This window comes from Euprymna scolopes, chromosome 13 (assembly GCF_053919585.1).
Source record: "Euprymna scolopes isolate OS-2025 chromosome 13, ASM5391958v1, whole genome shotgun sequence".
Taxonomy (NCBI): Eukaryota; Metazoa; Mollusca; class Cephalopoda; order Sepiida; family Sepiolidae; genus Euprymna; species Euprymna scolopes.
The window spans coordinates 51,982,293-52,126,471 of record NC_136494.1 but is presented as its reverse complement, the minus strand read 5'-3'; the positions used below and the strand labels follow the sequence as shown (position 1 = coordinate 52,126,471).

The 144,179-nt window shown below is 33.8% G+C and overlaps 1 protein-coding gene across 2 annotated transcripts; it reads right to left on the bottom strand.

Moving 5' to 3' along the window:
• Positions 1 to 49,485: 49,485 nt before the first annotated feature.
• LOC145292021 (E3 ubiquitin-protein ligase RNF115-like) lies at positions 49,486 to 115,213 on the bottom strand. Of its 2 annotated transcripts, none has more exons than XM_080138027.1 (9): positions 115,061 to 115,213; positions 82,950 to 82,999; positions 77,587 to 77,653; positions 71,331 to 71,467; positions 70,725 to 70,778; positions 66,968 to 67,043; positions 60,721 to 60,814; positions 53,452 to 53,567; positions 49,486 to 51,344 (listed from the first exon to the last, which is right to left on the bottom strand). In XM_080138027.1, exons 1-9 carry the CDS (start codon positions 115,145 to 115,147, stop codon positions 51,258 to 51,260), a joined length of 768 nt encoding a protein of 255 aa, XP_079994153.1. In that variant the 5' UTR covers positions 115,148 to 115,213; the 3' UTR covers positions 49,486 to 51,257. The 2 variants fall into 2 exon arrangements, with proteins under 2 accessions (XP_079994153.1, XP_079994151.1); XM_080138025.1 differs by having other exon boundaries at positions 50,609 to 51,344; positions 70,725 to 70,788; positions 71,332 to 71,467.
• Positions 115,214 to 144,179: the final 28,966 nt, after the last annotated feature.

Genomic DNA, 144,179 nt, shown 5'->3' with positions numbered 1-144,179 from the left:
GGGAGTGAAAAAAAGGAGGCGGGAAACAATTGTCAGATACTGGGTGCTAGGCTTCGCATGCGAGAGAGGTTAGTCAACCGTTTATAGCATTAGAGAGAAATTTGTAATCAGGGAGGCAGGCAGGGTTATGTCAGAGTGTTGATCTCACTCACTTACTCAACACCCCTACTTGATGTATACCCTTTTTGAATAAATGAAGAAATCTATATATATATTAGTATATAGTTCTTATATCTTCATTTTTACCCCCTTTATTGATATATATATATATATATATATATATATATATATATATATATATATATATATATATATATAACGCCTCTGACAAGGTCTGGCATGAAGAGTTTCTACACGAAAATGAAATCCTCAAATTTTTCTGAACGAATATTCAACATAGTCAGATCCATCCTAGACGAAAGAAAACTACATAATATTGATGTAAGTATATCTCCAAGGAAACAAAATAAAAAATAAACAACTCTGTCTTATGAATATGGTGTTTTGTGTTTATGATGAAGGAAAATGTTGATAAAGGAAATGGAAATCTTTTAAAGTTTGCAAAATCAAAAGAACAAAAAAACTTTTACTTATTATAGAGTATATAGACATCCTTCCAAAATAATCTCATTGGATTCACCACTGATGATGAGATATTATTTTATAGCGACATATTTGATTCATCAGAACTCAGTCATACTTCTGCAGGTTTCATACTTAGGTTCAAAATTAAAAGTAAGAAGTTATTCACAAACTCTAGGAGATGCTACTCATAAAATGTTAATAATAAAAACCACCTTAGATTCAATCAGATTAAAAATTTCTTAACTGAATTTACAAAACTAGGAACTGGAATATACATTAAAAAAACTCAACTTTAATCAATGCATATTTCTCTCATAAATAACTTAATTTTAAAATGTTTAAATTGAAGTAGTCCTACAAATTTTTATCTTGATGATATTAGATTATTTATTATTTAATTAACTAGCTCTAAAGAAAACCATTATTAATTTACTATTCATGATTTACCTATGGTAAACTAATTTTTCATTAAAACAACAAAACAATATTGGCTTTTATTTTTGGAGTTATAGCATTTGAGATTCAAATCCGTAATTCTTATATAATATTTATTGTTAACTAAACAGTTTCAAATTTAAATTATTTTCAACATTTTGTTTATCCATATCCTTTCATGTAATGTAAAACTAACTAATTCAATAGAAATAACTAACATTCAAAACAAGTTAATGGATAATTAATACAGCTTGAAATTTCATCACATTAATCCCAATTCAAAAACATTGTATTTTCATACAAATTGTTATATAAACATAATTATTCACTTATTTTAATTATTATTTATTGGTCCCCTGACAAAACGAGGGTGGACCTGTAAATTCATCCTTGTTTGCTCGTCTGTCCGCACTTTTCTTAATAACTATGCCTTGAAATATTTTGAAATTTTGCACAAACATTAAACATGATATGAGTAAAATAGTAACAGAATGGATTTTCTGGGAAAACTCTGGTTGCCCTTTTAGGGGTGCCTTTCAGGTTAAAATCGTTAAAATTGACACTTTTGTGCTTATTAAAAAAATTTGATGCCTTAAATTTTTATAAAACGGAAAAGTTGTAACTAACTGATTTCTGTATAATTTTGTTTGTCTATACTTTGTGATAACTTTTGGGTGTGTTCCAGGTGCTCTTTTAAGGCTAATAAGAACACTTCATTTTTGGAACTATTTTATCATATTTGTCCAAAATTTTCTGTGAATGTTTATTTATCAATTTTGCATGGTGCTGAACTCAAATTTGAATATGTTATGGTTAGGTTTTTTTTTTGCTTTTTTTTTTGTAGAGGGGAAATTTGTACATTAGCTCCACCTCTAAAATTTTCTTTAGAATTACTACTTTTATAGTTTTCGACTATGCTGATTAAGAAAATCTCATTCAAATTTTGCAGAGACAAGTACTTATAGAGATACAAAGACCTGTATTATTCACTGTAATTCACTGGCTGCCAGGTTTGTATGCATACGCGACAAACAAATTTATTTCTCTCCTACCGACATTGCCAACCCACTTTTTTTTTTTGTTTTTTAGCAGTTGTGGGTAGGTATGCTGACAACGATTATCGCAATTAAATTTGGGGGATATATTGTTCTGCATCACCCCGCTCCACACATACACACACTCACCAATAAAAAGAGGGTTGTCTACTCCGAAAGCTGTCCTTTATATGAGGATGTTGGGGGTGTCTATTCCAAATGTTGTTCTTAAGATAGGGAGGTTAGTGGTGTCTATTCTGAAAGCCGTTCTTAACATGGGCAGTTTGGGATGTCTGTTCCAAACGCCGTTCTTAACATGACAATACTCAAAGAAGTGAAGTGAAAAAAGTCGTAATTATTTTGTTTTATACACGCGAGAAAAAGACGACATCAAACTGGAATTTAAAACTATTGGTGGAAGAGTTGAAAAGAAGAGGAAAACTTGAACAACAGAACTAGAACTGCTAACACTGATTTCTATCTAAACAATGAATCTAAAACTTCTGTTTTTACTTTTTATTACCATTTTTCGTAAGTTTATTAATTCATACTAATTTACACATTCCCTTAATTGCTTTTTTTTTAAAATTCAAACAATACTTGCATGTTATCGCCCCATACTTTTGTGCGAGGGCGGGGGCAGGCTTCCATCGGGCAATGTCAGTTAACATGGTGGGGTATGTGTTCAGTATATGTGTTCAGTATATGTATGCCTTTGTGCATTTATACTATTGCGGAAAATATAGAAGTGATTGAAGATTGCTTTTTAATCATATGGAGTTAGGTTTTTTTTTTTTTTGAATAGGGGAATTATGGTATCCATTATCAAGATTTTATGCATCGATATTAACGTAGCGCATAGTTCTTGGAGTTAAACAATAAAAAAATTTCCTTTGGTGTTTCTAACAGCATTTTATGTTGACGTTTGTATGGACACAATCTTTTTTTAATACGTTGATTTTAGTTTTGCACCATGCTGTATTTTCTCCAACACAAAACTTCCAGTTAATTATAGTTTGTATAGAGGTTAATGTCAGTGTGGTTAGTATGTCACCATTACCTCCCATTAGATAACTCTCCAGAGTTGGGGAACGCAAGATTAAAACAACAATAAAAAAAGAGAGGTCACGATTATGACTATTGTATCATGAGTTTTTTTTCTTCCTTCCTAAACAACAAAATAATATTTCATGGTGGCAATGGGATTAAAAAAGGATTAACAAAAGTCTACAAAAGATGACTCCCATATATTTTTTTATATGTATATAATACACAAGAAAAATAAATGAAAAATTGTGGGCTCGCTACATTGAATTAAAATAAAAATCACATACAGATGGTTATTTACATAAAAGAAATATACAAGTCTTTCTTTTGTGTTCCTTAAAAAAAACTATAAATTTGTTATCATTTCAATTATATATTTCAACAAACGAACTATGTGTTGGATATCGGCATATCTAACAGAAGCCTTCAGAATTTTTAAGCAGCAGTGTAACATTTATTTTTCAGTCAAAAATATCCCAGTAAACAGGTTGACCACATTCTATCACTGTCAAGAGAAAAAGGCTTAAAAGGTACAACAGGTTAGCATTCGAAAATGAACCTGACAGAAATAACCCAAAAGGTATTTGACAAAAATTTGAAAAAAAAGATTACAACCACAAACAAATTTCCTCATTGTTCGTTTTTATTCAAACAAAGGGAATCAGAGAATTTTGATGACTTTCTAGCCAGATGCAAATTACAGGCAATAAAATGCAAACTCTGAGACGCCCAGGAAATGGAGGAATGGACTTGTCGAGTAATGAAGCATCCAGAGCTTCAAAAACACTTCTAACAAAAGATTTGAAGATTTGACACTGCATGAAGCTATCAACTGTGGCATGAAGCTTCCATCGACCAAATGACACAACTACTTTGATGTAGGGGACAAATTATTGCAGGGATACTATGCAGGGAGTTGAGCAGCAAGATGTCTGTGTACATTACACATGACCTTTTGGATGTCAATACAGTCAGGAAATTTCAATATCAAGCATTCCAAGGGAAGAAACTATTAGAGTAGGCTTTCTGGCATCTAGGATTGGGTGGAATTTAGCTGCTTGTCAGGGGTATTTATGTCGAGGGAGTACAAGGGTTTGAATTAAGGGATATTTGAAAAGTTCAATCGGTCTATTAAGCTATCATCAAGCCCACAAAACAATTGCATGATCACTGTCATCTTCGCAAGAAATTGTTTTCTGGGTTCAAAGGAAGCTTGTTAGATCGATTTGAGCTCTGAAGCATTTCCCGCATGTTGGACACTTGTGGGATGATTCTGTATCAGAAATGTTGATTGTTCTGTCTTTTCTTATGCAACGTTTTCTTTTGCGTTTTTCAGCAACTATAGTCTTTTTGTGAGTTTTGGCATGCCAGGAACATCTGGCTTGGGTTAGTTTTCCTCATGAGTTAGGATACAAATCGAGCTGTTTGAGGGAGACTTTCAGATTGTTCTTGAACCATTTCTGCTATCCTTCTGTGGGGCTTTTTCCTTTGGACAGTTTACCGTAAGGGAGCTCTTTTGGGAGTCTTGAATCAGGCATGTGGCATACATGACCTGCCCAACAAACCTGGCATTGCTGTAACATAGTGTGTACTGATGGAAGGCTTGACCAGATTAAAGATTAAAAGAAATAAAAATACAAAACTCACCAAGATACTCCCGCCACCACCACCCAACATACCCTTTAAATATTGATAGCATAAAAAAAGCAGACTCCTTTTTATGCTATCAACTGTGGCATGAAGCTTCCATCTAAGCTAAGTCGAACTCCGGACTCCAAAGCTAAGTCGAACTTTTTTACTCGTAACTCTGAAATATGCTAATATTTTTTACTTTGTTTTTTTTTTTGTTTTTTTTTTTCCAGGTTTGACTTTAGTCCTGAATATTTGTCTTGTTTTCTTTTTATCCATCTTTTTCCTAAACGTAAGGAGGCTATCCTATCAGCAGGTGCAAAGCACCGGGGCTGCTGTATTGCCATTTGGTGAATGGATTCTGGACCATACAGTAGTTTCTGGTAGGGCCTCTCGATGCCACACTAGTGGGTAATTGTTGCGACTTTACCTTATCATGTGCTACAAAAAAAAAATTATTGTCTTTTTCTCTTTTACTTTCCCTCTCTGTCCTGCTCTAACCAAGTCTATCGACCTGCTCCACAAATCTCAAAACCTCAACATGACAAATCTCAAAAAAAAAAAACACGAATAAACCTAGAACCCCATCCTTCAACATAGACCCCTACTACCAGGTCTCCTTCTCCAACATCAGGGGTCTACATTCCAACCTCCCAGAAGTTGAAACAGAATTACAGGAGACGAAACCAGACATATTCTTTCTAAGTGAAACTGGCATAGGACCAACCACTTCCCTAGACGAATTCATAATTAAAGGATACTCTAACTTAACATCTAAATCTGACCCCCAAGATCGCCATGAGCATGGAATATGTGCCTACATCAAAGATGGCTTTCCATGTGGTAGGGATATCTCCAGAGAAGACCCTAATTTACCTTATATGTGCTTCCGGGTTGCTCTAGCTTACACCACTGCATTTATATTTGCCCTCTATCGTCCCCACAGCAGTGGGGTTACTATCTTTAAGAGCATATCTGAGAAAATTGACCACATCCTGTCTGCTCATCCTTCAGCTAACATTCACATTTGCGGTGACTTCAATGTCCATAATGTGGAATGGCTGATCCACTCAAATAAAACCGATGACGAGAGGAGGTTCTGTCACGATTTTGCCACTGCCTATAACCTCACTCAGATTGTTCATAAACCCACCCATGTGCCCGATACTACAGGTCAGTATGCAAGCCTTCTAGACCTTTTCCTCACAACTTCACCTGAGCTATGTTCATGTTCCGTTCTATCTCCTCTGGGATCCTCCGACCACTCTGTTGTAGCAGTTAAGATAAAAATGAAATGTAATAGGTCTTCAGACGTACCTCTCCACCACCGTACTGTATTTCGATACTCTATGGCTGACTGAGATAGCTTCCGTACATTCATATCTGATCTACCTCTGCATTCCATGTTTAAAAAGGACGTGTCCTCCATAGTATCAGACCTGACCGAATGGTTAATTGTAGGCATAGACAGATTCATACCATCCAAAAAATTCCAACAAAAACCTTACAGCCAGCCAATGTTCTCCCCAGAATGTGCTGCTGCCATTGCGCACAGAAATCGCTTTTTCCAGAGCTACCAACGTAATAGATGTACTGAGACTAAAGCTGCTTTCAGGAATGCAAGCAACCACTGTAAAAGAGTAATAAGAAATGTAAGAGAGCTATATGCTCAGTCTGTTAAATCTAAAGTAGCTGAGCAGCGGCTTGGCAAATAGCAAACAGGATCTTGAACAGAAGTGTGCGTTCTACCCCAACCATCATCAATGGACCTGAGGTCATCTCGTCAGCATCAGACAAGGCCAGACTATTTGCCAAGAACTTTGCAATTAATTCTACTCTATGCAACAAAGGCCATCAACTCCCCGTATTTCCCCCTATAACAGATAACATGCTATGCAACATACAAATATCTGTTCACGAGGTCGCCAAGCTAATCAAGAACCTTGATTCCAGTAAAGCAACTGGCCCTGACGGCATTCCAGTTATAGTGCTGAAAAAGCTCCAACCAGAACTTACCCCCATACTCTCGTCCCCACTCACCAATTTTTCACAAGAAACACCCGTCTGGCTGAAACTACTGTCAATAATTTTACCCACTCTTTATCTGTGCCTAAATCCAAATGTGGATTCCATGAGCAAAGTTTCTTTCTTAGAACTGCACGCCAGTGGAACTCTCTTCCGCTTGCCTGTTTCCCACCTAACTACAACTTGGATGTCTTCAAGTCCAACATAAACAAACTCCTGACAAACAACCCCCTTAAGTAAGACACTCTATCAAACCCCCCAATACTAATGATTACTACAATACTATCTCATTGTACAAACAATAACCCTTATCCTTGAGTGGCCTTCGGGCCTTGATAAGTGGTGACCCCCCCCAAGTAAAAAAAGCCTCTGTGTCTAGTATCTTGTTTTGCTCTTGATTTCTAACTATCTACAGAGGCATGTCATATGAAAATGGTTCAGTTTCTTGGTATGTCTGGCATTTACAGTCCAAGTTTCTCAAGCATACATGAGGATCGTATGAATCTCAGCTCAGTATAACTGAAATCCTCTTTGGTTCTGAAAAGTTTGCTCTGCAACTGAAATCCTCTTTGGTTCTGAAGAGTTTGGTTTGCAACTGAAATCCTCAGTGGTTCTGAAACGTCCAAAGACAGAACTAGCCTTGGCTATCCTACAATCAACTTCATTGTCTATGCATACTGCCATTGATAGAATACTGCCCAAGTAAGTGAACTTTGGTCTTCTTTAGATTAATAGTCAGACCGAAATTGCATGTTTGACTCTGTGTTGGCATTGAGGGCACAATCATCAGCAAACAAAAGGTCTGATGCTGGTCTTAATCCTGGAAACAGCACTATCCCATACTGAAATTGTTTGATGAGTGAAATGAATGTGTCAGAGCATCCAAATTTGACTATAATCTTCCATAAACCTGCCCAATTTACAGTGTCAAAGGCCTTAGTCAAATCGACAAATGTTGTGTAAAGGTCCTGGTATTGTTCTTGACATTTTTCTTGGAGTTGATGAGAAGCAAATACCATGTCAACTGAACCACGCCCCATACAAAAACCATTATTGATTCCGTTCAGTACAGAGTTGAAGTGTTCTGCCCACCTATCTAAAATATTGGCTCACTCTGTTATCAGTTTCGTCTCATTAGCATGTAGCAGAAGAAAGTGCTGTCGTCCATAAATTGTTTTGAAGGAGAATCACTTTGAGTCATGCATTTCTGTATTTCCAAAGATTTATTATTGAGCCATTTATCTTGTATTTTGCGCAGTTTTGTTTGAACAGTCTGCAGATTTTCGAAAATGCTTCCTTTTTTTAAGGTGGAGCTTGGATCCTGCTGAAATGTGTTGTGACACTTGTACATTTATGTGAGTAGTTCCTGTATTTCCTCATTATTTTCGTCAAAACAATCCTGATGTTTCTTCTGAGATGATGCAAGCACTTCCAGTGATGACATTTGTACAGCTTCCTTGAAGGCTGTCCAGTTGTCTTCAATACCAGAATGACCAAACTGTAGTTCAGTTGTGTACCTTCCAGAAGCTGTTCCAACACCTGATGAGTCCAGCAGGATGACCACTCCCCGGAACAACAAAGGATGAACTGTTTTAACGGCATATAATGATTCTAATATTATACAACATGGATGAATAAAAATGATTAAAAAGGATGTGTCCTCTATAGTATCAGATCTGACCGAATGGTTAATTGCAGGCATAGACCAATTCATACCATCTAAAAAATTCCAACAAAAACGTAACAGCCAGCCATGGTTCTCCCCAGAATGTGCTGCTGCTATCGCACGCAGAAATCACTTTTTCCATAGCTACCAACGTAATAGATGCACTGAAACTAAAGCTGCTTTTAGGTCTGCCAGCAACCACTGTAAAAGAGTAATAAAAAATGCAAGAGAGCTATATGCCCAGTCTGTTAAATCCAAGGTAGCTGATCAGCGGCTTGGATCCCACCAGTTTTGGCAAATAACAAATAGGATCCTGAACAGAAGTGTGCGTTCTATCCCAACCATTATCAATGGACCAGAGGTCATCTCGTCAGCGTCAGACAAGGCCAAACTATTTGCAAAGAACCTTGCAGCTAATTCTACCCTATGCGACGAAGGCCATCAACTCCCCATATTTCCTCCTATAACACAGAACAAGCTAGGTAACATACAAATATCCGTGCATGAGGTCGCCAAGCTAATAAAGAACCTAGATTCCAGTAAAGCAACTGGCCCTGATGGCATCCCAATTATAGTGTTAAAAAAGCTTCAACCAGAACTTGCTCCCATACTTACGAAACTATTTAAGCGCTGCCTTAAGGACTCCCTGGAAGACCTCATCAGTTTGCCCTGTATTTAAGAATTCAGGTGATAAGTCCTCTCCCTCTCAATACAGACCTATAAGTCTCCTGTGTGTTATGAGTAAGTTGCTGGAATCCATATTAAATAGAGAAATAGTCAACCACCTCAGCAGGAATAACCTTCTTAGTGACACACAATATGGTTTCCGCTCTGCAAGATCTACTGCAGATGTGCTGACGGTTATATCCCACAGGATTAGTGAATCTATTGACAAAGGCTTCCTTTCTAGGGCAATTGCTCTCGACATATCAAAGGCCTTCGACAAGGTATGGCATAAGGGTCTACTTCACAAGATTTCCAGTTACGGTATAACTGGAAATGTTTTCTCAATCATTAAATCATTTCTCTCCGATAGGCTCATAAGAGTAGTGGTAGATGGACAAAAATCGGAGGCCTGCAATATAAATGCTGGAGTCACTCAGGGGTCAATCCTGGGCCCAACTCTCTTCCTGATCTACATCAATGACTTCCCTAAACACATACTTAAATCATTCGTTGACATCTATGCTGATGACACGACCATCTACGGCAACACATCAAAGGCTGTAAATGACAAAGTTCTCTCTGATTCTCTCTCCTCTGATCTCAAGCGCGTGGTTCAGTGGGGGAAGATGTGGCTGGTTACCTTTAATGCATCCAAAACCAAACTCCTATCCTTACATCATCAACGCTCTGATCCCCATCTGGCATCAATTGTGATGGATGGCTCTCGTCTGGGTGAGGCCCCATGTTTTGACAAGCTTCTGGGTTTGACCTTTACTCCTGATCTGAAATGGCACACGTGCATCAAGTCTGTTGCCAAGGTCGCTGGAAAGATGGTGGGATCCTTCTACCGCTCCAGAAGATATCTCACTACGGATGCAATTCTCTATCTATATAAAAGCCAAGTACGTCCAAGGATGGAATACTGTTGCCATATCTGGGCAGGAGCTGCTAAAAACAGCCTATCCTGCCTTGACAGAGTACAAAATAGACTTTGTGGCTTAGTGGGGGATGCCCTTTTCTCTACCCTGCAACCTCTCTCCCACAGAAGAGACGTTGCGAGCCTGTCCTTGTTTTATCGTTATTTCCATGGCAGATGCTTGTCTGAACTCCAATCTCTGGTCCCCCCTCACCAATCTTTCACGAAAAACACCCGTCTAGCTGAATCCACTGTGAAAAATTTCCCCCACTCTATATCTGTGCCTAAATCAAAACGCAGATTCCATGAACAAAGCTTCTTTCTTAGAACTGCACGCCTGTGGAACTCTGTTCCGTCTGCCTGCTTCCCTCCGGACTACAACTTGGTTGTCTTCAAGTCCAATGTTAACAAATTCCTAATGAACCGCCCCCTTAAGTAAACATATCAGCAAATCTCCTCACTAACGTAATGTACTTGCAATAACCCTTATCCCTGAATGGCTTCCGGGCCTTGATAAGTGGTGATCACTGTGTAAAAAAAAAAAAAAAAAAAAAAAATACAGTGAGAAGGAGAATAGAAAACGCTTAAGTTCTTTGTTGTTACAACAGAAGGACCTACTACCATGGGACTACCTTCTATCAGAAACCTTAAACTGGTAAACCTAGATTGTGCAATCCAAGAAACTCTAGTTCCAATAAGATGAGCATAGAATCTGTTAAAGATAAAACCCCAGATCTTTTTGACAGTGTAGGGAATTTTGGGGGTGAATATCATATTGTCCTGAAACCAGAAAACCACCTGTTATACATACACCTAGAAAATGTCCCATACATATTAGGGATGAAATCCAGACTGAGGTGGAGAATATGATGAAACAAGGTGGCATACCAAGCCTACAGAATGGGCCAGCAGTGTGGTTTATGTGTGCAAAGGCAATGGAAAACTCCACCTTTGTTTAGATCCAAAAAGAGTTAAACATGACCATCATGAGATGCTATTAAAAACATACAATGGAAGAACTTGCAAATAAGCTCTCTGGTGCAAAATTTTTTCCAACTTGGATATCAAAAATAGTTACTGGTCCATCAAACTCAATGCAGACTCACAATTATTGACTCTGTTCAACTCTCCTTTTGGAAGATTTTGCTTCCAGCAGATGACTTTTGGTCTGCTGATGTCTCAGGATGTCCAGAAAATAGACATGATCCTAAAGAAGTGATCTGGCACTCTAGGGCTGATTGATAATGTCATTGTTTTTGGAAAAACTCGAAAATAGCATGACACTGGGTTTGTACAAACTTGAAAAGTCCTTGAATTTTGACTTTTGCTTTGAAAAGGCCTTATTTCTATTATCACCTTTAAAAATCTTTAAAACATATGGAAAATTTCTTGAAAAGCTTTGAAAATTGTCCAGTAAAAATTTGTATTGAAGTTTGAAAATAAATACTATGAAATCATTTTTTAGTCTTAATATTGAAAATAAATTTGAAAAAAATTGTTCTAAAATTGTAGATACAAGAGTTATGTTCCTTTATAAGTAGAGATATGTTCCTTCCCTAATATCTACTAAACTTATCCATCCTCCGGGATGTAATTAATCAGAAAGGCAAAGGGTGGAAATATAGTAAATAAACTTAAAAAAAAAAAAAAAAATCCCAAAAATGATGCAGAAAATTTATCTCCCATAGCAAAAAACATAAAAAATTGTTTCTTGCATTAAACTACCAGAGTGTCTTGGAAATTCTTTTGGGGTAGGATTTAAATCTCCCTCTATTTAATTTCGGGGGGGGGGGGGTAGAATAGTGGCAGTCGCCATAAATAAAAATGCCCCCCACTTTCTAAGAAAACTTTTCTTGTGCAGACAGGATTCTGCAATAGCGAGTTTCCCCACCTCTCCCCCCAAAAGTAAAAATTTTGATAGCTGAAAATGAGGCCAACCAAGCAAAAAAATAAAAATAAAAAAATGGACGGCAGCAATCTTGATTGTAAAAGGAGTTAATGAAATGAAATAAAAAGCATATAAAACTACTTAAAACACCAAAACATGATGCAGGTTGATTGCAAAGTAACTTTTATTGGCTATGGTAACATTTATTTGTTGAATATTTGATTTTTGATTACTTTTTCAGATCGTTGTAAAACAAATTGCAAATTTGTTTTGAAAACTTAAACTTTGTCTAGAGAAGGCCTTAAGAAACTTTGAAAAGCCTTGAAAAGTCCTTGAAAATAGACATTGAAACTCTATACGAACCCTGATGATAAGCACTTGCACAATTTAACACCGCCGACCTAAAAGGGTACTGGGGATCATCACATATATGGCACCCTTCGTCTCATGCCTGTCAGATCTTACAGTACCATTGAGAGAATTCTTAAAAAATGAGTGGACAAAAATTTTTAACAGAGAGTGAACAGTGTTATGACAGCATAGTGTAGAAGCTCCTTGCTGTTGTTTTTGCGTGTGAATGCTTCAGAACTTACATATATGGAAATGCATTCCAGGTGATGAGTAAGCACCTTGAAATGATCAACTCAAAAAATTTACTTGCAGCTTCGCCTCGGCTCTAACATATGTTGTTATGTTTGCAAAGATATGATATGAAGATTGCATATCGGCCTGGAAAAGATATGGCATTAGTGAATAGAGTCTTATTTCCATTGATCTGAGAGTGGATGTTGTTTATATTTCAACCGCAAAACTAGCTTAGTTATGCCAAGCAACAAATGAGGATCCTACACTATGCAAAGTGAGTGACATTATTTTAAGAAATTAGGCCAACACGTTTAAGCAGTTGAACAAAAATATGAGACCGTGTTGATATTATTGGGATGAACTTTCCATTGAAAATAGAATTTTATTGAAATCAAACCGCATAATAATGCCCAAATCAATGCAAACGAGTTATTACAAAAATTACGTTATGGACATCAAGGGAGGGAGAAATGTAAGTGCTGAGCAAAAAGTTGTGTCTTTTAACACAACATTAATAAAAGGTATAGATAACATAGTACAACAATATGCCCTATGTCAGAAGCATCAAAAAGCATGCAAAATTCATGATGCTGCATGAGATTCCAATGAGGCTATGGTAGATAATGGCCATTGATCTATTTCACATTAAAGGTCTCAACTTTGTGCCCTTTGTGGACTACTATTCCAAGTTCCCATTTGTGAAATTGTTAAAGGAGTTCTCCAGTCAGAAAATGATCAAAACTGACAAAGCAAATATTTGGAGAACAAGAATTCCAAAGAAAATGATAAGTGGCAATGGTCTACACTTCAGCTCAGTCCATTTCAAGCAATTTGTGAAAGAAATGGAGCTTCGAACATTGCACATCATCATCCAAGTTTCTGCCGTCGAATTGCTTAGTGAAATATTATGTCCAGGTAGTGAAATCGGCATTCAAGAAAGCTGTTTCAAGTAGTTGTGATATTGTCATGCCTGCAAACGACTCCTCCAGATCATACCATTCCATCACCAAGTGAACTTCTATACCAAAGAAAGCTAGCTGGAAGCATCCCATAATTTTATAAAATCGGCAGTAGGTTCTCTACAGTGCAATATAGACTACAATGTATTGTGAACTAAGTCACTGTTGGGAGGCACATGAAGCTTCCTTTCAGTGCACTGTAATGGGTCTCCAACTAGAGCAGGCTATCAATCCATTTGATTGAAAAATGGGTGATTTCACCGATTTCTGTGACAATAAAAAAAAGGGTGTATGAAACATTCATTCATCATCATTCAATCCCTGGTAACGTCGGATCACTATGCTAGCATATATATATATATATATATATATATATATATATATATATATATATATATATATAATACGGTTTGTTTCTTTTTATTTTCTATATATATATATATATATAAATGCTGAAATGCAAAAGGATTTTGATCATAAAGATGTAAAAGCTTTCTATAGCAAAATCGAATAAGTTTATAGACAAAAATCTTCATCTATATTTCCTTTAAAATTTAAAGATGTCTGCTTTGATCAAGAATATAGAACGTATTATGGTGCGATAGAAAGAGCAGTTTACATATCTGTAATGTTGTTTTGATAATTCGTCTGTTATAGATGAAGCAATGGTTTCAAGCTTGCCCCAACACAATATTATTGAGGAAATGATGATGGGCCCTATCCTTGATAAGATAAAATGAACCATCAAGGAAATTAATACTGAAAAAGCAGGTTTTGATGAGATACCTGCAGAGCTGTTGCTCTTTAGCTGTGAAAACATTTCTAGAGCAGTGCATAGTCTAATTCTTGCTATGTGGCACGGTAGTAATGCCACTCCAGATTAAGTAGATGCAATAATGCTACAACTTTACAAAGGAAAAGGACAGACGTATGAATGTAGTGGCTATAGTGGGATCATGCTACTTGAAGCTGTAGTTAAAATGCTGACTAAGGTTCTGATGAACCAACTGCTTATGTATATTTGCCCTTGCATCACTCCTGAAAGTCAGTTTGGATCTAAAAATGGCCGTGAGACAATTGACATGATTTTCTCTGCTTACCAATTAATGGAAAAATGCAAGAAGCAACAGGTATCATTGTGCTAAGTTTTTGTTGACCAAAGTTTTCAACACCATCAATTGTGATGCACTTTGGATTATTCTAGACAAACTTGGATGTCTATGTTGTGGAAATGTTGAAGAAGTCGGAGGGGAGAGGCTCATTTTTATTTCTCGCATTTTTAGAGGGTGGGGTTTCAAATCTCCCTTTTATTTGTTTAAAGTAAATTACCCCCCCTGTGCCCTCCTCCAAATTTACATTGTAATTGAGAGCAAAAAAAAGGGGGGGAGGAATTTGAATGCCCCCCCCCCCCCATCTTAAAACAAAAACCTTGGGACCCTGCAAAACAAACCAAAAAAACTTATGAAACTCATTCAGTTAAAAAATTTGTTGCTTTATTGTTCGATTTGTTTCTCATGGTATCGTTTACATGCGCATCAAATATGTGTGTTTGCGCATGCAAACATGGCCACCAGTAAAAACATAATAAATGTGTTAATATCCGGATAACTACTTGTCTGTACAAAATTTCAATGTGATATCGTTTTCAATAAGCTTGAAAACTTATAAAAGTCGCCATTTTAAAGGTGAGTGTTAAGGTGGAAAGAAAGTAAAAATTCACCTTTTATTTTTACCACTTTGTTTTTCAGGCCGTTTAAATGTAATCGCCTGAAAAATAAAGAATTACATTTTTTTTTTTTGTCTATTTGCATAGGTTGTATAATTCTGGTGTTATCCTTCACAAGAAAACGTTATAATTGCAAATTGGTGAAAAAAACAAAAACAAGCTGTGATAATTTGTTTACATTTTTCAACATAATCACCACAAAAGATTTTTCCCAATGTAATCACCTAAAAGAAACAAAATCTTTTTGTTTTATTTAGTGATGGGTGGGGGTAATCGTAGCTAAAGATCATAATCTACAAATTTGTCTTTATGATTATTAGTCATAGTACAATTATTTTTTGGATTATGTTTTTCTTTTTACAGTAATCTTCATTTTATTTATGGCATGGTTTCCCCGATAATTTTTCTAGTCCAAATTTTTTCTAGAAAACTTACGGGAGGCACCAAAAGAAGGTTGGCAACATCCTAAGTGAAAGTTATTTTTGTGAAACGAATTGGATTCGAACCCAGGTTGTCAACCTATGTCATCACCCACTAGGAGGAGGGGGAAGTGGCAGCGGTGGTGGTGGTGGTGGTGGTGGTGGTGGTGGTGGTGGTAGCAGTTGCAGTAGAGCTAGAGGTGGAGGTGGTTAATAAACATTTTCATTAATAAAACACAAAAAATTGGTATCGCTGGTTAGAAAAACTCTTTTTCAATTATTTATTTAATGCCCTGGAAAAGTAACTTCTGATTAATTACAATAATGCCCTGGAAAAATCATTTATAATTAATTACAAAAATGCCCTAGAAAGGCATTTCTAATTAATTATAAAAATGCCCTGGAAAAGTCACTTCTGATTAATTACAGAAATGCACAGGAAAAGTCACTTCTGATCAGAAATGACTCATGCAAGCATCCTAAGACGTCTAAATATTGAATTTAACCACATGTGGAATCCATTAATTACAAATTTATATGGTGAAAATAAAAGAAAGTAACAAATAATTAAAAAAAAATGCATTTAATCCAAGGGAAATAATACCCCCTAAACCCTTTTTTCTTAGAGTCGTTTCCCTTGCACTGTGTCTTTTAGAAAAAACGAAAACACACGTAAGTTGTCTACCCAGTTTCTTAAATATTTTTTACACTAAGATTGACAATTAGCATAAGGATTCAGTTAAAAATTGAATCATAAGTCCTAAGGGGTGTGGAGGACTAATGAACTGAATTGAGAAAGAGACGAAGTACGTGTTAAATTGAATTAAACGAACTAGGATTTATTTTGTGAAGAAACAAATGAAAGAAAATGGTACTACACGTGTTTAGTTTGGCATACGTCTCTCGCTGTTTACTGGTGAAGAGGAAAATCTGTTGTAGTATAGAGAGAGAGAGAGAGAGAGAGAGAGAGAGAGAGAGAGAAAATGAGAAAAAGTCAATCCAGTTTGGTGTGCGTCTCTCGCTGTTAGCTGGTGAGGAGGAAAGTGTATTGTACTATAGAGAGAGAATGAGAAAAAGTCAATCCAGGCCATGGAGAGAGAAAGCATATAAAGTGTACGTACTGTCTGTTGGCTTTTTGTCCCACATAGTAGCAAATGGCGTGCACCTGCCGAAACGGCGGTGGCTGGTGCGCCGACCACTCACCTCGGAAGGCGAGTTGGAAAAAGGAAGAAGCCGCTTATTGCTCTTTCTTTTATAGGTGTTTCCGGTGGTCTTTTGCGCATGTGTGGATTTCCTTTGAAAGGGGAAGTGACGTTGTCCTTGTGTGCGTACGTGTGTGCTTGTGTGAGTACATGTGTGTACGTTAGTGTGTGTGTATATACACGTGAATGTGAGTGTATGTACACGAACATGAATATATGTGCGTGTGTGGACGTGGGCGCATATGTTTGTCTGCGCGTATGTATATGACGAGTAATATAGCTTCAGATGTGAACGCATGTTTTTGTGTGAGACTAGAAAAAGCTCGCGCAATACTCCCCTTCCAAGGAAAAAAAAATATATGCAGTGTATATATATTTATATATATAAATTTTTTTTTGTAAGTAATGTTTCCGGCAGTTGACTTTTCGTCCTGCTTTTTGCTGTTTGTGTGGTTGTTTAAAACAAAACGTCAAAAACGGAATGTCAAAAACGGAGTGTGTTCATAAAAAAAAGTATTTACTTACGTGTGGAAAGGCGTTTACTCTTTTTTTTAGGGCGACATTTGTTTGTTTGGTTTTTGTTGTGTGCTGACATGTGCAACGAGTTGCTTGGATAGTGAAGTGAATTGTTCGTTTGGAAGGAAAATTTTTGTTTTGACGTGGTGTGTCCAGTTGACGGTATCTTTGCAAGTGAGTCTGTGATAGTGTGTGCATTGTTTGGACGGGCGCTAGTTGCACATTCGTTCTTGTTGAACGAGGTGTGGTTGCCAGGATCTTGAACAGAAGTGTGCGTTCTACCCCAACCATCATCAATGGACCTGAGGTCATCTCGTCAGCATCAGACAAGGCCAGACTATTTGCCAAGAACTTTGCAATTAATTCTACTCTATGCAACAAAGGCCAGCCCATTTCCCCCTATAACAGATAACATGCTATGCAACATACAAATATCTGTTCACGAGGTCGCCAAGCTAATCAAGAACCTTGATTCAGTAAAGCAACTGGCCCTGACGGCATTCCAGTTATAGTGCTGAAAAAGCTCCAACCAGAACTTACCCCCATACTCTCGTCCCCACTCACCAATTTTTCACAAGAAACACCCGTCTGGCTGAAACTACTGTCAATAATTTTACCCACTCTTTATCTGTGCCTAAATCCAAATGTGGATTCCATGAGCAAAGCTTCTTTCTTAGAACTGCACGCCAGTGGAACTCTCTGCCGCTTGCCTGTTTCCCACCTAACTACAACTTGGATGTCTTCAAGTCCAACATAAACAAACTCCTGACAAACAACCCCCTTAAGTAAGACACTCTATCAAACCCCCCAATACTAATGATTACTACAATACTATCTCATTGATTACTGTACAAACAATAACCCTTATCCTTGAGTGGCCTTCGGGCCTTGATAAGTGGTGACCCCCCAAGTAAAAAAAAAAAAGCCTCTGTGTCTAGTATCTTGTTTTGCTCTTGATTTCTAACTATCTACAGAGGCATGTCATATGAAAATGGTTCAGTTTCTTGGTATGTCTGACATTTACAGTCCAAGTTTCTCAGGCATTTGATAAATATGCTATAGGGGAAACGAATGAAACCTACGAGCGTTACGTATTTCATTCTAGAAATGTAGAAGAATCAGAGACTGTGAAATCTTTCATTACGGCACTTCGGACATTGATAAAAACGTTTAATTTTTGCGACAATTGCATTTCATCAGTACTCAGAGATCAGGTAGTACTGAGAATACACAACCCCCAGACACAAGCCGATTTATTGAAAATAAGACAGACTTACAAAAATGTATTGACATTTGTAAGCTGTCTGAAAATGCTACAGTCCAGTCCAGAATCCTAAGGCCTGAAGGAGTGAATAGGGTTGATTGTAAACCCAGGAGAAAGACATTGGCACAATCTGACAGAGAATGCTGGGCGTGTGCATTGCGGCATGGAGCAAGCAAAGAGTTATGTCCTGCATTTGGTAAAACCTGTTATAAATGTAAGGGAAAAAACACTTTGCCGTGAAATGCAAAGTATCAAGGAAAAAGAAGGTGCAAACGATGAAAACCCAACATTATGACCAGGAAAACGACAGTAATAGTTGTTCAGACTATGAACATGTAGACAGCGTAACAATAAAGGAAAAGGTGAATGCTGTCAGTCAAGAGGTGATAAAAGCGGAAATGATGGTGAAAGGAAAACCAATTGCCTTTCAGCTCGATAGTGGAGCGTCCGTGAACATATTGAATGAGAAGTGAAGCCATTGGGAGAGTGTCGAGTAAAAATGATAAACCCCAAAACTGGACAAAAATATGCATCAAATTTGTCATTGCGAAAGAGGATTTCCATCCCTTACAAATGCAATGCAGAAAATGGAACTCGTCACAATCAATAACAACAAATTCAAAATGGTCGCTAAAGTTTCCCAAATGAATGAATCCAGCAGCCAGTACTCAGACAGCATTATCAATGACTTCATAGATATTTTCAAGGAAGAATTAGGTCAATTACCAGGAGAGGTACATTTGCAGGTGGATCCAGGAGTAACAGCAAATGTTGCAGCAACATGGAGAATACCAGTGGCACTTAAGGACAAGCTAAAAGTCGAGTTAGAAAAACTGCTTAAGAAGAATGTTATTGAGCCAGTGAGTGAGCCAACACCATGGGTAAGTGCTTTAGCACTGGTAGTTAAGAAAAATGGAAGCCTACGGATATGCATAAACCCAAGACCACTGAATAAAGCTTTGAAGAGGGAACATTTTCAGTTACCTACACTGGACGATTTACTACCAGAACTGGCTGAGAGCAAAGTATTTTCTACCCTGGATCTACGAGATGGATTTTGGCATGTAAAATTAGATGAAGCCAGCAGTCGCTTAACAACATTTTCTACACCATATGGTAGGTTCCGATGGAAAGTTTTATCTTTTGGGATTGCTCCAGCATCGGAAATATTTCAAATTACCGTTTTTGACAATATGTCCAATTTAGAGGAGGTGGGTAAAGAAGCGGATGATCTTCGGGTAAATTGGGAATGGTAAAACAATGGAAGAAGCAACAATTGATCATAACCAAAAACTCAGGAAACTGTTGCAGAGATGTTGTGATCGTGGGATGCGATTGAATGCTGAAAAATTGAATCTATGACAAACGTCTATATCTTTTCTGGGGCACATGATTACCAGTGATGGTTTACGTCCTGATCCTGGGAAAGTAAGAGCCATAAAAGAGATGCTGTGTCCAACAGATGTGAAGGGAGTACAACGATTGGTCGGATTCGTAAATCATCTGGCAAAATTTCTCCCACACATATCTGACGTGATGGCCCCTATTAGAAATTTAGTGAAGGCAGATGTGCCATGGACATGGTCCCAAATTCATGAAGAGGCTTTTGGGAAAATTAAAGAGTTAGTGAATGAAGCACTAATATTAAGGTACTATGACCCCAACAAATCTTTGGTCATTCACTGCGATGCAAGTGAGAAGGGCATGGGGGCTGCACTACTGCAAGAGGGTCAACCCCTAGCCTATATCAGCCGTGCACTGACTAACAGAGAAACTCGGTATACACAGATTGAGAAGGAACTACTACGCATGTGAACAGTTTCACCAATATACGTTTGGTCGACAGATAACAGTACTAACTGATCATAAGCCACTGGAAGCGATCATGAAAAAAGAATTGGTGAAATGCCCAAAACGACTGAAAAACATGCTGATGCGACTACAGGCTTACGATGCTACAGTTCTGTACCATCCAGTTAAGAAAATGTTCCTTGTAGATACGCTATCAAGAGCATACATCTATGGATTGGGGGGTGGGTGAATATATGGACGATAAAGATGATGTCAAGGAAGCAGAATATATTCCTGTAACAGAGAGAAGGCTGCTTGAACTGCGCTCAGCCACGAAGGAAGACAGAAGCATGCAGCAGTTGCAGCAAGTAATTCTGGAAGGATGGCGAGAAGACAAAATACATCTTGACCCAGAGGTGAGACCATATTTTAATGTGCGGAGTGAAATGATGGTGCAAGATGGGTTAATTTTCAGAGGAAACCGGGTAGTAGTCCCACTGACACAGCGGAGAGTGTTGAAAGAAAAGCTGCATTCCACACACCTGGGAGTAGAGGGATGTTGCAGAAGAGCAAGAAAATGTTTGTATTGGCCAAATATGAACAGTGACATAAGGGACTACATTTCAAAATGCCTCACGTGTAGAAAATATGAAGTAGCCAATCCAGCAGAACCATTAAAGGTCCATGAAGTTCTTTACAAACCCTGGGCGAAACTGGGAATAGATCTCTTTAAGTTTGCAGATAGAGATTATCGCTGCACACTTGATTACATGAGCAACTTTTGGGAAATCGATCATCTTCTCAATACACAAGCAAAGACAGTGTTAACTAAACTGAAATACCATTTTGCACGACATGGAATACCAGATCAGGTGGTAACTGATAATGGGCCTCAGTTTAGTAGCCAGGAATTTTCTACCTTTGCAAAAAAGTGTTTTACACATACACCGGTCAGTCCATACAATAGCAAGGCAAATGGTAAGGTGGAATCTGCAGTAAAGATGGTAAAAAACCTTTCCCGGAAAGCGATGGAAGTTAAGGCTGACCCATACCTAGCAATGTTGGATCACAGGAATACGCCAGGCAGAGATCTTTTATCACCAGCTCAGAAGCTGATGTCAAGGAGAACAAAAATACTTCTCCCAACCAGAGAGGATTTATTCAAGCCAGAATTGCCCCAAAAATCTAAGAAAAATGGTGAAGCAAGACCGCAAGAGCCAAGAACATTCTTTCAACCACAAAGTAAAACCACTGAAACCATTGTATCCTGGAGATGTAGTACAGATGAAACCACACATAAATGGTCAAAAAGAGTGGTGGAAAGCAGTGGTAGGGTGGAGACTGGATGAGCAATCATACCATATAAAAGTGGATGGGGAATTATATCGACGGAATAGAGTAGATTTCAAGAAAACTGCAGACCCCCCCACCCCCACCCACACACACACATCAGTAATACACCAGCCATATGAAGTGCAGAGAGAGTTACCCAAGAATGCAGGGCAGGGTACAGAAAAAATATGCACCACAGAACCACCTCAATATGAAGGTGAAAGAAGAGAAAGCCCAATCTCGACCCCATCCCCAACAAAACGAAGCCCAGAAAGGTTGCGGATAACACGGTCGGGAAGAATAGTAAGAGATCCTGTGAGATTCAGGGATTTCACAACATAAGTGAAAGGGCAGAATAATTCCTGGTATGAGGGTAGTCAGCCCAATGAATGCCTAGATCACTATATTTTATAGACTGTTTTCATTCTTAGATTTTTGGTTTTGTTTTTTGTTCTGTTTTGTCATTGAGAAAAAGGAAGATGTTGCATGAGGGCAAACAAGGGTTTTCACCGTCTCGAGTTGCGTTCCTTACCGGTGTACGTTTTGCTTTGCTTACAATGATAATAAAGACGCCATTATTTAAAAGCCGATCGATCGTTCTGTCATTTCTAATCCATTCACATCCTCAATAAGATAATGACACAGGTACCAAACGATGAATTCCTCTTTTTCATGATAAATATTTTTAAATAAAAGAACAAAGAAAAAAAATTAAATATCTCGTTTTTTTTGGGAGGGGGTGTAAGGGAAATCTTGCATTCAGATAATTTTCAGATTTCAAATATTAGCATTAGCTGATGCAACGTTTTGTATAGTGATATGGAATCAGGAAGTTGTCAAATGGATGCATTCTTCAATTAACGGGAAAACTTGCCACAGATCATTCCACTTGAAAAAATGTTAATCTGCTGGGAATTTCACAATATTTTGCTCAACAGCTGAATACATGGAGAATCAAAGTTTAAAGATGGATTTAAAAAAGAGCAAAATTATAAAATTTGGCTAAAATTGAGGGACTAGAAAAGTAGGAATTCATTGTACCTTTCGAGAATAAAATATTTCAATTTTCACAACTTAAATAGATAATGTGTTGGAAGGAAGCAGTACAACAAATAGTGTAGTTGTTTGAGAGTTGAATATTAATACTTTGAACTCTTCAGGCAAAGAGTTTGAATCTATTATACTGTGACAAAGATGTCGCTGAAATCCAAGCATATGATACTGTTTCTAACAAAAAGGAAGCAAACCTACTTAATTATGATAGAAAGAAAAAAGAAAAAACAACTTAGGAAGTTTGAAATGGAAATTGGTACATAGGTTTATAGCATAAATATATCATTAAATTTTATTGAAATTGGTACATAGGTATATAGCATAAATGTATCATTAAATTTTATTGAAATTGGTACATAGGTATATAGCATAAATGTATCATTAAATTTTATTGAAATTGTTACATAGGTTTATAGCATAAATGTATCATCAAATTTTATTGAAATTGGTACGTAGGTTTATAGCATGAATATATCATTAAATTTTATTGAAATTGGTACATAAGTTTATAGCATGAATGTATCATTAAATTTTATTGAAATTGGTACATAGGTTTATAGCATAAATATATCATTAAATTTTATTGAAATTGGTATATAGGTACATGGCATAAACATATCATTAAATTTTATTGAAATTGGTACATAGGTTTATAGCGTAAATATATCATTAAATTTTATTGAAATTGGTACATAGGTTTATAGCATAAATATATCATTAAATTTTATTGAAATTCGTACATAGGTTTATAGCGTATATATAGCATTAAATTTTATTGAAATTGGTATATATGTTTATAGCATAAATATATCATTAAATTTTATTGAAATTGGTACATAGGTACATGGCATAAACATATCATTAAATTTTATTGAAATTGGTACATAGGTTTATAGCATGAATATATCATTAAATTTTATTGAAATTGGTACATAGGTACATGGCATAAACATATCAAAAAATTTTATTGAAATTGGTACGTAGGTTTATAGCGTAAATATATCATTAAATTTTAATGAAATTGGTACATAGGTTTATAGCGTAAATATATCATTAAATTTTATTGAAATTGGTACATAGGTTTATAGCATAAATATATCATTAAATTTGATTGAAATTGGTACGTAGGTTTATAGCATAAATATATCATCAAATTTTATTGAAATTGGTACATAGGTTTATAGCATAAAGATATCATTAAATTTTATTGAAATTGGTATATAGGTTTACAGCATAAATATATCATAAAATTTTATTGAAATTGGTACGTAGGTTTATAGCATAAATATATCATTAAATTTTATTGAAATTAGTACATAGGTTTATAGCATAAAGATATCATTAAATTTTATTGAAATTGGTACATAGGTTTATAGCATAAAGATATCATTAAATTTTATTGAAATTGGTATATAGGTTTACAGCATAAATATATCATAAAATTTTAATGAAATTGGTACATAGTAAAGACAAACTCGGTAAAAAAAGAAATTATGCTAATTTATTTAGAGGACATGAAAACTTTATTTAAGTACGATACTTAATATAATCAGCCATCGAAAGGAAATTTTTTTTTTTTTTTTTTAATAAAAATAAACAGTTAATAAACATCAGTGACCCCCCCCCTTCCTTGTACACTGCCATTTCCTTTCCGGATCCCTGCTCCGAACTTATGCTCGTGATCCATCATCTCATCTAAAGATGAGGGGCTCTTATGCCTTACACAACAATTTATCAGTCTGTACTATTGTCTATAAACTGATATCATCAACAATTAGATAAGCTGTTTTTAAATTTCCTCTCTTGACAAAATTGCAAACCGAAATGCAAACGGATTTTCCTTTGCGTTAGAGGATTGAACTGAAGCAGTATACTTAATATGTACAATACGTGCGTACTAAACTAAACCACCTTTGTTACCTATATACAATCGCCTATACTGAATCCTCATCAGCTCAAAACTCTCTGTATCCCCAGACTCTTAATTTCTCAAATCTTATATCACCAAGACATCCTTCTTAATTGATACAAGAATCCTCCTGAGCAGTTCAACATCCAGTGATCATATATCTAATCCTCATGAAATTGCTTATATCACCCTGAATATTACCTTAAATCTTTATTCTATCCCTAAGCTAAGTAGAACACCTAATAACACTCTAGTCAACTACTTTTAAAATTAGATAAACCCAGTTTCAATATTAGAAGTACATCGTCCCTCACCTTGACTACGGACTTGTGCAATAAGCCATGAAACTATTGTACCTAAAATTCCTCTCAAAACTACAAAATACCGCTGCTTGTATACTAAGTAAGTACCTCCTATAGATACTTTACCTCCAAGATGACTGCCTTGTCTGTTTTGCATGACAAACCTTATTATTTTTTACTTAAATTCTCTTTCTCCTGATCACTAACAAATCAAAACTGCTCTATTTCCTAAGTTGACACTAAACCTAATCCGTCTCACGTAACTTAGATGGGTCCTTGCTCTCCGCCCTTGACCCTAACAAACTCGTAAATCGATACCCATTAACACCTAAAATTTCCTAGGCATGCTCCTGATTATAACTCCCAACCCATAACCAAGCTTCTAAGTAAATACTTACTAGCCATAGTCCAATACATTGACTTAAAGTAATCTATAATGAACAGTAACCATTAATATCTCTTTATTAAGAGATAGTATTGCAATAATTATTACACAAACTAAACCGGTACTCATTGAAATAAAAACTTCCGGATATTAAGAGAAAGGTGAGTCATTCTCCTTCGTTGTAGTCTAAAGGCAACTTACACAAATTGTCTAAAATTCCATGCATTCGTATACAATACTACTTATCCATCCATCTATACTTTAACTATACTTACAGAATATGCAATAACCTATATCTATCAGGTATAACTGTACTCCATATCAAATGTTCTCTTGTCTCTATACTGAGCATATCTAATCTTTCAGTCTTACTAAATGTCCAGTTTGGGCACCAAATCAGAATTTCTAATAGAAAGTAGATCACACTCTAACACTTTATCCTAATCCTAAACCTACTAAACCATATCTAACCATACATTCCTAAACCTACTAAACCATATCTAACCATACATTGCTAAACTTACAAAACTATATCTAACCATACATTAACTCGACTCTCTCGATCCAATACTGTAGCAAATTTAGCTGCTTCCACTGCATGAATTTTTACGTATACCCTCTCTCAGTAAAAATGAAAATGGACAGCATAATAATGCCCTTTTTAAACCACACTTGAGGAGTGAAAATCTTCTGTAGAAGCTAACCTAAATGCCCGATTTTTCCAGGAGATATTAAGCTAAATAACCAATAAATATTAACTACCCATGCGGGGTCGCAGAAATACCTGGATTAGGACCCAGGCGCGGGGCGAACCCCCTCGGAGCTGATGGACCCGTAGGTCTTCCCAGGCCATCCGTCTAGGAGAAGGAAAACTCTGAAACTAAACCTAGGGGAGGGAGGTCTCTTCAGTCCTGGACGACAACCTTCCTAGAGCTGGTGACTCAAACAAATCACCGGTTGGCAAACCTAAACTGCTTAAGGAGGAGATAGACTCTGTCTATCGCCCGGCTTTCATACTCCTTCTTTGCCTATTGGCCAGGCGTAGAGGTACTATCACAGGGACTCGCCTGAATCACCCAGTGGTTGACCTTGTTTCCTGACTAGGGCAATGAACGCCGCTTTTTCCCACTCCCGCCACATCCCATCCCCCTAAACTGGACACAGTGGGGTGCTTCAGTGCCATATATGTCGGTGCAGTTGGACTGGGCTGGCTTTGCCTAATGGATTGAGGGTACCGGATTGACAGTTCCTGGCTGCTGTTTCCGACTGATAGTACAGGAGCCCTAACTCTTTGGTAGCGCTTAGAGCGGCTGCTCCATCAACAGTTGTAAAATATCGGGATGTTTGTAGTGCCATGTCGCGCATGGAAAGGGACCCTGCACTCATCCCCGGTGGGCTTTCCTGAGGCCACAATCCTGTGGGTGAGGACAGCTGATGGTCTACTTGTATTGCATGTCTGGTATTCTGCACAACTACTTGTCCAGCACTCCCTCACTCATCCACCCTAACTGAAACTTTTAAATAAAATAAAATGAAATGACAGCTCAAGCAAAAGTTACGTTTAAACCAGGACCAAACTCAAAGAAAACCAACCTGCCTCCTCCCTTGAGGCTTGCATTTACTAATATCCGCGGGCTTAGAACTAACTTAGATGATGTTGAGTCATTTCTCCTTGTAAACACCCCGGATATCTTAGCATTAAGTGAAACTAACCTTCACTCCTCCATTCCCTCTAACCACTTTAACATGCCTGGTTATCTCCCACTCTACCGTAAGGACTCGGACAGACATATGCATGGACTTGGAGTCTATATTCGAAACACCCTCCCCCTAACTAGAGAAATAAAACTAGAATCAGAGGGCCAGGCCTTTATGTGCTTCAGACTAAATATGCAACACAATATTAGCTACTTATATTTTCTCTACCGTTCTCCCTCAAACCAAGACTGTACCCTAATAAACAAAGTCTCAGACAGCATAGATATAGCACTCTCCCTCGATACTAGCGCACAAATACATGTATTTGGTGACTTCAATGTCCACCATAGTAACTGGCTAGGATTCTCAAATCACACAGACGTAGCTGGTAGCGCCACATATAGCTTCTCTATATCTCATTCCCTATCTCAGATGGTTACATTTCCGACACGTTTCCCAGACCAGCACGATCAACATGCCTCACTTCTAGATCTCTTTCTGGCAACGGTTCCCAATGACTGTACAACAAATGCCCATAGCCCACTCGGGAATGCTGATCACGCTGTGATAATGGTAGAAATCAGCCTAAATTCTCGCCCTAAAACTGAAGACCCACTACTCAAAACAACGAGGTATTACAAAAAGGCTGATTGGGAAGCCATCAGGGAGCTCATCAGAGATGCCCCATGGCAAAATATCTTTACTCTTCCAGCAGAACAGTGTGCAAATGAGACAACTGAATGGTTCAAAACTGCTATTGAAGCACATGTTCCCGCACGGAAATACTATAGCAAGCCCCACTCCCCCCAATGGTTTACTTTTGCTTGTGCAGCTGCCATTTGTCAAAGACAGCATGCGTTCCGACATAACCGACATAAGTCCAGCTCAAATAAACAGAAGTTTATAGAAGCTAGAAATAATTGTAAGAGAGTGATAGACACAGCTAAGTCAGATTACTCTGAAACCACCAGAAAGCGCATCGAAGCACAGAAATTAGGAACCCGGGATTTTTGGAAAATCTACAACAGCGTAGTTAATAATGGACAGTCAATTATTCCCCCACTAACAAACAATCATGAGGTTGCTTGCACGGCAACTGACAAGGCTAATCTGCTTGCCAGTCGGTTTGCCTCAAACTCCACACTGAACTCGGTACACCACTCACTCCCTGATTTTCCTCTGCGAACAGACGCCACACTTGACGATTTGAAAATCACCCCTTCTCAGGTACATGCTATTATAAAAAACCTAGACACCTCTAAAGCATGTGGACCAGATCTCATCCCGGCTGTGCTATTAAAAAAAATGCTCTGCCGAGGTTGCTCCAGTTCTCTCCAAACTTTACAATAAATGCCTTAACGAATCTTGCTTTCCCGACTGCTGGAAAACCGCCTCTGTGGTACCAGTCTTCAAGAATTCTGGTGAAAGAACTGACCCACTAAATTATCGCCCCATTAGCCTCCTCCCGCTTTTCGCCAAAATATTTGAGTCCTTAGTTAATCAAGTCCTAGTCCAGCACCTAACAGCTGCTAAACTCCTGACTGACAAACAATATGGATTCAGGCAAGCCCGTTCAACAGCAGATATCTTAACTGTAGTTTCTGAACGTATATACCGTTCACTGGATAAAACAGGGGAGGGTAGAGCGGTGGCCCTTGATATATCTAAGGCTTTTGACAGGGTATGGCACGATGGTCTTCTAAGGAAAATTAGATCATATGGAATCACTGGAAGAATTCATAGCGTAATTAAATCCTTCTTAAGTAATAGAAAAATCAAAGTTGTCCTCGATGGACGTACATCCAAACAATATGACATAAATGCGGGAGTGCCTCAGGGGTCTATCCTTGGACCTCTATTGTTCCTGATATTCATAAACGACCTCCCTGATAATATTGTTTCGGAGATGGGTATATTTGCCGATGACACCACTCTCTATAACAGATATGAGGGGAAAACAAATGAACACATATCCAAGAAAATGGCAGAAACACTAGAGGATGACCTCCAATCCGTAGTGGAATGGGGACAAAAATGGTTGGTCTCATTCAATGCTGCTAAGACTAAGCTTGTTTCCTTCAATAACTACAAGAAACCTTCTCTACCACCAATAGCAATGGCCAAGAACACATTGCCTGAGAGTACTTCTTTTAAACTCCTCGGCCTAACGTTTACAGGGAATATGAACTGGAATAGATACATTGAGAGCATTGCCAAGGCTGCGGCAAGGAAGGTTGGCTCCCTCTACCGTGCTAGAAAACTACTTACGCCTGCCAGTATCCTATACCTCTATAAGGCAACCATTCGCCCATGTATGGAGTACTGTTGTCACATCTGGGATGGTGCATCTGCTGCTTGTCTCTCGCTCCTGGACAGGGTTCAAAAAAGAGTCACCAACCTGATAGGTCCTGAACTGTCATCTAGGCTTCAACGTCTGTCCCATCGACGAGATGTTGCATCCCTCTGCCTGTTCTACAAATACTTTAATGGTGAATGCTCTGACGAACTGCAAACACTTGTACCTCCCCGACGTAACTACCCCCGACAAACCCGACAAGCTACTAAGTCTCATCCCTTTACAGTGGAGATCCCTAGGTGCAAGAAAGCCTTTTACTCCAATAGTTTCTTCCCCAGAACTGCGGGTCTTTGGAACTCCCTTCCGGGATTCTGCTTTCCCAACTGCAATGATATGCAGAAGTTCAAGTGTAATGTTAACAAACATCTTTCTACTCTTCTCCCTTCATAATGACCCCGCTAATTAATTCCCTAATAGTAGCCCCCTGCTTCAAAGTGGCACTGTGCCTTGTTTGGGGTGAAAATTGAATAAAAAAAAAAAAAAAAAAAAAAAAAAAATTAAACAATAAAACCTCTATGATTCCTACAAATCCCAGTACTTTTAGATTATGCTTGCAATAAACCTCTAAGGTGGATGATGATAATGGTTTACAGCTTATGGAGTGTTGACATGAAACAATTCAGAATACAGGAGGACATTGGAGTTTCATCACACATAATTGTCAACTGGATGATCTTCATCCGAGAGATTTGTAAGCAAAACCGGTTGAACAAGCCATTATGTCTTGGAGGGTTACATGAGGATGATACCACTAAGGTAGTGAAGATAAACAATTCTTTTTTCTTCAAGTGGAAATATAATCAAGGAAGAATTAGACAGTGTTTAGTTGTTTGGAGCAGTGGAGGGAGGAGGGAGCAACAGATGCAACATTACAGCAGTTGAAAGGAGGGACTGGGAAACATTCCCAATAATTCGTTCATGGATTTTACCAGGAACAAGAATAATTTTGGATGGCTGAGCAGCTTATGATGAATTGGAAACCTTTGAAAATGGTATTTATCAGCATGCCATAGTTGTCCAAGAGGAAAACTGTGTCAATCCTGATGATGACATGATTGATACTCAAACTATTGAAAGTTTATTTTGTTTTAAAATGTTTACAAATAATTAATAAAATTTATGTTTCATTATTAAAGATTCAAGTACGTTTAAAAGTAATTACAATTGATAGTTTGATGTAGGTTTGTGGTTGCAAAAAAACACGTGAGGAGATTGTTGGGTGCAACAAAAGAAACGTTCCATTTGCACCTAATGAAGTTCTTGTGGCAGAGAAAAGCAATAGGACAAATATTCCCAATAGTGAATTGTATCAGAGAACCATATAGTTTTATATAAAATAGAAAACGCTGTTACATTATCGTCACAGTTTACATTTTTTTTAATTACTGCTATAAAACTTTGTTACATTAAATAAAGCAGTTGGTTTTGTTTAATAAAAATGACTCTGCAATTAGTGTTGCATTGTCCTTTTTTGTTTTTTTGTGATGTTAAAACTTTGTTACAATAAATAACGTAGATGAAAAACCAATCATCTTTGCTGACAATCAGAAGTGACTTTTCAAACCCAAATATTTTGTCATTAATGTTTTTGTAATGTTGAATATTTTGCGTTTGTGTTAGCGTCTTAAATTCTCATATGAAAAAATAAACGGATCTTAGTAAATGGAGTTATCTTCCTCAGACCAATGACGAATTATCCAAAAGCATCGACTTTTGCTATGTAAGGTTGGATTGTCGGAGCACGACTGGTATGAAAATTATATATCATACAAAACAATGTGACTACGACTACAATGATACGGTGGAGACATTAAGACATATTTGGTGAGCAAATTTTGTTATTTGACATGCGTTTTAATTGCCATAACATAGCGAAATGTGAGTCAACTGATTTCCCAACTTATGCAGGCATTGTAAATAGAGAATGTGATTGGTTCAAAATAACTTTCATAACAGACACTCAATTCAAGTGTTTAATTTTTGTGTCGGGTCAGCAGATATTTATACACAGATTTTGTCTAAAATAGAGCAGAATCCAGACATAACTTGACAAGTTGCTGTAGAATCCCAGTGTCCTGTTAATCTAAAACAGGATTCAACTATGGTGTAAGAATCAACAGTTTCTGTGCTTTAATACTGTGCAAAAACATCATCCCATGCGATGGACACCAACACCTATGATCCTCTTGCTGTAATTGTGGCAGTTGTACATTCAAACCACACCGCTGTCGCAGGATTCTGCATCCAGCAAGGACAAAGCCCAACAGAGTTGACAAACCTCACATAATAGGCAAAAAATCATAAGAAAACAAATACAGTCTAGTGACAACCTTTCTCCATAATTTAGTAAGACTTGATTTTATTGAGCTGCTGGATCTTCTCAGCATTCCACTCAATCAGATATGTAAGGTAGTATCCAATTTATCACCTCATAGTAACATTATCAACCAAACCAGACATAAAACAATTTTCTCCAATTTTTAATATAATAACTTGGGATGTTTATCCCTAAAACCATCTGCTAAACCTGCGTTTCAACTCAAACACCCAGTGCGATATGCTGCATTGCCATTGATGAATCAGGAACTAAAATGACTTGAAGAAATGGAGGTTATCGTATTGGTAACATATTCAGTGGGCAGCACCTATTGTAGTAGTAAAGAATTCGGTTGTGTGCTGATTTTTCGACTGGTCTCAACGCGGCTCCAGAGAATCACCAATGCCCATTGCTAATCCCAGATGATCTTTACACCATACTTAATGATGGCACCTTCTTCGCAAAATTAGAATTCAGAGGTATATCTGCAAGTCAAAGTAACCTCCAGGGAACTTCTTACCATCAACATGAACCATATACTAATCCAATTCACTCATTTATCTTTTGGGGTGAAAACAGCCCCTGCATTTCAGCAGACCATGGACTTAGATGACATCATTATCCAGTTAATAGAGAGAATTGGCAGTGTCTTAACTTGTATCGAAGACTGGTTTTCAGCTCTGACCCAAAAAATGCCATTTTTATTTACCTTCCATAAAATACGTGGGATTTATCTTCAATCATCAAGATCATTGTCCAGATCCTGTGAATGTAGCAGCTATTCAACCTCCACCCCATTCAATCAGAAGTTAGCAGCTTGCATTCATTTTTAGGACAGGCTAGTTACTATGAAAGTTTTTTGCCATGAAACAAGGCCAAAAATAGCATAAAATATTCAAAATTCAAAATTTTCATGACATATTAAGGAAGTTGAAAAGCCAGATGGTGGACTGGGCAACATCGAGTGGCCTCACTTGCTAGGTTAGGAAGCAGTCAGCATCTGGGCGGTCCTTTTGACACAAGTTGAGGGGATTTCACATTGTTGATGTAACTAACAGTGATGATGCTAAAAAAAAAAAAAAGAAATCCGTTTTCTTAATAGATAGTTAAAATGATCCCCCTGCACAAGCTGGATAGCTGAAGGATCTAAGTTGGAATTATAAAATATTTTCAGGCTGTGAAAATTAGCGTTTAAGTTTTATTTGAGGGACCACCAGAAAATCAAGTTAAGTAGTCAAGTGGTCATTCAATTTGTAATTAGCTGTAAAGTCCCTTCGGAAAGCCGGTCATCTAGATAACCGGTTTCCTTATGATGCCTTATACAAGTGACCTTTGCAAAGACCATCCCACAAATGATGGAAAGATAAGGTAAAGACTTAACAGGAGTGGGGGTACAGGCATAGGCGCCCTTCCACTTTAATGATGAGTAAAGGCATATGGATTGAGAGAGAAGAAAGAGAAAAGCTTGAAAAGTACAATCCTTTTTGAGATTGGCTTATGGAAAATTGTGGAATAAAGTTCTGTTGATCGATGGGCGTAGTTCAGTCTACCTGGTTCTGACTATAATGAAAGGCAACAAGGGCCTCGAGGACACCTCTGTCCAACTGCCGGGAGACCAAAACTTTTGAGAGACAAAAGATTTGACTTGGGTCTCACTCTGCTCCAAACCACTGAGTCCACACTGTGAAGAGTCAGGCCTCTCAGACTTTGCATTGGTAGCCCCGACTTTACTAACAAAAGCCACCAGTCCCGAGTATTTGTATCTGAAGTCAGAAACGGTCAGAATTTGTAACTACAACTAAATAATTATCTTGTTTTTGTTATACAATAAGCAAAGTTGTCAAATTATCTTTCTTTTCTTTGTTTTGAAATGACCTCTATTTTCCAGTGATGCTGACTTTGGAGATCAGAGCTGAACGGATTGCACACGCTATCTAAAGCAATCCAAGGAGAGTGGAAACCTATTTGACTGCATCAACTAGGACCCATGCCAAAGAGACGGCATTGTTCTAGCATCCACCCGAGACCAGAGTGGACAAGCCAAGTAGCATCACTCGCTGGATCTCGTTTAGAAGTGGGGGTTACAAATATATTTCAGGGTGTTTTGTAGTACTGCTGTATATCACAGATGATCATGATTAATGCTATATTATTTTGTAGTACTGTTGAATATCACAGATGATCATGATTAATGCTATTATTTTGTAGTACTGATGAATATCACAGATGATCATGATTAATGCTATATTATTTTGTAGAACTGTTAAATATCACAGATGATCATGATTAATGCTATTATTTTGTAGTACTGATGAATATCACAGATGATCATGATTAATGCTATTATTTTGTAGTACTGATGAATATCACAGATGATCATGATTAATGCTATATTATTTTGTAGTACTGTTGAATATCACAGATGATCATGATTAATGCTATTATTTTGTAGTACTGATGAATATCACAGATGATCATGATTAATGCTATATTATTTTGTAGTACTGTTGAATATCACAGATGATCATGATTAATGCTATTATTTTGTAGTACTGATGAATATCACAGATGATCATGATTAATGCTATATTATTTTGTAGAACTGTTAAATATCACAGATGATCATGATTAATGCTATATTATTATGTAGTACTGATGAATATCACAGATAATCATGATTAATATATTATTTTGTAGTACTGCTTAATATCACAGATAATCATGATTAATGCTATATTATTATGTAGTACTGCTGAATATCACAGATGATAATGATTAATTCTATATTATTATGTAGTACTGCTGAATATCACAGATAATCATGATAAATGCTATATTATTATGTAGTACTGCTGAATATCACAGATGATCATGATTAATGCTATATTATTTTGTAGTACTGCTGAATATCACAGATGATCAAGATTAATGCTATATTATTTTGTAGTACTGCTGAATATTACAGATGATCATGATTAATGCTATATTATTTTGTAGTACTGCTGAATATTACAGATGATCATGATTAATGCTATATTATTATGTAGTACTGCTGAATATCACAGATGATCATGATTAATGCTATATTATTTTGTAGTACTGCTGAATATTACAGATGATCATGATTAATGCTATATTATTTTGTAGTACTGCTGAATATTACAGATGATCATGATTAATGCTATATTATTTTGTAGTACTGCTGAATATTACAGATGATCATGATTAATGCTATATTATTATGTAGTACTGCTGAATATCACAGATAATCATGATAAATGCTATATTATTTTGTAGTACTGCTGAATATCAAAGATGATCATGATTAATGCTATATTATTATGTAGTACTGCTGAATATCACAGATGATCATGATTAATGCTATATTATTATGTAGTACTGCTGAATATTACAGATGATCATGATTAATGCTATATTATTTTGTAGTACTGCTGAATATTACAGATGATCATGATTAATGCTATATTATTTTGTAGTACTGCTGAATATCAAAGATTATCATGATTAATGCTATATTATTATGTAGTACTGCTGAATATCACAGATGATCATGATTAATGCTATATTATTATGTAGTACTGCTGAATATCATAGATGATCATGATTAATGCTATATTATTATGTAGTACTGTTTAATATCACAGATGATCATGATTAATGCTATATTATTATGTAGTACTGTTGAATATCACAGATGATCATGATTAATGCTATATTATTTTGTAGTACTGCTGAATATAACAGATGATCATGATTAATGCTATATTATTTTGTAGTACTGCTGAATATCACAGATGATCATGCTAAATGCTATATTATTATGTAGTACTGCTGAATATCACAGATGATCATGATAAATGCTATATTATTTTGTAGTACTGCTAAATATCATAGATGATCATGATTAATGCTATATTATTATGTAGTACTGCTGAATATCACAGATGATCATGATAAATGCTATATTATTATGTAGTACTGCTGAATATCACAGATGATCATGCTAAATGCTATATTATTATGTAGTACTGCTGAATATCACAGATGATCATGATAAATGCTATATTATTATGTAGTACTGCTGAATATCACAGATGATCATGATTAATGCTATATTATTATGTAGTACTGTTTAATATCACAGATGATCATGATTAATGCTATATTATTTTGTAGTACTGCTGAATATCACAGATGATCATGATTAATGCTATATTATTTTGTAGTACTGCTGAATATTACAGATGATCATGATTAATGCTATATTATTTTGTAGTACTGCTGAATATCAAAGATGATCATGATTAATGCTATATTATTATGTAGTACTGCTGAATATCACAGATGATCATGATTAATGCTATATTATTATGTAGTACTGCTGAATATCATAGATGATCATGATTAATGCTATATTATTATGTAGTACTGTTTAATATCACAGATGATCATGATTAATGCTATATTATTATGTAGTACTGTTGAATATCACAGATGATCATGATTAATGCTATATTATTTTGTAGTACTGCTGAATATCACAGATGATCATGATTAATGCTATATTATTTTGTAGTACTGCTGAATATCACAGATGATCATGATTAATGCTATATTATTATGTAGTACTGTTGAATATCACAGATGATCATGCTAAATGCTATATTATTATGTAGTACTGCTGAATATCACAGATGATCATGATAAATGCTATATTATTTTGTAGTACTGCTGAATATCACAGATGATCATGATTAATGCTATATTATTATGTAGTACTGCTGAATATCACAGATGATCATGCTAAATGCTATATTATTATGTAGTACTGCTGAATATCACAGATGATCATGATAAATGCTATATTATTATGTAGTACTGCTGAATATCACAGATGATCATGATTAATGCTATATTATTATGTAATACTGCTTAATATCACAGATGATCATGATTAATGCTATATTATTATGTAGTACTGTTGAATATCACAGATGATCATGATTAATGCTATATTATTTTGTAGTACTGCTGAATATCACAGATGATCATGATTAATGCTATATTATTATGTAGTACTGTTGAATATCACAGATGATCATGATTAATGCTATATTATTATGTAGTACTGCTGAATATCACAGATGATCATGATTAATGCTATATTATTTTGTAGTACTGTTGAATATCACAGATGATCATGATTAATGCTATATTATTATGTAGTACTGCTGAATATCACAGATGATCATGATTAATGCTATATTATTTTGTAGTACTGCTGAATATCACAGATGATCATGATTAATACTATATTATTTTGTAGTACTGTTGAATATCACAGATGATCATGCTAAATGCTATATTATTTTGTAGTACTGCTGAATATCACAGATGATCATGATTAATGCTATATTATTATGTAGTACTGTTGAATATCACAGATGATCATGATTAATGCTATATTATTTTGTAGTACTGCTGAATATCACAGATGATCATGATTAATGCTATATTATTTTGTAGTACTGCTGAATATCACAGATGATCATGATTAATGCTATATTATTTTGTAGTACTGATGAATATCACAGATGATCATGATTAATGCTATATTATTTTGTAGTACTGTTGAATATCACAGATGATCATGATTAATGCTATATTTTTATGTAGTACTGTTGAATATCACAGATGATCATGATTAATGCTATATTATTTTGTAGTACTGATGAATATCACAGATGATCATGATTAATGCTATATTATTTTGTAGTACTGCTGAATATCACAGATGATCATGATTAATGCTATATTATTTTGTAGTACTGTTGAATATCACAGATGATCATGATTAATGCTATATTATTTTGTAGTACTGATGAATATCACAGATGATCATGATTAATGCTATATTATTTTGTAGTACTGTTGAATATCACAGATGATCATGATTAATGCTATATTTTTATGTAGTACTGTTGAATATCACAGATGATCATGATTAATGCTATATTATTTTGTAGTACTGCTGAATATCACAGATGATCATGATTAATGCTATATTATTTTGTAGTACTGTTGAATATCACAGATGATCATGATTAATGCTATATTATTTTGTAGTACTGCTGTATATCACAGATGATCATGATTAATGCTATATTATTTTGTAGTACTGCTGAATATCACAGATGATCATGATTAATGCTATATTATTTTGTAGTACTGATGAATATCACAGATGATCATGATTAATGCTATATTTTTATGTAGTACTGTTGAATATCACAGATGATCATGATTAATGCTATATTATTATGTAGTACTGTTGAATATCACAGATGATCATGATTAATGCTATATTTTTATGTAGTACTGTTGAATATCACAGATGATCATGATTAATGCTATATTATTTTGTAGTACTGTTGAATATCACAGATGATCATGATTAATGCTATATTATTTTGTAGTACTGTTGAATATCACAGATGATCATGATTAATGCTATATTATTTTGTAGTACTGTTGAATATCACAGATGATCATGATTAATGCTATATTATTTTGTAGTACTGCTGAATATCACAGATGATCATGATTAATGCTATATTATTTTGTAGTACTGCTGAATATCACAGATGATCATGATTAATGCTATATTATTTTGTAGTACTGCTGAATATCACAGATGATCATGATTAATGCTATATTATTTTGTAGTACTGTTGAATATCACAGATGATCATGATTAATACTATATTATTTTGTAGTACTGTTGAATATCACAGATGATCATGATTAATGCTATATTATTTTGTAGTACTGCTGAATATCACAGATGATCATGATTAATGCTATATTATTTTGTAGTACTGATGAATATCACAGATGATCATGATTAATGCTATATTTTTATGTAGTACTGTTGAATATCACAGATGATCATGATTAATGCTATATTATTATGTAGTACTATTGAATATCACAGATGATCATGATAAATGCTATATTTTTATGTAGTACTGTTGAATATCACAGATGATCATGATTAATGCTATATTATTATGTAGTACTGTTGAATATCACAGATGATCATGATAAATGCTATATTTTTATGTAGTACTGTTGAATATCACAGATGATCATGATTAATGCTATATTATTATGTAGTACTGTTGAATATCACAGATGATCATGATTAATGCTATATTATTATGTAGTACTGTTGAATATCACAGATGATCATGATTAATGCTATATTATTATGTAGTACTGTTGAATATCACAGATGATCATGATTAATGCTATATTATTTTGTAGTACTGTTGAATATCACAGATGATCATGATTAATGCTATATTATTATGTAGTACTGTTGAATATCACAGATGATCATGATTAATGCTATATTATTATGTAGTACTGTTGAATATCACAGATGATCATGATTAATGCTATATTATTATGTAGTACTGTTGAATATCACAGATGATCATGATTAATGCTATATTATTTTGTAGTACTGCTGTATATCACAGATGATCATGATTAATGCTATATTATTTTGTAGTACTGTTGAATATCACAGATGATCATGATTAATGCTATATTATTTTGTAGTACTGTTGAATATCACAGATGATCATGATAAATGCTATATTTTTATGTAGTACTGTTGAATATCACAGATGATCATGATTAATGCTATATTATTATGTAGTACTGTTGAATATCACAGATGATCATGATAAATGCTATATTTTTATGTAGTACTGTTGAATATCACAGATGATCATGATTAATGCTATATTATTATGTAGTACTGTTGAATATCACAGATGATCATGATAAATGCTATATTTTTATGTAGTACTGTTGAATATCACAGATGATCATGATTAATGCTATATTATTATGTAGTACTGTTGAATATCACAGATGATCATGATTAATGCTATATTATTTTGTAGTACTGCTGAATATCACAGATGATCATGATTAATGCTATATTATTTTGTAGTACTGCTGTATATCACAGATGATCATGATTAATGCTATATTATTTTGTAGTACTGCTGAATATCACAGATGATCATGATTAATGCTATATTATTTTGTAGTACTGTTGAATATCACAGATGATCATGATTAATGCTATATTATTTTGTAGTACTACTGTATATCACAGATGATCATGATTAATGCTATATTATTTTGTAGTACTGTTGAATATCACAGATGATCATGATTAATGCTATATTATTATGTAGTACTGTTGAATATCACAGATGATCATGATTAATGCTATATTATTTTGTAGTACTGCTGAATATCACAGATGATCATGATTAATGCTATATTATTTTGTAGTACTGCTGTATATCACAGATGATCATGATTAATGCTATATTATTATGTAGTACTGTTGAATATCACAGATGATCATGATTAATGCTATATTATTTTGTAGTACTGCTGAATATCACAGATGATCATGATTAATGCTATATTATTATGTAGTACTGTTGAATATCACAGATGATCATGATTAATGCTATATTATTATGTAGTACTGCTGAATATCATAGATGATCATGATTAATGCTATATTATTATGTAGTACTGTTGAATATCACAGATGATCATGATTAATGCTATATTATTATGTAGTACTGCTGAATATCATAGATGATCATGATTAATGCTATATTATTATGTAGTACTGCTGAATATCATAGATGATCATGATTAATGCTATATTATTATGTAGTACTGTTGAATATCACAGATGATCATGATTAATGCTATATTATTATGTAGTACTGTTGAATATCACAGATGATCATGATTAATGCTATATTATTTTGTAGTACTGATGAATATCACAGATGATCATGATTAATGCTATATGATTTTGTAGTACTGTTGAATATCACAGATGATCATGATTAATGCTATATTATTTTGTAGTACTGCTGTATATCACAGATGATCATGATTAATGCTATATTATTTTGTAGTACTGTTGAATATCACAGATGATCATGATTAATGCTATATTATTTTGTAGTACTGCTGTATATCACAGATGATCATGATTAATGCTATATTATTATGTAGTACTGTTGAATATCACAGATGATCATGATTAATGCTATATTATTTTGTAGTACTGCTGAATATCACAGATGATCATGATTAATGCTATATTATTATGTAGTACTGTTGAATATCACAGATGATCATGATTAATGCTATATTATTATGTAGTACTGCTGAATATCATAGATGATCATGATTAATGCTATATTATTATGTAGTACTGTTGAATATCACAGATGATCATGATTAATGCTATATTATTATGTAGTACTGTTGAATATCACAGATGATCATGATTAATGCTATATTATTTTGTAGTACTGATGAATATCACAGATGATCATGATTAATGCTATATGATTTTGTAGTACTGTTGAATATCACAGATGATCATGATTAATGCTATATTATTATGTAGTACTGTTGAATATCACAGATGATCATGATTAATGCTATATTATTTTGTAGTACTGTTGAATATCACAGATGATCATGATTAATGCTATATTATTTTGTAGTACTGTTGAATATCACAGATGATCATGATTAATGCTATATTATTTTGTAGTACTGTTGAATATCACAGATGATCATGATTAATGCTATATTATTATGTAGTACTGTTGAATATCACAGATGATCATGATTAATGCTATATTATTTTGTAGTACTGCTGTATATCACAGATGATCATGATTAATGCTATATTTTGTAGTACAGATGAATATAACAGATGATCATAATATATACTATATTATTTTGTAGTACTGTTAAATATCACAAATGATAATGATTAATGCTATATTATTTTGTTATACAGATGAATATCACAGATGATCATGATTAATGCTATATTATTTTTAGTACTGATGAATATCACAGATGATCATGATAAATGCTATATTATTTTGTTATACAAATGAATATCACAGATGATCATGATTAATGCTATATTATTTTGTTATACAGATGAATATCACAGATGATCATGATTAATGCTATATTATTTTGTTATACAAATGAATATCACAGATGATCATGATCAATGCTATATTATTTTGTTATACACATGAATATCACAGATGATCATGATCAATGCTGTATTATTTTTTAGTACAGATGAATATCAGAGATGATCATGATTAATGCTATATTATATTTTAGTACGGATGAATATCACAGATGATCATGATTAATGCTATATTATTTTGTTATACAGATGAATATCACAGATGATCATGATTAATGCTATATTATTTTTTAGTACTGATGAATATCACAGATGATCATGATTAATGCTATATTATTTTCTAGTACTGATGAATATCACAGGTTATCATGATTAATGCTATATTACTTTGTTATACAAATGAATATCACAGATGATCATGATAAATGCTGTATTATTTTTTAGTACTGATGAATATCAGAGATGATCATGATTAATGCTATATTATCTTTTAGTACAGATGAATATCAAAGATGATCATGATTAATGCTATATTATTTTGTCATACAGATGATCATGATTAATGCTATATTATTTTGTTATACAGATGAATATCACAGATGATCATGATTAATGCTATATTATTTTTTAGTACAGATGAATATCACAGATGATCATGATTAATGCTATATTATTTTGTTATACAGATGAATATCACAGATGATCATGATTAATGCTTTATTATTTTTTAGTACTGATGAATATCACAGATGATCATGATTCATGCTATATTATTTTCTAGTACTGATGAATATCACAGATTATCATGATTAATGCTATATTATTTTGTTATACAAATGAATATCACAGATGATCATGATAAATGCTGTATCATTTTTTAGTACTGATGAATATCACAGATGATCATGATTAATGCTATATTATTTTGTTATACAGATGAATATCACAGATGATCATGATTAATGCTATATTATTTTTTAGTACAGATGAATATCACAGATGATCATGATTAATGCTATATTATTTTAGTACAGATGAATATCACAGATGATCATGATTAATGCTATATTATTTTGTTATACAGATGAATATCACAGATGATCATGATTAATGCTATATTATTTTTTAGTACTGATGAATATCACAGATGATCATGATTAATGCTATATTATTTTCTAGTCATGATGAATATCACAGATTATCATGATTAATGCTATATTATTTTGTTATACAGATGAATATCACAGATGATCATGATTAATGCTATATTATTTTTTAGTACAGATGAATATCACAGATGATCATGATTAATGCTATATTATTTTTAGTACAGATGAATATCACAGATGATCATGATTAATGCTATATTATTTTGTTATACAGATGAATATCACAGATGATCATGATTAATGCTATATTATTTTTTAGTACAGATGAATATCACAGATGATCATGATTAATGCTATATTATTTTGTTATACAGATGAATATCACAGATGATCATGATTAATGCTATATTATTTTGTTATACAGATGAATATCACAGATGATCATGATTAATGCTATATTATTTTTTAGTACAGATGAATATCACAGATGATCATGATTAATGCTATATTATTTTGTTATACAGATGAATATCACAGATGATCATGATTAATGCTATATTATTTTTAGTACAGATGAATATCACAGATGATCATGATTAATGCTATATTATTTTGTTATACAGATGAATATCACAGATGATCATGATTAATGCTATATTATTTTTTAGTACAGATGAATATCACAGATGATCATGATTAATGCTATATTATTTTGTAGTACTGTTGAATATCACAGATGATCATGATTAATGCTATATTATTTTGTAGTACTGATGAATATCACAGATGATCATGATTAATGCTATATTATTTTGTAGTACTGTTGAATATCACAGATGATCATGGTTAATGCTATATTATTTCGTAGTACTGCTGAATATACCAGATGATCATTTTTAATGCTATATTATTTTGTAGTACTGTTGAATATCACCGATGATCATGATTAATGCTATATTTTTATGTAGTACTGTTGAATATCACAGATGATCATGATTAATGCTATATTATTTTGTAGTACTGCTGAATATCACAGATGATCATGATTAATGCTATATTATTATGTAGTACTGTTGAATATCACAGATGATCATGATTAATGCTATATTATTATGTAGTACTGCTGAATATCACAGATGATCATGATTAATGCTATATTATTATGTAGTACTGCTGAATATCACAGATGATCATGATTAATGCTATATTATTATGTAGTACTGCTGAATATCACAGATGATCATGATTAATGCTATATTATTATGTAGTACTGTTGAATATCACAGATGATCATGATTAATGCTATATTATTATGTAGTACTGCTGAATATCACAGATGATCATGATTAATGCTATATTATTATGTAGTACTGTTGAATATCACAGATGATCATGATTAATGCTATATTATTATGTAGTACTGCTGAATATCACAGATGATCATGATTAATGCTATATTATTATGTAGTACTGTTGAATATCACAGATGATCATGATTAATGCTATATTATTATGTAGTACTGTTGAATATCACAGATGATCATGATTAATGCTATATTATTTTGTTATACAGATGAATATCACAGATGATCATGATTAATGCTATATTATTTTGTAGTACTGCTGAATATCAAAGATGATCATGATTAATGCTATATTATTTTGTAGTACTGATGAATATCAAAGATGATCATGATTAATGCTATATTATTTTGTAGTACTGTTGAATATCACAGATGATCATGATTAATGCTATATTATTTTGTAGTACTGCTGAATATCACAGATGATCATGATTAATGCTATATTATTTTGTTATACAGATGAATATCACCGATGATCATGATTAATGCTATATTATTTTGTAGTACTGCTGAATATCAAAGATGATCATGATTAATGCTATATTATTTTGTAGTACTGCTGAATATCAAAGATGATCATGATTAATGCTATATTATTTTGTAGTACTGATGAATATCAAAGATGATCATGATTAATGCTATATTATTTTGTAGTACTGTTGAATATCACAGATGATCATGATTAATGCTATATTATTTTGTAGTACTGCTGAATATCAAAGATGATCATGATTAATGCTATATTATTTTGTAGTACTGATGAATATCAAAGATGATCATGATTAATGCTATATTATTTTGTAGTACTGTTGAATATCACAGATGATCATGATTAATGCTATATTATTTTGTAGTACTGATGAATATCAAAGATGATCATGATTAATGCTATATTATTTTGTAGTACTGTTGAATATCACAGATGATCATGATTAATGCTATATTATTTTGTAGTACTGATGAATATCAAAGATGATCATGATTAATGCTATATTATTTTGTAGTACTGTTGAATATCAAAGATGATCATGATTAATGCTATATTATTTTGTAGTACTGATGAATATCAAAGATGATCATGATTAATGCTATATTATTTTGTAGTACTGTTGAATATCACAGATGATCATGATTAATGCTATATTATTTTGTAGTACTGTTGAATATCACCGATGATCATGATTAATGCTATATTATTTTGTTATACAGATGAATATCACCGATGATCATGATTAATGCTATATTATTTTGTTATACAGATGAATATCACAGATGATCATGATTAATGCTATATTATTTTGTAGTACTGTTGAATATCACAGATAATCATGATTAATGCTATATTATTTTGTAGTACTGATGAATATCACAGATGATCATGATTAATGCTATATTATTTTGTTATACAGATGAATATCACAGATGATCATGATTAATGCTATATTTTTATGTAGTACTGATGAATATCAAAGATGATCATGATTAATGCTATATTATTATGTAGTACTGTTGAATATCACCGATGATCATGATTAATGCTATATTATTTTGTTATACAGATGAATATCACCGATGATCATGATTAATGCTATATTATTTTGTTATACAGATGAATATCACAGATGATCATGATTAATGCTATATTATTATGTAGTACTGTTGAATATCACCGATGATCATGATTAATGCTATATTATTTTGTTATACAGATGAATATCACAGATGATCATGATTAATGCTATATTATTATGTAGTACTGTTGAATATCACCGATGATCATGATTAATGCTATATTATTTTGTTATACAGATGAATATCACAGATGATCATGATTAATGCTATATTATTTTGTAGTACTGTTGAATATCACAGATGATCATGATTAATGCTATATTATTATGTAGTACTGTTGAATATCACAGATGATCATGATTAATGCTATATTATTTTGTAGTACTGATGAATATCACAGATGATCATGATTAATGCTATATTATTTTGTAGTACTGATGAATATCACAGATGATCATGATTAATGCTATATTATTTTGTAGTACTGTTGAACATCACAGATGATCATGATTAATGCTATATTATTTTGTAGTACTGTTGAATATCACAGATGATCATGATTAATGCTATATTATTATGTAGTACTGTTGAATATCACAGATGATCATGATTAATGCTATATTATTTTGTAGTACTGTTGAATATCACAGATGATCATGATTAATGCTATATTATTTTGTTATACAGATGAATATCACAGATGATCATGATTAATGCTATATTATTATGTAGTACTGATGAATATCAAAGATGATCATGATTAATGCTATATTATTATGTAGTACTGATGAATATCAAAGATGATCATGATTAATGCTATATTATTTTTTAGTACTGATGAATATCAAAGATGATCATGATTAATGCTATATTATTATGTAGTACTGTTGAATATCACAGATGATCATGATTAATGCTATATTATTTTGTAGTACTGTTGAATATCACAGATGATCATGATTAATGCTATATTATTATGTAGTACTGTTGAATATCACAGATGATCATGATTAATGCTATATTATTTTGTAGTACTGTTGAATATCACAGATGATCATGATTAATGCTATATTATTATGTAGTACTGTTGAATATCACAGATGATCATGATTAATGCTATATTATTTTGTAGTACTGTTGAATATCACAGATGATCATGATTAATGCTATATTATTTTGTAGTACTGTTGAATATCACAGATGATCATGATTAATGCTATATTATTTTGTAGTACTGTTGAATATCACAGATGATCATGATTAATGCTATATTATTTTGTAGTACTGTTGAATATCACAGATGATCATGATTAATGCTATATTATTATGTAGTACTGTTGAATATCACAGATGATCATGATTAATGCTATATTATTTTGTAGTACTGTTGAATATCACAGATGATCATGATTAATGCTATATTATTTTGTAGTACTGTTGAATATCACAGATGATCATGATTAATGCTATATTATTTTGTAGTACTGTTGAATATCACAGATGATCATGATTAATGCTATATTATTTTGTAGTACTGTTGAATATCACAGATGATCATGATTAATGCTATATTATTATGTAGTACTGTTGAATATCACAGATGATCATGATTAATGCTATATTATTTTGTAGTACTGTTGAATATCACAGATGATCATGATTAATGCTATATTATTTTGTAGTACTGTTGAATATCACAGATGATCATGATTAATGCTATATTATTTTGTAGTACTGTTGAATATCACAGATGATCATGATTAATGCTATATTATTTTGTAGTACTGTTGAATATCACAGATGATCATGATTAATGCTATATTATTTTGTAGTACTGTTGAATATCACAGATGATCATGATTAATGCTATATTATTATGTAGTACTGTTGAATATCACAGATGATCATGATTAATGCTATATTATTTTGTAGTACTGTTGAATATCACAGATGATCATGATTAATGCTATATTATTATGTAGTACTGTTGAATATCACAGATGATCATGATTAATGCTATATTATTTTGTAGTACTGTTGAATATCACAGATGATCATGATTAATGCTATATTATTTTGTAGTACTGTTGAATATCACAGATGATCATGATTAATGCTATATTATTTTGTAGTACTGATGAATATCACAGATGATCATGATTAATGCTATATTATTTTGTAGTACTGTTGAATATCACAGATGATCATGATTAATGCTATATTATTATGTAGTACTGATGAATATCAAAGATGATCATGATTAATGCTATATTATTATGTAGTACTGTTGAATATCACAGATGATCATGATTAATGCTATATTATTTTTTAGTACTGATGAATATCAAAGATGATCATGATTAATGCTATATTATTATGTAGTACTGATGAATATCACAGATGATCATGATTAATGCTATATTATTATGTAGTACTGTTGAATATCACAGATGATCATGATTAATGCTTTATTATTTTGTAGTACTGATGAATATCACAGATGATCATGATTAATGCTATATTATTTTGTAGTACTGATGAATATCACAGATGATCATGATTAATGCTATATTATTTTGTTATACAGATGAATATCACAGATGATCATGATTAATGCTATATTATTATGTAGTACTGATGAATATCAAAGATGATCATGATTAATGCTATATTATTATGTAGTACTGTTGAATATCACAGATGATCATGATTAATGCTATATTATTTTTTAGTACTGATGAATATCAAAGATGATCATGATTAATGCTATATTATTATGTAGTACTGATGAATATCACAGATGATCATGATTAATGCTATATTATTATGTAGTACTGTTGAATATCACAGATGATCATGATTAATGCTATATTATTTTTTAGTACTGATGAATATCAAAGATGATCATGATTAATGCTATATTATTTTGTAGTACTGATGAATATCACAGATGATCATGATTAATGCTATATTATTTTGTTATACAGATGAATATCACAGATGATCATGATTAATGCTATATTATTATGTAGTACTGATGAATATCAAAGATGATCATGATTAATGCTATATTATTTTGTAGTACTGATGAATATCACAGATGATCATGATTAATGCTATATTATTTTGTAGTACTGTTGAATATCACAGATGATCATGATTAATGCTATATTATTTTGTTATACAGATGAATATCACAGATGATCATGATTAATGCTATATTTTTATGTAGTACTGTTGAATATCACAGATGATCATGATTAATGCTATATTATTTTGTTATACAGATGAATATCACAGATGATCATGATTAATGCTATATTTTTATGTAGTACTGTTGAATATCACAGATGATCATGATTAATGCTATATTTTTATGTAGTACTGTTGAATATCACAGATGATCATGATTAATGCTATATTATTTTGTTATACAGATGAATATCACAGATGATCATGATTAATGCTATATTTTTATGTAGTACTGCTGAATATCAGATGATCATGATTAATGCTATATTATTAATACTAAGATTTATGTTAAGTGAAAAAATGTAAAACACAAAATTGACAAGATGAAACCGAGAATATTTATGGCATTTATCTGTTTGTACAATAAAACACAGCAACATGTAATAGAGTAAAAAAGCAAATATTTTATTAAAAGTATTAAGCAAAACCTTTTATTCAAACTGTAAACAGGTTTTATATTTTCTCTCTTACAAATTATAAAGACTGTCTCTAGATTTCCACACCTTCCTTAATATGTATATGTAAAAAAATAAAAAAAGACAAATTCGCAATATTTTTCAAAAATAACAAACTATTGTTTTCATTAAATGTTACTTTTTAATATCCGAATTACTACAGTTACTCTTATGTATTTAATCGAATTATTATCAAGTGATGTCATTTTTGTATCTCATTTTGAAAACCAAAATATTGTCATAAAATAAAAAAAAATTCTCATGAGACAGAAAAGATTCTGTTATAACTTTTTTGGTGTAAGAGTTGAGAAAAGTTGACTGGTAGACTCAGAGAAAGATCTTTCACAGTCCATTTTAGTTTATAAAACAAAATCAAAAATGTACAATTGTAAATACAAGATTCTGTAAATATAAAATATATTAAAATTACCAGCAAAAAATATTCTTTGAAAAAGATAACTCTTACATTTCACTGTTTCAGGTAATTTTATGGAAGGTTTGTTGAGAGCACAAAACTCTTAACAAATCAATACAAAATCTTATTAAAATGATTGTTACACACAAATAAAACATTTACAAAATTGATTTCCTGAGATATCCTAATCAAATTAATATTGAATTAATATAATTCACTAAAATACGCAAGCCCCCACCAGTAACTGAAATGGAAGTGAAGAACTAATGGAGACAATTTGTAGAGAGTAGAAAATAGAAGGAAAATAGTGAAAATAAATAAACTGGCACATATTTATAGATCTTATGACAAAAAAAAAAAAAAAAAAAAAAAAAAAAATTTTTTAAAAAGAAAACAAATTTATCTCTCTTATCTCCCTTGATTGTAGAATGTGTTTTTATCTTTACAAGTTTTAAAGATGAATCATTTAGAAACTATAAACTGATAATGTTTGGTACAATTATATACAGAGATGATTATATTACTTCAGTAACGACAATTTTATGGTTTACATGTTGTACAGCCAAACTTGTCACACACACAAAATAAATACGAACGAGAGAAATAGCACAAAAAAAAAAAAAAAGAAAGAAAGAAGTTCTTTAAAGAAATGATTTAATTTTTTTTTGTTCGCTTCAACATCTAATTTTTATACAAGAACTTGAATACATTTCTCTCAAGCTGTCACTGTTTTATGTTTTCTGTTGAATAAAAAAAAAAGAAAGAAAAAGATAATGTGTGGGAAAATAAGTACAAAAGAAATGCATTTTTTTTTCTTTTTTGTTTTCTTTTTAATATTCCTTGAATTGTCTTACAATAACCATTGTGACATATCTTCTATCATTTGAAATATTTTTGTCATGAAGTATCATGTGTGCAAAGACAGGATTTTCTTGTGGTTTAATTGAAAGATTTCACATCAGTTTGCCTTTATTACAAACTGAACTTCTTTTATTGTCTAAATAAAAACTTTTTTGTTATGAATGGTTTGTTGCAGAAAGAGATTAATGTATATCATGCTGGTATTACAGGTGTGGGTGTGTGTAATTTGTGCATTCGTACACAAAATATCTTTAGAATATTCTTGAGTACATGCACATATTTAAAGAATAAAAATAATATTCATAAAAAAAAAAACAAAGAGGATTGAAGAGAAGAGTTGGTGTTGGGTAAAAAAAAATGAAAAGGTTAATTAAAAAGAAAAATGTTGGGAAAAAGGAAAATTGAAGACAGAATATATATTTTTTTCAGCTTAAATCCAGAGGGTTCGAATAATCTTTTGCAGTTGTTTCACGTCCATTTAAGTCCTTTCTGCATACAGGACAATTCCCATGCTGAAAGTAAATAAAATTGCTGATTAGAAAGGGGGAAAAATAATGTATTTATTTTTTATTAAAATAAGAACATTTTTTTTTATATATATATACACACATACAAATGAAATGTGAAGTTTTTCCATATGGAGTTATAAAAAGTCAGATTGAAAAATAAATGCAAATAATATACCAGGTTTTGAAACCCAAGAAGAATCAGGTCTTTCAATATCAGAGAAAAAACAGGGCTGATCAGATCCTAATTGCTCTTGCTCAGTCCTTCATATTGATAGCAGTTAAGTTTTGTTATTAATGATTAAAGGATTTGTATGGCATTTCCATCACAACTGATTCATATAGTCTAGCCTCATTCGTGGAATGTTATGAATACAGGAGTTTATGTTGTGATATGGTGAGCAAAATATCATGCGCGTAAATGTCAACAAAAATATTAAGTGAATAGAATGATTGGGATTGAAACAGTAAGGAAAGAAAAACAAAAGGAACTGTGAATATAACAAAGATGCACGTGCATGTAGTACTAGTCTCAGGAGAGGGGGGAGGATGTCATAGTGTCTGCTTCTTTTCAACTTTTCTGATGACACCAGGCAGACCAGCCAAAGAAAGAAGGGTAGGAAAATGGAGGCCATTTTTCTTTATAATTTGTTGAACAGCAGTAATAGAAAAATAGTAGGAGGGGGGGAAAAAAAACAAAAGTATGGTGCGAAAAAGAAAAAAAAAACTGGAAAAAGCAGATAATAATTGAAGGGGGAAAAACACAAAAAACAAATAGAAAAGCTTTTTTGAAGTGAGAAATTTTTATACAGTTGATTTTGAGTGCAATCTTGAGGAAAAATTGGAGAAAAACATGATTGAATTAGAAGCAAGAAAAAGTTTTTGAAGTGTAATTTTGTGGAAAAAAAAATTATTATTTAGTAAAATAACCTTTTAATTTTCATTGCATTTTATTCCTGTTGTGTTTAAGCATTAAACTGCTTATTATAAACATACTGAGGTGTTCATGTCTCATCAATTACATGATCCAGTTACATCACTATAGACATCATTATAAAATTCATGAAAAATATGCAGAGCCAAAACGAATTCAGGTAAAAATATGTTGATTTGTGTCCAACTGTCATAACGTTTTAAGCTTCTATTTTGTGTGGACATCCTCATTTGAATATTTAACTGAAACTATATAAATCAAAAATACAAGGTGTAGTCTTTATTTATACAAAGAAATCTATATATATATAAAAGCGAAAATGTATGTTTGTATGTGTGTTCACTTTTTCTGTATGTCTACAAAAGGCTTTTTTCAGAGAAGCAGCCGGTCGGTTCACAACTTTAAAACTTTTTATATCACATATAAATCGTAATATCTCACAGTTAACAACGAAGCTCGCCTGTCTATTTAATTTGCTCAATTTCGGGAAGATAAATATTCAACATTTGTCGCTCGACGCATGTGGGTTAGTCTTTTTCCTATAACATCTTGGGGAAAAAAAAGCGTTCCGCAGTAAATGAAATAATATCCTGCAGTCAAACTTGACCTCATTAACTCATTAAAACGGGCACCTGCCAAATCCAAGTAATTAAATAAATTCAAAGGTGTTTCCGTTAGCATCTCGCGGTGGGGCAATGGTTAACGTCGCACGTTTTTTTTTTCACACTTTAATTTATAACTTTGCCTCAACGGTTCGGGTTCGATCCTCATACTGACTTTTTTTACCCCCCCCCCCCCGCCACACCCCGGAGTTTCCAAACACACCTCCAAACACCCGGGGCAACGCCGGGTACCCCTCGCTAGTAACTAAGAAATCCATATTAGCTTTTTATTTATCAATGGTAAATTACCCACATAATATTAAGTTATCCATATGGAAGAACAGATGGAAATAATCTATTTTTCAGATTGTATGTGACATAGTTTATGCGTTTTGAGATAACAATAAGTAACACCAATTGTAATAACGAATTGTATTTTACGAATTTTGTTTTGGATTTTCCGTTTTAAGTGAATCTGCATCGTTTTCTAATCAACAAATATGAAATGTTTGATAAGCAAAATTATAGATACAATAGAGCAGAATTAAAGTTAATAGAAACATTAGGTGACACTTACTGCTATGAGCCATGTATCTATACATTTTATATGATACTTGTGTTGGCATCCAAGCTGTTTCACTTGCTCATTTAACTGGAATTCACACAAGCAGATCACACATTGCTGTTTTTTATCTTAAAATAAAAAAGAAATACAATAAAAATGTTTTTCCTCAACAAATACATATCCACAAATACGGATCAACAAATACATTCCAACATTAAATTTTAAACAATTTTTTATTGACTAGAATTCCCCTATATTAAAAAAAAGATAAATCTGCATATTTATATATATATACTTGTGATGAAACAAAAATATATCCCAAAATTCATGTAAATTGATTAAGTAGTTTAATTTTTATAAAAAAAATTTTTTAGTGATGAACAGGAATTTGTGAAAATTACAAAAATCTTGCAAGCTTAAATTATTGTTGAGTTATTTTATTTCTTGAGATTATTTTGAAGACAGTTGCTCCTCTCTTACACATAAAATTTAATTTTCTTAATTAAAATTCTTTATTTTTGGAATATATTTCCTTTCCATCACTAATCTGCACATCATACAGAATTGTTTTTTAATATAAGGAGATTCTGACAAGACAATTTTCGATCAGGTGCTATTAAACAAAAATACATTTTCTGTCTTAGAAAAAGTTGATTAAAAGATTTCCAGGCAACTGAGTAATTAAAATATCTAAACAGAATGCGTTACATTTGATGCATCTAAAATTTATAAGATTTAGGTACTTGTGCAGAATTTGAACACGACGTAACTAACCCTAACAGCTTTGCTCAGAACATGACGTCATGCGCTCAGGTTTGACTAATCAGATGTAAGACGCCAATTAGCCAATCAATGCACAACAAAGGAACAGACAATCTTTGGGGAAAATATTGAGAAAAAAAAATATTGATTAGATTAAGTAAACAACACACTCTCAAACGGCCATTCCTAACAACTTTATACAAGATATCACCACCTTGGATCAACAGTTATACGTTTTCATATTGCCAAACAAAACGATTAATCGCTGTCAAGAAAAATTGTGTGTCTTATGGCGAGAGGTGTATCATCATCAAAAGATTTGCTAAGAATGGAGGTGTACCAGAATGAAATGCCAGCAATAGACGTAATGCGGGATCAGCCTGGAGCTCCTTTACAGTTGTCTTTTCGAGTTTATGTGAAGACAGAAATTTGGTAATGATACTTTTGTCTCCATCTTAAACCATATTTCGGAAAGTTACCTGGTCACCAAAGTTTCTTCCACATCCGTCGTCTCTTCTCACCTGACTTTGACTGTCTAATGCGACTGTAGAAAAGTCTATCTAATCGTAAGGTAATATCTGCTGTCTCAAAAAAGAAAAAAAGAGCCCCCCCCCCCCAACAGGAAAAATTGTTCATATAAAAAAAAAATAAAAATAAAATAAAAACAAATTAAAAAGTTTACTTTACAAAAATAAAGAAAAAAAATGCTAAAAATACAGGAAAACAAAGTGCTTTTTAAAAAAAACTTGTTAAAAAAAATATGAAAAACACAAAAAGTTGGTTACCTTATAAATTTTGTTTGACAAAGAAAAAAAAAATTTGTTACAAGAATAAAAAAAATAGAAATTGTTACAGTAGGTTGTTATTTCTTCTTTATTTACACTATAATTATATTTTTTTCTGGTGATTTTATCATATTTAAATGTTTTCTTGTATATTTTCCTTGAGTAGCATTGTTATGCTTTGATAATCACTCTGCATGTTCCAAGCAAAGCCGAATGGCCAGTTACGTGTAGTTCAAATGCTAGACAAGTACCAGACTTTATTCTTACATCTTTTTTATATAAAAAAAAAAGTTCCAGAAACGAAAAATAAATTTTATTCAAAAGAAAATGGTTGCAACATTTTTTATAACTTTAAAAAGTTACATGATCAATTAACAGTTTATTACTATTTAATAATAAAATAAACTATGGGAGAACCAATGAAGCAAGTCTAATCATTACATCTCTATCTGCTTGATTGAAATGAAGCAAGTAGATTGAAATCGGAAAAAGCTATTCTAAAAAAGAAAAAAAAGAAGAAAATTCCAACATACACTGCTAAATGGGTTCTATTGTTCACGCACTATCTCTTTCAAATAGTAATTTCAGTCACTCTTTTTATTAGAGTAATCTAATGACACTAAAATAACAATACTGCTGAGAGAGGTGATTAACAAAAAAAAAAAAAAATTCCTTTATTTGCATTCACACCAATTTATTTATTTTTCAATTTTGGGAAAATATATTTCTCAAAAGAGGATAATTTAACTTGTTTTATCAATCATCCACAGATTATGTAATACAAAATAAAGTTGTCAAATGAAATTCTATACGTTGGATAATTATTTTATATTATTTAAAAAAAAAAAAAAAAAAAAAAAAAAAAAATTGAAATTAATTTTTATTTGAAGAATCCAACTCCTTTGATGAAGTGTAACATTTTTGTCAAATTTGTGCATTTAAAAAGCCCCTTTTAATTTTTCAAGTTGTAGGATTTCCTTCAGCTTTGTTGAAGATCCTATTAAAATTTTTGACATGATATACATACAGAAGAATCTTCACCTTCCAATAAATGTGAATAATACGTGTACATCCTATACGAAGTCTGGCTACTACAACCCCTTCTTTTAGCTTTTCTGTAGACCAAGGGCCACTCATCAATAGTTGGGCAAATCTCGTTAATTTATTACTTTGGCATTCATCCCAATATTCTTGGCATTTTACTTTGATTCTAGTGTTGAAGATCAATATGGAATTCTAGTATTGGAAGATATCATGTTCAGTGATTCCATTGCTGTTTTATCTGCTTTTTCAGTGTCATGTATGCCAATATCACTTGATATTCAGCAGAATTTCATTTTACTATAGATATGATTTATTTTAGATTAAATATGAAGATAATTATTTGATACTATGTTTGAAAGAAAACAAAATTAAAATTAATTTTGTTTTTAAAAGAGTTCAATTACTTTCATGAAGTCTAACATTTTTTGTCAGATCTTTTAGATTTTTTGAGCTGTAGTGTTTCTCTCAGCTTTGTTGTATACCTGATAATCTGTTAATATGTTTTACTGCTTTTTTGTTTTCTTGACATGACATATCAGAGATTCTTCAACTGCCAGTAAATTCATCCCAAGATTCTTGCCATTTTTCTTAAATTATCCTATCCAGTATCAAGCTTAATTTTATTTTACTCAAATTCTTGTAATACACGTGATCTTGTTTTTAAATTTTTTTTAATCTAGTTTTGATCTCTCAATTGTTTTAAACAACTTGAATAGGGATTTCTTATCAATTACACAATCAGTGTGAGCTATTAGATTAGTTGTCTTGTATTTTTGTTGAAATTCTTTACATAAGGGATACAATACTTCTTTATTATTTATATCTTGTTGCCATTCAGTTTCAGACTTGGATCATTATGCATTTTGCACAAATTGCAAAAATGGGCAAATTTTGTCTTGGCTTCAGAAAATCTGAAACCATTTTTTAAAGTCCATTTGCTGATCTTATTTAAAGCTAGTTGTAGTTTTCATTCTGCAAGATGCAAACAAAGTAATCATCTACATCATGTCCTAACTTTGAGTGACTCAACATATTCAATTTCTTATTTCATACATTTGATATTGTATATATATTTTTAATAGATTTGTTACCTGTTTATTTTTAGTGACTGCCACCCTTTATTTATTTTTAAACTATAAGAATTTGTCTTGCTGCTCATCACCTTTTCAATCAGAAAGATTTATCCTCCACTTCAATCGCGATGAATTGTGAAAAGTCATGGTTTCCCCTCATTATCAGAACAATCAGACTGATAAATGTTTTTTTTTTTTTTATTTGCCATTTAGTTTAGTCAATTTTTTTCTCCTCTGCATGGGGTTGTAGTTAGCGAATTCGTGGCTCCACTGACAATCACTAAACCCCCCCCCCAAAAAAAAACCGGAGTTCCTAATTTGATCTTCAAACTATCTTCAATATGCCATATCCCTCCCAACCTCTTAATATTCATTCACTTGGGGAGTCACAAAGGATCAAATTAGTGCATGGAGGGAGTCAGAAAAAAAAATTTACTGGAAAATCTGTAAAAAATAGTGAAAGTAGATTGTGTAGTTGATGATTACGTTTTTTTCATATCCTCCTATTTTTATACTGAAGCAGTTGTGAAAGTTTGCACATGACACTAGCGCACAAATACATGTATTTGGTGACTTTAATGTCCACCACAAAAACTGGCTTGGATTCTCTACTTACACAGATGCAGTGGGCAGCACAACTCATAGCTTCACTATATCTCACTCCCTATCACAAATTGTTACGTTTCCAACCCGTTTCCCTGACCAGGAAGAACAACACGCATCACTTCTAGATCTGTTTTTGACCACAGTTCCTGATGACTGCATAACGAAGGCCCACAGCCCACTCGGGAACGCTGATCATGCAGTGATAAATGGTTGAAATCGCCCTAAACTCTAGAGCCAAAACTGAAGAGCCAGTGCTCAAAACAACGAGATATTATAAAAAGGCTGACTGGGAAGCCACCAGGGAACTAATCAGAGATGCCCCATGGAGAAATATTTTTTCTCTCCCTGCTGAACAGTGTGCAAACGAGACCACTGACTGGTTCAAAACTGCAATCGTAGCACATGTTCCCATGCGGAGAAGGCTAACATGCATGCCAGTCGGTTTGCCTCAAACTCCACACTGGACCCTTCCAACCACCCCCTACCTGACTTTCCTATGCAGACAGACGCCACGCTAGACGATCTGAAAACCACCCCTGCTCAAGTGCATGCTATCATAAAAAACCTTGACACTTCAAAAGCATGTGGACCCGATCTTATCCCAGCTGTGCTATTAAAAAAGTGCTCAGCCGCAGTAGCTCCAGTTCTCTCCAAACTCTACAACAAATACCTTAATGAAGCTTGCTTTCCGGGCTGTTGGAAAACTGCTTCTGTTGTACCAGTATTCAAGAATTCTGGCGAAAGGACTGACCCATCAAATTATCGCCTAGCCTTTTCCCACTTTTTGCCAAAATATTTGAGACCTTAATTAACCATGCTCTAGTCCATCACCTTACAGATGCTAAACTTCTGACTGACAAACAATATGGATTTAGACAAGCCCGTTCCACAGCAGACATCCTAACTGTAATCTCTGAATGTATATACCATTCACTGGACAAAGCGGGGGAGTGCAGAGCGGTAGCTCTAGATATATCTAAGGCTTTTGACAGGGTATGGCATGAGGGTCTCCTCAGGAAAATTAGATCATACGGTATCACTGGTAGAATACTTAACATAATTAAATCCTTCTTAGATAAGAGAAAAATCCAGGTTGTCCACGATGGTCGTACATCTAAACAATATGATATAAATGCGGGGGTGCCCCAGGGTTCTATCCTTGGACCTCTATTGTTCCTGATATTCATAAATTACCTCCCCGACAAAATTGCCTCTGAGATGGGTATATATGCTGATGACACTACACTCTATGGCAGGCACGACAGGAAGACGAATGAACACACTTCTAAAGAAATGGCAGAAACACTAGAGGAAGACCTCCAATCTGTGGTGGAATGGGGACAAAAGTGGTTGGTCGCGTTCAATGCTGCCAATACTAAACTAGTTTCATTCAATAATTACAAGAAACCCTCTCTACCACCTATAGCAATGGCCAACGACTCTTTATCTGAGAGTACATCTTTCAAACTCCTTGGCCTAACGTTCACAGGAAACCTGAGTTGGAACAATTACATTGAAGGCATTGCCAGGGCCGCTACAAGAAAGGTGGGCTCTCTCTACCGTGTTAGACAACTACTAACACTCGAAAGTATCCTGTACCTCTATAAGGCCACCATTCGCCCATGTATGGAGTATTGCTATCACATCTGGGCTGGTGCATCTGCTACTAGTCTCTTGCTCCTTGACAAGGTTCAAAAGAGAGTCGCAAACCTGATAAGCCCTGAACTGGCATCTAAGCTTCAGCCTCTGTCCCATCGACGAAATGTTGCATCCCTCTGCCTTTTCTACAAGTATTTTAGTGGTGAATGCTCTGACGAACTGCAATCACTTGTGCCCCCACAATGTGAGCACCCTCGACAAACCCGACAGGCTGCTAAATCCCACCCCCACACTGTAGAGATCCCTAGATGTAAAAGATCTTTTTACTCCAATAGTTTCTTCCCCAGAACCGCTAGACTCTGGAATTCCATTCCAGGTCCCTGCTTCCCCAACAGTACTGTTACAAGTGTAACGTGAACCAACATCTTGCTGCCCAAATCCCTACATAGTACCCCAGTAGTTGTTGCCCCTGATAGTATCCCCCTACACCAAAGTGGCAATTTGCCTTGTTTGGGGCGAAAATGTAATTAAAAAAAAAAAAAATTCTAGAAAAGCAGTCAGAAGAGATGAGTGTTTAAAAAGTAACAATACCAAGTAAGAGAAAAAAGTTTTTAAAAAATGTTAGACTTTATTTTTAATTGTATTTTCATTGCAAGGACACCAGATAAAGTTGGGTAGCCCTGGTAATACTTTATAAATAATTGCTTATTTTATAAGGGAGATTACAAGTCACAGAAAGTTTATGTGGAAGGCAAGGTGTTTGTGGACAGCCCTTTATATAGCCATAAGGTTTGATTAAAATATTCAATACGCATTTGTTTTGGTGGAGGGGTCGACATGTACATCAGAATTGGATTAGCTTTATATTCGTACCATAATTTTTGCATTTTAAATAAAAATTTTGTAATGAATAAAAGTTGATTTTTACAAAAAACCTATGAATAATTTATTGACCCTTAATCTCTTTTTAATATCTTAGTATGTTACAAAAAGAAAACAAAAAAGAACAAAAACCAACTATGTAGTAGACCCTTCCCACCAAAACTGTATATTAAGTGATATAATGAAACCCCTTGTTAACAAAAAGAAAAATTTACAAAAAGTGTCTTGTGCATAAACTCAGGAACATTCACGTTACGAGTGTTTATACTGATGAACTGGCAAAGGGGGATTCTTTCTTACAGAGTACTTTTGAATTATTTGTAATCGCCTACATAACTAGTATCAACGTTAGAATTTAAATTAAAAGGAAAATTTCTTTCCAATTGGACATTTCATAAAATATTTCCAATTATTGTAACAAAATAATTTTACATTGTTATTTTCGTTGTTTGGGAGATAATAAATATTTCAAAAATGCAAGACAAATCAAAAAGAAAAAAACAAAACAAAAACAAAACAATAAAACTTACCAACATGTTCTTGCGTTATTAGTTTTACTGGCAAAGAATCTATTTTTTCTTTTTCTGCTGGAGGGACACCTGTACCATCAAAATGATTCATTAACTGAAATTCCAAAGATATAAAAATAATCAACTTTGAAAATCAACATTGACAAACACAAAAATGAACTATCAAATATAAACACCCAAGTGAACATCAATGTCACTTTTGAACTGATTTTGCAATACTGTCACAAATTGTCCTTGTTTACTGAAGCTGTAGTTTTTGAACTGTGCCTAACCAATAAAGTGCTTTCTTCATCTGCTCCACTGGTTTCGGATTCGTTGTTTGCTAATGTTTCATGGTCATTTATTAGGTCTATGCCATTCAAAAATGCTTTCAAGTGGTTTGCCAGTGATTCTAAGGATTGGCCAAGTTTTAAATGTTCAGATTTATTGCCAAGAACTCAAGTGTATTATTCCTCTGCCCTACCATATGCAGCATCTGTGTGACATTCTCTTCACTGAAATATACCCCACCGTGTGTCTTCACCCTCTGAGTGATGAGAATTTTCTTAGTTTGCTTCTTTGCATTTTTCTCATTTTGTTTCCTACAGTTGTTGCTGTCTCTTCACAAGTACCTTTGTAATGCTTGAGGCTTTATTCTAATTTCTTTCAACTTTATTTCTACAAGTTGGCATAGTTGCCTTGGGTGTAAGTGAATTAGATATTACAATGGTTTTGGTGACATTTTCACTGACTGGTTGACACCAGCAATCTGCTTTCAGGAAGTCTTCATAATTTTGATTACAATGCCAAAATTTACAGAGATTTCTACATGTTGCCCAAATTTTTTTCACCTGTTTCCCAAATGCTTACTTATCGATGAAATATCCAGATAGATATTCTGCAGTAACTCCTTCTTTTGTAAGGAAACAAAGTTCCAAATGATAGCATTTGTAAGTGCAATTACTTCTGATTTCCTTGATAAACTTAGACTAAACGGTCCATTTCTTGTGATGGTAGCACATAACAAATTCTCTCCAACAAATTTTAAGTTTTCAAATAAAAATATTTGAAATCTGAGAGTTATTTAAGTTTAAATGGGCATCAGTATGAGCTTTCTTAACTGATTAATTCTCAACTGATGAAATTGGACATCATCCTCTCAGGTTTTTTTTTCATCTTCTAGATAGAAAAGTTGTAGGAGTTTGTTTTTGAACTTTGAGACTGAAATTAAAAATATCCTTTAATTTCTTGAAATTACAACCTTCTGAAATAAAAATACCTCCAATTAAAATTTCAAACAAACTAAAAAAAAAAAAATTAATAAAAGTAAAAGACAAACTGTTTCAGAAGAGCAGAAGTTAACAATTATTTTATTTTTGTCTTATTTATTAAATTGTTAGGTGAAAATACAGACTAGTTAAAAAAATATTCTCTCTTCTGCATGTTAAAAATGAGTTTCTAAATAATAGTTTGCTGCACAAGTCCTATTGTTTTTCTATTGTTTTAATGTTTATTTTATTTTTGTATTGTTTATTAAATTGTTAGGTCAGAATAATTAAAAAACAAAAACACTCTCCATTCCCCATGTGAAGAATGTTTTTGTTTTTATTTACATAAAACTTGTTTATTTAGTTTTGTTTGTGTTATGTCGTCATGGAATATAACTGGTTATTAAATGTGGGAATTACAAGAAGACATCGTTTTGGCACCAAATTATTTATTTTTTTAACAGAAAAATAGTAAAATGTTAGAGCATCAGATTATGTGAAATGCTGTGTCAGTCATCTTGACAAGTCTTCCCCCTTTCCGATGCAGGGGAGATAACTCTTTGCTTTTCGGTTATAACACCTCCCCTTTGAAATGTGATCCTTGTAAGAGGTTTTATGCAGATCTATTTGTAAGTTTGGCGTTGGCTTACAAATTCGCTGGATTCTTCTTGTTGGGACTGATGTGAGACGTTTTGTTTATTATTTATAACCGGAACACTTTGGGGTAATTCAAAATGTGTAAAGGGATGGTTGCATCATTTGGACGTTGCTCTGGAAGGGATGACTGAAGAAGCTGATTCGCATGTCTAACCCAAATAGATGATTGTACATTTACGTCATAAACAACATTGCCAGAACGGCATATTATGCGAACTTGTGTACATTTTTCTTTACCATTACGGTAGTCCTTATCCAATACAGGTTGTCCTGGAAGGAATTTACGGGGTTTTGCTCCATGATGGCAAATAAACTGGTTTTCCGTCATTTTGTTTCTTCTGTAAAATTTAGTTGTTGATGGGCGAATAGCATCAATTGGCAAACGTAGTTTCCTATTCATAAGTTCTTCAGCAGGAGACTTTCCATTTGGGCAATTTGGACTTGGGGTAGCTCTGTAGCTACTTAAAAATATTTGCTTTATCTCTTGAGTAGTTCCTTCCCCTTTTAATTTCAAGAGTGCTCTCTTGAAAGTGTCCACAAACCGTTCTGCTTATCCATTTGATTGAGGATGAAAAGGTAGAGATCTCAGATGCTGAATACTGTTCTGTTTACAGAAGTCCGCGAATTCTGCTGGAGTAAAAGCAGTACCGTTATCTGAAACTAATACTTTGGGCACTCCCAACCTGCTGAAAATTTCTTGTAGTTTTCTTAGTTTCTTTTGATGAGATGTGGTTCATATGAAAGACTTCTGGCCATTTGCTGTAAAAATCAACTAGCACGAGATAATTTTGTCCATTTATTGGAACTACAAAATCAATGTGCAGTCATGACCAAGAATTTCTGGAGTTGGCCATGAATGTAATATAGTTTTTCAGGGGGACTTTGCAACTAGTTGACATTTGGAGCAACTCCTGAAAAAATTCCTCTAATTGTTTGTCCATACTTGGCCAATATACATAACCACGGGTCAAGGATTTCATCAGATTAATTCCTTGATGTCCCTGGTGAAATTGTCTGAGGACTATTTTGAAGATTAGATAGAACAATAACACGTTTAGCAAAAAGAAGAATTCCATTAGTCTCAGACAAAGAAGATCATTGCTGAAAAAAATGGTTGCTGTTGCTGATCCGTGCACTTATTAGGCCAGCTGATAGAGTGGAAGTGCCGAACTTTTTGTAGTAGTGGGTCTGCAACCGTAACCTCCTGGATCATCGCCGATGTGACCGGTAGTGCACGCACTGTAGAAACAAGTCCAGAGACAACTTCAGGTTCTACAGATATAGCAGTGATACATGGTCTTCAACTTTTTGATGAGAAGAGAGGAGTCTGGAAAATGCATCTGCTTGGCCAATTTTGCTGTCTGGTTGGTATTTTATGGAAAAATCATAATCCAACAGCATAGTTGCCCATCTTTGTAAGTGGTTTGCTGTATAAACAGCAATTCCTTTCTTTGAACCAAAAATACTTGTTAGAGACTTGTGGTCTGTGATCAGATTAAAATGACGGCCGTATAGCATTTTGTGAAGTCTTTTTACAGTATAGATAATTGCTAAAGCCTCTTTCTCAATTTGGATATATTTTCGTTCAGTGGATGTTCATGATTTTGATTCATGTGCAATGGCTTTTTCCCTTCCTTCAGGAAAAATATGTGATATTACTGCTCCAACTCCATAGTCTGAAGCATCGGTCACAACAGTAATGTCTAATGATGGATTATAGTGTGTAAACAATAGATCTGAGTGAAGAAGAGATTTTATTTTTTCAAATGATTCTTTGCATGTATTTGACCATTTAGTATCTTTTTGTAAAAGATGATTAAGAGTAATTCGTGCAATTCAGGTAAAAATGAACCATAATGGCTTACAAGGCCCAGAAAGGATCGTAGTGGCATGTGTTTTATGGCTTGAATGTTTTCTGGATCTGGTTTTCGACCATTTTTGTCAAATAAAAATCCAAGGTATTTCACAGAAGTTTGGAAAAAATTGCATTTGTCAGGTCTTAAGTGGAATCCATATTGTTCAATTCGATCCAGCACACGTCAAGTGGTGCAGAAGTTCCTTTTGAGATTTGCCTGTAACGATGATGTCATCAATGTAGGTAGAAACTCCTGGCAATCCTGTGAGCATTGCATCCATGGTTTGTTGGAATATAGCCGGGGCTGACTTGACCCCAAACGGAAGACGATTGAAACAAAATAATCCCTTGTGGGTGTTGAAGGAGAAGATTTTTTGGAATCTTTAACTTCCATTTGTAAATATGACAAGTCATATAAAGTCATTAACGTTTTTCGTCAACTTCAAACAATTGTATCGGATATTAAACAATGATGATGGCTCACCAAAAATATCCGTTAACTGGGCTAGCATTTCGTCAAACGTGAAATTCTCTGGTTTCTTGGGTAGAATGGAAGTTTAAATACATTCATGTTCAATAGAACCCAGTTTCTAAGCAATAACCTCTTTTCCAGTCATTGTTTTTTTCTTTAAAATCATTTTTAAACATATTTTTCCATCGGTCAAACCAAACAGAAAATGTCTGTTTTAATTCCGGATTGAATTGAAAATCGGTGATAGAATTTATAATATTATTAAAGGAGTTACTTACAGTTGATGAAGATAATTGTGTCTGAAATTGAAACGTTAATGTTTCTATTAATTTGTTTTGTGTCTCAGGAAATTGTTCTGGCTAACTTCGAAGTATCCTTTCCAGTAAATTTGGATCCGTGACGAAGAAATAATGTAGTTGTTTTTTTTTTGTGCTGTGCACAAAAGGGAACATTTTTTTTTTTTGAAGAGACAAGTCTGTTGGATTTTTTTTTTCTAAGGCACCATGTGGTTCGTCCGACTGGGTTTGTTTATTTATTTATTTTTTAAATCCAAGTTCATCTCATCCTCGTCACCAGATCTGCTATGTCGTCACAGAATATAACTGGTTATTAAATGTGGGAATTACAAGACATCATTTTGGCACCAAATTATTTATTTTTTTTCACAGAAAAAATAGTAAAACGTTAGCGCAACAGATTATGTGAAATGCTGTGTCAGCCATCTTGAAAGTCTCCCCTTTCTGATTCAGGGGAGATAACTCTTTGCTTTTCGGTTAGTTCCCATTATAACAGTTTGCATTTTATTTCAACACAAAACTATCAAGCTAGCTGTTGGACAGTTTTTTTTTCATTGACTGTCAATTGTGAACATCAGGCATTATTCAATTTTAATTAAATTTTCAGCGCTTTTAATTTTATGATGAATATATGGTTTGATTTATGAAAATCGGGGTTTCTTTCCACTTAACATTTTCCTGTAAAGTTTTAGAAAAAATACAATTGCATTAGCTTTTGTTTTTTTAAATCTAAATTTATTTGAACAGGATTATAATTTAATGATGCAGTTGAACTATTTTTAAAGTATTTTTTTCTAGTGAAAAACAAAAATTACCCAAAAGAAAAATTAGTTCACATCACAAGTACATTACCGCCATTTTTTAAATCATTGTTGTCTTCATTTTTCAAGTTAAAGACAAATTATTTCTAAACCATTGGCAACAAATAATTTTAGTTTTTTTCTTAAACAGTCTTATTTTTAATAATATATAGTAATGAGTGTAAAAGAAACAGTCTCACAAAAAATCCAAAAGCAAATTCAAACAAAAGGAGTTAAAAGTTGGTATACAGTCTAAATTTGGACAATTTTTATGAATTCCACTCAATTTTAAAGCTGCTGCCAATATTATTACACTGCTTGAATGATTTTTTATTTTCTCATATTATTCTATTAGATTCATGTTTTTTAAGACAGTTTTGGGTGTATTTTTTTTTTACTTTATTTGTTGTCCTTTTTTTTTTTTTTTTTTTTTGTACCTATATCTAGTTTTGTCAAATTTAAAACAAAGACACTCTCACCTTTCCCATTATTCAAATTTTCTAAAGTTTGTCCAGTAGCACATTTTGGGTAACACACAAAGTGTTACAATTTGTTCTTTCATTTCGCAATGCTAATACTGTTATTAGTTGAATGCTTTTATTTGCTGTTTGCATAAAAGTGTTAAATTCTTGCAGGTAAATCAAATTTTAAAATTCCTTAAAAAAAAAAAAAAAAAAAATAATCATAGTTTGTATCAAACATGATGTTTTCAACCGTTGTTTGCTAAAGTATCAAGTTTTTTTTTATAGCATTTGCATTACATCTCAGCCTTTGAAGACTATGCAATGGTGATTTTCTAAAACAAATTAAATGAATTTTCCCTTGCATGTTACCATAGTAAAATAGAAATAACTTCAGGATAACAAGGATAAAAGATAAAACTATTAAAATAGTAAAAAGAAAGCATCGAATTTACAAACCTGGCTAATAACTGAATCCAAACCACCAGCACCCCAAGCATAATCTCCTAGATTACCATGAAGTGGTAATATGTTTCTAAAAAAAAAAAAATAAATAAAAAATAAAGAAAATAAAAATATATATACAAAATGAACAAGGATGTTTTAGGGTTTTACATTTAATGAAATTTCCACTACAGAATGAAAAAATGAATAAATAAATAAATAAAATAAAACTATAACATTTCCAATTATATATTGTTTTCAACCGAAATATGCAATCATCAGGATTATAGTTACGCTGTCCCGAGGTGCCTTAATCAAACCCTTAAAAATAAGACCAGTGTCTCATAATTCACATCAATGTTTTTGAATTTACAAAAGTTATGTTCTTTTTTACAAATGTTTGTCTCTGCATCAATTCAAGATTGGATAAAAATCTATGATTCCTCGAGATGGTGTGGGAATATAACACCTTGTAAGAAGGGAGAATGGTAGAATATAGAATAAATATCTTACCTCGGGCAACAAAATATTTTATATGATAACATCATGTCATCATATGAAAGATTTTTTGCCTGAGGTAAGATATTTTTTCTATATTCTACCATTCTTTTCCCATTAATTTATGGAGCACTATTTAAATGGAAGTGTATAAAAATTAGGTGAAAAAAAATTTTTTTAAATGAAAAATTTCAACTAAGGTTAGTTGAAGCAAGAAAACATATTTCCTTAGAAACCGAACTACAGTTAGGAATAAGTGTTAGGATATTGCATCATAACAAAGTCGGGAGAAACACATGGGTGAGTTAATGAAGTCTCTTGTTTTGGGACTATAAGCGCAGATGTGCTTTGGAACAGATGGGTGAGAGGTATTATTTATATATATATATATATATATATATATTATATGGTGATAATCAAGAAAAATTGTAACCAAAAAACTGAAAGTATTTTTAGACTGCAAATGATTGTGTGCTGTCAATCTTTATAACTGTTGCTATTAACCAGCACATACCCCATGAGAGAATGAAGATGAGGAAAGAGAAGAACTTACTGTGATGTGTCATCAAACTAACAAGTTTCAAGCTGCCTATGTGATTAGTCATAACAGGATAATCTGTTGCAATGAAAGAATTGATCCATGCAGTGTTACAACCTCAGCTTTGCTGCCAGAATAGGCAGAAGATTTTATCATGAAAATGTTTATCATGAACAATATAACAAATGTCAAATTACTAAGTTCCAGAAGATCTTAAGGCAATCTCTAAAACAGCTGATAAAAATTTAATGGTCGCAACCACAACAGGTTCAGAGAGACAAACCTGAAGAAAATCTTTTATAAGTACAGATTTCAAATGTGTAGACACAATGCCATCATCCTGAATGATCCATAATTAATTCTGGATCATTGGAAGGAGAATTTCGTCACCTTGCTCAATAAAAAAATCTACTGCAGATAAGGATTTTCTCAGAAAGTATCCAGTCCAATTATGAATGAATGATCCACCATGCTTTCGAGAATTCCAGATTGCCATAAAGCAAATAAAAGTAGATAAAGCCCTAGACCCTGATAATATCCCTTTTTAACTTATCCACTATGGCGGACAACATCTACAAACAAGACTGTTCATTCTCATTCTCAAGATGTGTGAAGAACATCAAGTACCCAAAGATTTGAAAGACGCAGTAATAGTAACCATCTTCAAAAAGGGTGACCAAATATCATGTGGTAATTACTGTGGGATTGGCTTTTTGTCCATCATGGGAAAAATCTTTGCCCACATACTACTGAATCGTTTGCTACATGTTAGTCAGTTCTCTAAAAATCTTAGTGCAGCTTCCATGCCTCTTGACACACAATAGACATGATTTCCTGCATTAGACAGCTGCAGGAGAAAAGCAGGGAACAACAGAAACCTCTCCTTACATTTTATGACCTACAAAAAGCATTCAATAATGTTCCAAGGGACACAATGTGGAAAGTTCTCAAGCAATTTGGATGCCCAAATCACTTCGTAGATCTAGACACTGCATGATGACATGTCAGGTTATGTGTCACACCAGAACAAAGAACCAAGAGGATTTCAGTCACTCGTGGATTAAAACAATCCTATGTCCTTACACCTACTCTTTTTTTCCTTATATCTTGCTATGATGTGACACAAACTACCTCCAGACAACCTGGAGGTGCATATCAGGTACTGCTACGATGGAGGACTTTTCAAGCTTGTTATACTAAAATCTCAAAGCCGTGTGAACTTCCAACACATCACAGAGCTTCAATATACAGGTGACAATGTAGCCATTTGCCACTTCAAAGAAGGCATCCAGAAATCTGTAAACAACTTCACAGCAACCTATTGCTGCTTCAGGTTCACTATTAATATCGGGAAAGCAAAAGTGCTAGTATAACAAGCACCAAATACCATCTTATACAACAAATATTTACAAAAATGATACTCCCTGGAGCAAGTAAATCATTTTCTATATCTCGGAAGTATAACATCAGAAAAGTGTTCAATTGAGAAAGAAATTGAAAGCCAAATGGTGTCTAACTCTGTCCCATGGGTTAGGGTTAGTAAATGCAAAGCATTTGGCAAACTAATAAAGTGCATCTTCAAAAACAAAAATCTCTCAAAAAAATAAAAATAAACTCATGGTATACCATGTGATTGTTATCCCTATATTCTTATATGGTGTGTACCAGCGTGATCTCAATAAACTAGAGAAATTCCACCAGCAAAAGCTTTGAGATATAATAAACATTAAATGGTAGGACTATGCAACCAGCACAGGCGCCCTTGAGAGAGCTAACAGTTGCAATATTAAGGGTACCATCATGAGATATAAGCTCTGTTGGTTGGGACATGCCCTCAGAATGGATGAGAACAAGCTCCTTCGACAAACACTGTACTCAGAGCTAACTACAGGAAAAAAAGACCAATTCCAAACCATCCTGAAAAAAACTAGATTTGACATTCACACCTGGGAAACAGCTCAGGACCAGCACTTGCGCCACTAAGCCATCATATTCGGTACGAAACAATATGAAACAAAGGAGAAGACTGGTGGAAATTAAAAGGCAGCCAAAAAAAAAAACACGAGAAAAAGAGGCCCACCCTTCGTCAACCTTTGCCCGCCTTCTCTGCCCATGCAGATTCTACGTTCGGATTGATCTGAAAAGCCAGCTGCAAACCAAACACTCTAAAAAGAGGAGATTGAAATTTTTGTATACGAAAAAAATCGTCTGCTGCTGAATAATAATATGTTCATTTCAGGTCATCATTTATTTAGACAGTTAACACTGATTTTTGTTTATAAACAATTTGATTTATTAATGAAATTAATAGTAAAAAAAAGGCTCACGGAAAATTCATAGTTCTAAACATGAAAATATATACTTGTAAGACTGTGTTGCTTGCTAAATCGATTAACACACACACACACACACACAATTTCTTTTAGGCAAATATTGTTTATAGTTTGAGATGTTATCCCTCAACCTTCATATTTCATAGTTTTAACTGTACTTTGACAGTGCTTACACTTGGAAGCCATATTTTACATTCTTTGATCAGTGTAAATTACTTCAGTATAACTATTTCATTACTAGAAAAAAAAAAGATCTCCCATTATTAGAACAAACAAAATTTTTTTGTTCTAAAATGATCAATCTATATTGATTTGGTTGACATTTTAGCAATACAAACATACAGAAATATATTTGTTCCAAATCTATAAATTAGTAAATATGAAGTAAATTAATATTACTCACACTGGAACATTTGGCATATCTCCTGGGAAAGGACTAATCAGTTGAAACAATAGCCTAGGAAATCAGAAGAGAAAAATAGCAAAATATTATATGCATTTGAAGATGTTAATATAAATAAATTTATAAATACAAAATAATTTAATATATATACAATTTCAATACAAATCATATTCACCGAATATCGAGTTAAAAAGTAATTAAATTCCATTTCCCTCTTCCATAATTCCATCATATTAAAACTAGCTTGCAAAATTAAAAAATTATAATTATTAGATTGTAATGTCAATTTTATTAAAAATGATTAGTATGAATTTTAGAAGTAAAAAAAAAAACAAACAAAAAAAAACTTTATTAAATTTAACAAAATACAAAAACAAATTATGAATAATAATAAAAAAAAGATTGAAGCAGTTTTATTATTTTGGGTTTTAAAAATAATAGTGAAATCAATTTGCAAGACATTTGGTAGCATTTTCTTGAACGATTTCTTAATATTCAAAGACTTATATAGTATCATGCTAAGAACATTTAAAAATATTGTCAAAAGTTCAAATTTAAGTATAATTTTTTGAATAGATTACATGGCTTAACATTTCTGTAATTTACCTTTCAATATCTTGATATCGCTCCGACCTTTGGTCTATGGATTCATTTCGCCGTCTTCCCATTACTGAAGGCCTTCGTGGATCCTCTTCAGTACGACCAGGACTTCTGAAATTTTCTAAAAATGCTCTACTCCATAACTGAAATAAATATAGTTATAATTAAAAAAAATACTCATTAAGTTTCTTGAAATATAATATCTCAACTGAATATTTTATTATCCCTGCAACAAAACAATCTTCAGACATGAATTGCAAAGGAGAGTCCATCAATATTAGAAAGTCAAATTTTGTGGATATGTCAATGACTACTAAAAAAAAACTTAAAAAAAAAAACAAAAAAAAACTGACAAACTTTTTTATTTTTGTTTTTAATTATATTTTCACTCCAAACAAGGCACGTTGCTACTTTGATGTAGGGGGCTATCTAGCATTACAAGTTGATTTTTTCTTTTTAGATAATTGTTATTTTATCAACTTGCATGAAAAGAGCTATGTAAAAGATGCTTAAAACTGTTTGAATTATGCAAATACCATCAGTAGTTCAAAAGTTATGAGAATTTTAAGTGCCAAAATTTAGGATTTTTGTGGACATTTTTCTTCAGAAAAAATGGGCTAACTTACGGACCTCAACATTTCAAGAAATTTGGTAATTTCGCCACCATTTATTTATCTTTTAAGCTATTCTCATGAAACTTGGCACTCTTATGTAAAATTGTGTGCTCTTTCTGATTATGTAGTCAAACTGATGCATCTCTTTACCATAAGCCATGAATTATAAATTAAGATGTACAAATTAAAATTTTTTTTAAACTGGCGCATGGTATCATACAGTGGGTGCCCATTCATGAACAAAACTAAGTATTATAGTAGTATTTAAATATAGCTTTGAGAGCAGGCATTTTCCTGCCTCCTCACCAAAGTAGAGCTTAATCTGGGTGTAGCCATTGAATGCCTAAAGAGCATATTTACTACTCCCCTCAAAAAAAAAAAAAAAAAAATTGAGTAGATATGAATTAATCTAAGAAATAAATCCAAGAAAATTTTTCATATAGATTTTGGATTTCTGTAAAAGATGTAAATTCCCATAGTCGACCAGAACTTTTGCATTTTGGGACGAGTCCAATTTTCAATTTTGTAAATCCTCTCTTTCTATACTCAAAATATACCGCTATTTTCTGAGATGCAACCATAAATCATACCCTACATGAATCCTTAATGTAGCTTTCACCATACTAGGATACCAGGAATCCTGATAAGCAACAACTGTATATTCACCAGTTGATGGTAATTTTTGTCATTTCTATTCTGTTGTTTTACTGAAAATTCAACTATGTAAACAAAGAAATAACGCAATAACTTTTTAGCTTGTTTCCACCGTAACATTTAAAATGATTACTTTTATAGGTTTTAGGGTATGCTGAAAACGAATATTGCATTTAAATTTTCTGCAAATAAGTAGTTTTCTGGATATTAAGCAATGTCATTTCTTATGCTATCGCTTACAAGGTAGTCATTTTAAAGAAAAATGTTAAGGTGAAAACAAGGTAAAAATTTACAAAATGCATCAATGAAATTCTTTATCGAACCACCTAATTATTATTTAGATATCCTCAGTTAAAAAAAAAAAAAAAAAAAAAAAACAGGTTTGTTTTACAGATTCAAAAAAATGGTCTTGACAAGGAGTTAAAAATAAATTCAAGTTTCACAATATATTTTATTTAATTGTTAGGTGAAAGTACACAATAGTTAACAAAACACTATTCATGTTAAGAATGGGTTTCTAAATAACATTCAGCAGTGTAGCATAAGTGCACAAGTACCTTTTATTTGTTATATATTTATTTTTAACCACTACAAAAAAAAAAAAAAAAAAAAAAAAAAAAAAAAAAAAAAAAATTCTACCTTAGTACAAGAAGTTTTATAACTTAAATGCATGTACTTAGTACATTGCCGTTTTTTAACGCTTTTCGTACACGTGTACTAAAAACCTTAAAAAAAAAAAAAAAAAAAAATAGTATTATTTGGAAATCAAATTTGAAAAATTTGAATATAATTTTTTTAAATTGACAAATTCAGAATAAAAAATGAAACAATATTCTGCTTTCGTTTTGAAAGCAGAAAAAAAAGTTATTTTTAAGAGAATACAAATGAAACTCGTTAATATATTAAAGAAATTTCCGCACAATTAATAATTATCAAATATTTACATATAATTCTGAAACTATTATCTATATGAAAATGGATAATATATACCGATTTATCTTATCAATTTTTAAATATTCTTCGTCAACTTTGCTCAGTCGTAACTTTGCTTCCTGTGGTTGTAAAAATATAAACCAAAGTCTAGTAGAGATGAATTTCTATGCTTATATAGCCTGTAAAATTTCAGCCATATCCAATCAAATTCGACCCCGCACATATGTATCCAAACATAACGTATGAAATGTAAACCTTGAAAAAACAGTTTCCCTTTTTTGCTGTCATCATTTTTTTACTGTTTTTTCATTTTTTAACTTGGAGATAAAAAAAATAGAAAAATAAATTAACATCATTGGAATACTTATTCTATTCTTTTTCCAGCAATGTAATTCTTTAAAAATCGACCCATAAATAAAAAAATATGACTTGTTGAAGCACATTAGGTATGTAATATTGCCGATGTCCACGAAAATACAGCATACACTTGTAATGCTATACTATCAGGGACAATCAACAAGAGCACTATGTAGGGAGTTGGGCAGCAAGATGTCTGTTCACATTACACTTGAACTTTTACACGTCAGTATAGTTGGGCAAGCAGGCCCCCGAAAGGGAGTTCCAAAGTCTAGCAGTTTTGGGGAAAAACTACTGGAGTAGAAAGCTCTCTTACATTTAGGGATCTCTACAGTGTAGGGGTGGGATTTAGCTGCTTGTTTACGTCAAGGGGATACAAGTGCTAGCAGTTCGGATCATTCACCATTAAAATACTTGTAAAACAGGCAGAGGGATGTATTTCATCAATGGGACAGAGACTGAAGCCTAGATGACAGTTCAAGACCTAACAGGTTGGCAACTCTCTTTTGAACCTTGTCTAGGAGCGAGAGACTAGTAGCAGATGCACCAGCCCAAATATGACAACAATACTCTATACATGGGTGAATGGTACAGGATACTTTCAGGCGTTAGTAGTTTTCTAGCATGGTAGAGAGAGCCTACCTTCTTCGCAGTGGTCCTGGCAATATTCTCAATGTAACTGTTCCAACTCATGTTTCCTGTGAACATTAGGCCGAGGAGTTTAAAAGAAGTACTTTCAGGTAATGAGTCTTTGGCCATTGCTATTGGTGGTAGAGAAGATTTCTTGTAATTATTGAAGGAAACAAGTTTAGTCTTGGCAGCATTGAATACGACCATTTTTGTCCCCATTCCACTACAGATTAGAGGTCTTCGACTAGTATTTCGTCCATTTCCTTTATTTTCCATTGTAGATTTTCCAAAAACCGTGGGTTCCTAACATCTGTGCTTCGATGACATGTTAGTAAAAGGTAATAAAACAAAATTCTACCCAATCACAGTTTACGGAACAAGAGTAAGTTGCCCTGTGGATTAAATAAAGCATTCATTTCAAAATTCCATAAAGATTTCCGACTTCAACAAGATACATCTGAAGAAGGCTGGAGGTTATATTGGCTGAAATGTATGAGAATAACATCAAAGATGAAAACAGTAGTTCCAACAATTAAAATGATACAAATTATTTTTTATCTAAAAAATTCTGAAACTCAGTAAAAACACATTTTAAATTCGAAAAGTGTTTAATTACTGAAATATAAAGGAAAAACTGGAAAATTTCAAAGAAGTTATCAGATTATTTGAAGTAATAAACTCAAAATTAAGAGAAAGATAGATTAGACAGGAGGAAAGAAACAAGTCATTCTGTCATTCTTTAATGAAAAAAAAAAAAAAATCCTTTAACTCGCTCTACCCTGGCATACATCAAAATTATTTCATCATATTTTTCATTTTAAATTTTGCCCTTTCAAGGGAAAATTAATTTTTTAGTGTTGAGACAACAGATGACAAATTTAGGGAAGTGTCAGAAAAATTTGAACCTAATTACCAATTCCAAAAATAATTTTTTTAATATTCTATTGCTGGTATAAATGATAAATATTTATTTTAAACTACCAGTAAAACTAATATATCATAATATCAAGATTTGTTTTATTTATTTAAAAAATTGCATAAATTTAAGAATTCATAAGGTTCAAAAAAGAAAAAAAAATGTTTTACAAATTTATATAAAACATTTTTGTCAAGAAAAATACTGATAAACATTATTGATAATTAAATTAAAAGCAAAAATATAAAGATTTAATTTCGTTTTTATATTGTGCCTTAATCCTTGGAAACTTAACAAGGGTGGCCAAACTTGGAATATTTTGGATGGTTTCCTGTGGAATTGAATTGAGTATATATAAATTAGTGAATTTTCACGGCTTTGTTTCTTCGGTAGGAGTTCTTTGATTTTGAGTTTCTATGTTTGTAAACAGGTTGTAAAAGAAAATTTCTAAATGCATAAAAACTGGATTGGGACGGAGATATAAAGCAACAAAATCAAATAATGATAAGTCATGGTTATTAATTTTTAGCAATTGTTACATTTTTTTCTACTGACTAGATGCAAGTACACTCCTTTCAAACCACGAGAAAGAGAAAATTTGTCAACATAATAATGCAATATATAAATTTTAAATTATTTTACAGAAATTTTAAATGCGTTTTATGAATTTAAAAATTAACAAAATGTACTTTTGTTGCATATTGTTGCTACACTGAAAGAATTATATAATTGTAAAAGCAAAAGAAATAGTTTGGGACTTAAAATAATTTCTAACGATGATATGTACACATTTTTTATTGTAATATTAAATTGTTTTAAATGCCAATATGTAGTTAAAGCAAAATAAATTCTTCAGAAAAAAAATCATAAAAAGAAAATCAAGCTTATTTAATTCAAGTAAAAACATTTTCTTTTAGGATTAAAAATACTCTTGCTCCAACATTTTTGTAATGGAAAAATATTTTTCTCATTAGATCTTATAGAATTTTTATTTACATTTCTTATATTAAATACCAAGCACTGTATGTGTTGATGTCCTTACATCAACACTTCCCTGCAAGAGTTGCAAAAACCTAACATTGTCATCCCCCCCTAACGAAGGATATACATGTTTAAAGGTAACTGCTTGTGACGTTCATACTTCCATGAAACTTCCTCCTTTGGATGAAGCTGATTAAACCCATCTAGGTTTAGTGCCACAGTTTTCATGTAAGCAGGAACAGTTGCATGCCTTCTCACATAACAGTGCCGCAACCACACAACCATGTCACCATGTTCTATTTCATTTCCTACAGAGTTAATAAGGAGAAATCAAATTGGAAGAATTTGGTGGATTTTATTCAGTTTGAAAAAGTCAAAAATCACTTTTTTATATAACACATCAAATGAAAGAATAAGGAAGTCTATCGAAAATAATTAAACTAAAGACAAAAGATAAAATGTTTTGAAGAATGACAGTGCAAAAAGTCTGAGAACATTCTGATAGGTTTTGTCTGCAAGGAGAAATTGAGTATGTGTGTGTGTGCAAATGGATAGGTATGAAGATATGTGTGTCCTAGAGTGCCTTCGAGTTTTGTGAGAGAATGCAGGTGTTCATTTCAGCTGGCACTACATGCATTTACATGCATGAATAAACTGTGCACATATATTCGTTGAACAGCATGTATGTATATTCTAGCACTGTGTTTCGTTATCCTTGAAAGTTTGTTTGTCAAAGACCAAAATTAGCATTTAATATGGAAGAAAAATATTGGAATGAAGAAAAAAAAACATTGCTGTGTCTGGATTTTTAGATCATACGCCAATATTCAGAGTGAATGTTTCTTGCATTTTGACTAATCAAAAGAAACTGCTGATTTAAGCTTTTGTCTAACGAAGTGTCAATATGTAATAACCACTTTTAAATGATAGACATGATAGACTTATGAATTATAATAAAATATTCTCTTAATTTGTCTCTGAAAAAGTAATGATTTCTTGATAGTGGTTGTTATATGATTTTTGTACCAGATCAGCCATGAATACATTAAAAAAAACTCACTTTCAAATAAAAATACATTTAAAACAAAGAACACATAACTATGTATATGATGTTATTGACAATACCAGGCAATGCCAGTTAGCCATTTTAGTATTTAAGATGATTAAAAGATCTTACTTCAGCAAATTGATTTGCAGGATCAGGATCTTGTGGGGGTTGACTGCTTGATGTATTAGAAAAATCACTGAAAAATTAAATAGATTCAATTAAAAATAGAGAAAGAGAAAAAAAAAATACTTATTAAGCATTAAAACCAAAGTTTCAGTTCAGATATTTTCCACTAAATGTGTTATTTTATATCAATGCCTGTGGTACAAATACAACATGCAAACCCAAAAATGATTTATTGTTGCTGAAGTGTATTATTTCTAACATATTGAAACAATTCATAGGCAAAATCTTCCATGCATTTCTGACTTTTGTGATTTCTAGAACAAGCAAAACTGTTAGTAGCAATATCACACCATTTTTTCTTTACATTGAATAAACTTTTTTTTTTTTTTTTTTAAATAGACCCATTAGAACTGGAGTTACGACTATTCAGAATATCCAAAAATGTGTGGTTCACTGGGTATTTTGCCATAAGTCAGTCCTATTCAAATGCATATAAGCTTGTGACTGAAAATGATAGAAAATTTGCACAATTTACAGAATAACTCGTTTTTAAAAAGCTGTATCTTCAGTTCTTTTTAAGATATTATGATGAAATTTTGAACATATGAAAGGTTCAGATGGCTGTATTTATGATCATCTCACTTGGTAACTTACGGACTAATTAGCATATTTCTGTCTAAATTTAACAGCTTTAAGTAGAAACATAATAAAAACAGCTAAGAAAAATGGTAAGTCATATGAAGTATTATTCTGAAGGACATCATTTGTCATTATCATATCATAAAAAATCCAAGATGGCCACGATTCAACGAAAATATTAACAAAATATGGCTTGTAGCATATTAAATTAAAAGGAATCGATTATTAGAATTATGTTTTCAGGTATATTACACTAATTCATTTTAACGGCTTTAAGTTGCGACAACTATTATTGGGTGGGTTCCTACCACTATTTTGTATAATTTTTTTGATTATTAAGTCATTGTCGAAACTTCAAAGATTTCACAAGCCATTATGTCCATTTTTTTTTGTTCTCATGTAACGCTCGAAAATACTTGCTTTTCAAACAGAATAAACATTTACAACAAGAAATTTATCGCACTAAGTAGAAGAGTAAATTATCTTGCCTTTGGTAACATTTGTTATATATTTGTTTTTTGACCACTTTTTGTCTGTATGTGGATTGTAAAACAAATCTAATAAATGTTATCATAGGCAAGATATTATTCTTTTACGTAACTGGATAACTGGTTTATGTTTAACTCATTTAAAAGCGTTTTTTACTCAAGTAAAAAAAAAAGTGGCGTCAAGTGAAGCAGTTTGAATTAAAATTAAAATTTTTTACTGAAATAAAACAAAATAATGTAACACTATTTTCATAATCCAATTTTTAAGTTAAATTCAACTTTTATAATATCCTTTTCTTTTATTAAATTGTTAGGAAAATTGTTAATAGTTACAAAACACCTTATCTCCATGCTAAGAGTGGGTTTCTAAAAACGTTTCAGGAGTTTGGGGGACTGTTTTAGAGACCCCCCCCCTCCCATTAAAAATTCACCAAAATTCAGGAAATCAACTTTTTGATGAAATTTTCAGTGTTTACTAATTAACAGCAACAGAAAAAAAAATAGCATGTATATAAAAAAAAAACATTTTTGCACGTCTTATTTGCTGTATTAAAAATTCCTATCCCGTTTAAATGTGTTTTTCATTTCTTTTTATACAAATAAACTTTCTTCTATTCAATTTTTTGTTTGAATCGAATATTTTAATATTCTTTTTCTTTTCATAAAACTTATATTTTATAAATAATTAAAAATAAAAAGTGTATACTTCATTGCTGTAAGCCACTTTGTAAACAAACGTTTTGTTATGAATTCACATGACAGCATCAAATGAAAAAAATAATATCACATATTGGCGCTCACTATCATTTTTATCAATGCGCACGTAAAAAGTTCTTAACTAATTCTTTTCAAATAACAAAGTTTCTATCTTGATTTATTTTTGTACTACAAAGCCTCCACTCAGGATGTTCTACAGGGCTTTATGGACAAATTTATATTTAGTTGACCATTGACAACTAATTTTTTTAGTTTTCTAGCCAAATAGAAAAGTTACTAGCCAAACCCACATGGTTTTTAGAATGTGAAATCTTCATTCTGTGACGAGTATATACATCATAAAGATTTTTCTGTATATTTTTAAATAACGTAATTCTGAATATACAACAAATTTTATGTTGATACTTGAAGGTACGAAATAGATATTTCCCCTCATATTTAATGAAAACTGCTTTAAAAAAAAAAAAAAATATTTAAAAATGAATAAGTATGGAAAATTTCATGAAAATTTGACTTAGTTGAGTTTTTCTATAATTAGTAAAAAACTAGACTACCCGTGACCCGTTGGGTCAGTATGTTATATTAGCTATGGAATTCATGTATGAGCGGGACACTTGTGACGTAAAGAAAATATTTTTTTTTGACATAACAGAAACATTTCTATGAAAGTATATTAAAATGAAAAATCACGGACGGATCACTCAAACATGAAAAGAAAAAAAAAATCCTCCCTATTCGTGTAAAGTTACCTATTTTTCTGAATAATCGCTCAAAAATCGAAAATTAAACATGATTTTCCTACGAATCGAACGCCGCCAAAAGTCATTTAGCAGCAAAAACGCACATTAACCTACCGATGAGAAATATAAGAATGAAAAACCCATATTGGAATCCTTCAACCAAATTATAGAAACTTAAAATCTAAAAAAAAAATAAAAAATAATTAATAAAACTTGAAGCAAAAAAATAAAACCTAAATAAATGAAATAAAATAAAACTAATATTGAAACAGATTAGTAAATGTGTCAACAAATTCACCATTCTCACAACTATTTTGTATCTAGAAATGTAAACAAGGAAGGAAGGAAGGAAGGAAGGAAAAGGGACATATAGAGAGTAGTAGTAGTAGTAATCTTGGCTTTACTACAATTATTCTTATATTTGTCAACGAGTTAAAGTTGTTTAGTTGTAAGAAAATAGCGACAGTATAGTTGTAATAAAGAATAGTTGCAAAACACCCCTGCTCTTCCCATGTTAAATAATAATTTTGAAATAATAATGTTAATATTTCAGTGCGTAGGTCAAAATCTGCAAATGAAGCAATTTGTGTTTATTTGTTTACAGTGTTATGGGTTAATGTTTATGTGCGCATGCGCAACCGTATGTCGTAAACCGGAAAGTGGGTTACACCACTCGTTACAAGGTCATTTGAGTTTTATAATTATATAGATTAGTATGTTCATGCTTTTGAAATGATCACTATGTAAGAACATTTTAAGTTATCGATAATGTAAACACAATTGTAGTCTCACATTTGCATTATATTCGTACACTGAAAAAATGTTTAAAAATTATTTAGTTTAGTTTATTTTTATGCTTCTTTTAAATCGTTCCAAAATTATGAAAATATTAACATATCAGTTACATGGAGGGGGGGGGGATCTGTGGTGTGCGTTGGAAGTATATATACGTTAAGTCAAAGAGTAGAAACTGGCAACTTGGTAGAAAACAAACTTTATTCACAGGCATTAACAGTAAATCTGGCCAATGTAGAAATGAACCGATTTATAGTGTATCTTTTACAGAAACCAATAAAACTGTGTGCATTGTTTGTGATAAGCAGTCTGAAAGTCAGTCAGATTGCTATGTGTGGTACGTGGAGGTTTGCATATTTTTGCCGGTGCGAATAAGGGAAGCCATATTGAATGTTAGTGAAATCATTCTCGTTGACTGTGAAACGAGTCGGAGGAGCCAATCAACGTGTTCAGAGTCAAAAAGACGAAACAAAAATGAACGTTTATTATATACATACTGAATGAACATTAGATGATTGTTGATAAAATTACAAAACGAAATAATGAATGCATGTAAGAATTGAACCCTATGAAATATTTGGTAACGATGTAAACTGGTGTAGAAGGAGGGCATAACAATGAGTGAGGAAATGTCTTGTTACCACCTGTAAGAATGACTTCTTTGAGTGTTTTTCCTTGAAATTATTGTAGGAATTTAATATAATGAATTAAATCGATTGAAAACTGGAAAAATCGCATCAAGTATTAGCAAGTAGTTGGACCATACCGAATGTATATGTGGAATCTGTGTTTTTTAAAAAATTGATTTCCTTTTATTACGTATATAATCGTAGTTTTCTAGATGTAAATCCACTGAAATTCTGGTGTTTTAGATGATTGTTGATAAAACAAAATAACGGACGCATGTAAAAATTGAACCCTATGAAATATTTGGTAACGGTGTAAAGTGGGGTAGGAAGAGGACATAACAATGAGTGAAGAAATATCATGCTGCCATCTAAAAGTACTACTTGTTTGGGAGAGTACTTCTCAGAATTATTGAAGGAATTCAGTATATTTAATTAAATCGATTGATAATAACCAGAAAACATGCATCGGGTATTCACAGGTGATGTGGACATTTTGGAATGTGTGATGCCAGTGTTTCTTTTCCTATAATGTCTTTTTATAGACGGGAATAATTGCCTCTATTTTATTATATATAGAGAAGATTTGCATCACTTTCAATAAACGATAAGCAAAAGCTTTGATAAAATTACATCATGAAATTCCTCTATAATTATTAATAACACGATTACTTTCTAGAAACTAATAAGGTTAATATTCCACGGACAAATCCATGTTTTATATAATGTTCTTTTTCTCAGAAATGTTACACAAAAGATGTCATAAAAACAGTTCATAGTTACAAACCTTTTTATTTTTGTGTAATGAAATCACAACTGATGCTTTTTGTTATGCACAAAGTATTTTAATCATATTAAAACTGCATGGATAAAAGAATCATTTGTTAAGAAAAAATATATTAAAAAATATTGAAGTTTATCAGGTCCAATACATTTACTAACATCTAAGCATTAATATTATTTGCATACCCTTAGTAAAATAATAATTTATTTTATTCATACTGCAATTTATTGTGTCTGTACAACAGTAAATTCTTAAATTTCAAAATTATAAAACCTTTGAAAATTATTAAACTTCTCATAAGAATTTTGTGTTCGGTGTAATTAAAAGTGAAACGTGACCAAAAAATAAATTTAATAGAAATCAAAATTTAAAAAAAAATGTCAATTGTATAGATTACACTGGATAAAACTATTAAGGCAACTTACAAAAGAAATATTTATGTTTATAAATACACTATTTCTTTTTTAAAATAATCAAGCTTACAGTTTATTTTGTTTTTTAAAAGTAAGGATGTTATTAAAAAACTTAATTGAATCATGAAAAAAATATAAATTTATTTTAAAGCAAGAATACTTACTCTGTAATTTCTTCTACAAACCCACTTTTACAATTGGGACATGTGAATTCCTGCAATGAAATAAAATTCAAATGCTTAATAAATCAAAAAATAACTTTCAGAAAAATTTAAATGAGCTGAACAAAATCCTAAATGAATTTTTTTAATATATCAGACATCTTTTTAAAATATTAAAAAAAATTAAGGAAAATTAATTATTTTCTTATTGTAGACAACCAGGTTGATAATCTAATTGAAAAAAAATTGCAGGCTATGTTCTTTTCTTTTTCTTTAAAACTATGAAGATGTATAAAATAATTACTAATTTTTGAAAACAACTTAATCATTTTTCTAAAATATTTAGCAATAAAACATTTTTCAAATTTCAATCAAACCAAATTTATGATTTAACAAAAAAGTAAGTTAAAAATAATTTTGAAAATTTGACTTTGGAAACCATTATTTGGCTACCTACCAGATTTCATAAGGAACTCTTCTGGGAGAGGAGGTATTCTTACATTTCAGTTATAAACCTCCAATTAAAAAAGTAAAAAAAAAAAAAATTCTGTATCTGCGATCATTTAAAACTCGTGGAACCCTGTGGAAATTATCATACTTTTTATATCTATATAATTTACTGTTACTAATATTAATTTCCAAATAAGTGTCAATGTTAGGGTCAACAGGATTTAGAAAAAAAATTACTCTATAAGAATTGTTATTGCCAGCTAAATTTTCTTTAAAAATGAATTTGTTCCTTTATTTTAAATTGTAGTAATTATTCTTTGTCATAAAAATAATTGTCAGTTAAATATTCTTCAAATCAATAAAATGTCTTTTAAACTTGTACAAAAGACAAAAATAAAAACCAATTGACAGAAAAACAAAAGAGCAGATTTGTTCCTTACATTAAAAATACACATTGTATTTAGTTTAAATAGTTTTATTAAAAAGTTTTCTAAATATAAAAATACTAGCATGGGTGCCTGGCATTGCCCAGGTGTTTGGAGGTGTGTGTTGAGCAAAAAAAAAAAAAGTGGTAAGAAGGCAGGCTCCCGTACTGCGAAGGAGGAAAAGAATGGGAAAAAAACATGACATCTTTGTTGTTACGACCACTGCCAAACCGGAAGTGATGTAAGTTTAAATTAAGGCTAGACAATCGAAAACAAGGGATGACTTTCGAAAATATCGGCGAAAAAAGCGACCCCTCTCTGTAGAAAAGTGCTCAGTTGAAGGTGAAGAAATTAATGTTTTTAGCCAATTTTTCCGTATTTGTCGTCTGAAGGGACGAACTTCAAAACGATACTGATCTTGTGAAAATCCGTCGCCTCTGTCGAAAGTTTTAGGCAGATATGCAAACATACATACATGTACCTGGTTGTCTACAATAAGAAAATTTGCATATTCTTTTAAACATTCATTTCAATTAATTCCCTACTAGTTTATTAAGTTTTCTTATGGGATGATCATTTTTAGTTAATTATTACGTGTAATTATATTTATGCAGATATTCTACATTTATACTTGCATAATATTTGCGTAAAAAGTTTATAGTAAACACAAAACTGTTTCCATATATATTTATGTATATGCATATATATTTTTGTTTAACAAATTTTGCCTACTTAACTCCTAGAGTTTTTGGTCTACAGACAGGAAACTTTGTATATAAGGTATCTGAATTCATGCAAAACTTTATATTTAGGTTTTACCCGGGGGGGGGGGTATTGGGGAATTCGGTGCAAAAGTGCGAAAATTAGAAAAAAGAAAAAAAAAAAAAAAAAAAAAAAAAAACATTTGCCAGATGAAGGTCGAACGTCGGCATTACGAATGCATAATGTAGTAGCTATTGGCTCAGGTTTTAATTTTTAGCTTTGCATTATAAATATCTTCATAGCCCAGTCATTGACGATAGAGGCAAAAATAAATCTAGAGCTTAACCGTGGCCTTCGTTATAAAGATGGCCGGCCAGCTGAAAAAAATGACGTCATCGCCGAGGTCCCAACAAGCAAGATATGTGGAACTCTTAGACTGTCAATAATGAACAGTAATTTTTACAGACAGCGTTACAAAACTTCAAAATTGGATTAAAATAAAGAAATAAAGAAAGAACACGATTTATACTGAAACTCATCTAATATTAATAATAAAATAATAATAAAAAAAAAACACAAGTTATTTGTTTAAGTATATTATAAGCAATTGAATATTTCGTTGTATTATAGATTTTAAAGATTAGAATGCGTTCTTTAATTACTTATAAATTACATTTTAAAAAAGTGAAGGAACACGATTTGATTTGAAATAAACTTGAAGTTTATTTAATATAATTAAATGAAAATTATGCATGTAAGATTATGAATATTTGAAGCAGAACACAAGCAAAACATTTGATATGAGTTAAGACAATAAACAAATATTAAAATTAAACTTTTTTTTTAAATCAAAATGAATATATTTTTTAAATCAAAATGAATATTTTTTAATCAAAATGAACCACAATATTTTTTCAAAATCAAAAACAATATTTTTAATGAATTCATGAAATATTGCACAGTAAAAAAATTAACCTAAAGAAAAAATCATGTTTCTTATTTAAGATTATTTCACCACATAACAAAAATAACAAGCAAAATCATTTTTTATATCCATATTTTCAGTTTGTTAAAATACGTGGGTTTGTATTACTGTACACATAGATTCGAAAAAGTTGTCAAAAAACAAATATATAACAAATAAATGTTATCAAAGGCAAGATAAGTTACTTTTCTGCAAACTGGATATATTTTTCGTGTTTTTATTCAATGTAACATGTTTATTCAGCTCGAAAAACATAGTGTTTACCGATGTATTCGAAAATTCCAGATGGCGTCTGATTCTCTCTTTAACACGGTAAGTTTGGGATAAGGTGTTATAAATACAAAACCGGATAAAATACTGTTAAAAACTCGCTCAATATATGTTACCGTGACATAGGTTGACATATATTCGGCGGGTTTTTAATAGTATGTTGTATAGTTTTTTATTTATAACACCTTATCCCAAACTTACCGTGTTAAAGAGAGAATCAGACGCCATCTTGAATTTTCGAATACATCGGTAAACACTATGTTTTTCGAGCTGAATAAACATGTTACATTGAATAAAAACACAAAAAATATTTGGTAGAAAAGTAACTTATCTTGCCTTTGATAACATTTATTTGTTATATATTTGTTTTTGACAACTTTTTCGAATCTATGTGTACAGTAATACAAACCCAATTACGTTAATGAAATTAATTGTACTTATTTACTATGCCTCCCCACGGGACAGAGTTAGACACCAGGGTCGTTTTTTAACGTGGAGAAAAGGTACAAAAATAAAAATTGTCTCAGTCGTGAAGGATTTCTCCTCCACCGAAAGAGAACAAGAAATAGAATGCAGCATTTGGAGAACAGATACTACACTTTGATCTGGTCCCGAAGGCCAAGACTGTTTAAGACCACGAGTGAACGCGCGTTTTTTTTTTTTTTTTTAGTTTAGTTTCATATATATATATATATATATATATATATATATATATAGAGCGACGCTCTTTGTGTAAACAAATCGAGCGGAGGTATTTTGGACGATATCTAAAAAACATCGTTAAACTCACTACTCGTTCAAGCAGCCGCCAATAGCGTAATGGTTAGAAGCCTTGACTGCCGTATAAACGGTCGGGTTCCAATCCTGGCTTGAGGTAGTTGCCTGTCTAGCCGCACTGATGAGCTGTGAAACAGTGAAACAGTACTGTATGTGGATGACTATAGTGCTCCTCACCTTGAGTTGAGCATATTGAGAAGTGAAAAACGAATTACCATTAGCATATAAGCGACGCTCTTTGTGTAAACAAATCGAGCGGAGGTATTTCGGACGATATCTAAAAAACATCGTTAAACTCACTACTCGTTCAAGCAGCCGCTAATAGCGTAATGGTTAGAAGCCTTGACTGCCGTATAAACGGTCGGGTTCCAATCCTGGCTTGAGGTAGTTGCCTGTCTAGCCGCACTGATGAGCTGTGAAACAGCGAAACAGTACTGTATGTGGATGACTATAGTGCTCCTCACCTTGAGTTGAGCATATTGAGAAGTGAAAAACGAATTACCATTAGCATATTAGCGACGCTCTTTGTGTAAACAAATCGAGCGGAGGTATTTCGGACGATATCTAAAAAACATCGTTAAACTCACTACTCGTTCAAGCAGCCGCCAATAGCGTAATGGTTAGAAGCCTTGACTGCCGTATAAACGGTCGGGTTCCAATCCTGGCTTGAGGTAGTTGTCTGTCTAGCCGCACTGATGAGCTGTGAAACAGCGAAACAGTACTGTATTTTTAAATTTTATCTTTCTAGCTTTAAAAAAAAGTTTTAAAATTTTATCAGCCGGCATAATTTATTTTTAAATATTGAAAAATTTCAGAAAAATAAATTATTGTTAGATTTTTAAAACGTGTGTCAACAGCTTAAAAAAATCGTGTTTTAAAGAGTCGATGTTGTCTCGCATTTTCATTAGTTTTGTATGCTGTAAAAATTTTTTTTTTAATATTAGCAATTTATTTGAAGCTTCTTCTTTTGAATGGTAGAACATTTAGGATGATAATATTGAATTAAATTATAGTTACATCGTGTTAAATACAGGGGGGGGGGAGCACGTTAAAACTTACTTTGCTGAATGGAGATGGTGTAAAATCTTTTTTTTTTTTTTACTGCATTATAATTCTTTATCTTTCGGAAATGAAAATACTGTCACTTTTTGGTCCTTTACGATAATTTCCTCAGCAAGTTGGAACGATGCACCGTGAAGGCATTTTAATAAAAAAAGAAATATTACACTGACTTCAAGACGTTACGAATGCCTACCGGTGACTACCGGTGTCACCGGTATGGACTATCCGTGATGACGTCAGCAGATTAAATTATTTTTTCCCACCGGCCATCTTGTCTTTTAAGACGGTCTTGGCTTAACGCTTTGGTTTCGATTCTCAGTGGTGCACAAGTCTTTTTTTTTTTTTTTTTTTTTTTTTTTTTTTTTACTTTTTCAAGCATTACTACATATTGCATCCAATCTATCTATATCTATTATATCTCTAAAAGTGAAAGTGTCTGTCTGTGTACATAGTTAGTATAATTAAATTCTACACAATAACTGTCAATTTTCAGTCTACAGACTCGAAATTTGATATACAGGTTAGTGAGATTTGGGAAAATCTTTGTAATCAGTTTTCGACCAGAAATTTGGCTGTTAAGGGGTCAAAGTTCAACGATTTGACCTTTGAGAACTCTACCAAACTCCTCTGCCAATTGTGGGTATAAACAATTGAAATTTTAGATACAGGCTCCTTGAACATGAATCTAACTTACCAATTTGATTTGAGCCCAAAACAATAAATGTTAAGGGGTTATAATATGGGTCAAAGTTTTCAAAAATTTGACCACTTTAGTCTACCAAATTATTCAGACAATTTCTGGTCTAAACATTGAAATTTTACATAAAGGGTATTCAGAGATAGGGCGAGCTTTTTAATCGGTTGGAGTCGAAAATTTGAGTTACCAATGTATGTATGTATGTATGTTTGCATGTCTGCCTGAAACTTTCGACAGAGGTGACAGACTTTTACAAAGTAAATATATTTTTTAGGTTCGACCTTTCAGACGACAAATATCGAAAAATTGGTTAAAAACATTAATATCTTCACCTTGCAACTGGGCACTTTTCTACAGGGTGGAGGAGTGGAGTCGCTTTTTCCGCCGATATTTTCGAAACCCATCCTCTCCTTTCGATTGTCTAGCCTTAATTAAAACCTACATCACTTCCGGTTTGGCGGTGGTCGTAACAGCAAAGATGTCATTTTTTTTTCACGTAGAAGCATCATAAAAAAAAAAGTTTAAAAAATGGGAGATAAAGCTTTATCATGATGTGAAATATTCTGATGGATATTATCATTTGTCATCATTACATCATGAAAAATCCAAGATGGCCACCACAGCACAATTCAAAGAAATTAACAAAATATGGCTTATAACATTTCAAATGAAAGGAAATTTTGTACAAATTACTATTGTTTTCAAGTACATTAAACTAGTTAGTATAATTAAATTTTATTTTAACGGCTTCAAGTTAACGTGACAATTATCTGGCGAGTTTCTACCACTATTTTGTATAATTTTTTTTATTTTTAAGTCATTGTTGAGACTTCAAGAGACATTGTGGCCATTTTTTTTTCTTGTTCTCATTAACACTCAACACTACTTGTTTTTTGAACAAGATAAACATTTACAACACCAAAAATTTATCGAGGTAGGAAGAAGAGTAATTTGTCTTTGGTAACATTTATTTGTTATATATTTGTTTTTTGATAACTTTTTTCATACCTCTGTTGATTGTAAAACAAACCCAATAAAAGTTATTCTTTTACAGAACAGGATAAATAGTTTGTGTGTTTAAACTCATTTAAAAGCGTGGTCATTGTCGGTTATTCTTTTTCAAAGAATTTATTTTTTTTAAATATTCTTTTTCTTTCCATAATTAAAAATTTATGTTTTCTAAATAAAAATAAAATAAATACTTCATGTTTGTAAGTTAGTTGACGAACGTTTTGTTTACAGATTTTTTGTGCACATCTCGGCACACAAAAATTCTCATGTTTAAATGCGATTGTCACTACTTTTATCGATTCGTGCATAAAATGTTTTTATCCAATTCTTTTCAAATTTTAGGACAAAAGAAATTAATATTTTCGCTCTTAAATAGCGTTTGAACACAGTTTCTATCTTTACTTATCTTTGTACTACAAAGCATCAACTTTGAGATGTCTAACTTTTGACTGTGTTCAAATTCCGTAGAAAAGGCGATTCTTTTCCCTGATTAGCTAAAACAACTAGAAACGTCGTCGACGGGTACAACTTCCGCTTCGAGTATTTATGTGAATATACCCTGACTGCTTATTTGCAAAAAGTGATCTACCCATTAGCGGGCATGCTATGCAGGCATGTTTCGTTGTTAATAGTCGGATTTAAATAGCAATATACAAATCACAACAAAAATATTAAAATACCATTAAAAGTAAGTTTTATTGTGAATCCGGTTATACAAGTTTTATTTTGATGGAAGTAGGAGAAATGTACTTCTGACTGATTTAAAGACTATGAGTGTCAAATTAAGTAGCAGTGTGTGCCTTGTCCAGCGCTGAATGTTATAGTGTTTGATATTGCTAATATATAAAAGAATACACTACATAAATAAATCTTGTTCGCGAAAGTCCAAACATGTCTGTTATTTTATACTTGTTTACAGTGCCATGCATGCATGTGAAAGTCATGGTCAAACGAGTATCAATCGAAATCTGTTCTTGTTTTTCTTGGTGAATTGGGTCTTTATTCTTGACTTGATCATCCATACCATTTTGATCAACAGATGATACTTGATTTTGGAATAATTCATTTTAAAATTGGTAAAGCCAGAATGTTCTAGGTTAGTGACATCAGATCAATTATCAATCACTATCTTTGCTAATCAAATGAGCTGTTTTTTTTTTGTTTTTTTTAATGTGTGAACTAGTGATGAGATGATTCCAAATTTTTTCTCCAGATTTCGATATAATTGCAGATTTGGATTCTTAAATTTCTGAATATTTGATCAGAGATTTTTTTTCCCAAATTACTGTAAAAGCCACATGTAATGTCTGCATATACTGTATATACTTGTGTATAAGTATTCTTTTTCCACTTTTTATTTGTTTTCTTCCTTTACTTTTTATTTCTCTTCTTGGTGGGAAGATTTGGAAGGAGTATAAAAAAAAAAAGCAAAAACACAATAAGAGTGAAAAAAGATTGACTTATACACAAGTATATACAGTTTTTTTGCAAGTGTAAAAGTATACTTAAGGTAGGGAGTGTATATTACGAGTAGATCTGTCAAAATATTTTTCTCAAATGTTTTCCTTATAATTGATTGAAAATTGTGAAACAATAGATTTCTCTTTTAAAAGTGTTTTTCTTTTTAAAGCAAAGGTGATTTGTATTAATCTGTCGCTGACAAAATGCTATTTAAATTTTTTTATAAACTGACAATAGTTAATGATTAATATGCAAAATAAGACTAGAAAAACAATGGCTAACAAAGCTTCCTCCCCATCATAAAGAATGAGTTTTTAAATAGATGTTACTATTTAGAAAGCAATTCAACATGAGGAGGTAGAAGAGAGTCTTTGTTAACTATTTTGTACCCTCTCTCTCAAGTTTTCATACAGGGTGTTCCAAAATGTTCGACCCCATTTCGTAGGTCAATAATTTTGACAATTTTCGTTGGAATGACCTCAAATTTTCAGTTTGTGTAGAAACGTTTCAAGTTTTTGTGTGTAACGTTTGGCATTTGTATCTTTTCAGGTTAAAAATGCTGTTCACTTCAAAAAGAAAAGCCATTTTGCGTGTTAGAGCATACTTGGACTCGGTCACCGAAGACCGTGCAGTGTGCCTGCTTCACAAATTTTGCAAAGAGGGCACCAACTACAAAACAAATAATGACTTGGCACCAAAAATTTCAAGAAAAGGGCTGCTTATGCATACCTAAATCGCCAGGACGGCCATCAACATTAGCAGAGACAGTGAAGCAGGTCCATGAAGCCTTCCTGCATAGTCCTCATAAAGAGTGTTAGAAGAGCAAGTGTGGAAACAAATTTGGTGGATTCTGAGGAAACGATTGCGATTTAAACCTTACAAGCTGCAGCTCATTCAGGCCTTTCATGTGAAAACGTAAAGAATTTTGTGTTGAAATGCTAGATAAACTCAAACATTTATGAAAATCTGTCATAGAAATAACAAATATTTGTACTTTTTTTTTGTAAATTTAACCAATAAAACGTATGCCCTTCAACATAAAGTGTATTTAATTTCATTAAGATCCATCAAGTAGTTTGCAAGACATGCACATTTAGAATGGGTTCAACCATTTTGGAAGATTCTGTATTTTAATTTTTTGGTTGGTTATTGCTGTCAATGTAGCAAATATGTAATAGAATAATTTGTTTTACTGTAAAAAGAAAAACATGATACAGATAATAATAATAATGGCATATTTGTAGATTAACACCCTTCACCCTAAATGAAATTCTAATTTTTTAGGTGATTGCATATGCACACCTTGAAAAACTTGTCAGAAAGAAAAAGATCAATTTCATATATGAATTTAACAAAATGATCATCAATTTTGGGCTATTTTAACTTTTTAGGGATGTTCAATAAGCCCCAATCTGACTGGCAGGGTCATAAACCTATGTATAATTAAAGAAAAATCATAAATCCATGTATAATTTAAAAAAAAAAAAAAAAAAAAGTAGACCCCCCCCTCCCCTTTCAAATAAATGCACAGAATTTATCTCCCAGAATAAAATAAAATATTTTGGATTTAAAATGCTAGAATGTTTCAAAAATTGTATCTCATTTTATGCATGCTACTGCTCCCCCACTGTAAATTCTTAATTGCTTTGTTTATTTGTCAGGATGTTCACAAATCTTCATTGGATCCAATTTTATTTGAAAGCCTTATACACTAATTAAGCTATGATAGCTGCCATAGGCAGTAGTTTTCCATGTGAAATTGAGCTTTTTATGAAAAACTAGATAAGATGCACTTGGATAGAAAATTTAGATTAAATGGATTCGAGACATTCCAGAATGTACAACTAAAAGGACACAGTTTTTGACTTTCAGTTTTATTGTTAAAAACAAATGAAATATCTTTATAGTGAATATAATTTTTTTTATATTTTTTCAAATGCTACTACATTATTTCTGCACATCTTTTTATAGAAATGTTTATAATATTTGATTCATTTGCTTTAGGCACTTTGCTTATATAAAAAGTTTACAAAATCTGTTTTGTAAATAAAACTTTGTTGTTTTTTTAGTAATATTTTTTGTAAATAAAACCTCTCTTTGTTTTTAAGATATGTTTTTTTTCTTTTTTTACATAGGCATCACCACATCAATGCCAACAGGGTTAAAGAGTGTACAGTAGACAATTGGACAATATAATAATCGTTAGTAATGGAAATTCCATAAATTTGTTAACAAGTGGAATGGCTCATCAAGAACTTGTTTATGTTAGACTTGAAGACAACCATATTGTAGTCAGCTGGAAAACAGAAGACAATTCCACAGGCGTGCAGTTCTAAGACAGGAGCTTTGTTCATGGAATCTACGTTTAGGTTTAGGCACAGTGAGGGGAATTTTTGATAGTGTTTTCAGCTAGACAAGTGTTTCTTGTGAAAGTTTGGCAAGGGGGGGACCATAGACTGAAGCTCAGTCGAACACTTTCCATGAAAATAACGATACAGCAGAGACAAACTCGCAACATCTCTTCTGTAAGATAGAGGTTGCAGGGAAGAGAAAAGGACATCTCTTACGAGGCTACGAAGTCTATTTTGAACTCTATCAAGGCAGGACAAGTCCTTTCTAACAGCTCCTGCTTAGATGTGGCAACAGTATTCCATCCTTGGACGTACCTGGCTCTTATATAGATAGAGAATTGCATCAGCAGTGAGATATCTACTGGATCGATAGAAGGATTCCACCATTTTTCCAGCATCCTTGGCAACAGATTTGATGCATGTGTTCCATTTAAGATCAAGAGTAACAGTCAAGCCCAGAAGCTTGTCAAAACTTGAGGCCTTCTCAAGACAAGATTCATTTCAATTGATGCCAGATGGGGATCAGAACGTTGATGTAAAGATAGAAGCTTGGTTTTAGATGCATTAAAAGTAACCAGCCACTCCTTTCCCCATTGTACCACGTGTTCAAGATCAGAGGAGAGAGAATCAGAGAGAACTTGGTCGTTTAGAAACCATATTGTGTGTCACTAAGGTTATTTTTGCTGAGATGGTTGATTACTTCTGTATTTAACACAGATTCCAGCAACTTACTCATGACGCACAGGAGACTTATTGGCCTGTACTAAGAGGGGGAGGAGCGATCACCTGAATTCTTAAATACAGGGCATACTGATGAGATTTTCCAGGGTGATGGGAAGCAATTCTCCTTAAGACAACATTTAAACAGTTTTGTTTCGCTAGTTCTGGTTGAATTTTTTTGAGTACTATAATTGGAATACTGTCAGGGTCGGTTGCTTTACTCGAATCAAGGTTGATTTTTTTTTTTTTGTTGTTCATAAAAAAGAAAGAGCACTAATGTATCATTTTTTTGTCGCCCATTCTAGGCTGCCTTAAGTCTGAAGATTTTTGTATTATTTCACTTTAGATATCTTTTCCATAGTAGATGAAACAAAATTTTTATTAGCTTCTTTATAAAAAGCATTTTTACAAATGAACAGTAGCAATTGAATCTGGAAAAATGCTTATGTGAATTACTTTATCCTATTTTGTGACAATCATCCAAGAATATGAATGTTAAGTTTCATTTTTCTTGTGCAGGTGATAAAAATTTGCTGCAATGAAACCTTGTTCTTGAAGTAGGTTTAAAATTAGTCAATATCTGCCAGAAAAAAAAAGAAAAAAAAAAGTAGTCGTCAATCATAGTCGAGGTTGACCCAAAAGCTTCCTTTACATTAGTGATATAGAGGTGTAGGGGAGAGCGCCACTCTTTTTCCCAGGATTACTTCACTTGATCATCACCTTATAATGCTGAGTGGGTATCAAGTACCATTTTTTAAGGTTTGGTATGACTTGACTGAGGATTGGTAGAAGTATTCTAGTACTGGAAAATCTTGATACTTTAATAGTTTGAATAGCTTGAAAATATATTTTAGCCTAAAATGGATGATAAAATCTGCATTTTTTTAATAGTTTCTATTTTGTTAGTAATTATTTATTTATTTTTTTTTTTGTACAGGTGATCAATTATTTATTAATTTTGCAAAAGAAAATATGCAAAAATTTACAACTGTTCCATCATCTTTGCTATATCAGATGCACATAACTTTTTTTTTTCCTTGTTTGTAGTTTCAACCATTGATGATTGACTGAACCATATTCAGTCCAAATATTTCATTCTTAATTAGTACATAATCTATGTCTTTTTATGATCATAGAAAATTGTATTGAATTCAGTAGCATAGCATAGAAAATTGTATTGAATTCAGTAGCATAGCATAGAAAATTGTATTGAATTCAGTAGCATAGCATAGAAAATTGTATTGAATTCAGTAGCATAGCATAGAAAATTGTATTGAATTCAGTAGCATAGCATAGAAAATTGTATTGAATTCAGTAGCATAGCATAGAAAATTGTATTGAATTCAGTAGCATAGCATAGAAAATTGTATTGAATTCAGTAGCATATCATAGAAAATTGTATTGAATTCAGTAGCATATCATAGAAAATTGTATTGAATTCAGTAGCATATCATAGAAAATTGTATTGAATTCAGTAGCATATCATAGAAAATTGTATTGAATTCAGTAGCATATCATAGAAAATTGTATTGAATTCAGTAGCATATCATAGAAAATTGTATTGAATTCAGTAGCATATCATAGAAAATTATATTGAATTCAGTAGCATATCATAGAATAACTGTATTGAATTCAGTAGCATATCATAGAAAATTGTATTGAATTCAGTAGCATATCATAGAAAATTGTATTGAATTCAGTAGCATATCATAGAAAATTGTATTGAATTCAGTAGCATATCATAGAAAATTGTATTGAATTCAGTAGCATATCATAGAAAATTGTATTGAATTCAGTAGCATATCATAGAAAATTGTATTGAATTCAGTAGCATATCATAGAAAATTGTATTGAATTCAGTAGCATATCATAGAAAATTGTATTGAATTCAGTAGCATATCATAGAAAATTATATTGAATTCAGTAGCATATCATAGAATAACTGTATTGAATTCAGTAGCATATCATAGAAAATTGTATTGAATTCAGTAGCATATCATAGAAAATTGTATTGAATTCAGTAGCATAGCATAGAAAATTGTATTGAATTCAGTAGCATAGCATAGAAAATTGTATTGAATTCAGTAGCATATCATAGAAAATTGTATTGAATTCAGTAGCATAGCATAGAAAATTGTATTGAATTCAGTAGCATATCATAGAAAATTGTATTGAATTCAGTAGCATAGCATAGAAAATTGTATTGAATTCAGTAGCATAGCATAGAAAATTGTATTGAATTCAGTAGCATAGCATAGAAAATTGTATTGAATTCAGTAGCATAGCATAGAAAATTGTATTGAATTCAGTAGCATATCATAGAAAATTGTATTGAATTCAGTAGCATATCATAGAAAATTGTATTGAATTCAGTAGCATAGCATAGAAAATTGTATTGAATTCAGTAGCATAGCATAGAAAATTGTATTGAATTCAGTAGCATAACAGAATAATTGGTGTGATTGCAACAAAGACATGCTTTTGGAATTTCTTATGAACAAGCTATTCATGACTGAGAATGATGACACGTTAGATGTTTTTACACATTAAAGAATAGCAACCTTTAGGATGAGAGTAGCATCTGTATGCTGCGCTGTTTAGAAGATACTTCAGTCAGTGAGGAACAGTCAACCTCTTTGCTTGTTTCAAATGATTAGTATGCACTTTCCTCTTTAATTTTGATATTCTAAAATATATTCTACATATTCAGTTGGAAGAGGCAATGGCTTCAAGATTGTGATGTAGATGAACTCCTATTGTTGATAAAATAACCCTTAGAGCATGCATCTCCAACAGATTGATAATCAGATCCAGCTCCGTAGTCTGTACAACTTAAACATAATCTGGACAGGAAAAGGAGTTGAGGCGAATTACCTGAAGTGCAAAAACCAATTTGGAAAGAATAAAAACCTTTGGGAATCAACTCTGAAGAAAAAATCCAGTCAGAATTCCCTTACAGCTCTAAATAGGAGGTAATCTGAAGTTCTATAAAGCAATATTCTGTCAATTCCTGTAATGACATCGGAACCATGTGTATCAACATTTTGTTTTCTAATGAATAAGAGGAAAGAAAGAGAGCTATCTGCTGCATGGCTAACAGCTTGTCCTCCAGATTTACTTAGTCAAACTTTGTACTCTCAGTACACACTCGATAGTTTTTAGAAACTGAAGGATACCAATATGTTAAGGGGCAGCATGTATGTGTGGAACTTCATGGATTTTATTCAAATGGTGATTAAGGCATTTGCTCAGTACAAAGAAGTTACAAGAGTCATAATCAACCATAGCAAGTCCAACGGCCTAGAGTTGTGAAGCCATATTTCCAGGTATTTTCAGCTGGTCAAATCCTTGGCATTTTGTTCAGACCAGACCTCCCAATATAAAAGAATTGGCCACAAATACAAAGGTCAAATCATCTGTAGGAAGTTGGATTCAAAGGAGATTCTCCTTAAAGGGTAAAGCCGAGGTGTGTGTCATGTTTTTCTTCTCATCCTTTAATGACTGTACTACTCCTACCTGCAGATCAAATTTGTTTTTCACATGCTTGCTCTGCTCAATTTTTTGAAGGGAGGGATACTACATGTCCGTAGTTAGACCTATACTCAACATCTGAACCAGGAAGGCTTTGGAATATTGGATCTATCAAGTCATAGACATGCCAAAAGATTGACTTTTCGGAATTGCTTTTTGACAACGGATGTTCCTTAGATCCCTGTGATTGAGAGAATCTTTCCCAACATGACCCCTTAGTTGAATTGTAGGCCAAAAGGAGAACAGAACTTTCTTATCAAATGCTTAAAGAGTTACCAGGGATCAGGGCCCTTGTACAGCCGAAAAGAGACTGTATTGGGATTTAGTAGAGGATTCTGCTTCAGATCTGCTTGTGAAGCAGTTGGGTTGGTTATGAAGGAGCTCTGTTCTTAATGGAGTTGTCTCAACTCAACAAATCCAAGTACTCTCTGATCTGATGATTTGTTCAGAATGCACTGCCTTTTTATGAGAATTTGACTATTGCTGGAGTGAGGATGAATTCTTACTGCTAGAGATGCTAGAGATGTGAGGGTAATGAATGAGAAATGGCCGAGCACACCTTATCACTTGCAAACTTTGGTAACTCTAGGAATCCACAGCATAGCTCGCCTAGGGAGAAAAGAGTGAAACTTCTAACCGTAGTGAGAATGGTGATGCAGATTTCACATCTTGATAAGGTTCACAGAGTTGGATTCGTTTCTAATCGGAATTTGGGTGTTTATTTTAAACATCAGCTTAAAATGAAAATTAAATGCGATTGAAAAAGAATATATTACAGGGATTTCAATAGGAAAGCAAGGTACAACAATAGTTTGTGCATCCAGTGAGGAACCGAGTTTAAGTTCGTGCTCTCTGCCTAAACATGGAACATATGATTCTGCAGAGCCCATTCTTCAAATTTGAAAGATCTTTATCTAGTGGAATAAAGGAGTCTTGAACCCATTTTGTTTTTGGTAATAGGGATCCCTCAAAGATGCCCATTCCTTACATTTATTTTGCCTCCCTCCCATTCAGCCAACTTCAAACTGTTGTCATATCTTTGAGGACACTATCCATTCCCATATTCCACCCATTAGCTCCCATTCCCACTTAGAACTACTTGTTTCTGCATCTCCCAGAAAACAGTGGCCAGCTTAACACTTAACAGCGGTTGGAAGGACCTTATAAATCTTATTATTTTTCATTCTTTTTAAAGATTTTGCAATGTTGTTTAAGTCCGCATCATGATTCATTGTACACTTTCTTTTTGTAGATAAAATTTTATTGGAGGTTCTGAATGTAGGATCAAGCCAGGGTGAATACAGTATTTTGATATCTAGTACAGGATAAGACCAAAGGCTTTTTTTTTTTTTTTTTTACATAGGAGTCACCACTTATCACGGCCCGGAGGCCACCCGAGGATAAGGGTTAATGGGTATACATTAGTCATTGCGATTATAGCATAGTAAAAATAAGTAGTGGGAATCTTGTAAATTGGATTACTTATGGGGACGGTTCATCAAGAACTTGTTCACGTTGGACTTGAAGATAATCAGATTGTAGTCAGCTGGAAAGCAGGCAAACGGAAGAGAATTCCACAGGTGTGCAGTTCTAAGAAAAAAAGCTTTATTCATGGAATCTATATTTAGGTTTAGGCACAGATAAAGAGTGTGGGAAATTGTTGATAGTGGTTTTGCCTAGACAAGTGTTTTTCATGAAAGTCTGGTGAGGGGGGGGCCATTAATTGAAGTTCAGATGAACACTTGCCATGAAAACAACGATAAAGCAGAGACAGGCTCGCAACGTCTGTTCTGTGGGAAAGAGGTTGCAGAGAAGAGAAAAGAGCATCCCCCACTAGGCTACGAAGTCTATTTTGAACTCTGTCAAGACAGGATAAGCTGCTTCTAGCAGCTCCTGCCCAGATGTGGCAACAGTACTCCATCGTTGGCCGAACATGGCTTTTATATAGGTAGAGAATTGCATCAGGAGTAAGATATATACTGGAGCGGTAGAAGGATCCCACCATTTTTCCAACGAGCTTGGCAATGGATTTGATATAAGTGTTCCATTTTCGATAGAGAGTAAAGGTCAAGCCCAGAAGCTTGTCAAAACATGAAGTCTCCCCAAGATGAGAGACATTCATTTCAATTGATGACAGCTGGGCATCAGAGCGTTGATGTAAAAATACAAGTTTGGTTTTAGATACATTAAAAGTAACCAGCCACTTTTTCCCCATTGTACCATGTGCTCAAGATCAGAGGAGAGAGAGTCAGAGAGAACTTGGTCGTTTACGGTCTTTGAAGTGCTACCATAGATGGTAGTGTCATCAGCATAAATATCTATGAATGATGTAAGGATGTGATTTAGAAGATCATTGATGTAGATCAGGAAGAGTTGGGGCCAGGATGAACCCCTGAGGGGCTCCAGTGGGCTTCTGATTTCTCCCTATCAACTACTACTCTTATGAACCTATCAGAGAGAAATGATTTAATAGTTGAAAAGACATTTCCAGCTATACCATAGCTGGATATCTTGTGAAGTAGACCTTTATGCCATACCTTATTAAAGGCTTTTGATATGCCAAGAGCAATTGCCCTAGAGAGGAAGCCTCTGTCGAGAGATTCGCTAATCCTATGAGATATAACTGTAAGCACATCTGCTGTAGATCTAGCAGAACGGAAACCATATTGCATGTCACTAAGAAGGTTATTTTTGCTGAGATGGTTGACTACTTCTCTATTTAGCACAGATTCCAGCAGCTTACTCATGACGCACAGGAGACTTATTGGTCTGTACCGAGAGGGAGATGAGCGATCACCTGAATTCTTAAATACAGGGCATACTGATGAGACTTTCCAAGGTGTTGGGAAGCATTTCTCCTTAGGACAACGCTTAAATAACTTTGTAAGTATGGGCGCTAGTTCCGGTTGAAGTCTTTTGAGCACTATAACTGGAATGCCGTCGGGGTCGGTTGCTTTACTGGAATCAAGGTTTTTGATTAGCTTGGCAACATCACGTAGATATTTATATGTCACATAGCGTGTTTTCTGATACACAAGGAAATACTGGGGGTTGGTGGCCTTGGTCGTAAAGGGTAGAATTAGCTGCAAAGTTCTTGGCAAAGAATTTGGCTTTGTCTGATGCTGAGGAGATTACCTCAGGTCCATTGATGATAGTTGGGATAGAGCACACACACTTCTGTTCAGAATTCTGTTTGCTATTTGCCAAAACTGATGAGAACCAAACCGCTGCTCAGCTACCTTGGTCCTGACAGACTGAGCATACAACTCTCTAGCTTTCTTTATTACTTTTTTACAGTGTTTTCTGGTGGTCCTAAAAGCAGCTTTAGTCTCAGTACATCTATTACATTAGAAGCAATGAAAAAAGTAATTTCTGTGCGCAATGGCAGCAGCACATTCTGGGGAGAACCACGGCTGGCTGTTCGGTTTTTGCTGGAACTTTTTCGAGGTATGAAACTGTCTATACCTACAATTAACCATTCCGTTAGGTCTGATACTATAGAGGACACATCCTTTTTAAACATGGCATGTAGAGGTAAATCTAATACAAATGTACGGAAGCTATCCCAGTCAGCCATAGAATATTGATATACTGTATGATGGAGATGTATGTCTGAGGGCCTATTACATTTTGTTTTTATCTTAACTGATACAACAGAGTGGTCGGAAAATCCCAGTGGAGACAGAATGGAAAATGAACATAGCTCAGGGCAAGTTGTGAGAAAGAGGTCTAGGAGACTTGCATACTAGCCGTCAGTATCGGGCACATGGGTGGATTCATGAACAATCTGAGTGAGTGACAGAACCTCCCCTCATCATCGGTCTTGTTTGAGTGGGTTAACCATTCTACATTGTGAACATTGAAGTCTCCACAGACATGAATATCAGCTGAAGGATAAGCAGATAGGACATGATCAATTTTCTCAGATATGCTTTTAAAGATAGTAACTCTGCTGTTGTGTGTGTGGGGGGGGGGCGGGCGATAGAGAGCAAATATAAATGCAGTAATTTGAGCAAGTGCAACCCAGAAGCACATATAGGGTAAGTTAGGATCTTCTCTGGAGATGTCCCTACCACATGGAAAGCTATCTTTAATATAGGCACATATTCCATGCCCATGCCGATCCTGGAGGTCGGATTTAAAGGTTAAGTTAAAGTATCCTTTAATTACGAACTCATCTAGGGAAGTAGTTGGTCCAATGCGAGTTTCGCCTAGGAATAATAAGTCTGGTTTAGTCTCCTGTAATAGAGTTTGAACCTCTGGATGGTTGGAACGTAGACTCCTGATGCTGGAGAAGGAGACATGGTAGTGGGGGGGGGGGCGTCTACGGTGGAAGTTGAAGATCTGGGTTTACTTAGCATTACAAGTCGATTTTTTCTTTTTAGATAATTGTTATTTTATCAACTTGCATGAAAAGAGCTATGTAAAAGATGCTTAAAACCGTTTGAATTATGCAAATACCACTTTCTAGAATATTCTTATTTCGAAATGAAATTTAAAAATAAATAAATCTTTGATTAAATTTTTAGCCTTTTATATTCAATTGTCTCAAATTATTCCTATTTATTTATTTATTTGACTTTAAAAATATTTTTAACAATAATGTTATTTTTTAAATCTGAATAAATTGGCTAATTTCTATATTTTTATTATATAATTGTATACTTATCGCCTTTTAATGTTTATTCTTATTTAATGTTGTAATTTACCTCTTTATTTCTATATAAAAAAGTAAATCTTTGGTAATTGCTTATTTCTATTATTAATTAAAAGTAATTTATTGAACTTTTGAAATCGCCTCCACCTTAATGCTGTTTCTGACAATCTTTTTATTTTTTGTTAGGGGTTGGGAAATATTTACCTATGCTTACATCACGACTGTGATACCAGGCATCAGTGAATGTCGACCAAGCCCCTACAATTCTTTAGTTGAACGGCTCTGAGTGACAAGTTAGTTTGCAAAGTTAGGGTTCAAAGGATTTTTTTTTTTTTTTTTTTAAAAGTTAAACATTTTTCCTTTTTTAATAAATTTTTCACATATTTTTGTTGCGCAAAGAAGTTCCAAAAGGAATGTTAAATTGCTTCATTCGCAAAATATTTTAATGAAATGTAAATTTCTAAAAGAAAAAAGAAAAATTAAATTCACTTACCACATTTATTTAACAGATAGCAAAATGATTGTTTTCTTTTGGAGTTTTCTAAAAACCTTAAGCGGAACCGTCAGTCAGTATATGTAGTTCTAAGATTTTTGTTTTTGGATACTTCAAAAAGTTTTGCGAACTGATACCACGTGATCAGTTTCACTTTAGTTTTAGAAATATTTCCTGAAACAGCCTTTGTTCAGAAAATAGAAAGTACATAATTGTTCTATTAAACCTTTTATTGTTTAAATAATTTGACTTTGCTTGTTTTATTTTTAAAAAATATAAAAGGTTGACAAGACATTTTTCATTTATTAATGAGATTTTTCATTCATTTTCTCATCGAAGAATGCCGGTAAAAAAAAATTGCCAAAAGATAAGCACCCCCTTTTTGGTGCTTCTACACTTTATCGCCAAAACTGAAGACGCCATTTTATTTTGTGCACATGTTGTTCAAATCCGAGGCAGAAATCAGTATTTTAAACTGTGACCGAAGTTAGAAATAAATAAAAAAATTAAACTAGACATTAATTACTTCCGGAAAGAATTATGAAAAAGTAAATAAATAAAGTGAGACAACATATATCCCCGTAATTGTTTAACTGGAAATGTTTTGATTTAATTAATGAAAACGGGTAAGTTTTTCATGAAATATATATATATATATATATATATATATATTTTATTAAAAACAGAAAATGACATTCATAACGCCATTTGAAAACCCAAAAAATAAAAATTTATCAAAATATAATTGTAAAAACATTTATTGAAAAGTTTGCGTAAGAAACTATATTTTTAATAAAACAATTTTGTAATGAAAGCAACATTGGATTTTTATAACAGTTTTATTGTGTTTTTTTTTTGTTTTTTTTTGCGAACAAATAGATAATTTTAATGAAACATTTTTTTTTTTAATTAAAGCAACTTTGAAGAGTCAAAAACAAATTAATTTAAATGAAACCGAAAAATCATTATCTAGTTTAATTTTTTTGTTATTTATTTCCTGCTTTGGCCATAGTTTAAAATACTGATTTCTCCCTTGGATTTTAACGACATGTGCTCGAAATAAAATGGCATCTCCAGTTTCGGCGATAAAGTGTAGAAGTACCCCTCCATTTTTTTAGTCACCAGTTGGAAAAAAAACACTGATTTTTAACATGATTTACTCTCAATGAGAGCACTGTAAAATCTTTTTTCTCTAAGGGTTAAGTATTCATCAACTTTTTCATGGACTTGATGTAGTTAGGCTGTTTTATACATAAATAAACTTTGCTCACAAAGGAAAACAATGTTACCTCGTGGCCCCTAAAGTTTTACAACGGTGCAAACATAACTAATCATGGGCCTTGAATTTTCAAAACAGGCAGACCGCACCTCTGTATGTGACAAAATAAGAAAACTCATTAAGATAAATAAAGATTACCTTTAAAGAAGTTAATAAAATTCTTGTATATCATATTAAATATGTTATGAAAAGTTCTATGACGTTTTTATCATAAATTTTTGACAGCATTAATCTCATTTCAAACAAACAGTTCAACTTAAAAATATAAGAGAATCGTAATGAAAGAATCGTAAATCTAAGGTATTTTTGAACGATGCGATTCCGATTACCCCCAAAATACACAATTCTTACGATTAACAATTCCGATTAATCGTCCTACCACTACTTGTAATGCTAGTTTAATAAAGTATTTTTTCTGGAAACCTTTCATGATTGAGATTTGGGATTTGTGGAATAGATCGACAGACTTGCGTAGAGTAGGGCAGAGAGGGAAGGTAAGAGAAAAAGAAACAAATTTTTTTTTGTAGCACATGTTAAGGTAAAGCCATAACAATTACCCACTAGCATGGCATCGAGAGGCCCCACTAGAAACTACTGCATGGTCCAGAATCCATTCACCAAATGGCAATACAGCAGCTCCAGTACTTTGCACTTGCTGATAGGACAGCCTCCTTAGTGGTTAATCCAAGGTTCGGTCCCTGACTATCAGGCAGATAATGTCAGCCCAGTTGAAATGTTTACCTCCAGCACCCTTACTAGTGACATGGCCACAGGAATAGACAAAGAAACAAAATTTCCGACATCTGGCGACTGTTCACGCAAAATACTGCCAACCTAGAACACGGCTTTTTCTTCTCTCTTTGTCAGAAAAATCACTCATTGAGAAAATGAGGACTGAAGGACAAATAAGGAGAAGCTAGAGTAATGAGAGCTGTTGATAACGCATCAACAATGCAAAAGAATTTAGCAAAAAAAAAAAAAAAAAAAAAAAAAAAACGGTGGGGGATTATCTTGTGTTGAGATATTCTTCCCAAACATGTCGATTGAAAGCGAAAACTTCAAAGGCGGCATTAAGTTTGGCGTCCTTGGTCAGCAAGAAGATAAAAACAAAATACAGTAAATGGATGCATTACTATAGTTGCCATTCAGAGGTATTAAATTTTTTTTAATACTTATCCAAGGGATACCTCCAACACTGAAAGTTTCCATTCTGCAAACTCATGTTTTCGAAGTGGCAGTGCTTCACACAACCCCTCCCCCTCCCCCAAGTGTTGGCTTTCATGACTAAGCAAAATGAAAATTTTTTAGATATATTTTTGTGAATTGTTTGCTTATGTTGCATGAAATCATTTTCTTTACCTTCAGACTAGGATCAAAGTGTAGTAGCCATTCTATCTGTAGTCAGAGAAATATAAAATCTTGACAGGGAAATATTTTTTTTTTTTATTTTGTCCCATTCCTAGTGTCTAACCTTGCCTTTGCTGGTAGACAAGTAAACAGGGAAACTGTTCTTAATGTTTCATTATAAGAAAGAGCATCCAAATAGTGCAATGGCTTCCACCTTACTAGAGGGTGTTTTTCATCCTGCTTCACTGTCCTGAGGTTTTGAGTTGTCCACTACAATATTTCTCCCAGATAATGATAGTGGGTCAATAACTTCATGGATGAAGTCACCTGAGTGTTGACGAAGGATAGGAATTCTATAGCAATTAAATACTTTTTATAATATTTCGAGCAGAACTCATTCTTTCTAGTTCATCATAGCCAATACATAATCCTAATCTATTAATAGTTTTACAAAATGTTTTTAAATGTGACAGATCATGTATTGCTTGGGATATGCTCAAATGGAATTGAGTATTCTGAACATTGTGTAGCAAGTCCTAAAATATTCTCCATTTTATATTTGATTCAAGTTTATTCGACGAAGAAACAATGGAAAACTCCCATAGCTTTAGATGATTGTTGGAAATTGTCCATAATTATTATTTTCATATCTTCGATCAAATTAAAACTTTCCTCCTTAGATTAAAATTATTGTAACATTCACCACATAATTGGTCAAATACCATGGTAAAATATTCAAGCATACTGATTCCTTAACAGTGCATATGTTCTTTTATTATGCTCTTTTTTGTTCTGAAAGATAATTTTTTATTAGAGTAAAACTTCTTTAGATAAAATATAAATTTAAACTGGTACAATTGTCTTAATTTTTTGATATATTAAAAACAGAACAAATAGTAAATACAGATTTTCTAGTCAACTGTATTACTAATAATTTTCGTTTTTAATATTGCTTTATTCAATAAAATCTTTACAATATTTTTTTATTAAAAATATCTTAGTGTCAGTGCATGAGTTCTTAGCAGAGCACTTGGTTAATTTACTTGCAAGTATTTTGCTTGCAAACAGTCAGGAGGAAAGAACAACTTCATTGTTCTATTTAATATCTTCTGACTACTTGTAAAATTCCAAGAAAATTAGTAAACTTTAGACATCTGGATTTTGTAAAACAAAAGGGACATGTTAAAATGAGTCTCTGAAAGAAAAAAAATTTGTACTTATCTGTTTAAAACAAAAATACTGTTCCAACTTAGTGTAAACATAATTCAATAAATACAAATTACATATTTAGAAAAATTATTTAATTTCTAACCATATAAATACTTTTTGGATTATATCAAATGTGCAAGACAGCAAGGATTAAGATGTGAATATACCAATGCAACATCATAGCAGATGATTGGCTCAGAATGATATATATAGTAATACACACAGATGATAAAACGCTTTGGATAATTATAGATTTCAAGAGGATTCTGCTAAAATCGTCATATTTTAAAAACCAAAGCATCTTAAGTTCTTAAAATACCACCATTTTGTTCGAAAATGAATAAACTTTGAAATAAATTAATAAGTAATAATGTACATTATATATTTTAAGAGTTTTAAGCAAATAAAGTGATAAAAATGTTATCATAAAACAACGTTTTCGGTAAGATTTTGTAGTGGTACCGAGCAATTTAAAATCATGATACCTGGAAAAAATTGTTCTATTTTTAAAAAGTATCTAAAATCGATCCGTAGATACTAACATTACTGTAATTACATTAAACAAACTTTTCTTTTGTTTTTTATTCCAGAACGAATTAAAAATTTAAAAAAAAAAATGAAAATATGAATATAAAAAAAATATTCTTACATATTTAATTGGAGCTCATATTATTAGAACATAATTAGCTTAACTAGAGCTATTTGGTTATCAGAATATATAATTTTGAAGCAATCCGGCGTTATTTTTGGTCAAATTTTAAAAATATAGTTGAAAAACAAATATGTAACGTGTACACTTTTGTCCATTGCATTAGTTTTTAACGGTGAATTAAACAGTGTTTTGTTTAAAAAAAAATAAATAAAAAATTTAAAAAAATAACGAAAATGTGAAATATGATTTTTTTGCTTCACGTGTGCAAGCAGTACCCCCCCCCAATATATTCTTTTTCGTCTTTTTTTTACAATTTTTTCCAGTGGATTATAATCGAATGGACACTAATCTACCCAATTATTATATATATATATATATATATATATATATACAAAAAAATACAAAATCAATATTTAAATATTTGTAGGAAGTGTTCAGTTTCTAGTTTAGTTCCTATTTACTTGCCTCCCCACAAGGACAGTCAGACACAAGGTCAGTTAATGTGAGGAAAATCCAGCTTCCTAAAAAGGGTTAATCTGGATAGAAACAAACATAAAAATTGTCTCAGTCATGAAGGAGTTCTCCTTCACTAACAGAGGATAGAAAAAGGCAAAGTGTAGCATCAGAATACTACACTGTGATCTTGGCCCGAAATCCAGGTAAAGAAATTTAAAAAAAAGTTTTAAACTGGAAAGTTTAACGAAATGATGTGTCACTCGGACAAGAAATGTAATTGAAAATAAAAACCAAAGTTATCAAAACTTTGTGAACAATTTGTTAGCTTTAGCAAAAACTGATTTTTGATATTTAAATAAGTGGGCAAAAATACTTAATAAGTTTTCCAAACGTCACGTTTTCTGTTAGTGATGTCACTTGTTTTAAATGAAATTCATTTTTATTTATTTGTCGTAATTCTTGTTAAGTTTCACACCTCTTAAGAATCACAACAAATAAACAAAAATAAATTTCATATTTAAAAGTAATTTGATTTCCAAACTTAACCCTGTATATATATATTTTCAAAAGTCAATAATTATGACCCACTAACCATAAATATGGGAGTCAAACGCCTTAAAAAGAAACAAAAAAAAAAAACCTCCCTTAATCCTACCTCTAACCCTAGGTACGAGTGGCAAACCTTCTCCTCTTAAAACCTTTAGCCCTAACAATAATGCTAAGTCTAAGTGGCAAGCTCCTCACCAAACAAAGTTCCTTGGTAAGCTACATATAAGTGTCTAAAAAAAAAAAAAAAAAAAAAAAAAAAAAAAACTTCCTTAAAAGTGCCTCATTTATCACCCATAAAAAAAATAAATTAGTCAACTGTCCTAAAACGCTAGAATAGTCTCGAAATGGTGAATTATTTTACACTAAATTTATGTGAAACTAACCCCCACTCTAAATTCTAAAGTTGTTTTTGTTTTTTTTCTATCAAGTCCTCAGGGTGTTCACACATAATTTTCCTTAACTATCATTAACCCAAAGTCAGAGTGGCAACTTCCCCACCCTCTCATAATTGTACAAAGACCCTCTTAAAACCACATAATCGTCTTTAGAAAAAAAATAAAAATAAAAAACCCACACACACACACACACAGGAATTATCTCCGATAGAAAAAAATGGTTAACTGTCCTAAAACGCTAGAATGGCTCAAAATGGGGAATCATTTTACATTGAATTCTAAAATAATACCTGTTTATGTCTCATTAAAGTTTTTTTTTAAGGTATTCACACGTAATTGCCTACAAAAGTAAAATCGCATATTTTGGAGAGGTGGTCAGATGGGGTGGGGGAGGTAATGGAAGGTATTAATCTACAACAATACCAAAGAAATATTGCAATATATTCATTTTTAAACAGTCCTAGATTTCGATTTCAGTTATTTGTACATATAATGCATCACAATTCAACTTTGGGTTCTTTAACTTCTTTTCTTTTAATGAATACATGACATTTTTAAGGAAGTGCAGCATATTTATGTGCATTTACTGCAGATTATTTGGAAACCATTAATTTTTGGAGATTTTCAGTAGCATATTCTAATTCCTAGCATAAAAATACACTTATATGGTAAATTTCATTGCTTAATCTTCTGTTTTAACAAAGATATAACATTTTTACTGAGAAAGTCGTGTAAAAAATGTGACAAAATGAATATGATCTTAAAGAGGGGAAAATATCCAAACGTGTGAGACACAAAAATAGTCATAACTTCCTTAATTTTAATTGGATTTAAAAAATTAATTTTAAATTTAAAAAGATTCTTTCTTAGCTCTTTCTATAGATACCAATATTGAAATATTTTAAGCTATTTCAATTTTTTCATGTGTATTGCTAATATATATATATATACACACACAGGGTGACCCCCCCCCCAAAAAAAAAAACACGGGCCCCAACTCTAATTAGGCCCTATTTCTTAGTGTTTTGTCCGAATGAAATGAAACTTTGGTCATAACTAGTTTATTATATTCAAAACATCACATCAAAACACAAGGGTCTTTGGCTTTTTTTTCTCCGTTCTACAGCATATGTTCTAGATGGCCTCCATTTAGCTTTTTTTTGGGGGGGGGGGCACCCTGTATATATATATATATATATATATATATATATATATATAAACAAAACATACACAAAATAGCTTTTACTAAATGATGGAAAATTTAATTTTCTATCGACCTGCAAGGTTTTAAATTGTAAGTTCTGTTATTTAAAATTTTGTTTCGTTACTTTCACTTAGATTCCGTCAAATCCAAAATGGCTGCCAATGTTTTGATGTTTTGTAGTGGTGGTCACTAATTAAAGGCTTGAGTTTTTTTTTTTATCTTTTAAAAATTGACTTCCATTTTGGATTAAAGAAATCGGCTAAGTAATAGAACAAAACAATGTGATCAGGGAGAAAAATAAAGACCAAATAAAGAAGGGTGCCAGTAGCAATATGATTAATGGCAATAACGGTAAAAAAGATAGAAAAAGATAAACACAAGATGGTGAAACATTATCACTGCAATCCATTTTGTATTTCAAATTGAAGGAGAATAAGGGACTCCTAAACCAAGAAGTCAGAATGGAGATAAAAATGAGGCAACAGTAAAAATAGGGTTTGTTGTCACGTCATCTTACTATACACAATTCAAAATATCAAGAAGCTCTTTAAGCCAGCAAACATTCAAAAATGTTACTATTTACCGAGGAATTATTCTCAGTCTTGTATAGCAGGAAAATAGGGAGGAAAGTGAATAGTGTTCCAGACTTACAACTTGGTATTTGTAATTGTTCCATTTCTAACAGTTGTCCAATGAGGAAAATGAAACAAATCTACATGCCATCATGACTATCTGAATGATGACTGTTTCAGAAGAAAGTCACTAAAATAAAAGAGAAACTCTTTCACAACGCCAAAGAGGAATCCACTTTGTCAAATGAACCAGATTTTCAATGTGATCAAGGCTTTAAAAAGAAAAAAAGATTTTAAAGGGTTACTTAAAAATGTTCAGTTTACATAGTGATTTTTTAATCTGCGAGAAACCATCAAGAATATAAATCTCACCTGTTTGTTTAAATGTATGCATGTATGTCTACCTAAAACGTTCGACAGATGACAGATTTTCACGAGATCGGTATCATTTTGAAGCAAACATGTGACATTTTTTTCATGTTCTTTTCCTCCTTCGTGGTACAGGTTTGAGCCTACCTACTATCATTTTTTTTTTTTTTTTTGCTCAACACACACCTCCAAGCACCCAGGCTAGTTTTAAATAATGCAAACTTTATATTTTACAAAGTATTTATTTATATTATGGTTTGTGTTCCTTGATAGAAGCGCTGGTTGAGTTTGAATAAAATAAATACATCAGAATGTTCTGACACTTGAAAAGACTACCGTAAAAACAACAAACGGACTTCTACTGATACTATGCTCCAACAACATGGCAAAAAAAAAAAAAAAGAAAAAAAAAGGCATACTGATGATGAAGTGTATCTTTGAAATATATTTATAAATTTTAAACAAAAAGGTTTATTTTGTAATAATGCATTGTTTTGCCTTCAAACATATCTAATACGTATTTATTTTAATTATTTATATATCAATAAAACTGAATCTTGCTGCTTGTTGCCATCCATACGAGATGAAGTTGGAATTAAATTTTTAACATTTAAATTCATAATTTTTAACTATTTTGATTGCGTATATTCTTATTCAAAATCACAAATTCTCCTTTTATCAATTAAATAAAAATTTTAATTGATTTATCATTTTCTATTAATATTCTTTGAATAATCAAGTCTTAAATTTATTTATACAACTGCCTGTCTCCCAGCCTGGCTTGAGAATAAGATTAACTGAAAAGATTCCATGGAAGTACAAGATAGTTAACTTGTTAAGAACAGATAGCCAATAAGGGGGAGAGTCATTTGTATGCATTTGTTTATTTTGCAAAATTACAAGTACAGTTTATGGCCTGTGCTGAAATAACATTGTTGAGGAAAACCATTGTAAACTATTGTGTACTTTAACCTAATAATTTAATAAACAGAAGATATTTTTTTCTTTTGTAGTTTATGGACCATGTTATTGTTTTGCTAAGATATTAAAGTTAAATACAGTATTTATGGGTGTTTGTTTTATTAAATTCTTAAGCGTTCTAATTAAGAATATTATTTCAGCATGGTCTGTACTGAAATCTTGTCATTTTTTGCCCCATTAATATTTTTGAGGGAAGGATTGTTTGTAACAAATCTATACATCAGTTATCAAAGAAATGAAACAACTTTATGTATGGGAAAAGAAATTTTGGCAGTTTAAATGATCTAAAATGCTGCAGTGAACCCCTGTTAACTATCAGATGGTGATTGTTTTGTATATGTGAAGGAAGGGTAATTGATGTAAATCCTTTGTCACTAACATTAATTAGTAACATTTTTTTTTGAGATGTTAATTTACCTGAAATAAATATACACAAATCATCAAAACAGCAACATTATTTATGATGTACATAAGAGGATGGTTTTATTAGCAAAAGTACCCCTTCATTGGGTGTAAACAATCATGCTGACCAGTAAGAAGTTGAATAATTAGACAGTGCACTTGTTCAGTAAAAGAAATATGGTTTATATATGAGGAAAATTCTGCATGGTAATTAGATTTTTTGCTTGGAATGAGAAATATCTTAAGTTAGAAAATTATATTTCATTTCATGCTTCGTTTTAATAGGTGGAATGAGAGATGCCATGTTTGTTTAGTGCTTGCCAAATATAATCTGATATTCTTGGAATATGATTGTAGTCAACCAATCAGAACCATGTAAGAATAAATTACAAAGCATGATATTACAAAGAGTGAGCAGTTTGTATTTCTTGAGGGAAGTTATAGGTGCATGATATTATCATGAAATAATAAACTGAAACATGGAGATGGAAGTAACCAAAAAAAAGGGGAGGTCCTGGTGATCAATGGGAAAGTGGTAGATATTTCTGTGATTAAAAGTTACACCCACTGCCTCTACAACTGATTGTTTTGCGAGAGTCAGGTATCTCAAATAATGTAGGAAATGTGGAAATCGAATTGAAGTAATTTAATTTCTGGCAATATATATCAGGAAGAGTGTTCAAATTAAACATGTACCACATGTTTATAGTAATATATATATATATATATATATATATAATATATAAATTAAATTTAGAGTGGAAATTGAGATCATTTTATATATATAATCAAATAAAAACTTTTCTAAAAATAAATGACTACCATACAAAACAAGCGATATAAAAGGAAGTGACTGCTGTAAATAAATTTTTTATTTATTTACAGCAGTCACTTCCTAAGGCGAAATATAAGACAAGGGAAAGGAGCAAATGGAATGGGGGTTAGAAGAAAGGAGCAAATGGAATGGGGGTTAGAAGAAAGGAGCAAATGGAATGGGGGTTAGAAGAAAGGAGCAAATGGAATGGGGGTTAGAAGAAAGGAGCAAATGGAATGGGGGTTAGAAGAAAGGAGCAAATGGAATGGGGGTTAGAAGAAAGGAGCAAATGGAATGGGGGTTAGAAGAAAGGAGCAAATGGAATGGGGGTTAGAAGAAAGGAGCAAATGGAATGGGGGTTAGAAGAAAGGAGCTAATGGAATGGGGGTTAGAAGAAAGGAGCTAATGGAATGGGGGTTAGAAGAAAGGAGCTAATGGAATGGGGGTTAGAAGAAAGGAGCTAATGGAATGGGGGTTAGAAGAAAGGAGCTAATGGAATGGGGGTTAGAAGAAAGGAGCTAATGGAATGGGGGTTAGAAGAAAGGAGCTAATGGAATGGGGGTTAGAAGAAAGGAGCTAATGGAATGGAGGTTAGAAGAAAGGAGCTAATGGAATGGAGGTTAGAAGAAAGGAGCTAATGGAATGGGGGTTAGAAGAAAGGAGCAAATGGAATAGGGGTTAGAAGAAAGGAGCAAATGGAATAGGGGTTAGAAGAAAGGACAGAAACAGGTGGAGGAAAGGGACAGAAACAGGTGGAGGAAAGGGACAGAAACAGGTGGAGGAAAGCTGGAGGTGGAGGAAAGGACAAAAGGGTGGGTAGAGGAAAAACAGAAGAGGGTAGAAGGAAGGATAGAATGAGGGGGGGTAGAGGGAAGGAGTGGATAAAACGAAGGACTGTTATCAACAAGGAAATAATATATTTGAAAATGGATGACGTCACAAAATGCACCTTCTCTTTTCAAAAGTTGCTTTATGACGTCATCCATTTTTAAGTAAACCTTTTTTGTAAAACATGATTATCAATAAACGTCAAAGTTAAGAAATAATTAATAATAATGGCGCTAGTGCAGAGCATGATCCGCGCTATTTTTTAAAAATCGTATTTCCAATATACTATAGTATAATTAAAGTTGGTACTAGTGCAGAGAGTGATCCGGACGTAAATAATAACGTTATTATTTAAAAAGCCATTCTTAACATGGAGAGGAGAGGGTGTTTTGTACCTATTCTATACTTTAACCTTACAATTGAATAAAAAACATATCATAAAACTTTAATTAAACTTGGAAATATGATTTAAAAAATAGCGCGGATCACTCTCTGCACTAACACCTTAAAGTTTTATGTTTTTTTCTTCAACTGTAAGGTTGAAGTATAGAATAGGTACAAAACACCCTCCCCTCCCCATGTTAAGAATGGCTTTTTAAATAACGTTATTATTTACGTCCGGATCACTCTCTGCACTAGTACCATAATAATATATAATTATGGGAAAATTATATTATTTGTTTGAACATTTACTACTTTAACTAATTTAAATGTACATTTCATTTTTAATGCTTTCAATTTGTCATTTACACACACACACACACACACACACATATATATGGTGTCACGGGCGATTTAGTTGAAAATAAAAATGTGTAGATAAAAAACACAAACAATATACATCGAAAGGAAATAAAAAGAAATGCTTGTCTTACATTGTAGAATATAAATAAATTTATTTGATAAATAGTATTTATCAAATTTATTAAATACAGGTATCGCCGTGGTCGATGAGATGAAACCATATTTATTTCAAATAATAATCTATCAACAATACTTATGCAATATAAAAAATAAAAATAAAAATACAAAGCTAATATTGATGGCGATTAGTTTAGTAAAAAAAAGAAAATGAAAGACGTTGATTCACATCGTTGAATATACAGAAAAATATCATACGAAAGAGTCACACAGGAGGATTCAACATTGTCCTCACATAATCGACATATTTTACAAGAGACAAAAATAAAACGTGAAAAAATAACCCGTCCAAATAAGTACATAGCAAAAATAAATATAAAACAAGCGACTAGTCGACATAGATAAAAAAATTAATTCAAGATGACTCGGACGAAGCAATGAAAATAGGGACTTTTGAACAAAAACGTCTACCAGGAAAATAAGGAGTTTGAAATGAAACTCAACGCCTTATTAGGTTTGAGAAATCATTTAGAAGGAATACTCGATATAAATTTTTCAAATAAAATATTAATCTAATCGATGAATGAAAATGGGGTTTACTTACAGGAAGATTGGGACTTATTTCAACAGAGCAAGTGTGGCAATAAAATCTATTCTGGCTGGACTGATTTGCAACAGCAGCTTCCGCCATTTTGTCTTTTCTGACTAAAAATAAGGCACGAGTTACCTCCCCCTTGTAATAAGAAGGAGTGGCGGCGCTGTTGTCCTCTTATTTAGGTTGTTTTTTTTAAAATAATAGATTTCTTATCTTTTTATCATTATTTTTTAATTAATAAGATTAATTCATAATTAAAATAATATTTTTTTTCGTTTTAACATCGTTGGATATGAAAGGATGTAATGTAATTTGATTTTCATGCAATATCTAACAACGAAATTGTATAAATACTAAATAGCATTGTCAAAAAAAAAAAAAAATAGTAATAAATAAAGAAAGAAAAGAAGAAGTGGAAATTAAATTTCCTGAATGTGTGTGCACATAAACAAATACAAACTTGCTCTATAATCACTTAAAAATAAAAACTTGCAAGCACGAAAATGCATAATTATTCAAATTTAAGTATTTTTGACGAGTAAAATTGTAAAAACTGGGTTATAATTTAAGGCAATTTTAATCTGTCTTAAAATGCACTATAATTTATTTACAAGATAGAATATGAAAACTTAAGGATTCAATTCAAAATAACAGCTAATGATTATTAACTGATTGACGAATTGATTAGAAAAAAAAAAAAAAATTAAAAGTTTGCAGTTTTCTCCCTTGGAAATAAATTTTTTGAAAAATAAATTTTCAATGAAGAATCAAGTGTAGATTCCGCATCTCCCTTATGCTAGCAGCTGAAAGTAACGTATTTAGCTTGACACCATATCTGACAACTTCCAGCACAAGATACTTTTTAAACAAAGCATATTTTCAAATTGACTTGATAGCAGAATAATAATTTATTAAAATATCCAAAGCATTTTTTACAAAAAAAAAAAAATATATATATATAATTACTTCCTATAAAAATGTGATTTTATAGCAGAAAGTTGTGCAGTGAAAGGTTTGTGCACATTACATGTAACTTTCTGCATGTTCGTACAGTGGAGAAACAGGTATCTGGGGGAAATTTCAAAGGCAAAACGTTTCACGAAAGAAGCTGTAGTGAGGAGATGGGATTTTGATTTTTTTTTTTTTTTTTCTAGGTTGCCTAGGGGTTTTTTGTTGAGGGAGCACAAGTTCAGTAAGTTCATAGGAGCAAATGCTATTGATATACTTGTAAAACAAGCACAGGGATATGTAGAATAATTGGACAAAGCCTTATTCTAGCATTAAAAACAACTTTAGCAATGCTATGCATGCAACATTGCCGTGATGGAATAGGAGATGAAGCTTGATAGACTGTGGGACCTATTAGATTACATACTCTTTTTTGAACTGTGTGTGTGTGTGTGTGTGTGTGTGTGTGAGAAAGAGAGAGAGAGAGAGAGAGAGAGAGAGAGAGAGAGAGAGAGAGAGAGAGAGAGAGCGCAGTGGTTAGTGCACAAGCCCAAATATGGCAACACTATTTCATGCATGATAAAATGGTGGCTTTATAGAGATCTAGGGTGCTGGTAGGTGTGAGAACTTTTCTAATCGGTAGAAGGTGTTCACTTGCAGCAGACTTGGCATTATCTTTTATGCATTTATTCCAATTAATTTTACCTACTAATGTTAAGCTGAATAGTTTAAATGTTGGACTCTTGGGTGAGGTGCTATTAGCCATAGCAATCAGTGGTTGGAATGGTTCCTTGTAATTTTTCTGTCTTAGTAGCATTACATGTAAGTATCCATTTATGGGCCCATTCGACTACAGGTTATTTTCTAAGGATTCAGTCATTGCCTTTGTCATATGAGAACATCTTTTCCTCTTAAAATATGAAGAACTTACAATTTCTTACACAAAAATAACAATTAACCAAACATAATAATTAATAACTATAATATATAATGAAAATATTTATTAATATAATTAAATATTATAATAAAATAATAATACTTGAAATATTATATAATAAAATGAAAAATAAAATATCGTATTATAAATTTCTGTACTGTGTGTGTGTGTGTGTGTGTGTTTGTGTGTGTGTGTGTGTGTGTGCCACGGTTTAAGTCAGCCTACAGGCAACCCACCCAGGCAATTTAGGTACCAAAATGAAGATTAGGACCCAGCGGATGTTTTAGTAATATTTATACACATGTTTGGTGTATGGAAATGCAAAATAAATGCAAAGAAATGCAATGTAGTAGTGGTGATAGGAGTTAAATCGGTGGGAGTAGCAGCAAGACAAAAATAGTAGTGGTGACAGGAGTTAAATTGGTGGGAGTAGAATCAGCAGCCATTAGGAAAAGTGGTGGTCAGAGGCATTAAATCGGTGGGAGTAGCAGCAGCAGTCAACGATTAATATTGGTTGAAAAATACAAGATTTTTTTTTTAAATTACTTCCATTTTCTCCGTCTGATTAACAAAACAAAAAAAAGACTTTCTCTGATTTGCAACCAAAAAAAAAAAAAAAAAAAGAAAGTAAGTAAAAAGGTTTCGATTAATATTGATTTAAAAACACGAGATTTTTTTTGTTTACTTTTTTAAAAAAATTACTTCCATTGTCTCCGTCTGATTAAAAAAAACAACAAAAAAAAAAGGGACTTTCTCTGATTTGACCAGAGTGGGCAGTTTAGATTACCGGTCATTAAATAAAATAATACTTTTACCCATGTATCTCATACTTTTTTCCATTAATACTGGTTGAATAAATACAATATTTTTTTTTACAGTTTAAAACTAATTACTTTCATTTTCTCTATCTGATTAAAAAAAAAAGTGGACTTTCTTCTCTGATTTGACCAGGGTGGTCAGTTTAGACCACCGGTCATTAAATTAAATAATACTTTTACCCATGTATCTCAGATTTTTTTCGCTAATATTGGTTGCAAAAAATACAAGAATTTTTTTTTTCTTTTTTTAAAACTAATTACTTCCATTTTCTCCATCTGATTAAAAAAAAAAAAAAATTGGACTTTCTCTGATTCGACCAGGGTGGTCAGTTTAGACCACTGGTCATTAAATAAAATAATACTTTTACCCATGTATCTCATATTTTTTTTTCATTAATATTGGTTGAAAATACCATTTTTTTTTTTGTTAAAGTAGTTCAAGGAGACATCTCCTACAGGAGAACCAACGAAAAAATAAGTAATTGCTAACTTTAGTTTCATAAATATTGGTTGTGTAAATACACGGTACTTACTCACTTTCCTTTCACAATATGCAGCCATCTGGCTGCAATGGGGCTACTTGTAATACAAAATAAATATAAATAATATATAAATTAAAATAATATGTAAGATAACATAAATAGTATTACTTTAATATTAGAAAATGAAAATATCATTTTAAGCGTTTTTAGAGACTTTTAAAATATAACTGAAAAAAGTATTCTTTTTTGTTGGTTCCAGAAGGTTCCAGAAAACTAAGTGTTCTATATTATTGATTCTGGAGCATTCTTCAGCGATTACTATAAATAGAAGACTATACGTCTGTAAAAAACAGTTATTGATTTGTACACCAAATGAAAAGGACACAAACTTGGGGCGACTTTCTTGTTAAAATCAATTAACTCTGGCCACTAATGAGAAACTGAAATAAATCTTGGTTGTAAATAAGCATACTGAATGTCAAGCCAAATAAAACCACAATGGACAACATCTTGGTAAATATAGATTTTCCTGAATTTTAATATTGACCAAAGTAAATATATCTGTGAATCTTATTTAAGTATTTTTGACTTATGGTAATTGCTAGAACAAAAAAAAAAACTTTATTATCTCCCTTAGATCATTTTGTTTACTGTAAAATAGTTTTCGTTACTTTTACTTTTGTTTACAATAAATTTATTTTCTTTTTAACTCCATTCTCTGTTTCTTTTCACTCTTATTTAATAATAGATATGTTGCAATGAATACCTCTAGACACAAAAACGTAACACCTTTGATATGTGTGCATTTGTTTTGCCTACATGATGAGAATAGAGTGTGGTGTAATTAGCAAAAATACCAGATGCAGAGGGATCGTTTATGAAAATCAGGAATAATAAAGGTCCAAGGATCAACCCCTGGCATGCATATATATTAATGCCATATTGTTTAGATGTAGCCATTGAGGACAACCCAGATTTTTCTTTTGGCTTAAAAATATTTGATTATATCAAATATTTGTCCAGTAATACTGTACCAACGTTAAATTTTCATGGGAAGACCTCCATTCCAGCTTCAGCTTCCTTATCCAGTGTATGGTATATGCATTCAAAAACAACTGTTAGGATATCCGCATACATAATATAAATAAATAAAATAAATATGTAATGTTAGTAAAAAAGAAGTTTAGCATTTAAGAGGTGTTGGGCTATCCCTACATTGATTAATGATTTAAATATTTTAATAAAGAGTGGGAAGAGACTGATTGAGCGATAATTTTGCAGTGTACAATAATTCTGATGAAAGAACTGACCTTCTCAATTATCGCCCTATCAGTCTCCTCCCACTCTTCGCTAAAATCTTTGAGACCTTAATTAATCAAACACTAGTCCACCACCTTGCAAAAGCTTAATCTTTTCTCTAACAAACAGTATAGATTTAGGCAATGCAATTCACTGCAGATATTTTAACAGTCATCTCTGAACACATATACTATGCCCTGGATAAGAGGGCAAAGCCAGGATTGTAGCCCTTAATATACTCAAAGCTTTTGCACAGAAGGGCTGCTAATGAAAATAAAATCTAATGAATACTAAATATAATTAGATCCTTCTTAGACGATAGGACCATCCAGGTTGTGATTGATGGATGTACATTCAAACAGCATAACATTAATGCAAGAGTGCCTCAGGCGTCGATCCTTGGACCACTATTATTCATGATATTCATTGAAAACCTCTCTGAAAATATTGTCCAAGATGGTATATTTGCTGATGATACAACACTCTATAACAAGCACGAAGGAAGAATTGATGTACACAAATCTAAGACAATGGCAGAATCGTTAGAAAATGACCTTTAGACTGTAGTGGAATGGGTCTGTAAATGGATGGTTACATTTAATGCTAGTAAGACTAAGCTACTCTCTTTTAACAATGACAAGAAGCATCATGAAACACTGATATCCATGAAAAATAACTCTATCTGAGAATTCGTCCTTCAAACTCAATATGAACTGGAACAAATATATTGAGGACATTGCTGCAAAGAAAGTGGGTTGCCTTTATCTTTATAAAAGACTACTCACACCTGAGAGTATCCTATAAAAGACTACTCACACCTGAGAGTATCCAATACCTGTACAAAGCCACCATTTTGCCTATGCATGGAATATTGTTGCCACATCTAGACTTGTGCATCTACCGCTAGTCTTTCCCTCTTAGATAGGGCCCAAAGAAAAGCCTTCAATCTAATAAGTTCCACTTTGTCAACTAAGCTCTAACCCCTATCCCAGTACTGCAATATTGCATCCCTGCGTCTGTTTTACAAGTATTTTAATGGAATGTGCTCTGATGCACTTGTGCCCCCTTGATGTACATATCCCTAACAAATCCACTTAGGAACAAAATCACACCTCCTCACTGTTGAGGTTCCTAAATGCCAGAAAGCTTTCTACTCTTATAGAACAGCTAGACTTTGGAATTCCCTTCCTGCTACCTACTTCCCTGACTGTACTGATATGCAGAAATTTAAATGTAATATAAACGAACATTTTGCTAATCCCAAATAGTAGCCTTTTATGTCCAAGTGGCAATATGCCATGTTTGGAGTGAACATGACTACAAAAAAATTCAGTTCTTTTACCAGAATCTTGAACACTAATATCACAGAGGCAATTTTCCAGTAAAGCAAAAAAATCAGCAAGGAGTTTTGAGAGTATATAAAGTAGGGATAAGATAAGGCCCACATGCTTTGGAGGAGTCAAGTTTTTTATGATATCCCAAATAAGAGAAGGAGTGATGACCAAGTATGGTTTCTGTCTGTAGTAAATAATTTTGTAGAGTCAAGTTTTTGTAAGGCAAATAGCTAGGTGTGGGGTATATGGTTAGAAAAGAAGAAGAAAAAAAAGAAACGTACCAGACGTATCTGCATCGCTCTTTGGGAAAGAAGAAGGAAAGGATGGCCAGCGCATTTGTATATGCGAAGAGCATCTTGGGAAGGCAGAGCATGATGGTAGAAGCTATTTTTTTTTTTTTTCTAGATAGGAGGATATAAAAGCAGGGAAAAATTCCCTGGGGCAGTAGAGAGAAAAGAGTCGTGAACATCTTCTCTTGAAAAGAATTTGGTATTGCTGACGTTCGGATTGTGCGGTGTGACATTGGTGGCGAGAGGCCAGGTGTGGTCGATTGGAAAAGAAGAGGGCAGAAACGTGCTGTTGTCGAGAGAGTGACTCACTCTTTCCCGAACCCCAGAATCGAATCCTGATTATAACCCTAGAAGCTATTTCGACGAGTCAAGCAGGTTAACATGGCTGACTGGAGACTCTCAACTCAGATGTTGAGACCCTTCACTGGGGAGGGTGACCTAATTAAATGGCTGGAAAAATTAAAGATGGTTGCAAGGTTGCTCAAAATCGAAGATGTTGTTACCATGCTGCCACTCTACTTAGAGGGGAAGCCCTCACTATTTACCAGCAGATGTGCGATGAAGATAAGGGAGACCTGGCCTCAGTGGAGCTAAGACTGAAATTGGCTTTCGCCGAGAGTCCATTTGAAGCACTCGGCAAGCTTGCAAGTTTGAGGTGGACAGGCGAGTTTGTTGACATCTTTGCTGCAGAGATCAGAAAACTGGCAGGATTGGCTGGTTACGTGGGGAGTCTGGAGATGATGGTAAAGCTACACCTAGTGAATGGCTTCCCAGAAGAAATCTCTGCAAACATGCAGAGAATCACTGAGATCAATACAATGGAAGTGGACGATCTCTTGGTCCACACCAGAGTCCTAGTCAAGAATGTCAAGGGCCCAATTGTGGCTGCAGCTGTGAGTGGAAATAAGTGCATGAGGCCTCACTTGAATTATGAGAGACAGGCAGCGAGGCGACAGGAGGGGAGGCCTGCCATCAAGTGCTTCCGGTACCAGTGTCCTCACTTGCTCAAGGACTGCAAAGAGCCGAGACCGGGGGTCATCTGCTACCGATGTGGATGAGTGGGGCACATTAGGCGCTATTGCGTTGCTGCACGGGACCAGGGAAACGAGTGAAGGGGAAGGGGAACCATTGCACCAGTAGTTCCCCCTTCTATGTGGAAATGGCGCACAATGAAACGTTGCCTCAGTTACTGGTAGTGGTCAATGGGAAGAGAACCATGGCCCTTGTTGACTCAGGCTGCACCACGACGTTGGTAATGAAGAATGTCGCTAGATCATGGAGCGGAACCAGGAGTATTAAGACCGTGGATGGCAGGGAAGTGAAATGCCTGGGAGAGACAACAGCGGAAGTACTGGTGCAAGGTGTGCCTATTGGACTACGAGCCCTGGTTTTGAATCGTCTGGTTGGTGATGTTGATGTGGTTTTAGGTGTAAGTGCAATCAACTAACTGAAGAGCGCTACGTTGAGAGGGGGCCAAGTAACTTTTGGACGCCTCAGCGCAGTAGGAATGGCAGGAGTGGAAGGTGATAGAAATATCAGAACACAAAAACCAGAGGCTTGCTGCATCAAGGATGAGGATTTCCTGGCGAGGTTCGATGGTGATAGGTGGACGGTGGAAAGGAAATGGATCTCCGGGCCTCAGGAACTATGAAACAAAGTAAGCTGCTACGAGAAAACACTGTGAGGAGAAATAAGAAAAGGATTCGAGGAAGAAGTGGAGAGGTGGATAGAGGAGGGAATTCTGAAACCGTGGACAGGGGAAGAAAAAGGAGTGCTACCATTACTGGCGGTTGTTCAACCCACAAAGAATAAAGTTAGACCGTTACTGGATTTCAGAGAATTAAACAGATACGTAACCTGCCACACTGGAAAGGGGATTGATGTATGCGAAGAAGTGACGAGGAAGTGGAGGAGAATGAAGCAGGCCACTAAGATTGTCGACCTGATGTCGGCTTATCTCCAGATCCATGTAGATGAAAAACTCTGGAAACATCAATTGGTCCGGTACAAGGGGAAGTTGTATTGCCTGGTTAGGCTTTGTGTGATGAAGGAGGTCACAAACATGCTACAGGAAATCATCACAAGAATGATGAAAGAAGACCCAGTAAGAAAAACGACTATTCCCATATCAACGTAGCCAAACTGGAGGCCGTTATGAAAGGAATCAATCTGGCCCTGAAGTGGGTATTGAAAATGATTGAACTCAAATCTGATTCGGCAACAGTAGTTTCATGGATCTGGTCAGCACTGACTGGCGATAAGAGAGTTAGGACCAGAGGTGCTGCAGAAATGCTGATCAAGCGCAGGCTTGGAGCACTTGCAGATTTGATAGCAGAATTCCAGTTGAAGGTATCTGTAGTGCTGATCCCATCAGAAAAGAACAATGATGACATGGGTAAAGAAGGCCTGGCTGCAAGAGAGAAAGGAGGTTTCCTCAGTATGCTGTGCAGGAGAGGAAGTTAAAAAGTTACATGAAATGCACCACTTTGGTCAAGAACGGACATTATTCCTGGCAAGAGAGGTTTACCCAGAAACCATCGAGAAAGAGGTCAGGGAGGTAGTGGAGCACTGTCAGGAGTGCCAATCGATAGACCCCGGACCATCCAGACACGAAGCAGGAGAGTTACACATTGCAGAGGACTGGAAGTGATTGGTCATTGATGTGACCCATTATCGCCATAAGCTGTATCTGTCGATGGTCGACTGTGGACCGGGGAAGTTTGCCATGTGGAGAGAGATCAGGGCAGAAGCTGCATAGGCGATCAGAGGGGTTATTGAAGAAATATTTTTGGAAAGAGGGCCGGTTGAGGAACTGTGATGGACAATGGCCCCACTTTCCAATCAGAAGCCTTTAAAGAGGTGTGTGATAGGTGGGGAATAAGGCAATTTTTTAGGGCAGCATATCGGCCGAGTGGCAATGGGATAGTGGAGAGGAATCATCGCACTATCAAGGCTGCTGTGGAAAAAAAGCAACATTTCACCCATGGAGGCGGTGTTTTGGTACAACATCTCACCGAAAACCAGAAAAGATGAGACAACTGTGCCTCATAGAGCCATCTTTGCATATAAGTGGCGGCATCCGTGCAACAAAACAGTAGGAATTGAGGGTAAAGAAGTTACCATTAAAGTGGGTGAGGAGGTGTGAGTAAAGCCCCCAATACAAAATGTACCACTCACTGGGGGAGTGGGGATGTAACGGGAATGCAGTCAAAGAACAACGTAATGGTGAATGGCGTCCCCCAGCATATCCTAGACCTGCGTCGTGTAACCCTGCCGGTGCGCAGTGATGGCAATGAAGAGGAGAAAGTCGATATCCACCAAGAAGCTAACGATGCACCCCAATTCGACTTAGCCCCACATTGTAGTTCTTTACAACTGGATGAGAATGTCTGTAGTGAACCTGAAAATGTCAACCCCCAAGAAGTTGTCCCCCAGAGGCCTCAACGTGAGAGGGGGAGGCCTGCTTGGATGAAGGATTATTAAGTGTCTTATTGATCTCAAAGATCAGGGGGGCGTTGGGGTATATGGTTAGAAAAGAAGAAGAAAAAAAAAGAAACGTACCAGGCGTATCTGCATTGCTCTTTGGGAAAGAAGAAGGAAAGGATGGCCAGCGCATTTGTATACGCGAAGGGCATCTTGGGAAGGCAGAGCATGATGGGAGAAGCTATTTTTTTTTTCTAGATAGGAGGGTATAAAAGCAGGGAAAAATTCCCTGGGGCAGTAGAGAGAAAAGAGTCGTGAACATCTTCTCTTGAAAAGAATTTGGTATTGCTGATGTTCGGATTGTGCAGTGTGACATTGGTGGCGAGAGGCCAGGTGTGGTCGATTGGAAAAGAAGAGGGCAGAAACGTGCTTTTGTTGAGAGAGTGACTCACTCCTTCCCAAACCCGAGAACCGAATCCTGATTATAACCCTAGACTAGGCAAGTAGTTTAGTGCTATAAATAAGTGTATGGAAATGTAAGAAATATACAAAGGGATTAAATTTATATACTTTTATTCTCGATTTGGTATCAAGATGTTAGTAGTCCCTTCCCATTGGCAGTACTACTGAACTGTTGGGTCATCTATTGTGATGGTTGGTTAGCACTTCAGTTAATGCTTCTACATAGTGCTTCTACATAGACGGGTTTCTGTGGATTTCTGCTTGGGCGTTTTTTTTTTGGGGGGGGGTCAGCTTGGGATGACTTGGGAAAGATTTGGATGCACTATGTTATGGTTGGTTGAGAAAAAAAAATTATTATTTTTAAGTAAATTAAAATATGCATCAGGTGCGCTTGAAAGCCAAATTACAACGCAATATTATGAAAATAAACAAATATTTTACTTGTTTGAAATTTATAATTTAAAGATATTTCGGTCAGACTCCATCCTCACTATTTTGTTTCTTTTCTTCTTTTTCTTTCTTGCCATGTTGTAAGAGAGTTGGAGAAATAAAAGTCAGTAGTAAAGATCCGTGCATTGTCTCTAAGCGGTTGTCTTTTGAAATGCTGGTAATGGTGCGTTGTCTACATAAGGTAAGCATCAGGGGTGTGATTTTGACTACGTAAGCCACTTTCATGCAAGTCCCCCATATCACATCCTTCATCACTGCTAGCAAGATCAGACATATTTGTCCTCTAAGCCCATCAGATGCTACAAACATTGATGGGCTCCAGGTTGAAAGCCGGTATGTTCAGGATGCGAACCATGAGCCCAGCAACAAACTCACTCAGCGGCACAATGATGTGACAATAACAGAAGGCATGATTTAAAGTCTCGTCCTCGTCACCAAACCGTTTACAAATAGGAGAACTTGCCAAGCCAGCTGAGTGAAGTCTCTTACTGACCCAGAGAGGATTTTGGATTACCAGTCAAGTCAAAAATGCTTCATCGTTATTATGACACCCTGACCCAAGCACCCAAGGCCAAATTAAATTACGCTGCCACCTTGTCAAAGCGAGCCCCTTAATAGTGCCATCCCCAATTAATTCCCTTACTAATACCTGATATAATATCTTTTGGGACAACAGCAGGGTGTCAGAAAGGCGTTTTTTCACCATTAGAAGGAGTTTCAAAGCATGACGACACTCATGATAGAGGGAACACTTGCCTCGGGGCAACCTGTGTGCCTCCCCACTCACCCGAGTGCACTTTTCTCAAAGTCGGAAAGCCTTTCTTAGTGTCTTCTTTCCAGAAGCCACTGTTTCCATCAACTTGTGCACACATTTGATCTAGGAAGTACAGCCGAAATGTGTGTTGATGAATCTCCATATTTAGCATACAAAGACCTCCCTCAGAAGGATGGAGATTACAGAACTTGCAACCGACCATATGGGCCTTTCTAAACCATAAAAACTTAAACAGAGCCTATTGCAAATAGAGAAGTGTATTCGACGGGAGTGGAAGAATTGAAAGGCGATATATGAAGATTGGATATATGTGTGAAACACGCACCTCTGCTCTCCCCTTTAACGAAAGATTTCTGCAGATCCACCAACTAGCGGCAGCTCACACTGCCTTCAAGACTTCTGACCAATTTTTCTCCAACTGAAGATCAGGACTGAACCAGATGCCGAGTATCTTGCAAGGCCCATCACTCCAGCTAAAGAGCCCCCAAAGGGAGGGAGACTCCCTTCCAAGTACCAATGCGCAAGTTACAGGACTTGTCACAGTTAATTTTGTCCCTTGCCACTGTCTCATACAATTTGATTTCTGCACGGATGACACTAATCTCGGCATTGTTTGTCACAAACACTGTTACATACATCATCAGCATAGGTGGAGTACTTAACCATGATAGAAGTGCTGGGCAAAGTGATACCGTGTAAGGCTGGATTTGGACTGATCTAAATTGATCAGATGTTTGTTAAAACTCCTCCACATACAATTCTGTGGTCATGTTTGTCACCTCCTGAGACATTCTTTTTAACCTAGCCCTAATTGCTAGAGCTTGATGTTCCTTTCTGTCAAGGAGGCAAGCATAGCCTTAATTATGTTTACTTTAACACTATCCTCCTCCTCCACCGCCCAATCTAAACTAGACTCTAGTATCACTTTAGCTGCCCTAGATTCTTGGTTGAGTCATCTGCTAAAGTTGGCAGAAAAGGATCTAATGACATCCTTAAGATTGGCCCACCACATTCCAAATAACAGCCGCTGTCAATTCCCGCTGTAGAGTTAGTAGTAACCTGTCCTGATAGCCCTGCACATCAAACAACAACATATTGAGCTTCCGGTAACTGGCCAACTTAGGCTTAGGTCTATCTAAGATTAGCCAAACGTGGACAAGTTGGTGGTCAGAGTAAACTATGTTATGGAATCTTGGACAATCTAATATTCCTACATCGATGCTTAACTAAGAACCGGTCGATATAACTTGAAAGTTGTACCGTACCAGAGCCGCGGCTACCTGTCCAAGTTCACACTACATCCTGGAGCCTTTCATTCTGGAACTTGTCAATCAAGAAACTCCTGAAAATGGAAGGCATCCCAATCATTGTTAGTGCTCTTAGATGTTAATCCCAAGCGATCTAATACGGGATCCAGTCTCCCGCTGAGATAACAGTTTGGGAAGTACTCATAAACTGCTCAATGCAACAAAGGAAAGCAACAAGCTTATTATGGCTATTAGGCATATAAACACCGATAAAATGAAAAACCCTACATCCAGAATGCATAGGTTTCCCTCTGGATCCATGAAACACGTATCACACAACACATTCAAAGATCTTTTCACTAGGAGAGATGCATCTTTACGGGGCCCCACCCTACACAACATTTCCTTAAATTTCTGATATCAGTCTTTGAATATAACTAGAGGAAGTGAAAGTTAAAAGGCTTTATTTGCCTCCTCTACCCATAAGTCATTTATCTCTTCTCTCTTCTAAATGAGGGTTAATATCCATTTTGCATTCCAACCACTTCCTAAAATCGATTTATTTCATCAGGTCAGCGTTTTTAAAGTAAAGCATGTTGTTAATTTGCAGCTCACTGACCTTTACCAGGAAGGTAAAGTGTCCTTTTCTTTTTGTTTTCCAGGGAGAGGCTCCATACTTTTTTCTGGGAAGGAGTGGGATTTTCAGCATTATTAGAGGTATGAGCCACTGCGAGGAACTTGATGGGGGATGCATGCAGAGTATTTAAAGGCGTTACACAAATATCCGGAACAGTGGAGGGGTGAATTTTAATTTTTTGATGGGACTAAGGGGGATTAATTTAAGTAGCTTTTGAGGAATAGTAGGAGGCATAATCCTTGTAGGTGAACAGGGTTTTGGTTTTGTAGAGGACTGGGTGCAGTCTTTGGATGTTGATGGTTTCACTGGGGATTGTGGAATTTTTTTAGGGGGGGGAGGTGGTTGCAGTTTGCTGGAAGATTAAGCAGTGTCCATTCTCAAGGCATCCAACTTCTTCTTGAGGTTAACAACATTGACATACTTGTCCCTACCTGGGTCATTTGCTAACATGGCCTCCTCTCGCATTAGGTCTAGATTAAGGCGGCCAGGGGTCTTCTTTCTGGATACAATTTGCCAGGGCTTGTGATCAGGATCCTCTGAGGCAGCATCGTTTTTATTAATTTTTTAGGGGAGAGGGCAAGGTTCCCTCATTGACAGAGAAACTCCTAAGTGTTGTCCAACTCTTGACTTCAGGTATGGTTGTGGTCTCCTTTTCAGGGCACTCCATAGTGATGTGCCCTATCTCACCACATGCCCAACAAAGTGGCCGCCTGCCCACAACAATGATGGGGAGTTTCTCGTCACCCACATACAAGTGATAAGGGATTTTAGTAAACCCTTCTTTATCCAGTAAAATATCAAACGTCCAAATACCTTGGTATTCCTCATTTGACACAGCCACAATTTCATGAAATTTAAGGAGAAATGCACCAAGGTACTCACCCTCCACATAGAACGGAACATTGAAGACAGAGACTGTTGTTGTTCTTTTTCCCCATGTATTCAGTACATAAAACATACTCTGACATATGGGGCCGATTGCTGAAACAATCTTTCACTTGGTGATACAAGCACCAAAATTGGCACACAGATGCTTCAGAACTCCCTCTTTCAGAAAAGCATGTAAGCCAACTTCAAAAACAAAATGGCCGCCATTTTTCAAGATGGCCGCCATTCGTACCAGTATGAAACAGTATTTGCACTAAATATTGTAAAAGTAATGACATTTTAGTGATCTGTACATCAAAATACATGTTTTCTGACATGAGGAATTTAATTCGGCAATCAAAATTTCAATATCATTAAGCGTTATATGATGACAATTATATGAACTAGTACTGTCTCAGTAAAGTTATTGATGTGGTATCTCAATGTGTTTGACAGAAGCACAATATATTACAACAGACTGAAATGACTTGCTTGAATTTAACCTGAATCATTGTTTTACTCTTTGCATTTACAGCTACACATTAGGGTGCACTTCAGGGTGTAGCGATAACGTTTGCATGGTTTTGTGACATTCACCCGTGCAACGACATTTTGTCAGCTGCTGGCAGAACTGAGCAATGGGTGGGAGGTTTGACGAGAGAACATCCCAGGCTTCACCTTTTTTTTGCCAGCCCCAGTTGTCAGGACTTTCAGGTTGCATTCACATTCTGTTTACTGGCCCCATATACAAGCAGCTTGGAATGCAGAACGAGAGATGCACTAGTTGGTAGAATGCAGTCATAGGGTCTTTACTTCCGAGCAAATAAGTGCAGTCTTGCCTCATCAACCTTGGTAGTGTTGCTGTGTTTGTCATACATAGTGACAACCAATTTATCTCGAATGTTGAGATCAGCATCTTCTATGGTAGGTGGGTACTTGCCATGAAATTATTTTCATTCTACCTCGGAAGGCCAAGACCACGTCACAAGCAGTGAAAGCATGAAAGAAGAGCATGCCACTACATTTCTCTTGGCTGAGGTTCATCGCCAAGGCATGAATTGGGAACCATGTAATGGAGTGTCCCTGGTCGAATTCTAGCCAAAGTATTTCTAAGCCAACATTCTGAAGACTCGCAAAAACACCAACTGCAATGAGAAGGATGCCTGTATCACATGACTTGATCAACACAGACTTTTTCTTCTGTTTGGCTGCATGAACTGTGTGTGTGAAAATCCTGGAGTCAGTTGCAAGTTTTGTTTGACAAGACCTTCTCTCATTTGGTCACAACTACGCATTGTCAGGACGCATGGATACAATCTTGTCTGCTAGATACTCAAACAGTTTTGTCTTATTGTCACTGTCTCTCAGAAAACTGGACCAGGTGGGTGGCAGCTTAGTTTTGTCTGTCACTCTATGCCGACCTTTTGCCTCGCTTTGATCAATAATGATGACATCACATTTTGGCTGAGAATCAAGAAGAGCAATGGTATCTTCGAGAATGTCAACAAGGTCAAACTTCTTTCCAGGATAGAAATTCCCTGTGTCACTCAGTGTTGCAGGAAAAGATTAATTCTCATGCCTGAAGAATTCTAACAGATCACATTCTCGTGCTTGACAGGATATGAAAAGCTGCGAGAACAGATTGTAGTCACTTTTCAGTACCTGTTTCTTCTTGTCAGTGGAAGTTACAGCTGCTTGCTGGTAGAAGAAGTCCGTTTTATTCTTTTTGAAAAAGTCTTTGAATGCAGCTTAACCTTTATCAACGTGAGTTCTGACAAGCTCTGCAGCACTGGGATGTGCAGTGTGAGAAGATCTTTGGACACTTCCTAGAAAGGATTGCCTAGATCCTTCATTGCACCAAACAACTTTTTGACTCTGTCAGTAAAGAACTTCTGAGACTGGCTAGTCTGCTCATGATGTCTGATATCCTCATTCCCCAATTTAGCCTGAGAAGCCAACTCATATTGGTGAACTAGCTCACTAACCTCTGGTCCAGACACCATCTATCACCTCAGTGCAGTAATGTCAATGGCACCACCATCACCTTTGACCACTGCATTAGCTTGATCATGGGCTTGGTCAATGGCTATACCAGAAAACTCCCTATAAGTCTTGTAGACCACAAACTTTCCAAGTTGTAATTCTAGGAACACTGCGGGATGAGTTTGTTCCAAAAATACTGGTCAGGTCAGTGTCACTGGACTTGTTTAGCAAGAGTGTAGATTGGCTAGTCTGTAGTTATTACAGGAACCTGGTTTGGATTGAAATGAGAAATAGCATCCTTGACTTTGTCCATATAATGTCTCACCGTAGCAACAGAATGAGCCTCATCACGTAGAAGGGGCAACAATGAAATTATGCTCACTTCAAACTCAAGACTTTGCCTCTTCTCTGCATGGTTGGTTGACCAACTGATGTTAACCTCGTCACCTACTTCCTGTGTGAGATTAACTTTCTGCAGCTATTCATATTCATCTTTTAGGGGTAGATTTGGCAAAGATGTATATGTCACATTGCTCTTGGGAGGAGATGGATTCTTTTGGCAAAGAAAGCAGAACATTTGTGTAGGAGTCAGGAAGTTCTGAGAATTTCTCCACATTGCTGCTCTTGATAGAAACTGGTTCTTGGTCTTCTCCTTGGTCAGCTGGTGTTGTATGCTGAAAGATTGAGGTGCTGGTATCATGGAATGATGATATCGCAGTGGTTGATGATGGATTGTGATCTATATTGTCTATCGCACTCGTACAGAAGAAACCTTTCCTCAACTTGAGGGGACAAACCACACTTTCCTTAACATCTTACAACTGCATCTCTCAGCTGGACTGATATGTAAATTATATGGGATACTAACACCATGGTCATGCAACAGTTCCACGAGATGTCTTTTTCTGGTCTTAGCATGAAACGACATCCCCATGTAGACTGGAAGTGGAGTCTCTCTATCTCTAGAATGGCTTTGTGTGGTAGCACCTTCTTTGTACTTGATAAAGCAGTTGTATTGAAGGAGTTGAGCCATTGCCAGATCAGTTGTAGTTGCTCCAAACTTGAGCTGTGACTACCTTCAAACTTATACTTGTGTTCCACCATGTGCCTATGCAGTATCTTAGCAGCTTTGGCAAGGATGATTGCATCAGTGTAGGAAGATGCTTCTGACAACACTGGGCCATTGTCTTTGTCAAATGCTAGGAGTACATGTCGACTTTTCTTGTAGGCTACAAGTCTAGGTATCTCTGACAGCAGCTTTTTTTCAGCCTGGTCAAGTTTGCGTCAGGTATGTCTGTCTCAAACTGCTCAAGTCGCTCCTTGTATAGGCTAACCAGTTCAGCAAGTCGGAATGTGGCTGGTTCATCAGTGCTGTATCTTTTCTCAATGATATAGGTCAGGAGTTCCAAGAATACTAAAAGAATAAAATTCTTTTCTTGGGATGACTCGATTGTTTCTTTGTTCTTTTGGGCAATGTGTGCTCGCTCTCTGTTATACAGAGCAGTCAAGCAAGAGCAATGGTATTTCAGTTCCAGGACCACCACGTCTCCACAGAGCCAGTAGTCTACCATCATTGAGGTTACAGGCACATTCATTGAGCCTCTCATTCAGTTGCATGGTCATGGCTTGCCGCAGCTCTGATGTTGTTTCCTTCTTTTCACAAAGGAAACACTGTTTCATCTCCATACTAGTTCTTCGCATTTTTGTGCGAGTTTCATCAGGATTGTTCTGAATTTCAGCTGCTCTTTTAGTTGCACATTCAAGCTTGCTGTTGTTGAACATTAGATGACATGTTTTATGCTACTTTGCACTGTTTCGTCTCAATGTGTCCTCAATGCCACCTCCATCATCTAGTCAAGATGGGTCTACTTTTATTGGTAACAGGTTGATTGCCTGAAATTGTGGTATATTTGTTGCTAGCATGGAATAGCCATCAAAACTACACTCATATCGTGTAGGAGGAGACTTCAACTGATCAGTTTTTGTTCTGTTACACTTCCCCTGATCAGTTTTTGTTCTGTTACTCAATGGGTTGTTCACAGACATTTTGCATATACAGTTGAAGGCCGAGGGGCTATCCTTTTACCACCTGACTGTACAAAACATCAAAGCACATTGAAGTATGAGGTACAACTAGGCTCAGGCATCTGTTGCCTCACACCTAATCCGATCGTTCATCCAATACCATTTAGATCCCGTAAAATCTGTACACCTTCCAGGTAACTAAAGCCCCATTACCCTTGGCTCGGCTCTCCCGTGCTGATGCGCCCAGTCAATTCAGGTGTGGCTATCTAACAACTACACTAAAACTAACTACAATTCTAGTTGAGATGCATATCTCCTATCTAAAGTTAGTTTACCACCACAACAGTTGGTAACTACAACAACAGTTAGTACATTACAAGCTGATGCTGAACCCCATGCTGAGTTTCACAGCAGTGATGTCGCCAGTGTGCCCAGGTTGTGCTTTGACATCACTCTTAAGGTATCACAAGCTAAAAGCTTTAATATTAAACTACATTAGTGTAACAAATAATTGACAGTGAACTTTCTCACCACAGACTCAGCACAGAGCATAGAAACAGGCAAGTTTATAGTTGAAAACATCACTACATACAGTAATCTATGAGCCACCATTTTCAAAAATGGTGGACAGATTGAAATTTTCAAGGAATAATTGGCTTAATTATATGAGAATACATTCATTTCATTTTGGGACCATAAAGAAATGGGGTTAATCAGAGTTCCTCTTTAAAAATTAAAATTTGCCAGGTTTGCTTCCACAGCCATCTTGAAAACTGAAGGCCAGCTTGAATTTTCTGATAGCTAACATTCTTTTCTTAAAACGTATGTTCTGAACGTCATTTGTGCCAATTTTGGTGCTTGTATCACTAAGTGAAAGATTCTTATGGAATATTGAGATAACCTGCCCCACTATCTCTGTTTGAGAGATTTTCACACACTCATCTTCAGTTGGAAAAAGGGTATTCCAGGTATTATACCCTTTACATTTTACGATATGCTGGGGTCTATGCCCCACTGTCGCCAGCAGCTTGTAGACAATTTCAGAGCTTACTTTAATTCTTCTTTGGTCTTCCTGTCGACCACGAAGATGACAAAGCTTTTCTTTTTAATACTTTCCAGCTTTGGTAAGTTGACGAGCAAGCCATTATCAACCACAAGGTGCCCGTATTCTTTAGCATTTTCAACAAATTCTGTGATATTAATCATTACGTTTGGCGGCGTGTTCCATTCCAAATTAATAGGGGTGGAAAGTGTAACCTCCAGCTCTGTTTCATTGAAGGCGGCGTATGGCCTGCCACGGCCATGGCTGAAGACTGTTAAAAATCGTAATAATTAAACTAATTTTAACAATAACAGTCAATATATAAATAGAAAAAAAAAAAAAAAAAAAAACGCATAGAAGCAATAACGATGGCGACTCCAAAAGAAAGACTTACTTCTTAATAAATAATTCACCACGTGGTTTGATAATTCTCCATGTGATGAGCAATGTAAAAGCCGTATTAACACAAAAAAATATGTGTAAGGTTGCTAAAAAAAAGGCTTAATTTTTTTTATGGAGCAATTCTGGTTTCTGATTGGTTGACAGCAGAACGTGAATTAATTTGATTCGTCAGTTCCTAGCAGCAGCATTTATAAATAGAATCTCCCAGCTCTGAAGGATCATACCTCTCCCCATTACCCATTCCTCAGTCTTTTGGCTGAGTTTAAAGTGTAGTATCTGTTCCCGCGATTGCTGCACTTTGTGACCATTGCCCTTGTGGCAATTGGTCTATGTAGGGGCAACCCTATATAAACCATTCCCTCCACCTTCCCCTTCCCACTTCACCTCACATAAAAACTGACCTTGTGTCATATTTTGATTACGTGGGGAAGCAAATAAATACCTACCCCTCTCATTATGAGTAAAAAATATTGCAACACCCCCCTCTATTTTTTATATAATGGGGAAGTCCTTTTGGTTCATTTTTAATTCTGTTAAAAAATAAATATATATTTTTATATTCAATTATACAAAATAAAAACAGAAGTCATTTGGATCTTAAAATTTGAGAATGTAAAAAAAAAGAAGCCATTTTTAATTTTGTTCAAATATCAAAAAACATGTGTGTAGAAAATAGACATTTATTTTTATTTTCACCTTAAAAGGTGAGCATGTAAACAAAGAAGCCATTTCTTAATTTTGATTATGCATTCTCGTTCCAAAAGCGCATAAATGCATATATATACATATAAATAAATATATATGCAATATGTATTTGTAAAAAAAAAATATTTATTTATTTTTCTTAATTAAAACAAAGCAAAAAGAATAAAACATTTTTGGTAAATTAGAAAGAAACTATTGTGCATAAAATAAAAGTAAAAAACGATCAATCGTAACTTATACACGCCTTAAGAAGCATACAAAAAGTATTTGTAAAAAAAAATATACAAAAAAATTGTTTACAAAAAGTTTTTTTTTTCAATTTTCTTTTTTTTTTATTTGATTTCAGTAAAAGTATTAGTTATGCATTAGTATGCTAAAGTGTTAATACAAACAAAATGGAGGTAGTTTAACGTCTTGCCCAGCACAATTTTTATTATATAGGCTTGTGAAAACTTATTTAAAGTCAAATCCCAACAAGTTTGGAGGCAAAACGCTTTAACTTTATTTTTGTTGCGGGTTTTGTGAATATATCAGCAATATTTTGTTCTGATGATATGTAATTCACAATAATGGATTCTTTTTCGCTTCATTTCTTATGAAGTGATATTTTATATCTATATGCTTAGATCTTTTGGTGAATTACTGTGTTCTGTGCTATGATGGCTTGATTATCACGATTAATTACTATGGGTTTTTTTAGTTAATTCTGGTTTTAAAACAGTCTTTAGGATATTTTTGAGGTAAAGTGCTTCTTACACAGTATATGTGAGTGCAATGAATTTCACCTCACACGTAGAGAGAGATACAATCTGTTGCTTTTTAGATTTCTATGGAATAATAGGCCCATTTTCTGATAGTTTGAAACAATATCCAGATATACTTTTTCGATCTTCAATATTTCCCCAATCTGAATCTGAAAACTCTTCTAATTTTAGGGGACTTGTTGATTTTCTCAATACTAAATTCTGTTCCTTAGTTCCTCTTAAATAACGAAGGACTTGTTAAGTTCTGTTTAAATCCTTCATTGTCGGTCTTGATAACTTTTGTGATAGTTTTGTTACTGTGTAGCATATGTCGGATCTCGTAGCAATCATTGAATAAATAAGACGTCCTATCATTTCAAGGTATAATTTGTTGTCGCTTATTTCAAATTTTGTGTCTATATTTTTATTAATATCATTTTCGATCGGTGTAGAACGTTTCTTGCATTCTTGCATCCCAAATTTTAATAGGATCCTATCAATGTACCTCGATTGATTCATGTTAATAATTCCTTTTTCTTGAGTAAATTCTATACCCCAAAACCATGATATTTTGCCAAGATCGGTCATTTTGAAGTTTTTATTTAATCTGTTCTTAACATCGGTTAACATTATGTCACAATTTTATATGCTTAAAATGTCATCGACCCATAAAACTAAAATCAGTAGTTTATTGTCTTTGTTTTGGGTTTACAAACAGGAGTCAACTGGGCATTGTTTAAATTATTGTTCAATCATATAATCATGAAATACTGTATTCCAACGCCGACCGCTTTGACTTGTTAAGCCTCCACACACAACTTTTATTTTTCACTATGAATCCCTCTGGAGGGGTAATATAAATTTCATAGACAATTGGGGCATTTAAATAAGCATTTTTTTATGTCCATTTCATGGATGTTAAGGTTATATTGCGATCCAATTTGCAATAAAATTCTGATTGTGGTTAAGTTTGTGGTCGGTGAAAACGTAGAAAAATAGTTTATACCTTAATTCTGAGAGTATCCTTTAGCCACAAATCTAGCTTTGTACTGTTCAACGCCTGATGCTGTAGTCTTTTTTGTAAAGACCCATCTTGTAGAAATGACATGTTTATCTTTTGAAAGAGGTACTACCGAATAGGCATTATTTTCTATTAAAGCATCTATTTCGGTTTTCATTGCTATTTTCCATTGCTGACGATGTTCTGAATCAATTGCTTCATTAAAGCTTTTTGGCATATTATATTTCATAATCTTTCAAATTGTCGACCACAAAAAAAAAAAAAAAAAATCGGGTGATTTTCTACTTCTTTTGGGGTAACATTCGACTTTAACATCATCATCATCGCTGTCATCATTATTAATATTCTTGTCCCCGTCAACAGCGACTTCATTGCCATCATTTGTTTTATGAATTTGAGGAAATATTAATTCATTCTCTTCATATGGAATCTTCATATGGAATTTGAGGAAATATTAATTCATTCTCTTTATATGGAATTTGAGGAAATATTAATTCATTCTCTTTATATGGAATTAGAGGAAATATTAATTCATTCTCTTCATATGGAATTTGAGGAAATATTAATTCATTCTCTTTATATGGAATTTGAGGAAATATTAATTCATTCTCTTCATATGGAATCTTCATATGGAATTTGAGGAAATATTAATTCATTCTCTTCATATGGAATCTTTGAAATTAAATATGTCTGTGAATTTTACACATCAGATTCTTTTTATTTTATTTTTCTCTGGAAAAAATACTAAATAGGCTGGGTTGTTTTTATCGTACCGAAGAAATATAGCGCTACTGGTTTTAATATTTAATTTGCTCTTTTTATCTATAAATGCGAAGCAAATTGAACCAAATACATGCATTCTACTTAAATTTGGTTTTCTATCGCAGAAAGCTTCATATGGTGTTTTAAATAGTCTTTTGTTAAAGCACCGGTTGCATATATATGTAGCAGCCATAAGTGGGTATATTCCGGAGGTTTTTAGAAAGTTTTGATTCAATGTTCAGACATCTTGCCATTTCAAAAATGTTTGCCATGATCTTTTCGCAGTTCCGTTTTGGTGAAGTGAACTAGGGGCTGGTTTTTCGTGTTTGATACGATGGTTCATTAATAAAAGTTTGAAATCTTCGTTAGTGAATTCTGTACCATTATCAGAGCGAATACACTTTACTACACTGTAGCTAAATATGTTTTAGTTGCTAGCAATGTATCAGATTTGTTCCTTAAGAAATAGACCATTATTAAACTGAAATAATCGTCTACAAAATTTAATGCATTTGCCTATTGGTTCCATTGGATCGTTCAAGTCACAATGTGATAGGATTTTCATGGCTTTCTTGTCTGGTATCTTGTTTTGAGACTTTGTAATTTTTCCCTGTGTACAAATGTCGCAGTTGGCAAGTTTTTGGAACTTTTTATTTTCATTCTGTCAACTTTTTAGCCTTAACAGCATTAGTTACTTATACTTTCTCTACGTTTTCCTTTGATCCAGGATTCTAACCCTGTTTCACTATATCTCTGATATTGTAGATGCAGCATTCTTTTTAGATCTGAGTATTAAAATTCACATATTTGGAGATTTTGATGTCGGCTGTTGGTGTGGTTTCTTGAGTTACCAAGATTCAGTTTTGCACATTCCCTTTCACAATCCCACCTCCCAGATCATAAGGATCAGCAAAACTCAGTATTTTTGAGTACACTGCTTGAGGCTTGTATGAAAGATGTCCATAGTCCACTCTGGAACCTTCATCATAATGATAATGATATCACCCTAAACTTCTGATTCCAAACTGAAACCCTGTTATTCAAAACCATGTGATACCGCAAATGCACTGAATGAGAATCCATCATAGATCACCATGGGGTAAACCTATTTCTTTTCCTGCTATCAGTGTGCAAATGAGGTAACAGATATTCTCCCAATTCAACCACAATAAGTCAACAAGAAATAGACAAAAGTTTATAACATCAAGAAACATTGGAAGAGTGTAAAAGTAGGTGTACTGAGATGACCAAAAAATATATTCAGTCGCAGAAATTAGGAACTCCCAATTTCTGGAAAATCTATAATAGTGTGTTGAATAATGGGCAATCAACAATTCCCTCATTACCTAGCTGCTATGATGTTGTTTACATAGCAAATAATAAGGTTAATGCTATAAAACAAAATAGGACATATCTTCCTCGATTTACAGGCAGAAACAACATACATAAAAGAACTAAAACTGGGACAAACGCCGATCCCAAATGACTAGAAATGTCATCAGAGCATGGGCTTAATGCACAAGTTCTTGTTGAAAAGTAATAATTTTTCTTTCTCGACCAACCAAAACACTCTACATCCAAATCTTCCTGAGGTCATCTCGAGCCAACCAGAAGCCCTCTCAGAGTTATAAAACTTCCCTAGTAGAAGCGACACCATCTCACTTCACAGAAGCCCATCTATGTGGAAGCACCATTAATTGAAGCACTAACTAACCATCATTACAGACGACCCAACAGTTCAGTCACATCACCAACAGGAAGGAACTACTAACATCTTTATATCAAATCGAGGATAAAAGTATTTAATTTTAATCTCTGCATTTGTATTTTTCTTGTGACCATACACTTATTTAGAACATTGGTGTCAAAAATGATAAGAGAAATACACTCAAGCTTTACTCAAGATTTTTACTTTCATCAAAGAACAAAAAACACTACAGAAAACCTTTCATCCCGGAAACGATGTGAACAAGTTCATTACAACTCTAAACAAAGCCTGCACAATCCATGTCACAATAGAATTAGACACTTATCCCAATCTGGGAGGCAAATTCGTCTAGTCAGCAAAAGATTTACCCGACCTTTTAGCAGATGGTTGACTATAAACAGGACACATCCACCTTTGAACAACTGAATGAATATTTATTAGCAATCCATGGTAGCTGATCAACTCCCAACATCTTAGCTGAACTTGGATATGTTGCAAGATGCAAGCCAATAATTTCTGTAAAGAACAGAAAGTGCCGTCTGGACTTTGTTAGATGCAATAAAGATCATGACTCTTCATATTAGTCAAAAGTGCTTTTTAAGTTCAATAGGCTAGGCAGTGATGGTAGGCAGTATGTCCATCGGAGGAAAGACGAAGAATTTAATCCTACTGCAAAGTGGTGGAGGTTCAGTTTTGGTGTGGGGCATAATTAGTACCAATGGACCAGGGCCTATAGTTCGATTGCAAGGTCGAATAAATTCGACCAAGTACATTAATATGTTGACTGAGCATTTTCTACCCTACTTTGGTCGGAATTTGGATGATAATCCCATCTTCATACAGGATAATGCTCCCATTCACACAGCTGGCAATGTCAAGAGGTTCCTGGAAGAACATGATGTATTGAATTCAACTTCAATCGTCACCAACGCTCGCAATAGTAACACAATAACCTCGTGACTGTAAATGACATTGTCTCTTCCTCTCACTCAAGCTTCCTTTTTATGCAGTTTTTCACCTTGTCTCATTTGCATGTGTGCCCTCTGTTTTCTCGTGATCTCGCGATCTCGCCATACCACAGTTTATAAAACACCAGGCACAATCTTTTTTTCTCTTTTCCCATCCAACACTTCCCTGTGGCAAGTCCACCCCTCCACCGTCACGCCACCACTCACACGCACATTCACTCAATACACAAATACTACTCTGGTGAGTATTACACTCCCCCCTGATCTGATAATCATACAGAGTGCACTGCAGGGTTGGTCTCCTAGTCCACTTACTTCTGCGAAGGGGCACATTCATAGGTTCTGGTTCTGGTTCTGATTCAGAATCAGATTCAGGTTCAGGTTCAGGTTCTGATTCAGATTCTGGTTCTGATTCTGTTTCCGCCACGTCAGGTGAACTATAATCATCACTTTCTGGTCTGTTGATTTCGTTCATCAGTAGCTCATCACTTGAGGATTCATTGCTCTCGTCTGTAGTCGGGTTAGAGTTAGGATTAGGGTTAGGGTTAGGATTCATTGCTCTCCTCTGTAGTTGCATGATGCACCTCAGAAGCCGGGCGAAGATCACGCACATGGCGCGGGGTTCCGTCAACTAGGACCGACTGCTGGCTGATCACCCCAGAGATTCATCCTCACTTGAATTTGGTGGTGCACCGGTCTCCAGGTGGTCTCACCCAAACTGGATCCCCTACCTCATATTTGGCATGTCTTTTCTGGTTGACTGGCTGTGCAGCATCAATCCTCTTTAGTCTAACACGATATCTGTATGTGGCATTAGCCGGCACTGTTGTAGGTAATTTCCCATCTTTTGGTGTGACGTTATACCAATACGTGGCCTTCGTGATGGTACATTGCTTTCTGGCAGCAATTCTCTTAATGCTACGATGGCTCCTCTCAGCAATGCCATTCTCTGATGACACATGAGTGCATTGCAGCCATAGTCGGATGCCACATTCATCTAACAGCTGCCGAACTTGTTGGCTGCAAAAAGCAGCATTGTTATCTGTCAAGATCTCTTCCGGCACTCAAAAAAGATGGATGACAAGATGCGAACAACACTTGCCAAGTCCTGTCTAATCATGTTTTGCCATACGGCAAAATGTGTGTGATATATCCTGCGGTGGGTGGCCGTAATAAAAGGATATTCAAGAAAGGTATTCCACAAGGAAAATAAATGGATAAAGAGGTTCTGAAGTAATAAAGAATTAGAGAAATTTATTGAGAATATTTACAGAGACAGCATGATACGTTTTTAAGTGTTCCTGCCCAGGGAAGGCTCTCACAACCGGTGACCGGTGATAATGTTCTTTCGATAAAAAGTTCCGGCGGTGAATTGCTCATCTCGCCATAACACCTCCCCCTAAGACAATTTCTCCCAAGAGAATTTGGCTTAATATCGTTTGCTTTTTGGCTTGGGGCTCAGCCGGTTAACTTTTATTTTCACCCTTGTACTTTTTCTCCTCAATATCGTTTGAGTGGGTGGAGTTGGTGGAGAAGCTGGAACTCTCAAATCTGGAGTAAGTTCTGTTAAGGGTTGGGGAATATTAAAAGAATCATACAAAACCTCTAGGGACAGGTCATTTTCTTCTGCCTGTTTGTAGTCATCAGTTTGTCGAGGTCTTAGCTGATTTATATGCCTGCGACAGTCGAATTTATTACTTCTTACAGAATATAGCATGTGTCTGATTCTTTTCATGATAATCCCCTCCTCCCAAAAATATTTTCCACTCCTGTAATTCAGGAAGAATATTCTGTCACCAGGTTTGTAAAACCTTGTTGGAAAATTTTCTTTTGTTGTTGTTACTCTGGTTGCACTTGGTAAAATTCACTCAAATACAGATCTGATTTTCCGTGCAAACATCAGTTCGGCTGGTGACGAACCGGTATCAGTGTTTGGGTTCGGAGTTATCCTGTACACCGATAAAAATTGTTCAAGACTCTTCTCGTCAGTGTCCATGCCTTAGTTTTTCTTCAAGGCTCTTTTGAATGTATCGACGAACCTCTCTGCTAGGCTATTTGACCTTGGGTGGTAGATTGCCGTTGTTAAATGTTCAATGGTTAGAGCCTTGCAGAATTCTTCAAATTCTTTGCTGGTAAATTGGGTGCCGTTGTCGCTGACAATAGTTTTAGGCACTCCAAAACAACTGAAGAGAACTCTTAGTGCATCTATTGTACTCATCGAAGTAGGGTGTTTGTATTTAAACACTTCTGGCCATTTTGTGAAACTGTCGACGACCACTAAGAACTAATGTCCATTTAAAGGGCCTGCATAATCGATATGTAACCGAGTCCACGGTGTATCAGTCTTTGGCCACAGTTGTATCTGCACAGGTGGTGCCTTTGCTGCTAGCTGACACCCTTGACACTCTCTTACGAGTTTTTCAATGTCCTGGTCCATCCTAGGCCAATACGTATATCCACGCATTAAAGCTTTCATTCTCGACATGCCTGGATGACCACTATGAAATTCTTTTAAAATTCTTCTCTGAAGCGTAGTCGATATGACGACTGTGTCTGCGTACATCAAGGTTTGAGCACAAATGGAAAATGGTAACATTTTAGGGTCTTTCTTTGATTTTCCATTTAGCTGCACCAACTTTTTCATTTTCACAATATAATCATCCTTTTCTGCTGCCATATTTATTTCGTCTAGAGTCACTGGTAACTCTCTGATTGTGTTGCACAGTAATCCGGAGAGTTCTTTTTCCTCTGTCAATGCAGCTATTACTGTGTTTTCCAAGGGTTCAGCACACTTTTGGATGAGCCTGGACAATCCATCTGCATGTCCGATATTTTTGGATGAAATGTACTCCATTTTAAAGTTATAATTTAGTAGAATTATGCTCCATCGTTGGAGTCTGTTTGCAGTGTGCGTAGGTATGCCTTTTTTAGAGCCAAAAATAGTCAATAAGGGTTTGTGGTCGGTTTGCAAAGTAAACATCCTTCCATGAATAAATCTATGGAATTTTTTAATGGCATAAATAATCGCCAAGCTTTCTTTTTCAATTTGAGAATAGTTTCTTTCAGCCGGCAAAAGTGATCTGGATGCATGGGCTATTGGCTTTGTTGATCCATCTTCAAGTTTATGGAGAAGAACTGCTCCTACTCCGCAGTCACTTGCATCTGATGCAACAATCAATTCTTTCTGTGGATCAAAATGTGCTAGAGCTAAATCTGATAGCAGGCATTTCTTAATATCTTCCAACACAGTTTGGCATTCTTTTGACCAAATTCACTTTTGTCCTTTTTTAACAAATCATTCAATTGTGCTCTCAACTTATGCATGTTTGGAATATAAATAGCATAATATTGAGCCAAACCCAAAAAAGATTGTAACTGGGCAACATTATTGGGTGCTGGCATCCTCTCGACTGCTTCTGTTCTCTGAGGATCCGGTCTTCTGCCTTGGCTGTCGATAATTTGACCAAGATATTTTATCTGTTTTAAAAAGAATTCACATTTTTCGACACTTAACTTGAAACCAAATTCCTCAATTCTTTGGAAAACTGCTCTGATGTGTTCCTTATGTTCCTGTACATTTTTACTTTTGACAAGGATGTCATCCAAATATGCGATTGCAACATCTAAATCAGCAAGCATCGTATCCATTATTTACTGAAATAGTGCTGAGGTCACTTTTAATCCAAAAGGAAGTCTTTTTAGTCGGAAAAGTCCTAGATGTATATTGATACACAAATACTTAGAACATTCTTCACTGACTTTTACCTGAAGGTAAGCTTCCGATAAGTCGATTTTGGAGA

Bases quoted from the DNA above. Each gene is read 5' to 3' on its own strand.
- LOC145292021 (XM_080138025.1), bottom strand. From the start codon at position 115,147: ATGGCGGAAGCTGCTGTTGCAAATCAGTCCAGCCAGAATAGATTTTAT. The intron at 83,000-115,060 runs GTAAGTAAACCC...ATTTCATTGCAG, and splicing joins AAATAAGTCCCAATCTTCCT to GAATTCACATGTCCCAATTG. The intron at 67,044-70,724 runs GTGAGTAATATT...TTTTTTTTTTAG, and splicing joins GATATGCCAAATGTTCCAGT to AAACATATTACCACTTCATG.